Source organism: Nilaparvata lugens, chromosome 3 (genome assembly GCF_014356525.2).
Source record: "Nilaparvata lugens isolate BPH chromosome 3, ASM1435652v1, whole genome shotgun sequence".
Lineage (NCBI taxonomy): Eukaryota > Metazoa > Arthropoda > Insecta > Hemiptera > Delphacidae > Nilaparvata > Nilaparvata lugens.
The window spans coordinates 33,767,896-33,912,074 of NC_052506.1; the positions used below are offsets into that span (position 1 = coordinate 33,767,896).

General features: G+C 34.4%; 6 protein-coding genes and 1 long non-coding RNA gene across 7 annotated transcripts in view; 3 read left to right on the plus strand and 4 right to left on the minus strand.

The window, feature by feature from the left end:
* The first annotated feature begins 7,325 nt into the window (after window positions 1-7,325).
* On the plus strand, window positions 7,326-38,169 carry LOC111060739 (CDAN1-interacting nuclease 1). Its single transcript, XM_039423579.1, has 7 exons — window positions 7,326-7,609; window positions 25,953-26,057; window positions 26,858-26,997; window positions 28,181-28,269; window positions 30,571-30,620; window positions 35,440-35,700; window positions 37,953-38,169. Exons 1-7 carry the CDS (start codon window positions 7,512-7,514, stop codon window positions 38,098-38,100), a joined length of 891 nt encoding a protein of 296 aa, XP_039279513.1. The 5' UTR covers window positions 7,326-7,511; the 3' UTR covers window positions 38,101-38,169.
* Window positions 38,170-39,591: 1,422 nt separating this feature from the next.
* LOC111047899 (39S ribosomal protein S18a, mitochondrial) lies at window positions 39,592-51,873 on the minus strand. Its single transcript, XM_022333753.2, has 4 exons — window positions 51,458-51,873; window positions 50,015-50,160; window positions 46,247-46,370; window positions 39,592-39,833 (listed from the first exon to the last, which is right to left on the minus strand). Exons 1-4 carry the CDS (start codon window positions 51,558-51,560, stop codon window positions 39,688-39,690), a joined length of 519 nt encoding a protein of 172 aa, XP_022189445.1. The 5' UTR covers window positions 51,561-51,873; the 3' UTR covers window positions 39,592-39,687.
* A 3,630-nt stretch (window positions 51,874-55,503) lies between these two features.
* LOC120350400 lies at window positions 55,504-56,852 on the minus strand. Its single transcript, XR_005570745.1, has 2 exons — window positions 56,388-56,852; window positions 55,504-55,643 (listed from the first exon to the last, which is right to left on the minus strand). It is a non-coding gene; the product is annotated as an uncharacterized LOC120350400 (long non-coding RNA).
* A 1,643-nt stretch (window positions 56,853-58,495) lies between these two features.
* Window positions 58,496-82,219, plus strand: LOC111047901 (retinol dehydrogenase 13). Its single transcript, XM_039423580.1, has 7 exons — window positions 58,496-58,726; window positions 65,056-65,221; window positions 74,424-74,532; window positions 75,243-75,388; window positions 78,443-78,611; window positions 79,178-79,385; window positions 82,053-82,219. The coding sequence occupies exons 1-7, from the start codon at window positions 58,650-58,652 to the stop codon at window positions 82,168-82,170; spliced, it is 993 nt and encodes a 330-aa protein (XP_039279514.1). The 5' UTR covers window positions 58,496-58,649; the 3' UTR covers window positions 82,171-82,219.
* A 2,979-nt stretch (window positions 82,220-85,198) lies between these two features.
* Window positions 85,199-102,880, minus strand: LOC120350401 (venom carboxylesterase-6-like). The gene is made up of 10 exons (XM_039423582.1): window positions 102,599-102,880; window positions 100,944-101,090; window positions 100,023-100,173; window positions 99,176-99,361; window positions 98,205-98,401; window positions 94,440-94,593; window positions 89,446-89,636; window positions 88,028-88,172; window positions 87,119-87,254; window positions 85,199-85,564 (listed from the first exon to the last, which is right to left on the minus strand). Exons 1-10 carry the CDS (start codon window positions 102,770-102,772, stop codon window positions 85,339-85,341), a joined length of 1,707 nt encoding a protein of 568 aa, XP_039279516.1. The 5' UTR covers window positions 102,773-102,880; the 3' UTR covers window positions 85,199-85,338.
* Window positions 102,881-113,414: 10,534 nt separating this feature from the next.
* LOC111047908 (venom carboxylesterase-6) lies at window positions 113,415-126,982 on the minus strand. The gene is made up of 10 exons (XM_039423581.1): window positions 126,592-126,982; window positions 124,446-124,592; window positions 123,531-123,681; window positions 122,689-122,874; window positions 120,785-120,981; window positions 118,420-118,573; window positions 117,259-117,449; window positions 116,134-116,278; window positions 115,232-115,367; window positions 113,415-113,909 (listed from the first exon to the last, which is right to left on the minus strand). The coding sequence occupies exons 1-10, from the start codon at window positions 126,763-126,765 to the stop codon at window positions 113,684-113,686; spliced, it is 1,707 nt and encodes a 568-aa protein (XP_039279515.1). The 5' UTR covers window positions 126,766-126,982; the 3' UTR covers window positions 113,415-113,683.
* A 4,841-nt stretch (window positions 126,983-131,823) lies between these two features.
* LOC111047911 (facilitated trehalose transporter Tret1) overlaps window positions 131,824-144,179 on the plus strand; it is a 37,725-nt gene continuing 25,369 nt past the window's right edge. Inside the window, exon 1 of the mRNA XM_022333764.2 lies at window positions 131,824-132,371. Coding sequence (XP_022189456.2) covers window positions 132,334-132,371 — 38 coding nt within the window. The 5' untranslated portion in view covers window positions 131,824-132,333. The remainder of the gene's footprint in view (window positions 132,372-144,179) is intronic.

Sequence of the window (144,179 nt, forward strand, 5' to 3'; positions counted from 1 at the left end):
AGAAATTGGGCGATAGTTCCCTGGATCACTTTTGTTACCATTCTTATGCAAAGGAATAACAGTGGCCTTTTTCAACTCGTCGGGGAAAACACCATTCAAAAAGCATAAATTTATTACATGAGCCAGAGGAACTGAAATTATGCGAGAATTTGAACTCAGACATTTAGAAAAAATTCCATCAAATCCTGGTGCTACCCCTTTCTTCAAGTTTTTAATACACATATCAATTTCCTCTGCTATGACAGGAAAAAAGAAAAACGAATTACAAAACAATCTATTAGTTTTTCCCTAAAAATCTTGTCCTTTACCTTAGTATTTTTTCAGAAATTCTTCTACCAACACTCACAAAATGTTCATTAAGCTCCTCTGCTATTTCATTTACTTGATAAGATCTCAAAATGCGATTATCCTTGGTAACCAACTCTTTAATAGAACAATTAGTTTTACAAGGGGTATCTGTTGCTTCATTCACAACCTTCCATACAGCCCTTAGATTATTTCCACATTCAACTAATTTATTCTTGAAATACTGTTCCTTTAGAGTTCGCAATGCCGACTTCAGTGTTCGATTATATGATTTAAAACAATCCATCAGCTGTACATTAAATGGTTGTTTACGAACCTTAAGAGACATTTTGTCTCTTCGCCTCATACATCGAAGAATACCATTAGTCACCCAAGGTTTGATTTTCTTTGTATTATTACTAATCCTTCTCCTAACAGTTTTTGCAGAGTCAAATAATGAACGAAGTCTATCATAAAACAAAGAGAAAGCTAGTCTGGGATCGTTCTCCTGAAGAACATCGTTCCATGTTTCTGTTTTAATTTTTGATTGAAAAACATCTTCATTAAATAATAAAGCCTGAATATCCTGGGAATCAGATTCAACATCTCTGCCATATGACAACCGGCTCTTACGTTCTACACAACACATCACTGCATTGTGATCTGTGATTGCACAATTATATATAGCTGATTTGAATAGACTATGCTTACTTTTCAAAAAGATCTGATCGATACACGATTCACTTAAAACAGTACATCTAGTACTGCCATAGAGATAATTTATAAAGCCATATTCAAGAAGATTATCCAAAAATCTATTACCCACATGAGACAAATTTTTATCAAGAATATCAATATTAGAGTCACCAACAATTAACCTATTTTCGAAATGTGCTGTGTCATTCAGAAAAATCTCTAGAGCATCCACAAAACACGCTACATCAGTTTCTGGTGACCTATATAAAGCTGTGCAATAAAACTCCAATTCATCATACACTAATTTGAAATTCAAAACATTGGCATAATCTATATCTACTTCCAAAATATTATAATTAAGTTCATTCTTTATGTATACTACAATGCCATCACATTTATTAAATTTTGTTGGCTTTATGATTTTGTTATAGCCAGAGATATCAAATCCAGTTATATCGTGTGTGAGCCAAGACTCAGTTAATACTATAATATCAAACGCGACATCAAGACCGGACAACAAAATACACAATTCATCAAAATTTTTCCTTATACTCCTAATATTTAAATGAAAAAGTTTTAAATTCGAATCATTGCAAAAAAAACTTTTACTTCGTTCAAATCACATAGATTAATTGATTCATTACTATTCATATTTTCTAAGTCATCAAGTAAATCACAAATATCCATTACAAACTTATAGAAATAAAAGGTTGAGTTACCAGTGATTTATGATTACCTTACAGCTTTGAAATATCGCTTTCATTTTTTATCACCACCACACTCTTGCTCGCTTCATCCTTTTTCACTAGAACGTTGCTGTCCCGAATCCATACAAAATCATATTTCTTTTCCATTGCGCATTTTTTAACTTCTCGGAAAAGTTGCATGACCGATGGCGAATGATGTTGGAAAGCGAGCACCCTGCTCTCAGGAAGAGCCTGCGAAATGCATTTCGATGATATTCCCGGGCCTCTATTATCTTTAATAGCAGATGATCTGAAACTGGAATACCAAGCTTCCTTGTCTTGTCGACGCAGAAAAATGAAGACTAATTTTGATTTATTTCTCAAATCTGTTTGTAAATCTTAATTCTATTCTTAAAATACATATCTTACTTAGTATAACAGAGCAGAAGAGAATTTGTTGTTTTATTTTTAAATATTGGTGATCTTTATCTTTGATGTAGAACATACAGTTGAATCTCAATTAGGCCTATACTGATTACAAGAGCAACATTTGTATGAAAATAGTATAAGAGAATGGAATTTTCTTTTTTCTTTTTTTCTTGATATTGTAATGTAAAATTATAAAATCTAATTATGTTATTAATATTACGATGTATATTAGTATCTTATGCTATCCAACATTCTAGAGATACACCATCCCTCATCACAAGCTTTGCTTAAAGAGGGATGCAACAATATTATTTAGAATATGATATTTTATGTAAATATTCATTATTTTATAAAGAATTTGTATTTTATGTTTGTAAGTATGAATTGTATATTAATTTTTTGTTGACATTAATAAATTGAAAAGAAAAATTGAATTTTACTGGTGACTGGAGTTTATAGGCAACACAAAAATAAGAATAAACGTGAGAAAGAAAACTGCTGATGAACGCGAATAAGACCGCCACTCCATTGTTCTATTGTCTCGGCTGCTTGGCTGAGCCTGGCTGGAGGGATCAAATAACCGACTGGATTGATCTTTCCTCTGTCTGCTAGGTGGAACTACGCCGACCATTGCTGGGTGGAAGACGTTACTGCGGCCGCTCGCATTCCCGGGGGCGCGACAGTCGAGACCGACGACATTCGAGACCTACGACCGTAGAGGACTGTTTTACATACACTGTTTTACAGTGTATGTATCATCATGTTTTACAGTCCTCTACGGTCGTAGGCCTCGACTGTCGGGAGTGTATGAAAATTAGAGTGGCCTCAACTGTCGCCTAACGCAGGCGACATTTGAGACCACTTTTTCAGGAGTCCTCTCCCGTCGTAGGTCTCGACTGTCGGGGCTGTTCAAAAATTAGAGTGGCCTCAACTGTCGCCTAACGCAGGCGACATTTGAGACCACTTTTTCAGGAGTCCTCTCCCGTCGTAGGTCTCGACTGTCGGGCCTGTACAAAAATTAGAGACTCGCTTGCAGCAGGCGACAGTTGAGGACACATCCTACTGCGATTCCAGACAAAATACATTTTATAATGATTATAACTTCTGATTTGTTGAAAACTAAATAATGGAAACTTCCTTCATAAAAAAAGCATATGAACTTTGAAGGTAGATAGTGCTTATCCTTGAAGGATTTTCAGAACGGTCATCTTTGTGAAGAATTACAGCTTAATCAGTAAAGTATTTCAAGCGTGATGAGCTCACATACAAACAGACAGAAAGACAGACACCATCTTATAGATGGATAGAAGATAGATAAATATTTAGATTTGTCAATGAAGGAGGCATAATGCAGTAGTAATGGATTCCCATTACTTAAAAATATGTTTAGGGACCATCATCCAAGTACTGGAATGTATATGGCTTGACCACCTTTGTTGACGAAACTCAATTGGCGGAGTCCTCTTTTTCAGGAGTCCTCTGCCGTCGCAGGTCTCGACTGTCGGGGCTGTACAAAAATTAGAGTGGCCTCAACTGTCGCCTAACGCAGGCGACATTTGAGGCCACTTTTTCAGGAGTCCTCTGCCGTCGCAGGTCTCGACTGTCGGGGCTGTACAAAAATTAGAGTGGCCTCAACTGTCGCCTAACGCAGGCGACATTTGAGGCCACTTTTTCAGGAATCCTCTACCGTCGCTGGCCTCGAATGTCGCCGGTCTCTACCGTCGCTGGTCTCGACTGTCGCAGGACTCTTCTGTCGTTTGCCTCGTTTGACATCGACCCGCATTCCACCAACGCTGCTATTATTTGCTGTCTCAGTGCCTAGTCCGAGTCAGACAAGCATCCAGCCTGCACTGCGGAGCTAGGTTTAGAGTTGAAATATCGCCAAAAGATTTCTTAGTGAGCACCTAGGACGTATAAGGAAGCTATTTTCTCAGTTTTGTTGCAATCCATCCACTAGTTTTCCAGAAATCGTGACCAGTGAGATAAGAATTTTATAAGTATAGATATTTATTTTCATCTAAATACCGTGGAGTCATCTATAAGGTCTGCAGTGGCTCTTTCTATTACAAACCACTCTCGGTCTCAGACAGCATCGTATCGCACATGCGCTAGTAACGGTTTTTTCCCGTTCCATGCAGTCAGTTCTTTGAATGTAACATTCTTTGTGATGATGGTTACCGAGCACCTTAACATCTGCTTTGTTGAACGATACATAAGGATAGCAACACCATTGCAAATCACACACTGTCATTATAACGTGGACCTCACTATAGATACTCAAAGAATACTTTCGAATAACTATGTGATAACTGTGACCGTTGCTAGCCGTTACTCTGTATCTGAGACAAAGAGAAGCTGCTTTTCTATGAAGTAGAGCGGCTGATCCTCAACGTGACTGGTCTGAGGAGTACTCCGTTGATACAGTATCATACAGCTTTATGATACAGTACGACACAGTTGCATTAATGAGTGATCTGAGGTATTTCTGCTTCCTATTTATTGTGCGTTTGTCTTTTATCATAATGTATGTTGCATGTTGATGTTTATGTAATGCACTACAGTGCCATATTACAAAACACAATACCAATTATGAATTGCCCTTTCTTTTTTATAAAATTAAAACTTTTTATACAGCAGCAAAATTGAAGAAATGAATTATTAAACATACGGTAGACAGGGGTGACTTTGTCCCAATTTCGGGGTGTTAAAATTTTAAATAGCTTGCAATCAATACTCAAGTTGATACAAATTTCTTGCAATATTTTTTATTGCATTCTGAAATGTTTGATTAATACCTTATTTATTGAGATTGGTTGGCTCCATATGGCCATCCAGCAGATTTTTCAATGTTTTTCAGATGATCTTGTTTGCTCATGATGATGCATGCAGTACGAGAATAATGAATTTCTCTGTTAATCTCTGACCAATCTTAATAAATAAGGTATCCTTGAAATCTTGATAAAATTTTCTAACTTTTTTATCTCTTGTAAATTTTCTGTAAAATGAACGGTTTTCGTGAAATTTGCAATCAAAAATTTAAAATGACCGCCATTTTAAAAATTGACATTGAAATTTTTTTATTATATTTCTTAAAGTTGAGTCTTTATAGCATGAATTTAATATTCTTGCCAAATTTTAGATCAATACAACATATCGTTCTTGAGTGAAAAACAAAATGGCAGCTTTAAGGATAAACGCTGAGTTTTGGACACTTGAGGCTGTGCAAAGGCTAAAAATAAACTTTCTACTCCTGATATTTTCCAAAGTTTTTCGATTTTATACCATCAAGCTATCAAAATGCAAAAGTTTTCTCAGGAAAACATTTTTTTCCAATTATTACTTTTTGAGATATGAGCGCCAGAAGTTTGAATTTTTGGGACAGAACATTTCAAATTCGGTAAGATATAAATCCATGAGATTTGGAGGATGGATTCTTCATGGTATTGTTGATCTAGTAAAACAAACATTTTCTGAAAATATCGATTTTTGAAAAAGTTATTCAATTTACCAAAAATAACCAAAACTGAAAGTTATTTTTATAAATCCTCTAAATCTCATGGATTTATATCTCACCGAATTCAAATTCAAATTTATTGTTTTCATTTTTCATTACAATCAAATTTGATAAATCCATACAATTATAAAACTAGCTGCAAATAATAATCAGTGGATATAATGAACAACAAAATATTATATTTAACAAAAAACCAAACCACCGTGATGCTGATTATCAGTTGGATGATACTGACGTATGATGTATGACGTTGGATGACATAGCTTCAACTGGATGATGGAGATGATCAAATTTGAAGCTTCATGGAATAACATTTATTGCAAACAATAATGTTTTACTACTCACAAAAAAGCAAGAAGCTTTCGTACGTGAGTAGGAGTTGAAAAAAAAACACATTCACACACACAATCACACACAAGTATGTTTTTCAATCATAGACATATTTAATTTTCAATGAATATAGATATTAGTATTATATATACCGTATAACTAGTATAATTTAATTAGTATGATTTAATTAATTGGAGCCTATAACATCATAAGAATAATTTGAAAAAAAAAGAAATTTTGTATTTAAAAAGTAGGAAGTACAACAAAGAGGAAAATCACAAGGTTTTTTTCAAAGAGAAAAGGAAGGGAAAATTGCAAAAGCTTATACATTCATTCAAATTAGAAATCATCAGTCCACCACTCTAAAAAGGTTTTCTAACTCTATTGGTGACTGAAGCCATAGCCAAATTTCCAATTTATTGTAGAATTTCCTGTAATATCTCACACTTCTAAATTTCATTTGGTAGAAGATAAAAAAACTTGGGTCCGAGAAATAGAAAACATCTTTGAAATGTAGTGGAATTTGGCTTTGGGACTTTCAACATCAGTTGCATTGATTGACGTGACACCCGATGATCATCTTCATGAATGGGTCTAGCTGAAAGTCCTATACTACCACTCATTCTGTGAAACAAGGATAACACCTTCAGCACATAGATGTATCTGAAAGGGAGGATTCCCAACAGTTGGAAAATTGGAAAGGTATGAGTCCTTCTATTCACACCATGAATAATTCTTACCACTGATTTCTGCAGTGTGATTAGGCTTTTAAAATGAGATAGGAAAGTAGACGCATAACAAGAGATTCCATATTCCAGTCGACTATTGAAAAATGCAAAATACATGACACGTAAAATACTCACTGGAAAGAATTGCTTCAATTGATGGAATCTTCATAGCAAATATAATAGGTACATCTTGATTTTCTGTATATGTAGATTCCAATTTGAAATGTTCTGTCCCAAAAATTCAAACTTCAGGCGCTCATATCTTAAAAAGTAATGATCGGAAAAAATCTTTTCCTGAGAAAACTTATGCATTTTGATAGCTTGATGGTATAAAAATCGAAAAACTTGGAAAAATATCACGAGTAAAAAGTTTATTTTTAGCCTTTGCACAGCCTTAAAATACGACATTTGTAGTCTCCTATCATCCAGGAACAATACCCTAAAATGTTCGTCACTACTTCTGAAACAATCTGTATTATTATCATTATCAAATAGAATGACATTCCTTTTTAAGTAGCCTAGTTGCTTATAAACGAATAAAAGAGAAGCTGCTATCTGCCAGTATCAGCTCCAGTCACAGTGCTCGGTAATCACAAAGAGCGTTACATTCAAAGAACTGACTGAACAAGAAAGAACAGTTACTTGCACTTGCGCATTACGGTGCTATGTCAGACAGAGAAAGGCGTATGTTTGTTTATTTTGGTTGGGATTTGTGAGGTTAACCTCCGTTTGTTGGTTTCGTGTCAAGTTTTCTTTTACAGTTTGTAGAAACTTTGATACATTATAACTTTTGAAAAACCTTTTTATTTTCAATCGAAATTGACTCTGTACATTAAGCAAATAATGGATTTGACGGTATATAACGATATAAAAAGTTTCATAAACCAATACAGAGGATTATCCAGATTCTGTCTCAGAGAATTAATCAACTTGTATCCAAGGTAAGAAATTTGAAAAGCATTTTGCAAAACAAGTAATCACATAAAATTTTTAAATTGAATTGTATTTCTGAAATTAACTCTTGGTTTAATTTAATGCAAATATTGTTTATTGGAATCACTATAGGCTACATTCTTAGTTTTGATGATTCATTTGATATAAATCGTAAACGCTAACACTCCTAATTCATCTGCCGCCATCATGTTTGTACAAGATAATGTGCAATCCAATGAGTCATCGTGTCATTGAATTTAATAAATCTATAGTCTATGTGCTCCAGCCGTCACGGCAGGTCCATTTTCTTTAAGCTGGGTTTTCGTTTATGCGTGAATGCCGTCGTCGACCACGACAGGGAGAGAATCTCCGATTGGTTAGATTTCAATTTGTCTACATAACCTAAAAGATTATTTTCAATTAATATGTTCTAATGGGGCAGGTTGAGCTTATTCTTTTAAATGGCAGTATGTTGATATTATTGGAAATGTTTAACTCTTTAATAATAAAGACAAATAATAAAAAAGTTATTTGATCAGCTGTTTTAGCACACTTGAAAAGTACAGTGACCAATATCTACAAACCACCAGGCATTATATGGCCACCTGCAGTGATTCCAATACAACCACATCCTGCAGTCTATGTGGGTGATTTCAATAGCCACCACGAACAGTGGAGATATAAGACGGAAATGGTGAAGCAGTGGTGGAATGGGCTGAAGATGAGAATCTGAATTTACTATTTGATGCTAAGGATAGGTTTACTTTCAGATCAGCAGCGTGGAGCGAGAGTAAAATCCAGATCTATGTTTTACTTCAAGTGACAGCAAAGGCCAACCACTGCCAGCCACCCGGAAGGTTCTCTGTGACTTCCCCCACAGCCAGCATCGCCCAGCTCTCATAGAGATAGGCATTCAAATCCCACTTGTAAGATCCACACCCCAACCAAGATGGAATTTCAAAAAAGCAGATTGGGAGAGATTCTCGAAAAAGCTGGATAAATGCCTAGGTTGGATACCGCCGACAAGCAAAAACTATGGTAGATTCATTGGAGCTGTTGAAAGCGCTGCTAAAAAGTGCATCCCAAGAGGGTGCCGTCGAGAATACATTCCGGGATGGTCTCAAAACAGCAATGAATTGTACCAAACATTTTTGGAGACTGTTGACGAAATTATGGCTGATGAGCTACTCCACAGCCTTGATGAAGTGAGGAAAGAGAAATGGGTGGAGATGGTTGAGAGCATGAACTTCCAAAACTCAAGTCGTCAGGCATGGACCTTGCTGAGGAAGCTGGGGAGTGGAGCACCCATGAAGAGACAAAAAACAGATGTTTCAGCAAATACCATAGCATCTCACTTGGTAGCAACATCCAAAGCGAGAATAGACAAGGCACATACAATTGAAATAAAACGAGAACTGAGATGCCTGGAAAGAGAGCCAACAGAGAGCGAATTTAGCCGTCCTTTCACTTCACAGGAAATTGAACTGGCACTGAAGTCCATAGCCCCGCAGTAAAGCACCAGGGTTTGACAGCATCAACCCGGAATTCCTAATAAATTGTGGAAAGTATGCAAAGGTTTGGTTGGCTGGATTCTTCACTGATATAATGCAAACTGGTATTATACCCAAAGAGCTTAGGCAATCAAAGATCATAGCAATCTTGAAGCCAGGAAAACCTGCAAACACACCCACGAGTACAGACCAATTGCATTATTATCAGTGACATATAAACTATTGGAGAGGCTGATTTATAATAGGATCAGCCTGAAGGTATTTGAAAGTGTCCCAATCGAACAAGCTGGATTCAGACCTCACCGAAGCTGTGTGGACCAAGTACTCTCACTCACAACATGTATTGAAGCTGGATTCCAGAACAAGCTAAAGACCTCTGCTGCATTTATCGATTTATCAGCAGCATATGATACTGTGTGGAGAGAGGGAATGATTTACAAGCTCCTTAAAGTAATAAACTGCAAAGTGACTGCTCGACTCCTGAACAATATGCTGAGTGGCAGAACTTTTAAAGTCATCCTGGGCTCTGATATGAGTACACAAAGAAAGTTCAGGAACGGCCTGCCTCAAAGGTCAGTGCTTGCCCCTCTCTTGTTTAGTCTGTACATTGTAGACATGCCAGAGACAACATCAAGAAAATATGGCTATGCTGATGATTGGGTGTTAACAACTCAGAGCAGGTCGTTTGAGGAGACAGAAAAGACTCTCACAGCTGACTTGGGGAAACTGGGAAAATACTTTAGCAGATGGCGCCTCCAACTGAATGCCAGTAAAACCGAGATTGCTTGCTTCCATCTCAGTAACAAAGATGCAAACAGGGAGCTCCGCATCCAATTTGAAGACAAGTGGCTCACTCATTGCAAAACACCTAGATACCTTGGCGTAGTACTTGACAGGACACTTTCTTATAAGGAGCATCTTACAAAATTGGTGGAGAAGCTGAAGTCCAGAAACAATATCATCCAAAAGCTCTGTGGAACTTCTTGGGGAGCTTCAGCTTCTACATTGCGCTCTTCAGCCCTGGGTCTTGTGTTCTCAACTGCTGAGGTTTGTGCACCCGTGTGGCTGAATAGCTCGTGCGGAGGGTTAATGCTCAGTTGAATAATTCAATGAGGTTGGTTGCTGGAGTCATAAAATCGACACCATTAGAATCGCTCCCGGTGCTGAGTCACATTCCACCCCCCAACCTCCAACGCATGACTGCACTAACAAGAGAGTTCAATAAGATCCTGCAAAATCAAAACTTGCCAATACATGGGGATATAGAACATGCCAATCAAATCTGCCTGGTGTCTCGAAAGCCTCTGACCAGAACGGCATTACATGCTCTGGATGGTGAGTTCAGTTTAACAGACGCCTGGAAACAGGAATGGCATGCAAGGCAAATCGATCTTACCCCATGTATCACCGAAAAGTCACCAGGTTTTGATTTGCCTCGCAAACTATGGTCAGCTCTAAACAGGATCCGAACTCAGCATGGAAGATGTGCCTATGCGTTGCACAAGTGGGGAAAGGCTCCAACACCTTTTTGTGGCACTGTGCAAACTATAAGACACATTGTAGAAGAGTGCACAAGAACAGCTTATGAGGGCAGGCTGGATGACTTCCTGGTAGCTACACCAGATGCAGTGGCATATTTAAATTGACTAGATATATGTTTATAACTTTTAAAATTTTAGTTTTTAATTTGTGTTCCACCTTTTTTCAAACTTGTGACTAAGATGACTGTGACTTATGTTAGATAACATAAAGATTTGTGTTGTAGGGCCATACGCTAAATAAATAAGCACACTTGAAATTTGAACAATATGAATGTCAACAATGCTTGTCATTGTTGACTGCAGAAATTTACGCATAAACGAAAACGTACCTTTAGAGGCGAGGCTATAAGCAGGCAAAGTTAGTAGATAGAATAAGAATAACGTTGATAAGCAGGCGTGTCGAGACACATGGTTAGAGCAATACCTACTATTACTTCAGGCCCCACAACTGAAGCTATGATAAACTATGATGTCATCACATGTAGATTGATGATCTACTAGTGATAGGCAAGCGAAATAAGAGTGCTGATGCTTGTTAATACATCTGATATGGTAACCAACAAAAAATCAATTACAAATTTTATTTTCACGGTCTTCCATTTCAATGAATATGGTTTGTTTATCATTCTTCTAATATTCGTTTGTAAAAAGTAATGGTAAATTTGGGGTTTTAAATCATGGGATTCTGTTGTTGTGTACCCAATTGTTGCGAGAATTATAACAAGACTCCAAAAGTTCCTGCATTTTCTTTTCTGAGAGATTAAACTTTGAAACAAAAATGTATACAAGCGATAAGAAAAAATAACTTCAATCCCACAAAACAACAGTTTACATGAAGTGTAAAAGAACAGTGTAAATAAAGTGAAAGAAAAATTTAATTAAAGTGTGAAAGAACAATGAAAATGAATAATGTGAAATAACAGTGTAATTAGAGTGTGAAAGAACAGTGTAAATAAAGTGTGTGAAAGAACTGTTGAACAAATAAGTTAAAAAGTAAATGTAAGTGTTGGAACTGTCCATAAAATCATAAGTTTAAAGGTTTTACCAGGACCTGGTTCTACCTAACTGAAAAACATTCTCCTGATGGGTCTTTCTGTACCACAGATTAATATTGTGATCAAGCCTGTGGGTGCCTTTTTCCTAAAAAAGAGTTACATCATTACATCAGGACCTCATAAATACCGGACCTGAGCATACAAACAAGATGGCCGCCATAGATGGTGGACTTACTGCCATCAGCTAGGTTCCAGCTCTCTCTAATAACTTATTACTGTTCTAAATCATTTTTTAGAATTTAAATAAGGTTCTTATCAAAGAAGTAATTATTTGATAGGGTAACTGGATTTTATTTATTCTCATGCATATAGCATTCAAGTGCATTCTGATGCATGTGAATTCACATGCATATAGCTTATAATTATCGTTACTTTATTCTAGCCTAAGAATGTTCTCAAGTTTTGCGACTTTGCTTGCTTGGGCAACTAATTATTTTTCTTCTTGTTGCAGTAATTGTTCTAAAATATATTGCCCAATATGCATAAACATCATACACACAGGAAGATTTTTGTTTGGATTTGTATTTGGAAATTGATCAATCTGATAAATTCAAAATTGTGTTTGAATTAAGTTATCATTTAAGTTATGTAAGTAACATAACCCTCAGACTGTGTATACCAAATTAAGGTTTGAAGCAGTTTTGGGCAAATGCCTATTGTTTTTACCTGAATTGTATTTGCATATGAATTATAAATATTATAATGATAAGCTAAATAATACCTCTACACACAATTTAATTGTGTTGTAAGAAGGCTGATTTGGAAAAATTTTAGGGAAGGCACCATCACATAGTTTTACTCTTTTTCTTGGAACAGTCACATAAGAACCATCTTCACACAAAAACTTGTCTTCTTTAATAATGTCTGATGCTCTAAAATGATTGATACACACAGCCGAATTTTTAGTGACTTTATAATATTTCCTATGGATACAGCTTATCCACTTTTTAAGCAAATAGTGTCACTAAGGGGGTTTTTCTATGATAGTTTGATCTACACCCAGGGACACAACAATTAATAGGCATGTTCAATTAAAACTGTACTTATTGTAGCATGTTGTTGTATAAAGCTAAATGTTGAGTTGAGGATGATAAACAAAAAGTAATTCACGGTTGAATAATATAAAATTATTGTTAAAAAGGTGAAGACGAAATTATTTCAAACTCCCTTGTAACGAACAATGTAAATTAAAATAGTATAAAAGAATTGGTAAATTCTAGTGTTAGTGCTATGCATCCTGTACCTATTTTAATAAATAATGACAACACAAAAATATATCATGACGAACATGCATTTGATTTAAGTGTTAATGCAACTAATGACAAATCAAAAAACAAAATTGATGCTAACAAATTAATAAACACAGCTTTTTTGACTGAGCAAAAGAATTAAAACATTTTTTCAAGTAGAATGGAGTTATGTGATTTGACAAATGAAAATGAAGATGATGAACATTCAAACTGGAAACTTGTAACTAAAGGAAAAATAGTAATTCAAGAAAAAACACCTTATCTACAAACAGTAAAAATACACAAAGCAAGAGAGCAGATAGCAAGGACAAAGGTGAAATGAATTATGCAGAGGCTGCAAAAACAAACATGTCTAAACCAAATAAAAATATAATTGTAGGATCTAGTAATCTAAATGATGAATTAGGACCCAAATCTATCCTGGTGGGAGAGAAAAAGGCGTGGTTTCATCTGGGTAAAGTTAAGAAAGGAACAACCGAGGAAAATGTAAAAAGTTTCATGTCTATGTCATTTCCAGGCCAAAGTATCATGATCAAAAAGTTGGATAGCAAGAGTGATACCTATGTAATTTCAAACTAGGTGTGGAATATGACAAGAAAGAAGAAATAATTGATAGTGCGAAATGGCCAAGATTTATCACCTTGAGACGTTTTTTATTCAAAAGGTTTCAGGGGGGGGGGGTACTGAAGTAGACTTAGAAAATCAGGAGAAAGTTCTGAGAAAACTGGACATGAAACTGAATTTCATATTTTTGAATGTTCAATGTCTTAGAACAAAATCAGATGTCCTTGAGATTTTCATAGAGGACATTGACCCCAGCATTCTATGTGTATCTGAGCACTGGCTGAGAGAGGAGGAGGCTGATTTTTATGGGAATGTTGGTGGACTGGATCTGGCTAGCATCTATTCAAGGCGCATCCACAGAAATGGTGGATCAACAATTTTTTGAAGAGAGGTATCAGGTATGTGGAACTGGATGTTCGGTGTCACTGTGTGGAGCTATCAATGGAGCTTGTGGCAATCAAACTAATTGAACATTCCATCACTGTGGTCTCCATTTACCACTCTCCGGATGGTGATTTCAAGCAATTCATGGAGCTTCTGGAGGATCTCCTGATTTCATTCACAGAAAAGCAGGATTCAAGGTTGATAATTGGAGGGGATTTCAATATTCATCTGGAGGCCCCATCCAGGGAGAGAGATGTCTTCACAAACCTTCTTCATGGACATGGGCTTTTCATTGTGAATCAGCTCCCAACAAGAGGATCGGCATGCTTGGACACTGTTATCACAAACTTTGATTCCTGGGAGTGCACGGTTGAAGTCATTGATCCCATGCTGTCAGATCACTCCGCAGTGGTTCTGTCATTGAAACAGAGTATGAGGAGTGAGCCATGGCACTCAGATTACAGCTTCAGCAGCAGACCAGTAAGAGGAAGAAGTTCTGAATTTGCTTTTGACATGTTGATTGCTGGATACATGAGTGTCTTCAACTCAGTTTTTCCAAAAATCAAAAGAAAAAACCTGAGAGGTACAAGAAGTTCTCATTCTTATCCAAGAGCTAAATCATGGTTCTCTGAAGATCTAGTCGAACAAAAAAACTCGGTGACATTACTACACCATTGTTACAAGTCAGCAGTGATCCTGGAGGAGAAAGTGGAAAAGTATGGACAATATTTGAGACAAAACAAACTGTACAGGCAAATGGTGAGACAAGCAAAAAGAGTGTATAACACATGCACCATCGAAAATGCTTCAAATAGTTGTAGAGCTGCCTGGGAGGTCATGAACAGACATCGTCCAAAAAAGCCAAGAGTGAGATCTAATATTAGTCCAGACAATTTCAATAACTTTTTTTGTGAGTTCTGTCGAAGAAGTATTGACTAATATGGCTGTGGCAGACACTGACCCGGTGGAGAATGTTACTAACACGGTACACAGGATGGATGTATGGGAGGAAATAACCACTGATAGAGTCAAATGTATTGTCAGGGGCCTGAAAATTTCAAAAACTCGGGACATATTTGGCCTATCAACATTTGTATTGATAGACACCATTGATCCCATCGCAGAGCAAATGGCTACAGCAGTCAATCATTGCTTCAGATTAGGAGTTTTCCCTGACACATTAAAACTAGCAAGGGCTCTGCCAATTCATAAGAAAGGAAATACAGAACTTCCATCAAACTTCAGACCTATTTCCATAGTACCTACATTGTCCAAAGTTATTGAGACCGAGATGAAGCAGCAAATCACAAACTTCTTTGTGAGAAACAACCTCCTCAACCAGGCCCAACATGGTTTTAGAGGTGGTCGTTCAACTGCTAGTGCACTTATGTCCCTGACAGAAAAAATACAGTCAGCTTTTGAGTATGGAGATTTCCTTTCAATCACGCTTTGCAACCTGAGCAAGGTGTTCGACTGTGTGCCTCATGGTATACTTGTCAAGAAGCTGAAGAAGTATGGTGTACAGGGAACAGTAACTAAACACACTAAGAAGCTACCTAGAAAATAGAAGGCAAGTGGTCTCACTTGAGGGAGCCTCATCAGGCATTAAAAATGTGGATCATGGTGTGCCACAGGGCTCAGTGTTGGGTCCCCTGCTTTTCATCCTGCTTATGAATGACTTCCCAAACAATGAGAGCTCCATACTCTTTGCAGATGATACCACATTGACTGCTAGAGGTAAAACTGTGGAAGAAGTGGTGGAAAGATCAGTTCTCCAACTAAATGTTGCCAGGATCTGGTTTGCAGCAAACAAGCTGATGCTAAATGATGATAAAACAAACTTACTGGTCTGTTCCCTAAAGAGGACAACATTGGAGGCAGAGCCTGTAAAGTTCCTGGGCTTCTGGATAGACAGCAGGTTGCGATGGAGCTATCATGTGACAGAAGTCTGCAAGAGATTGTCCAGGGTGATATACCTGCTTAGGAAGCTGAGACATATTGTCTGCAGAGACTACCTGTTATCAGCTTACCATTCCCTGTTTCACAGTCACATTGGATTTATGGACTACTGCTGTGGGGACATGCACCTTTTTGTCACAATGTGCTACTACTACAAAAGAAGGCAATCAGAATCATCTCTTTTGCAGGACATAGAGATCATTGTAGGCCACTTTTCAAGGAACTGAAAATTCTCACCATATACAGTCAGTATGTTCTGTCCTCTTTGATCTATGTCAGGGACAATCAGCCTAAGTTGGTGAGCCACAACACTCACCATGCTACCAATCTGGAAGTTCCTCGCAGCCGGTTGGCCAGCACACAGAGAAGTTTTCTAGCAGCTGCACTAAGATTTTATAACAGACTCCCAATTGAAGTGAGAAATAAACCTCGCACTAGATTCTGCTCTCTCATCAGGCAGGCATTAATGAATAGACCAATTTATTCATTGACTGAGCTGGCTGAGGAGCCACTATTTTAAAACTGTTTTATTCATTGACTGAGCTGGCTGAGGAGCCACTATTTTAAAATATTTTAAAACCTTTGACACAGTCTGTCTGTTACCCCCAGTCAAGGACGAATACATCAAGTATCAAGTATTGTTGATTAAAACACTGAATACACTTCGAATACTCAACACACACTATACATTTTGAATTCTTAGAAATTTACTATTCACAATTTGAATTCATTGAACACTTACTAAACACTTTGAATACTAAAAAAATCTAATTTGAATCTCTATTACATTTTACATAATTAATTATAGAATGATAATTAATCAATCATAAAACTCGCAAATCTTATAAAGCCCGTGACATTTGTGAAAAAACTTCACTTAACTACAACTAAATACTTAGAACTGAAGACAGCATAACCTGTGTTGAGACTCCACCACATATCGGCGCCATTTTACCTAGACTTTCACCAATACCTACTATTACTAGTAATAGTAGGTATTGCTTTCACACAGTCGCAGGTCCGGTATTTCGGAGGTCTTGGTTACATCTAATTATCTAATTTGGTTCACCTTTGATTAACCCTTAGACCAGTTATAGAATAGACACGGCCCATTGTATATTCATACTGAAAGTCGATGAAGCCAACATCTACTGTCAAATCCACCCGTCACAACGGTGACGTCACGCATCGTATAGAAATTATAGAAAACTTTTTTTAGTTTGTTGTGTAAGTGTTTGTGGTGTTTAACTTACATTGTTGTTAATTAAACAATGCATTGTTGTTAAACATAGCTTGTTTTCCATAGCAGATTGTTATTTATTTATGTAATTATTATTTATGAAAATGGTAATCTCCTGTGCAGCATATAATTGCACTGAAATTTTTAGGAAAAAAGCGGAATATCTTTTCATGCATAAGTTAAAATTTATACACATAAATATTGTAAGTTGTAACTGTAATATTATCCTTGGTTATGATGTAAGTGAACTTATTGCAGCATGACAATAAATTAGTTTTGTAGGCTACCGTACCTTTTTATTTTCAAAACACATTATAACTTTGAAGCCGATATCACATAACACATTATAACTTAACCTATATAGTTTTTGCCCGTAGCTAGAAATAACCTAAAAACACCATGAATCGGAAATAGACACAATCTGAAAGTTTTCCATATGATTCGTGACGTCAAGATGGGTGGATTTGGCAGTAGATGTTGGCTTCAGAGGCTAGACTTCCCAGAGTGTCTATTCTATAACTAGTCTAAGGATTAACCTCGCCTTTGACGCTTTGATTCTGATACAGGCTATCATTAAGTATTTTTGGTTCAGATGAATTTATCAATAGCTCTATCACTGAATCGAATATGTCTATCAAGCTGAAAGTATGGAGAAATTATTGCATTTTTGGAATAAAGTGTTTTTATTAGGGATGGGTATCGAAAGACAAAGCATCGATGTTTTGAACATCGATGTTTTTTTTATCCTAACATCGATAAGTGAAAAACATCGAACAGTAAACATCGATGTTTTTTGAACATCGATGTTTTTAAACATCGTTTATCGCCCTACGTTTTTATGGATGATACTATTAGTCCAGTTAATATAGACAAAAAAAAAAGGGGGTGTGCTTGCAATTTATATTGTAGTTCTGATTTTTTAATATATTATTTGGGTACATAAGACAAGTCCAGAACCAATTTCTTCATTCAAGATTTCCTTGTGCTAGATACAAGATAGCCCAAAAACCTCGTATTTTCGGCTCATTTTCCAGTTTACAGCTATTTCTGCCAAGTCTCTCCCAGATTATATAATTCTGAAAAAAATGAGATCACTCGGAACTCTCTATCTCCAATTACTTTGTTATAATTATTAATCCAAGTACTTTGTTATAATTTTTCAAAAATGAGTAAAATTTGAAGAAAAAATCAATTTTCATGAATTTTAGTTTTTAATCTTCCGATTTTTACAATTTAGGTGTATATTTCAAAATCCCTCTAGGCGTATTTTTGTGCTATACAATCTGAGATCAGGTAGAGCGCTCTATGTCATATAGATTTCCAGGTACACCTGACAACAATGCTCCTTGTATTGTGGAAAACACCTCATTTTCAGCTTCAACCATCATCACCATCTACTTTGTCCTCACATTGATATTTCGCACAATGACATAAGTTCATGGGTAAGAATCACCCGTTAGATGCACTTAATTTCAGTATTTCCTAGTAGAGGCACGCCTCAGTAGAGGACACCTCAAGGATCAAAATTTCAAACACTTATAATTTACTTGCTCACACTTGCTTTACATGCTCAGATTTCATCTTACTACACTTAATTCTTCTCGGCTCGCCAAGGCGGTTCAAAATCATGCATCAACAGTCAAATTCGGTCAAAAAATAGAAAATTTATTGTTGAGTGTAGGTACTTCATATTCAATACATAAGAAATGGCCAATTTCTATATTCAAAGCTATGTATCTCGGTAACCCCTTATTATAAAAATTATTACATGATCTTGAAATGTACAATAGAATTTTCTATTTCATCTGCTGTAAACAATTAATGAAAGAATATGCTCGTAGAGTGAGATTTGATTGTTGAAAAAAATCCGGAAATTGTAGATATTTTTCTCATATTAACGGTTTTGGCAGTTCCATGATAGCGAAAAGTGATTCAAGATGGATTTTAGGCAACTGAGCTCGTAGAGGATGAATTTATCTACAATTTGTAATTAACCGTAAGTTTCTATGATGTATCAGACTCGTTTTAGAAACTCTTGATCAACAGTAAAATTACGAAAAAAATTTAAAAACTGGAATCGCCATTTTTAAAATCTTAACTTCCAAATTGTTTTGGAATCGAAAGTATTATTTTTTATTGTAGTGGGTAGAGGGGGACAATTTTCACATTCTCACTAGATTTGGAAATTTTATCAGAAGTATTTCACAAGACATGCAACTTTGAATATAGAAAATTGGTCATTTTCTGTGTTTTGGAATATGGGCTTAAGTACACTCAACAATAAATTTTCCATTTTTCGACCGAATTTGACTTATTATGCATGATTTTGAACCGCCGTGACGAACCGAGAAGGATGAAGTGTATTAGTACGATGAAATCTGAGCATTGTGTATGTGTTTGAAATTTTGATCCTTGAGGTGTCCTTAAGCGCGCCTCTCCACTAGGGAAATACTGAAATGAAGTGTATCTTACGGGTGATTCTCATAGAACATAATCTCAAGAACTTATGTCGTTGTGCGAAATATCAATGTGAGGACAATGTAGTTGGTGATGATGCTTGAAGCTGAAAATTAGGTGTTTTTCACAATACAAGGAGCATTGTTGTCAGGTGTACCTGGAATATGAGATAGATCGCTATACCTGATCTCAGATTGTAGAGCACAAAAAGAGCTTCTAAAGTGACTACAATTTTATCTGGAGCTATTGTTCCAATATTTCAACAGTTACTAACTGGAATCACAGCAATTTTGGATTTGTGGTATTCAAGTAACAGCCTTCGAATAATTGAAGTCAGGTTGTGACTAGGAAGATACATCAACTCTAGTTCACAAGATTTGGCATCTTCATGGTTTAGTCTGAAACCTCTCGGGATATCCTTGAGGATTCGGTCTTAAAATTTCACCCTAAGCTAATCTTAGCAATCATTGATACTCATATCGTATTCATTCAATACCTGATAGATTTTTTAGGGAATGAAAATGGATTAAGTTTTTTTATATGGATATCTGCACACCTTACAATACGAGGACCTCTTTTCCAGAGCTAAATTAATTAGTGTTAAACACATGTTGAGGAAATAATTGTAGTAAGAAAAAACTCTTTCTTCCTAAGAAACGAAGAATCCGACCTCTTATTCAATTCTAAATAACTAACTATCTAACCTTGACACGGGCCACAGAAGTAATGTAAATCTTCAAGAGTATCCAACAGTCTCACATAAAAATACAGAGAGCCTGATTGAAAAATAAAAATAGCAATCTGCAGGAAATCAAAACTTATGCGAGATCTTTCACAAGAGTGATCTATATTCACAAAAAACACTAAACAGAATACTACACTAAATAATATGATAAAGATAATGATTATAATTCTGTTACTATTGCTTATTACTCTCAAGATAATCCTCTTCAAACAAAAAAAAAACTTCTATCAAATTAAAAAAAATTAGAATTCTTTTTACTTTTTAGTTGGGAAAAACATTGGATGACCGATGTCTAGGTAAAACCATCGATAAGTGAAAAACATCGAACAGTAAACATCGATGTTAAAAACATCAATGTTTGATGTTGAAACATCGATGTTTTTAAACATCGATGTATCGATACCCATCCCTAGTTTTTATTTCAACGGATCTCTATTTAATAAAATACAAATTTCTTTAATCTGGAATTTAGATAGTATTTTACTTAATAAAAATTCGATATAGTAACAATAGTTAGAGCATACATTGATAAGCTAGTAGAAACTACTATGATTCTATAGTGAGGTCCACGTTATAATGGCAGTGGATAAAGATAGAAGAATAGCGATGCCGATTCTCTGCATTAATTAATTACATTCCTACACTGTCAAAAACATACTTAGCATCGTTGTGGACCTGGAAAAGGATAGTACCACCGGCTTTGTCGAATGATAGACAAGGAAAGCAAAACCAAAGTTGATCAAATACTGTCATTATAACGTGGACCTTACTATAGGAAGAATCAATCTACATGTTATGACGTCATTAATTAGTTGTGGGGCCTGAACCTGAAGTAATAGTAGGTATTGGTTAGAGCTGTCCTTAGACCAGTTGTTATAGAATTAGACATAACTTAGACCAGTTATTCTATAAATGGTCTAAGGAGCCGTCACGGCTAGAGTACATAACCTATAAATTCATTGGATATTTATTTATTTATTCATATACAAATACGATCAAGGTAAAAATATGAATCATGAAAGCGATATAGTAGTCAACACTCCCAATTCATCTATCGCCATCATGTTCATACATAATAAAAATCCAATAAGTTATCAAATCTAATGAATTTATAAGTAAATTGGTGCTCTAGTGCTTATAACAACAAGTGTTGTGCTCTAGCCGTGTCTCGACACGCCTCTAAGGAAGGAATTGCACCAGAGAAAATGTAGTTTAAGATTATTATTTTGAGTATTACTCGAGATAAAAACTGTGAATATGTGGCTGTCTTAAATAATATTATAGTTTGGCTTTGTTCATAAAAAAGAATACAGTAGTCAGTAGGTTACCACACTTTTGTTTCTTAAAATCAGTTTGCCAAGCAATCACATAATTGAAATTTATAAATCCCAAATGTTTTTTTATTTTATTATTAATTAAGATTTTTTTAATCCTTCGTAGTATGAAATAATAATTTCCATTTATTTATTTATTTATTTATTTATTTATTCTTACAAAATCTAGTAGTGCAACAGGCATAACAGCCCAAACGCACTCATGAATACAGGAAATACATTATTAAAAATTATTACAAAATAATAGATATATATAAATACTAGAAAAGTAATAAAAGAGAATGTTTAAAATGGTACATGTGAAAAACAGACAAGAAGAATAGTATAATAGCTACTTTGAGAAAGAAGAGAATAATGTTAAAGGTAAATGATAAAACTAATTTTGATTATTCAATAAGATCAATCATAACCACATAAAATAACAACATATAACCTACGTATTACATATGGTACTAAGAGAAGTGATGAAAGAACTAGAGAAAAAGGGATCAAAAGGGAAGTGGAAAAATATGAAAAGTTAGTTAGTGGAAAAAGGGTGACCATGGAGAGAACAATGAAAAGGCCATTGAGAACCAGAGTAAATTAAGAACAACAGGTCTATATTACTCTTCAATTGAAGAATGGTGACATTTTTCTCTTGAAGCTCCATTTAGACAAGGAGAAGAGATCCACCTGACCATCACAGCAGAGGAATGTACGAGGAATACGATTCATTGGTGAGTAATAATGACCAACCGTGTTACATCTACAGATTGAGAACTCTTGCCGATTACGATTATTGAAGACAGGCACCTTAAAGTTCAGCCTTGCCAACAGATTAGGACTGCTCACGGAACCGTTCACAAGACCATAGAGGAATAAACAAGAAAGTACCTTCCGTCTGGATGCCAAAGTCTCATAGCCGAACATGCTGCGCAACACACCAGTTGGAAACCCCAAAGGACAAGGACGATTCAGTTTTCTACAAAATAACAATCTCAAAAATTTATTCTGAACAATTTCAATCTCATGTATCAGACCCACCTGATGGGGATCCCAAATCACCGCGCAATATTCAAGCAAGCTCCGAACAAGGCTAGGAAAGAGAGCCATCAAGCCTTCAACATTTCTAAACCCAGCCGTAGATCTCATGATGAAACCCAGCATCCTATTAGCCCTACCAACCAAAGAATGGACATGGGGAGCGAAACTCAGAGAAGAATCAAACAATACACCCAGATCCTTGAAACTGTCGACTCTAGAGAGTTGAAAGCCGTTAATTCTGTAATTAAAAATAGGATAATTCAGCTTACGAGTGAAGACCATAAATTTACATTTGCCAACATTGAGATCGAGGCCGTTATCCGTGCACCACCCTGAGACAAAATCCAGGTCACTTTGCAGCAGAACAGAATCATTATGGCAATCAATTCTCCTGTAGATCTTCAAGTCATCAGCAAACATCAAACAATTGGATTGCAACAGGCAGCCAGGTAGGTCATTAATAACATTAAGAACAACAAAGGACCCAATTACTACCCTGAGGCACACCAGAGGAACTGACATAAGTGCAAGATTTTAAATTCAAGACAGAAACATAATTAAGACGATCACTCAGGTAGTCAGAAAAGAAACTAACAAGCCGAGGCACCAAACCAAAACTAGATAATTTACAAACAAGCCGCTTATGACTGATTCTATCAAAAGCCTTGGAAAAGTCAGTGTATACTACATCCACTCTACCCCCAACATCAAGCGCCTCTGAAACATCAGCCGTGAACTCAAGCAAGTTAGTTGTGGTTGAGCGACCCCTCAGGAAACCATGCTGACTATCAGATAAAAAGGGATCAATATGACAAATCACACAATCATAAAGCACTCTCTCAAATACCTTAGCAAAAGGTGACAATTGAGTTATTGGGCGGAAGTTGGATATGTCATTCCTTCTTCTAGACTTAAATATGGGAATAACCTTACCAATTTTCCATCTGGTGGGGAACACTGAAGACCTCAAGGACAGATCAAAGATGAACTTCATGGGAGGACCCAGTATTTCAGCACAACCCTTTACAATAAATGGAGGAACATTGTCAGGGCCACAGCCAGAACTAGGTCTCAGATTACCTATTGCTGCCAATATTGTACTCAGGTCAATAGAACCAATTGAAAGGGAAGGGATATTAATTCCAGGATTGATGTTGCCATCGTCGATATCAGCCAAGTGTGTGTCATCAGAAAAAACTGAAGAAAAATATTGAGTGAAGCCATCCGGCAAATCATGCAAACCAAAAACCTGATCACCCAAATGCATACCTTCATGAGTAGAGCCATTAGCTCTCCTTGAGTTGACAAAACCCCAAAAGCTCTTGACATCACTTTTGATACCTGACTCCACCCTGGATATATAGTTACTATATTGCCGAGCAATCAACTGCTTGACCCGAGTTCTCAAGCTTTTAAATTGTTCCAAGTGGTATAAAGAGAAACTCTTCTTTTTAGCACACCTATCCTTCCTTTTCATTAGTCCAATTATTTCAGCATTGAACCATGGTGGATATTTAGTGCCTCCGGGCCTGACCCTCCTCTTTGGCACACAATTATCAAAGCACTCATAGATGAAGTTGTAAAATATATCAACAGCTTCATCTACACTAGAAGAATTATAAATAAGTTCCCAATGACAATCTCTCAACTGAGTATAAAGCATGAGATAGTCCGCCCTCCTGAAGTCATACAGTTCAATACAATTCGAAAACCATGTACAATTCGATTTATTTGAATGGGTACAGTTCCGTATTTGGTGTACGGTTTGTATTATCGACATTGATATTATTGAACCTAAAATGTTCTGTTTAATAATGTTTTGAAGGTGGAACATTTTAATCCAACTTCATCCACTTCATTTGAACTTCAATCCAACTTCATTTTAACCACTTTTTTAATCCAACTTCTTTTTACCATTCACTTATACCTTGCTAGGCTACTCAATAATTATGTTTCAAACAATGATTTTTCTGCCATTTCATAGAGTTGTGACACTTGAAAATTTCTCATTCAATAGGAGACTGAACTGCAAAGGGCCGCTTTTTTCGAACTATCGAGTCTATAATCTACACTGCCTGGCTAAGAAACATGGCTATCGTAACTTAAATTATAATGCACTTACTTGCTATGCACATATAGCATGCAACGAGACATACCAAGCAGCAAGCAGAAGAAGCAGCAAGAAGTATCTACTCACAGTCTGAGGATCACAATCATAGAACCCCTTTTATTCTCTGAGGGAGTTCTATGATTGTGATCCTCAGACTGTAAGTAGATACTTCTTGCTGCTTGGTATGTCTCGTTGCATGCGAGAAGAGAAATGTGTGCTTTGACTTGTAACTTTTGTTCTTTACCTGTCTTATGTTTTTTTTATTGTTCTTGACTTGTTCAATTGTGGACATGAACAGAAAGAAACACATTAATATTATTATCATTACAGTTCAGAAAAGAAATATCCAAATTGAGTAACTCTAGCGTATTCCAACTTTATATCAAATTCTTGACCCAAATAATATGTATTCAAAACTCAAGTAAATCTTCACTTCTAGGATTGATAAACTTTGCTTTGATACAAACAAAAAATATATACAAATATATACTAGTATAATTATAATGTGATTTAGTTCCTAACTCACAGTACACAATTTACAGCTATCATTAACATAATTATTGATTACGGCGAACATTACGGCTTTCAGTTTTGTGAAGGACTTTCATCTTAGGTTGAGAACCCTCTCACATGCCTCCCACATAAAAAATATGATCTGATAAGTTGATCCCTTGTTTTACGATTCGGGGGCAAGCGGAAGTTGAAAGAAGCCAACTGCGCATGACTGACTGATGTATTTATAATTTTAAAATTACGGCTTGTAGGCTGGTTGACTCAAATTGGTGGCAACAACTCTGCTGGTTGAGCATGCTATTACTGAAGCACTGGAAGGGATAAATTAGTCCAGGGATCAACTCGTGAGGCCGAGACTGTAGATTCCAATTATTTTTTATCTTCATACAGTAGGTACCATATGTAATGATACCTCTTCTTTATTGTATTATTGCTTGTTGGAATATTTCTCATCAACTTATTCATGACACTATTTATATTGTTTGAATATAAAATTTCTTTATTGTTTACTAAATTAAGTCCATCGTCATAGTATATGGAATGGATGTGTAGTTCATTAACATCCAAGAGAGCAGAAAACTGTGAAGTTTTTGAATCAACTTTATAGTTGATTTATAAAAACATCAATGTCTGTTGAAGAGGTTCATTTTGATTTTCTGTTTCAGTATTCCGAGAAACACTTTGGGGAGCATCTGCTCACTTCAGTACCAGATCATAAATAGTCACAATCATTACAAATTGAAGAACAATGCCAAGCGGCTATATAGAAGGTAAGTTGTTCAATTTAGCTGAGTTTTACTGACATTTTCGTAGACTTCCTTGAATCAATACTGCAAAGAAGAGAATCAAGTTTCTCTTGAATTAATTAAACATTAATAATAATTGCTTTTAGAAATACAGTTAATTATTTGAAACAAATTTTATGTTTTTATTCTCAAATTGAATTTTATCTGCATTAGCTTGAAATTAATCAAATTAGGTGGTTTGGAACCCTTCTGGAACTGTAGGCTGTAGTTGAATTCATCTGTCATTATCCCTCCTCCAATTATTCATGCGCTCAAAAAGGCATCATCCTCAGCCCAAAAATTAAGCTTTGGCCTACTCCACAAACCTTTTCCAGGAATCTGTGTCCTACGCCTATGAATTGAAGGTCTTTCCATGCTAGCTTCTTCCATGTTGCCTTATGTGTGTTATTATGACGGAAACAGGTGCTTGCAACAGACATTCTGTACCGGTACTGACTGCAAAGTCAATAAGTCGTGTAGGCTTACCATTTCCATTTGACTCCTTCAGTCTTATTGTTGGCCAATAGCACTTCTCTTTACAGTACAGCTGCTCAAGTCCATCATAGAAGGCACATATTGGTGGAGTATGCGCAGAGATCATTTTGATTGAGAATAATTTACTTCTTACCCTTATTGAACACAATCTCCAATATATAAATATCCTTGAAGTCAATAAGATGTCCTAATGAATTTGATGATACAATCGCATATCAATTATGTTGGTATCAATGTACAGTATATATCGTGTGATAGTTTTATTTATCACATCGATGTTTTTTTCCTAGGTTTACTGGAGCAGTCGCTGAAGGCGAAACCCCTGGAATAATCATACGTTTGGCTCAAGAAGTCAACGTCTGTCCAGCCCTTGTGGCTCGCAGCATACTCGCGCAGTACTACATTGACAATAACTTGGAGGACAATGGTGGTGAGTAATTATCAAAATTATCTTGTTGGAAAAACGTGAAGACCCTTTAAGTTTCTATAAAAAGTCCATTGAAGATATTATTGATTTGTTGAATCCACTTGGAATTCTATACATAACTAAACTAAGTCTGTGCTTGAAGTCCAAAGCGCTGCTTGCTTGATAAATAAATACACTAGTAAATTAACGCGGCTTTCATAAAAACGTCAGGAATATAGATAGATAGATAGGCTGCCTTTATTTTAACCTGGAGGGCGAAGTTAGGGCGCAGCCGGCCCTCTCTCCCACTTAACCCTCATATAATTGATTCTATATAATTATATGATGATACAATTAGTATATTATATAATTGATTCTATATAATTATATAATTGATTCTATATAATTATATGATGGTACAATTAGTATATTATATAATTGATTCTATAGTTTTTAAGGTTTTAACCTTCAATCAATTAAAAACATCACAAAACTGTTGAACAAGTTTTTGATTCAAAACTATTGTTGATTTATTTTATTCAGACTCAGTGCTCAACCAGCTCAACCTATTGCAAAAACGCTGCTAAATCGTACCAACTGTACCTTCTTATCTTTGAAGATTGTAATCCAATTCAAATAATTTCTTTTAAAACATCCACACATATAGGGTAGACGCCACCGGCATCAATTATTGACCTAATATTAATTAATATTTATCAAATATTGCAAAAGTACATAAGAATATTTGCATTTTTTATGGCCCGTTCTCATTCAAATTCATGATTTATTTTACTAGAAAAATAGATGAACTCCTGTGCAATGATTTATACAGTTTTTTTTTTTTTCATCTTATGATGTTGAATATCGTACTATAATGAATATATCAATATTGAAATATTAGACTATCAGACAATATTTTACACTAGTTATTCACACAGTTTTTGAATGAATGGTTCGATATTGATTATTTATTATTGATATTTATTAGTCATAGGTGAGGTATCGCAATTGAGGTTCCTGACCATGTTAGACATGGTCTACATCTGTATTATAGATCGATGTTTGTGAAAGATATGTTTTTGTAGTACAATTTTATTCTGAAGCTCTATAAAAATCAAATTTAAATTTCCCTCAGTTTGAATAACTTTTACGATTTTAAAATTATTAAAAAAATTCTGATTAATTCAATTTAAATGTTTGTTGACAGAATTCGCTAGTGAAAAAGTGTTCGTTACCACTATGATGAAAGACACATCATCTATCAACGATAGAGATTTAGCACTCGAAGTCTTCTTGGTGAGTATTCCACTTTCGTGTTGAACTATTCCAATGTACGATGAACTTTAATTCTTGAAAACTGATTAAATGTAAATATAGAAAAATAAATTAATCAATATCTGAATAAAGTCAAAATGTTGAAACATTATTAGAAGTTAGAACTCTTATGAGAGGCTTCAATTTCGAATCATCATCATCATCATCATCGTTATTGGCACCAGAGCCTATGTAGAGCCTTTTCCTTCACAGCCACATTCTTCCATCCCTCGTGACATTCTGCTGGTCTTCTCCATCTTCTTACACCCAGTCTTCGCAAATCCTCCTCCCCATCGACAACCCACCGCTTTCTTGGTCTTCCTTGTAGTCTTCATCCACCGGGTTTGCCTTCCAGCACCATTTTTGGCACCCTCCCTTCCGGAATTCTGTGCACATGACTAGCCTATCTGAGTCTCATACTTTTCAAAACACATAAAATACTGGTCTCTACGAGCAATCTTCCTAATACCTCTTTTTTTCTTATCTCCATATTTCAATTCCCTTGATTGCTCCAAAATTATTCTTAAAATCTTTCTTTCCCATCTCCGTAGCAGACCTTCTACTCTTCTAGTTAAAGTCCAAGATTCGGCCCCATATGTCACTCATAGTCTTAAAATTGTTGTGTAAATTTTTATTTTGCCTTTTTTTGACACATTCTTGGACTTGAGGATATTCTGAAGGTTGAAATAGGCCCTATTTTCGGACATTATCCTAGCGATTTTGACCACAGATCCTCTTCCTTTAATCGTCATACTCATGAGGCGGATCAGCTTTGTGGGGACATTCAACTCTCTAAGTGCCTCATACATCTTCACCCTTCAGATAGTAACATATGCCTGTTGAAAATCAATATATATATAGTGAAAAAGTGTTCGTTACCACTATGATGAAAGACACATCATCTATCAACGATAGAGATTTAGCACTCGAAGTCTTGGTGAGTATTCCACTTTCGTGTTGAATTATTTCAATGTACGATGAACTTTATGAACAATATATATATATTGCATGTTGACATCAAACTCATAGCATTTTCCCAGAATTTGACTAATTTCCAAAATATGGTTGACTGTTGATCTTCCTGGCCGAAAGCCACATTAATATTCTCCAAAATTACATTCTATCAATGGCATCATCGTTTTTGCTAAAATGTTGGTAAAAGTTTTATTCAGAATACTCAAAGGTGATTTCTTTGTAGATTCGGCACTACAATTTGTCCCCCTTTTAATGCACTGGACACATTATACCAGTGCTCCATTCTTCTGGAATTTTTTCTTCTGTCCATATTTCATTGATGCATTGATTGAGTATGCATCCTATGCACAAAAATGTCCCTTCCTTCTTTAACAAGTTATGCCGTATTCAGATCCAACCCAGTGGCCTCACTATTTGCAAGATCTTTGATGGCCTGTTTCTCATCTTCTAGCGTTGGACTAATCACTTCCTCTCGTTCGGTTCTTACATCATCATAAGCAGGTTTCGCATCTTGTTGGCCATCGGCAAGACTTCATCAAAGTGTTCCCTCCATATCCACTTTATTCCTTTCTCCTATCATATCTCCTCATTTATTCTTGCAGCACACTGCCCTCAGTTGAAACCCTCTCCTATCTTCTCTCACTTTATGGTAAAACTTTTTCATTCCTCCTCTGTCATAATACTCTTCCATACTTTTCAACTACTGCCTAATGCTTCTTTCTTCTACATACCTTATCCGCCATCCTTCTCTCTGATCTATTATCTTTCACAGTTCCCCGTGTTTTACTCTGGATCATTTTGAGTCTGGCCCTGACCAGCTGATTAGAATATGAATGTTTCCAGTCAGTTCTTGTTAGTTATTCATAACCTCATACTTTACTTACTTACTCTTCAGCTCTACAGGTCTTTTCAACTCTTGGCCCCCCCTTATAAACTCACATCATTTAACTTAAAATATTTCATCAAACAGATACATCGTATCTGACAAGTAAGTTGTCATGAAATTACTATTCTCATCGCAATGCATCTTGCTTTAGATTTCTGCCTATGGCAATGAGTGTTAAAGTGTAATATTTGTCAAAATATAGAACTTATTTTGTGAGAAATATGTGTTTGTAATAACAGTTCAGTGAACCAACATTTTCTTTTAATTCAAGCCTTGTAATGCAAAATTGTATGCTCACTTTGTTTTTCTCATGGTCTTCCCAATTCCAAAAAGTTATTCATCTCCCAAATCCATTTTCGATTCATTTGTCGAGTGAAAGTGTGTTTAATACAAATCTGAGCTTCTACTCTATTTCTTTGCAGAGTGTTATGTACGATGACCAGTATGGACCGGTTGCCGATTCAATAAAACAGTAAGTTGCTTGTTTCTTATTCAATATAATTAACTTTTCTACATAATAAGTACATTCTGTAATATTTCTAGATGATTGATCATAGTTATCAAAATAATGAATGAGTTCTAAGTTTGTTCTTTGTAAATTGAAGTTTATCACTCCTACCGTACTTTTTTACTGATATTTTTATCCTGAAGATTAGATCCCTCTAGATTAGAACCTCTATCAAATCCTTCTGATATTCTTTCTAAAATTATATCCTAAAAGTCATGGATAGAATTTTGCTGAAAAGAAAAAATTACTTTTAATTTTTCATAGAAATTTCATAGAAGCTGGAACATATTTTCGCTTTATTTTACGAACACCCTACCAATACTCTATGCTAGGGCATTGTTCCTGGGTGAAAACATGTCTAAATATCATATTTTAAATGTCCAGAAGTCTTCAGTTACACACAAAGCGGCCGTTTTGCTTTTTTCACTTATATTTTCTTCTAAATAATGATTTAACATACGAAATTGAAACTTTGCACAATCATCTATAACAACTATTATGCCGCCATTTTGTTTTATGCATTTCAAAAATTATCATAATTTTGTTGTATTTTTTGATCGTAATTAGAGTATTACTAAGTTGTCAATACAATCACTAATGATAGAGTTGGAACACAAAAGGTATATTTTAGGGTGGTGATTCAATTTATGAGACTCATGATTTGGCACTAACTTCTTTTGGGTGAATTCAGACCAACTGCTAATTGCTAAAAACGGTCATTGTTGGAAATAAAAAGTGCACTTTATACAGTGTTATAGTGTGAGAATTATAAGATATTCACTAGAGTACATTTCATAAAAATAGACCAGTTAGGATGAAACAGCAGAGTGCCTCCTCAACACCACCCCTCCCCCACCAAAACACTCTGGTGCAGGCTACTGTGACATTAGTGTAGGCTGAAGAACACTGCTATCACCACTCACAGACCACCAACATGTTTCAACTTGCTGTCAAGATTTGATTAGGTGGTAGCAGTGGCAGAAGTGATGACGTACAACAGCATATTTCATATTTTAACCTGATGAATTGTTAACGTCGTTTGGTGTTTTGGTGGGGGAGGGGTGGTGTTGAGGAGGCACTCTGCTGTTTCATCCTAACTGGTCTATTTTTATGAAATGTACTCTAGTGAATATCTTATAATTCTCACACTATAACACTGTATAAAGTGCACTTTTTATTTCCAACAATGACCGTTTTTAGCAATTAGCAGTTGGTCTGAATTCACCCAAAAGAAGTTAGTGCCAAATCATGAGTCTCATAAATTGAATCACCACCCTAAAATATACCTTTTGTGTTCCAACTCTATCATTAGTGATTGTATTGACAACTTAGTAATAGTCTAATTACGATCAAAAAATACCACATACCACTTTATAAGAAGTGGAAAGGAAAAAAAACATGGATTTAGCGATTTTTCGCAAAGTTGAAAAAAAATAACAATTTTCAACGAGCTTTTTATTGGAGATAGAAAAACATTTAGGAGATGAAAATTGTAGATAATGTAATGGACTTCAAAAAAGAATAGAACAAAAATATCGATTGAACAATTGGTTTTGGAGATATCGTAAAAAAACTGAAAAAAATACCAAAATCTCTTGGTTTTCAGGCTGCCAAAAGTTATGCCTTCAGAAATTTTGGTGGGAAACCATAGATTACTCTTACTAATACCCAAATGGACTGATTAAAACAATAAAATCAATTACCTTAATTATTGTTTGGTCCGATGTACTATTTGATTGGGAAACCATAGATTACTCTTACTAATACCCAAATGGACTGATTAAAACAATAAAATCAATTACCTTAATTATTGTTTGGTCCGATGTACCTTTTGAGTTGGTCACCTATCACTAAGGCTGCCATATCTCACTTGATATTGCCAATCTTAAAAAATCAGGTACCAATCGATAGGTAATCAAATTTACTAAAAAAAGTTATTCTTATAAAGTTATTCAACAAACAAAGTTTCAAATGGCCGCCATTTTGTTTCATGAATTTGAAAAATTATCCATAATTTTTTTGTAGCTTTGTCTAGTTCTTTTAAATGATTGTGCAAAGTTTCATTTTCGTATGTTCAATCATTATTTAGAAAAAAATAAGTGAAAAAAGCAAAATGGCCGCTGTGTGAGTAACTGAAGACTTCCGGACAATTTAAATATGATATTTAGATATGTTTGTTACCCAGGAACAATTTCCTAGAGTATTGGTGGGGAGTTCGTAAACACCCTGTATAAAGAGTCGTATTCTCAAGAACAACCATACATAAACTAGCCCAGCCAACGAAGTGTTATAGAGGGAAAAGTTGGGAAGACAATTTTTGAGCCCGCAGTTCTGTTTAGGGTAGTGAGGAGGTAAACGTATCAAAAGTCCCCACCCCTACCCACTGTGCTAAGGGGGTTGGGGTGGTTCAAAGTTACCATTTTTTGGTTTCTCGCTTATAACTCGAAAACTATGCATTTTACATACATGACTATTCTATAAGAAATTAAAGCTTATATAATCTGCTATAATATTTATCTGACAACTTTTTCTATATCTCTCTCACTTTTCGAGGTATCCGCTCTAAAAGATGTGACATTTTTGAAAAAAAAAACAAATTTCCCTCAATTTTTTGCTATTTTTGCTCTTATAACAATAGAAGGAAAACATTAAGTAGTGAAATAATACATCAAATTAAAGAGAAAACAAAGCTCTACAAACATTCATTTTTATGATGCATTGTTGGAGAGTTGTAGGCCCTGAAACATCAAAAAATAGGATTAAAAGCTTTTATTTCAACAATTTTACACTTTTAAGAGCGTATATCTTGAAAACTGTTGGAGATATCAAAAATAACCACATAAAACAAATATTGTAGAGAATTTATCAAGCTTCATTTCTGAATAGCTAGTCATGTCGGTTGAACGCATTTTTCTCAAGATATGAGCGTGTAAGCAAAAAATTGAAAAATGCAACTTTTAAACCACCCTCATCACTTTAGCACAATGGATAGGGTTGGGGACTTTTGATATGTTCACCCCCTAACTAGTCCCAATAAAGCTGCAAAGTCAAAAATTGTGTTCAAAACATTCTCTCCAAATACCTCGAAAAGTGAGAGAGATATAGAAAAAGTTGTCAGATAAATATTATAGGAGATTATGTAAGCTTTAATTTCTTACAGAATAGTCATGTATGTAAAATGCATAGTTTTCGAGTTATATGCGAGAAACTAAAAAATGGTAACTTTGAACCACCCCAAACCCCTTAGCACAGTGGGTAGGGGTGGGGACTTTTGATATCTTTACCTCCTCACTACCCTAAACAGAACTGCGGGCTCAAAAATTGTCTTCCAAACTTTTCCCTCTATACCCTTTTTTGAGCATTCATTGCCTGAACTAAACACCATTTAGATAACATCTCTTTCAGCGTAAGCGTCTGTCATTGGAGTAAGAATGTTCGGATAATATTTTTGAAGCAAAGTATCTTGAAGGAAGGAAGTTTAATAAATAGTCTTCTTCTTTTTCTTCCACTACAGCGTAGGGGTACCAGCCTCGGTCCATCTCATCCTCGTTGCCTTATCCTCTGCCATTCTTCTCATTTCTCGCATCGTCCTGCCTCTCTCACCACCCAATCCCTCCAGATAACCCTCCCAGTTCATCCTAGGTCTACCCCTCCGTCTATTTCCCTCCCTTCTAGCCTCCACCACTTCCTTCACCGGGCGACATTCTTGCATTCTGATGAGGTGCCCAAACCACTTGAGTTGTCTTTCTTTAATGTCCTCCATCAGAGCTCTTCTTCCCACTTCCCCTGTCACTCTCATTTCGCCATCTATCACGTCTTGTCTTTCCTATTGCTCTCCTATGGAACCTCATTTCTGTTTTAGTAACCTTACTCCAGTGTTTTTTAAGGGTTACCCAGCTTTTACTACCATATATGAGAGTTGGAGCAAACATTCAATCAAATATTCTTGTCATAGACAGCTCTCTTTTGCCAACCACAGTGTTGTTCAGCTGGAAATATACATTCATTGCTTTTTTCACTCGGCTTAAAATTTCTCTATCCATCTTTCCGTCTGCATAGATGATTGTTCCCAGATCTGTCGATTGATCCCGTACTGCTCTTCCTCATACCAAGGCCTGCTCATATACTGGTCTAAGATTTTTATGACCCACTTTCATTTTCGGTGTGTTCCTTTTGCAGTACTTTAATATACTGTTCATAAAGACTATAATGAGCAGCGGACTGAGGCTGTCTCCTTGTTTCATGCCCCTTTTTAATCTCAAATTCTTGGGATACATCCCCATCTATGGGGACTTCTCTGTAGTTCCAAACTTTCCTGAACAGTTGCCACAAATAACGCTTAACCCCGGATCCTCCATATTTGATATATTCAGGGACTATTTCAACCAATCCTGGTGCCTTTCCAATCTTCATATCCTTTATTGCCTCTTCCATCTCCAACAGGGTTATGAATTTGGATTGAAATGAGGGTCAAAGATGTTAAAGCAACAGAGTAATTTTTGAAAAGTAATTCTCCATTTCAAATAGAATTCTCAATGAAATCTACTGTCAAATTATTCTTGTTATGTCGGCGATGAAATCTTCATCGATTCCCCCTTTATCGCTGCGGGCCTGTGCATCCTGGTGCAACGTTAGCAGCGCCTTCGTGGTTCTACTGTACTTTCCTTCTCAACAATATAACCGTTTTCAATTAATTTAGTGTGTGTATTCTTCAAATAGTAATTTATATAACCCTTGTGTGAAATATCTAAATACAGTAGTTTGATTGTATTGCATGGCACAGCTGCATAGGCGCCGACTACGAGGAAGTGCTGAAGGCGAAGCTGCGTGCGCTGGGCGTCTCGTTCAAAGACGAGAGCGTGCTGCGCGCACGAGGCTACGACAAAACACCCGACGTGAAGCTGGACTTTCCACTGGCCATTGCCAACGCCACCGCCAGCGGCGCCCCCGCCATCGTCAACTGGATCGAGAGCAAGGCGCTCTTCGCCGACGCACCGCTGCACGCCCAGTATGCCACCAACCAGTATGTCAGCTATTGGAACAGGTGCGTGATGGTCATTCCGTGGTAATAAGCTATCGATAAGATACGTAAGGACTTATGCGCCTGCTACTCTCGTCTTCAGGACAAACGCACACAGAAATACACCAACGTATGCAGACAGACGGAGGAAAAATCCTTAAGGTTGACTACTTGAAGAGCAGACAAAAATATTGCTATTGCTTCCCAGTAGTTCTAAACCCACCTAAAGCTGTAGATTCACTCACCGCTCGTCAACATTTTGTCTCATTACCTATGCACAAGCTCATAGGCATCACAATCAGCTTAGTAGGTCAATTGCCAATATGTAAGCTATTGTAGCATGAGGTTGGTGCTAGGTAAGGCTCATTGACGTTTGCACAGTGAAGCTTAAACTGAATTGAACCAGCTCTTGATCTCGAAATGAACCACATTCTGACAATTTACAGTTTCTATATCAAAGACAGTTTGGCCATTGAACTTAGTTCCCGCCGCCGCCGCCATTAAGATTCCAATTATTTGAATTCTATAATGGAGCTTATATGGGATTATAAGAAATAGAATCGCTCGCCCGTGCTTATTAGTCTATAGCATATATTCGTGATTAATAACTTCGATATAATCTCTTTCAAGTTTTTTTTATATTACCAATATAGTTTTGGAACTTGAAACAGTACCTATATGGTAGATAATAGTGAGTAAAAATGGAATGTAGGTAACCTACAAGGATATAGTGAGGTCCACTTTATAATGGCAGTGGATAAAGATAGAAGAAGAGCGTTGAATGTTCTCTGCCTTAATTAATTATATTTCTAAATTGTTAAAAACAGATTTGGCATCGTTGCGGAGCTAGAAAAGGATAGTACTACCTGCTTTGTCGAATGATAGACAAGGTTAGCAACATCAAAGTTAATCGAATACTGTCATTATAACGTGGACCTCACTATAGTATATAGTATCCTTAAATATACATTATACTATTCTTGTCTATCATTCCTTTTACCAAAAAGGGGCAGTGTTAAGTTACGGCCTACTCTTGCTTTCCTACAGGGGGCAGTGTTAATGCCGTAACGATATTTTCTTTTACCTGAAAAGGGCAGTGTTAAGTTACGGCCTTTCTTTCCTTTTACCTGAAAAGGGCAGTGTTAAGTTACGGCCCATCTTTCCTTTTACCTAAAAAGGGCAGTGTTAAGTTACGGCCTATCTTTCCTTTTACCTAAAAGGCGCAGTGTTGAGTTACGGCCTTTCTTTCCTTTTACCTAAAAAGGGCAGTGTTGAGTTACGACCTATCATTCTTTTTACCAAAAAGGGGCAGTGTTAAGTTACGGCCTACTCTTCCTTTCCTACAGGGGGCAGTGTTGAGTCACGGCCTATCTTTCCTTTTACCTAAAAAGGGCAGTGTTAAGTCATGGCCTATCCTTCCGGGAAGAATGAAGTGTAGTACAATGAAATCTGAGCATTGTCAAAAGTTATGTGTTTGAAATTTTGATCCTTGAGGTGTCCTTATGCGCACCTATCCACTAGGAAATACTGAAATGAAGTGCATCAAACGGGTGATTCTCATATAACTTAATTTCATGAACTTATATCATTGTGCGAAATATTAATGTGAGGGCAATGTAGTTGGTGATGATGGTTGAAACTGAATATTGCCCATATGTGCTCCAGGCAGAACCACTGGGAAGCGAAAAGTTTTGCGATCATCTTGTTTTCGAGGTGTTTGCCTGGGATTTCGATTTATTATTATTCGTTTCTGATTATAATAGTCCAAATGAAGAAATCTTCCAAGATGATGAAATCTTCCATGCGATATCTTCCAAGGTTTTAACCCTAAAATGACTATGGAGAACTTTTTCTAGTACATTTAGTATATACATTGTACTAAAATTTTATAAAAATTATACACGTAAAATTCTAACCTTATCTTGGACTTTGTCACCTATAAATTTGGGAGAAAAATAGCACAAGGACTACCTTATTATTTTATCTTCTAATGTTATTGCATTAGTCTCATTTGCATTGTAATTGTAAATTTGCGCCCGGACTAATGTGAGTTGTCACCAATAATTATCATTATAGCTTTGGGTCTCTTTCAGATTGGTCTCAATCCATTTCAAAAGAAAAACCTAGAAAAATCGAAATACTAAAGATTCCTTTGTTATTTGTATACTTCAGGACTGAATATCAAGTGTAAATCTTGATAGAATAAATTTGAATTTGAAATACTAATATAACCCTTAGCGTTTTAAAAATATAAACGTATATGATTTAATTTTCAGGTTTGGACCCGGATTAGTAATCTACTGGTTTGGCTGCACCGAGGATATAATTAAATCACCTGAAAACAGGTTTATTGTAAGAAACGATGTTCCCGAAAATCTTGTGTTCATGAATCCCAGCATTATCAAAGCGCCATCATTGCTCTAGTCATTCATCAAACTTCACTGTACAGAAAAACAAATTATTTTTATTAAAAAAGTAATTTTTGTGATTTAATTTCTTCAATTTCATGACCTCTTCCAATTATTTATTTGCTACTAATCTTGTGAGCAACATATTATGAAATCCATCCATATATTCACAGTCTCAACAAAATATATTTAATTTAATTTTTCTGCAAATTGATTATCAACATTTCCATTAATGATGTGATCATCAAAGTCATTAAAGAAAATTGAAACTTATTAGAATTTAAGGGTAGGTTTCCGAGTTCGGGATTTAGCTAAGCTCTAGACTTTAAACAGCTGGAGTCAGAAAATTGGCTTTCCGAAACGGGGCGTAGTGGTAGTCCGCCCCGTCCACGTTTAAATTAGATTTCGAAAAACTAGAAAATTGAAAACAAAATAAAATGAAGAAAAATAGGATAAAGTTTCAGCTATTTTGAATGATTTAGGAATGTTTCATTTCGTCAAGGAAAAAAGTTTCCAATTATAGAAATGAGAAAAAAGAATTATCACGAAAATTACCCATCACCCCATAAAAATTATCGCCCCATTTCGGAAAGCCAATTTTCTGACTCCAGCTGTTTAAAGTATACGGGGCGTAGTCGTAGTCCACCCCGTCCACATTCAAATTAATTTTTTAAATACTAGAAAATTGAACACAAAATAAAATGAATAAAAATTACATAAAAATTATAAGAAATATTTTGAATGATTTAGAAATGTTTCACTTCGTCAAGGAAAAAGGTTTCCAATTATAGAAATGAGAAAATAAGAATTATCATAAAAATTACCCATCACCCCATAAAAATTATCGCCCCATTTCGGAAAGCCAATTTTCTGACTCCAGATGTTTAAAGTCTAGAACTTAGCTAAATCCCGAGCTCGGAAACCGGCCCTAAATGTTGAAACAAGTAAAAATAATTACCTTTAATTGTAATCATAATTAATATTCCTTTAATCTTGCAGAATATGTGTAATTGAGGATGTGTTTTAGAAATTTACAGAAATAATTTTCAAGTTCCTAACACTGTAGGTACCTTGTAAGTGTTTATTGTTCTATGGTAGTATTAAGATACTTAACAGTGTTGGAATCAAACTCCAGTCTTTTCGGCTGTAATTTCAAAAATGTATAATTAATTATTATTGATGGGCTGATCATGTGTGTAATATTTGGTCGTACACAAACCTTACTAGTTTTGTCCTTGATGGAATACTACTACGTTTCTTAAAAGTGTTATTACTTTCAAGAAATCTACAACTTTTTATATAGATTAGCTAACGTAGAATAAATTCCATCCAATTCTACTCCTAATTATCATTGAGAACGTAAATATTAAATTTTTGCAGTATTTTACAAGATTACATGGATCATGGTAAAACATTGTGATGTATCGTTTGAGTAGGCCTTCCTAAGTTCTTACCCAATTCAAATAAAGAATTTCTATAATAACAGATAAATAAATCTGAACTAAACATCTTGTCACATCATTTTAATTGCTAAATTGTGAGTAAAAGATTAAATTTTTATTACTAAATGGAGAGTTTATTGCAAGAATATACATTGATAACACTAAAGAAAGTTTTCATCAGTTGGATACTTGAGTCGGAACGGCGGCCTGATGGTGCTCTCATCATAGTAGCGGTGATTCTTCTTGAACTTGTCACGCCTCGCTGGATCTCGCTTGCTGTTGGCTGGAGCCAGGTTTGGCATCAGACCTGTCAAGTGCAACAAAACCATTATTACTGGAGCATGTGGTAAAAGGCAGGGAATTTATTCATGCTCTATGCACAAAAAAATTATAAGTAGAAAACTGAGTAATTCTTGCAGTTAGTGATGATTTTGCTAAATGCACAAGCGCAAAAATAAGAAATTGTTGATTTGCAGTTTTAAGAAGGATTGTCGTTATCGTGGAAATGAGTTGAAAACATAAACTTCATTGCACTTCCTTGAAACTGTAAATTTTGTCTTCAAAACTTCTGAGATTTGAAAAAATCTAGTTTGCCATGGTTATGGCACAAGAGGGAAGAGTTCAGCTGTATATCAGTACCCGGCTCACAGACTGACACTTTTGGAAAAAGGACCATATTATTCGGGACTCAAGCTCTTCAATTGTCTGCCTGAAAGAATATATGTGGAAGTCATAGGCTAACAAATAACATTAATAAACGCGTCCTCATATTGAATAATTGAATAATATTCAATACATTCAGTAGTCTTCTAAAATATGAAATATCGGTACAACAAAAATAGCTATTTTTCTGATGTATTGGAAGGTTAAACATCGATTATATTTTACTGAAATATCGATATTTGGCTGCCATTCCTACTTGCAGTAAGGATTTTAACTTTTCGGATAGAACTGTCCGAAGAAGGTACTTCATTTGTTGCTTAGAACACCTCACAGTTGCGATAAGGCATTGTCGCTTGGGGAGCATCAGCGCACAGCTGCATGGAAATAATTCTACGAAGCAAGAAAAAATCCTTAAGAACCATCCAAACCAGAGATTCGCTGCAGCACTGTAGACCTCTATTCACTAAAAGCAAGTTGCTTACAGTGGTTTCAATCTACATACTTTAGTTCATTCATAGATACAGACCCAAATTAGAAAAGTGGTCAAAATGGACGAAGTTGCATTGGCATTCCGTAAAAAAGTCTTAACAAATATAAGCACACAATATTATGCATGATCATATTCCTTAAATATTCTTCAAGATAGCCTAAGTTTGAAAAACTCACAATTAACATTCCATAAGATACAGTATGGTAGGGAAGATGACTGTAGTGAAGTTATAAAGAGTTTTTGTGCCGACGTCTTGAAATGTGGAAAGCAAATTAATATAAATCGAGCGCATCCTTTAGGATCAAGAAGAGAAGGGGCGCCGATTATCGCTCACCTTCCAGCTGACGGTGACCTCGAGTGCATTCTAAAAAATACTAAAAGACTCAAAAACACACCGTTCATAGTGCATAGAGACTTCAGCCATGAAACGAGAAAGAAACGTGCGGCGTTACTAACTTTGAGAAGAGAAATCATTCGGGCGGTTGGTGCTGATACGAACATTCACCTGAACGTGGATCGATTGTATGTGGAAAAACAAGTTTTCACGTATTCAGGCAAAGATGGACTGAAAGCGGGAAGTCTAGATGGTATAGGAAAGCTGAGGGAAATGCTTCGCGTGGATTTAAAAGACAGTTTCCAGAAAATCATAGCAGGAGATCGGAACAAGGCAAACGCGGATGAAGTAGCAGACGAGAATGAGAACGAACATGTGGCTGGATAGGGAAGTGATGTCTGTCACGAGTCGAGTATAATTAGTGTAAATAGTTCTTCTGTAAATAATAATTGTCAGGATATAAAAGTTGTTGGGTATATCGTAGCTGGGATAAAAGGTAAGATGAAGGATCTAAATTTCATTAATTTCATCAAATCGTATGATGTATTCTGTGTATGTGAAACGTTTTTAGAACAGGCTAATAATATTTTATTTGAAAGAGATTTTCAGGAGTTTGATTTGCGTTTTGTTGCTGCAGTAAGAAGTAGTTTATTTGGAAGGGGAAGTGGAGGTTTGATTTATAGGTATAATAAAAGAAAGTTGAAGGGAAAAGCTGGTTTTAAAGTATTTAATGATTTCGAAGGTTTAGAAATTGATTTCCTTAACACAAGTGCTGTTATAATACCAGTCTATTTGAATTGTGCTGAGGATAGGTGGGATGGGGACTTATTAAATTTGTGGCAAAGATTAGAGATTTTAGAAAATAATTATAACAGTAGAAATTTTATTTTATTGGGAGATTTTAATTGTAGAGTAGGAAATAGCCAGGTCATACCGGAGGAATTATTAGATCCAGAATTTAGAGTTAAATGGGATCGAAGATCGAAAGACATGGTATTGAATCGTAGAGGTAAAATAATTTTGGACCTCTGTGAAAGATATGATCTAGTAATATTAAATGGGAGAACAACGAGTGGTGAATTTGGAGAATTTACGTTCACTAGAGGTTCAGGTGCTTCAATGATAGATTTGTGTTGTGTGTCTAGAGGTTTGCTCAAGGATATAAATGATTTTAAGGTGAAGCAAGAAATATTTTTTGATAATTTCCCCGTAGAAGTAGCAGTAAAAGTGAGTGAATTGCGAGTAAATGAAGATTATCTGCTGCCGCTGACGAGGTATGGTTGGAAAGGAAATGTAGAGCGACAGTATCAGGAGCGTGTAAGAAATCAATTAAACGAATCAGATTTGGATGATGTTACTGATGTTGAACGCGCCACGAATAGCATTCTTGGAATAATCAAGGAGAGTATGAATAGACAGCGAGAGAATAATAGGGTACCGGTAAATGGAAAATTTAAACAGGTGTGGTTTGACTGGGAGTGTGAAAGAGAGAGACTGAGGTGCTTCAAAATGTTGAATTTATTCAGGAGAAGCAATTCTGAGGTCACTAGGCGTACTTATACAGATTTGAAATATAACTATAAAATATTGTGCAAGAATAAAAAGAAAAAATATTATCACGATGCGGCAGTAAAATTGGCTAACGTAAGAGATTCTAAAAACTTTTGGGAGACGGTGAGGTTATTTAAATCATCAAGAAGATTAACAAGTAATGCTATAACATCGGAACAGTGGAATAGATTTTTTGAGCGACAGTTTACACCAGAGGCTCTGGGAGGTATTGATGTACTGGTGGGCCCTGTCAATAGGAGTGAAATTCTGGATGCGACTATAGGAAAGGATGAGTTAAAAGAAGCGCTCCGCAGATGTAAGGATGGGAAAGCACCGGGCACAGATGGAATACCGATAGAATTTTTTAAGAAAGCCCCCGATAAATTATTGAATACTGTTCTGTCGCTATTTAATCACATAATTAAGAGCGCAGACATACCTAGTTGTTTTAGTGAATCAGTAATTTTCCCTATATTCAAAAAAGGTGATTTATCGGATGTAGAGAACTATAGAGGGATATCTTTTGGGAACTCTATTGCTAAATTGTTTGCAGGGGTGTTGCTTGGAAGGCTGGAAAGGTGGGTTACCGTGAATAAGGTCTTATGTGAGTACCAGGCGGGCTTTAGGAAAGAGTATTCCACTTCTGACAATATCTTCAACCTAATCAGTATAATTAACTTGAAACTTCAAGGTAGAGGGAGAAAAATGTATTGTTTTTTCGTCGACTTGAAAGCCGCGTATGATAAAATTGATAGAATAGCACTCATTCAAAAATTATATATGATGGGTTTGTCAGACCAGTTTGTTAGGATTATTTCTAGTATGTATGAAGACACAAAAGCTAGAATCTGGTGTGGAAATAAGATGTCCGATTTTTTCGAGACCACATGTGGATTAAAGCAAGGCTGTTTGTTATACCCGTTGCTCTTCTCCTTGTTTATAAATGATTTGAGTGATAGTTTAAGAGAGGGAATCTGGTTGGATGAATTAAACGTCAAGGTTCTGCTGTGTGCGGATGATCTAGTTTTATTGGCCTCTACACCAAAAGCTTTGTAGAAAATGATTGATGATATTCAGTGTTATTGTGAGAAATGGGGGATGGTGATAAATAGAATGTTATCTAAAATAGTGGTGTTTAGGAAAGGAGGACGTGTGGCGGAACATGAGAGGTGGTACCTAGGTGGTGAGGAGATAGAGGTGGTGAACAAGTATAAATATTTGGGCGTTACTTTAACATCAAAGTTATCATTTGCCGAGCATATTAGGGAGCGGACGTCACTTGCAAAATTCGGAATGAATGGCGTATGGAGAAATTTCATTGGTAACAACATCATAGATATAAAGGTGAAGTGGAAAGTATACAGAGCAGTCGTAAGAACAGTGGCAACATATGGAGCTCAGGTGTGGGGTTTTAAAGGCTATGATATGTTAGAAACATTGCCAAGATTTTTCGCTAAGAAACTTTTCATGCTACCCCAGTCGACTCCCAATTACATAATGCATTTGGAACTAGATTTAGAACCAATTTTCATATTTATTGTAAAGTTGCATGTTGAATTTATTTTAAGAATAATAATAAAATTGCCCCGAGGAAGGCTACCTCGAGTATTAGCAGAGAAGATATTAAGAAGTAAGATTTCATGGTACAAAGAATAGAGGAGCTGGGACGAGGAATTCGGGTGCAATTTGATAAGATGTTTAAATGAAAAGAGTCATTGGAAGGTGGAGTTGAGCTGCTTGTGCGAAAGAATGAAACAGGAGATGAGAGATGAGTAGATACAAAAAGCGAACGAAGCACAGTTTCATGGGTTGTATAGACAGTTAGAGCGGCAAAACGATAACAGATCTTATCTTGAGTGTCTTTCCGATAGAAGGAAGATAAGCTTAATAATTAAAGCAAGGGGATCCCTTTCCCGCCTCAATTTTTCTCACGACAGAGACGAAATGCAGTGGCGATGCTCACTATGTAACACGGGCGACGTAGAGAATATGTTTCACTTTATGGGTGGGTGTCCAATATTGATTGATTGATTGATTGATTAGCTGCCTTTATTAAAAACCTAGGAGGGCGAAGTTAGGGCGCAGCCGGCCCTCTCTAACACTTAACCCTCCAATACAATTCTAAGTAAAACTAAAACACTGATATTGGGGGGTGCTCGTAAAAAATGGTTAGGAAAATTTAAACTTGCCGAACTAGAAGTGATTGAATGGCTAAATGGGAAAGACTGGAGAAAAATTATGGCATTTTTGGAAACAGCTCTAAAACTAAGAAATGATTTAATAATAGAATTTAATTATTAGTAGATACCGACTCCAGGCAGACAACCTTCATGGTTATGCCATAAATAGTGTCTTGTGGTTTTTTTTTATAAATTATGTAAATTTTTGGAATTTTTATTTTTTGTTATTTCTTAGTATGAATTACATTTTTTGTATGAATGATATTTTGTTTATAAATAATGACATTTTACTACTACAACTCCATAAAATACTAGAAAAATATATCATTGCAACATCATACTATTCAGTGACGGAAATTATTGAGGAGCACAAATTAATATGATTAACTAAGAGGATAGCGGCGCACGATACACACACTGCCAACCTGTCTATTCGACCACAGACGGCCCTGACAAGGAGATCGAAAGAAAACATGGACAAAGAAATACTTCATCTTGATTAATTACTTTTTAGACTATCAACGGATGCAAAGTCAAAACTCGATAAGACGAATTTCAAGGGAACGTGCAAAAATAATCTCAAATATAATCATGATAGAAGGCGTTAACGGTTGAAATCTAGCGCCGATCTGCCTTGCACGGGCCAATCTTGTTTAATATTAATTTAATCGGGTAATGGAAAGGAAACGAGGCCGCGCTACCTGTCCACTATGGGTATTGTCCAATCAAGGTTCTCCAACGCTCTACTACCATACTCTATTGTCCTCTGATTCCGCCTCATTATCCTCACTAATGGTCACTTCTCGTTTCTGGAAGGCACTTTGAGCTGGTAGCGACCACCAAATTATCTATTACTTTGCACTTTACATCTGTTACTTGTCTTCTTCTTCTCAGTCACTTGTATTTTACAATATTATTGAATCTAAATCAGTGATCAAGTACTTATATTGTATTAATCCCAATGATTCATTTGATTGAACTCAACTTGCTCACAAGCTGTATACAGACTAAGTTGTGTTACCGTACATACAATTCAATAATTATTGAAGGTACGATTTTTTGGAGTCCTTTTGAATTCTATTTGATTGAACATAATGTATATATAATGTGTTTAGTCTCATCAAGTAGACTATATAAATGGTCTTAGTTCGACTAAATTTGTACTTATCATCGATAGTAATGTGTGTTTATCCAATCACTGTAGGCTACCGCTGGTTTAAAGCTGAATGTGCCTTCAAGTAACCAGACTGGTCTACCAATATATTCCTCTGAATGTGAAATCTGTGACCCCTTAACAATAGGCCACGAAAATGTCGAAATTATTACAATAAGCGACCGCTGAAGGGTCACTAGAACTTCTACCTATCCATCCATTGTTTTCGGCGGCCCGTCTCGTTTCTAAAACCCATTTGATCCCCATTTCAAATAATTTCAAGGAAGCTCTCTAATCACATTCCTACACAAATATCTAAATCTTGAAAGGAACTTTGCTTTCAACTTACCAGCTTTCAAGGCCATTGTTACTAGTTTGGACATCCGTTTCTGTTGAGTTCTGCACAGCCCAGTGACTCGACGCGGTAGCATTCCTCCATCAGAGCGCATAAACTGACTCAGAAGCAGCACATCCTGTAATAATAAAGTTATTAGCCGCAATATCTTAAATACAGGGTAGGGAAGTTTTCACAGATTGATGTGAGGTACTAACTATCAAGTTACATTTTAACCAACATAAAATGCTAGCTTTATTAAACGGAAAAACCGGGAAACTGACAAACCATTGTTCAGAAAGAATTCAATATTGACAGTGGCTAATGATTTCACCAATAAATGTTGAAAAATTGAGACTAAATACATTGATAGTAGATGTGATGTTCAACTAGAACAATAGGTGATCTTGAAGCTGTAAGAATAACCAACTGTAAAGTAGAAATTTTCATTTTCCTACCGATTTCTTTTCGTGTCCTTACTCTTTCCGTATTCTCTAGACGTACTTAAAATTTAAGTATGTTGTAATTGAATGGTGTGTATTGACGTAGCCTTAGGACCCTATTAGCATAGCCACCTCTAATAAAAGGCCCTGGCCTACAATATTGCAACGTCGCAGAGTAAGCCTACAATCTAATACATGATTGGTGAAAAAGATCAGCTGGTATTTTTTTAAATCTTTTTCACCAATCATTAGATTCTAGGCCTACACTGTGACGTTGCAATTTTGTAGGCCGGGGCCATGTATTAGAGGTGGCTATGCTAATATATATTGGTGGTCAACTTTATGGAAATAGACCAATATTTATTTTACAAGGATGATTTGACAGTACGTTTCGTTGGGGATTCATTTTAAATGGAAAAACTACTCTTCTGTATTTCAAAATTTTTGTCAGCCATCTTGGATTCGCAATTTTTAATCCAATTTCATTTTTTTTAGATTGGAAGGTGGTCATATGATACAGAATTTCAAGAGAAAATGAATGGCGAAAATCACACATTGATATCTCAAACCGTTTCAAAGTTATTCACATTGAAATTTATTATAAATAAATCATAAAAAATGAAAAAATAATAAATTTGACTCTACTTCTGCATAAAAATGTACAAAGTGAAAAGTAAAAGAGTAACTGCAACAATAATCACACAAGTAATTATCCGTTACACTATAGGAAATACATTAAGAAAAAAAAGCTAATTTCTTACTCTACAAGAGCTAAAGTGAGAACTCGCTAACCTCGTTCAATAAATATAAGTTAAATTTAGTTTTTGTATGTACCATACAATGTTTATAAAAATATCAGGAGGATAAGCAATAAACTGGTTTATTAGAAAATACAGTAGAAACAGTACAGAAACAATACAGTAGAAAATACATCAATAGACTTTCTTCTGGAGCTACAATAGAATAATATAATGAGCAACTGCTCAAGGAAAAATGCACAAGATTAAAAAAAAAAAATAACTGGTAAATCACACAGAAACAAGTCATTACTGCATGCAAATGACCTTATGAGAGAGATCACATCCGCATACAGGAGCATTGGACAGAACAAGCAGAAGAGTAATTGAAATACTTTAAATTAAAATTAAGAAACTAAAATTAACTTATATTTATTGAACGAGGTTAGCGAGCTCTCACTCAATGCCAAAGTCGTCCGTCTGTTTGTTCTACAATAACTTAAGAAAGAATTGATCAATCAGCTTCAAATTTTAAACACATATTCTTCGAACCATTTTACAGGTCAAGTTCATTGGAAAACATAATTGACTCACTCCTTCGTGCTTTTTCAGGATAATAAAATAACATTGAAAGTCCATAAGAAAAGAAATTGTTGTGATTTACCATTTAGCCAGCTGGAATTAATTGCATGATATTTCTGTAATGTTTCTTCAACTGACTTAATTAAAATTGTGTCCAACTTCAACAGCCAGATATCCACGGTATGACTAATCTCATGTTAAAAGCCATTATTGACGTCATTGCCCAACCCTTGTCCGAGATTATCAACAAGTGTTTGAGGGCTGGAAATTTCCGAGATTTGTTGAAGACTGCGCGCACAGTAACTATTTACAAGAGAGTATATCCTAGCACCATGAATAGCTATAGACATATCTGTCATTCCAATTTTCGCCAAGGTCTTTGAAACAGTGATGAAGATACAGCTGGTGGAGTTCTTTGAGACTAATGTGCTTTTCTCTGATCTGCAGCATGGCTTCAGGAAGAATAAATCGACTGTGACAGCAGATTCTGAACTTGTCAGAAGGATCCAAGAAGCTTTTGAAGGAACATACTGCCTGTCTCTGACACTATGACTTGAGTAAAGCGTTTGACTGCGTATCCCATGAAATAGCGATTGGTAAGATTGAGCAATTTGGTGCTGCTGTGGTGCTGTTCTTTGGTGGTGCTGTTCTTCAGGCCCTCAAGTCTTATTTGAAGGATTGAAGGCAGATCATATAAATTGGAGGAGCGAATTCAAGGGTTCTGCGTACAAATCATGGAGTCCCAAAGGACTCGGTGTTTTCAAGTGGATACCATTTTGAAAGTATTCAGGATAACAATTTTGATTTGAAGGTTGAAGAAAATTTTTTCCTCTTCGAGATCCAATAAATTTCATCAATAATTGACTCATCATCGACATGTTACACGTAATTGAAAAGAAATAAATTTTGATTTTCCCATTTTTTCATTATTTTTCTGTTATCACCCACTAACTAGAGATTAATGCAGGAAAAACAAAGTAATTGGTATAGGATTGTAGTGAAATTTATTCTCTATAAAGCTCTGTAGTCTAAAATTTGTCTTCATCTACTCCGTTTGATTGAAAAACAAAACTCTGAAGAGAGGATAAATCTTCGGATTTCAGAACTATGTATGCTTTCTTTAACAAGCGGTGTAACAATGGGGAATCTTCGGTTTTAGGCTCTGTACAATGAATACTAACACCCTGCAAAAATTCAGCTTTCAATGAAATTTGCCCATCAATGTCTTTATTGACTGTGCTATTACTGTAAAAAACAGACTAAAGAATTATTTATGACTAGCAGGTAACCCGTGCTCCGCAAGGGCCTAATTAAAAACTTGACAAACTGAAAACTTGACCTACTAAAATATTTAAAAATTTTAAATAGGCCTATAAACATCCTCGGTAAATAATCTATATGCAAAATGTCAAGTTAATTAGTTCAGGAGTTCAGACGTGATTTTGCGTCATTCGTAAATTCCCTATCCTGTACGTGTATAAGCCAATAATTTATTATTTCCTTTATTATATTATAAATTCATCAGTTGTCGAGTGGATTATTATTAATTGCATGCAATAAATAACTCAAAGTAACATCGTAGTATTTTCTCTGAACTTTCTCTGCTTTTAACTCGTGCTGACCAGTTGAGAGCGTGTCATGTATAGGCATAGGCAATTGGCTTTTGGTGATAGTTGTTTACAACAGATGATTAGCATTATTGATAAGCCAACCCAAACAGCCATAAGCCGTTTTCACACCGATATCTCGCCGACACGACACTACAGGATAGAATTTACTTTGACAGTATTAGAGGAGGCTGTGGTTTATAAATGCGCGAGGTTTACTGTTCACAGAACTACTAGTTATAATGAGGTTCATACCTTTCTAAGAACAGAACTGCAACAAGGGAGCAGTGCTCTCTCTAGTAGCATATACCGAGGCTAAGGTTTTAGAGAGGCTATGATTATAGATAGACATGGGACAACATAGGTACTTGTATCTAGGTTTTTATGTACAATTTGATTTGAAAATCTACTCACAGTATGCTTGATGTCGACGTCAAGCCTACATATTGAGCATGCCTCAGGGTTCGAATCTGCTGGTGGGTCAAGAAGTAAGTTCACACGATCTGATGGCTTCAAAATTCCTTCAATTATTGTTTTCTTGTCATCCTTAGTAACTATTACTGAAAAAATCATATCACAAATTTTGAATTAGTATAAAATAATTGGTGAAGTATGCTTCTTAAAACTATGGCTAAAGTGCAATCGTTGGGCTACTGCTGTTATCTCAGTTATTATTGAAGATATGAACTCCTTTTTTATGAAAGTGGAGGAAACAATCAAGCGCACTAGCCTATTTTTATGCAATTTATTTCAATTTTATTATTAAAAATAGCTGTTTGAAAACTTATCTCATGTATATAGCGACGACTTTCAATTAAATTAATTCCAATTGTGGATCTGAAAAACTTTTGAATGCTATTAATATATAGGAACTTCTTAATTTATGCAATATTAAATCTTATGATTTCTTAAAAAAAATAAATTTTCTTCGTTATAATTGAGAATTAGAAGATTGACGTTACAATAATTGCATTATATATCTATATAGCCTACCGTATACAGAATGTTCTGAAAAAGGTGCTCATTAGTTAGGTCGTGATTCCTCACATCAAATGAAGAAAAAAACGTTCCAATTAACATAGGTCCGAAAATAGTTATACAGGGCAAAAGATTTCGTCTGAATTTCAGTTTCCCTGCTGAAATGAAGTCCTACTGGTATATGTTGGCTGTTAATTAAGATGGAAAATTTAGCTTACTTTAGGTCAAATGAACTGAAAAATTGATAAACCGTTTCCAGACCTCTAGCTACAGTAATTTTTAAGATATGTGACGAAATACGCGAAACTTGGTCCTGAAAAACAAGTTCCTTTGAGGTTTGAAGCAGATTTACTGTTAAATTTACAATAAACATAACATATTTTTTACAGAACTTGTAGAAAATTTAATTTTGAAGAGAAAGATGTAAAATAAGTCTATAATAGTCTTATACCTTTAAAAAAATAATTCTCAATTACATACAAAACGCATGAAAAATAGACAAAATCTGTATCACTTTATCAATGATGTCATGCCTTTATCAAAGATGTAAGAACATATATGTATTTGCATTGATTCAAAGCACATAACAACAATATATATTCAAGTTTATAAATCTGTACAAACTTATTGATATTTTGGAAAACAAGAACATAAGGTTGCGTATTTGAATTTGACCACTGCTAATGTTGAAGATTTGTCTATAATTATTATTATTATTATGTCTATGTTTATATCTACAAAAAAAAAATCTTTATAATTTGATTCAATGTTTGATAATATTTTGTAGAATATCAAAACCTTGGATGCTTTAATCAAAACATACAAAACTAACATAAATAAAAAAGTAAACAATTATAATAATTATAATATGTTACTTACTTTCTTTCACTCTGTTTACGACCGCAACGCTAAAACTTCGCCCATTATTTTTTGATAAAATTTGTTTCAATAAAACCAATCCTCCAGTTATTGGACGTAGCATTCTTAAGTGTTTATTTCTGAAATTCCAGTTTAATAATAATTCTAGTTTGTAAAATAATTAAACTTCTTTCTACAATAGAATAAAAATCATAACCTATATTATGAACGAGAACAGCTGAGAACTAAGAACTGTGAGAAGACTGAGAACAGCTGTTGTTCTGGTTGAGAACAGACAAACTAAGTCGGCGACAAGCTGGGTCATTTTTTCGAACAAAAATGTTCTCTCGATCAAAGACCTGGATAGATCGCGTCAACATGAGGAAAAAACACTGGTCAAACAGACTACACTTTACTTGATCATGATGGCAATGTTACAGATCACCATTTTCCTTGCAGATCACAAGTTAGTATCTTCATTAAAAAGACATATAAAATAATAAAAACGCGGTAATAGATTTTCATGAAATTTGACAGGTATGTTCCTTTTTTAATTAAGCGTCGACATAATATATATATATATATATATATATATATATATATATATATATATATATATATTATACAAGGTTTTTGTAAATTTTGCATTTCGAGGATAATATAAAAGGAAAAAGGAGACTCCTTCATACGCCAATATTAGAGTAAAGTTATGAAATGTATAGATATTTCAACAGAAAATACCACATCTAAATATAACTAGTAGTTCTGTGAACAGTAGACCTCACGCAGTATTCTTATCCACAAGTATCTGATTGAAACTATAGACCTTATGGAAATACAGCAATAGACTGGCTTCTCCACACATATGTGTAATCACTTGTCAGCTGATTTATGATGAATAATTCTATAGACTGATTTTTACTCCAATATTGGCATATGAAGGAGGCTCCTTTTTCCTTTTATATTATCCTTGAAATGCAAAATTTTCAGCATTTACACAAACTTTGAACTATCATTACAACGTTTGCTGTCCTATTAAAAAAATCCTAGTTAGTGGAGGAAACATTAAAAATAAATGGATCACTGATGATCTCTTGAAGTTGCGGGATGATTTAAAAGCTGCATACAAACGCATGATGGAAAGTAGAGACTATGCAAAGGAGCAACACTATATGAATTTGAAGAGGTTCTATATAAATGAGGTTAAAATAGCTAAGGGTAAATCTATTGCAGATTCATTACGAGAGTCCAAAAATTTAAATCGTTCAGTATGGAGGATAATAAATGAGGAGCGTGGTGCATTAAGAAAAAATGAGAACATTTACATAGGAAAAGTGGTGACTGATGAGGGAATTGTACTAACAGGAGGTTCTGAGGTCTCAAACTATTTAAATAAGTTTTTTCAGGAGGCTGGCACAAAGATTAATAACTCTGTACCTTTAAACAGTGTAAATTCCTCTCCATCTCATCCAGGTGACCAAGCAAACCCAATTAACAGGTTTATAGCTGCTCCTTTTTCAGAAGAAGAGGTGGATAGGATTGTGATTGGTTTGAAGGGAAAATGTCTACCGGTCTGGATGGAATGTCGACAATGGTAATCAAGTATTGTAAGGAGAACTTATTAACTCCACTCACTTATCTAGTTAATGAGTCACTAAAGAATGGTGTGTTCCCCAATAAATTGAAGGAGGCAAAAATAGTACCTATCCACAAGGGTGGTGACAAAAATGAGGCAAACAATTTTAGACCGATCACTTTAGGAAATTCTGTTGGCAAGGTGTTTGAAAAATGCATGTTAATTCGTCTTGTTGAGCATCTTATGCAGAATGGAATATTGGCGCAGGAGCAGCATGGTTTTCAGAAGGATAAATCCACGAAGACGGCAATTGCATCTATGTTTGAGGACATAATTGACATGATGGACATGGGGAAAAAGACTGTTGGAGTTTTCCTGGATTTAAGCAAAGCTTTTGACTGTGTGGACCATGAAATCTTGATGAAGAAGTTGGAGAAAGTGGGTGTGAGAGGTATTGAGCTAGAGTGGTTCAGGTCCTATCTCCTGAATAGGTCTCAAGTTGTTGAGATTTCAAGGGTGGAAGATGGGCAGTTGATAAAACATTTATCGAATAGTCTATCAGTAAATGCAGGTGTCCCACAAGGAAGTATCCTTGGACCATTGTTGTTTCTTTTGTATGTGAATGACATACCACAGGTTATATCACAGGGTAGAGTTCTATTATATGCTGACGACACTTCCTACATTTGTGGATCACAAGATGTGAATGTTTTAGAAATTGACACTTTTTTAAACATAAATGCCATAGCCAATAACTTCAACAACTTAAGCTTGGAATAAATGAATCGAAATCACAATACTTACAGTTTAGACATAAGAATAACTCTAGGCCAACACATAATATTAATGTCCAAGTAAATAATACAAATGTTGACAAGCCTCTTTTTGTTAAGTTCCTAGGGGTAGCTTTAGACCAGTATTTATCATGGGATTACTATATTGATCAGCTTTGTAATAGAATCTCCTCAGGTGTTTTTGCACTCAGACAGATTAGAAGGTTAAATGATTCCAAACTGACAATGGCAGTCTTCCATTCCCTAATTATGTCACATATTCGCTATGCCATTGTTGTTTGGGGTGGGTCCTGTCAGAATTTGGAGAGAGTTTTCAGGCTGCAGAAAAAAGCTATACGGTCAATAAAAGGAATTCGAATCTTGCAGGAATCATTTCAAGGAGCTAGGCATTATCACCGTTCCCTCGCTTTACATTTATGAGGTGATTATGTACTTCAGGAGAAATAAGGCTTCGGCTAGAAATAGTGATTCCCACAGGTATCAAACCAGAAATAGAGGAGACTTTGCTTCCATGTACCATAGGACAGCTCTTTTTGAAAAGAAGCCAACATATATGGGTCTTAAATTTTTTAGAAAGCTTCATGATGATATGAAAAACGTTGAAGATCTCAATTTATTCGGAAAGAAGTTAAAAGAGTTATTGATGGAAGGTGTATTTTATACCACACAGGAATATATGTTTAGGGAGGGGCCCTTTGTGTGTTGATATGTTTGTATGTGTGTGTATGTGTATGTATGTATGTATGTATGTATGTATATGAGTATGTGTCATGTGTATTTTTTCTTATTGAAAGTAATGTTTTCAAGCATTTTTTTTTTTTTGACAATTCTCATACTCTGTTAAGAGTCTCTGGGAAGATATTAAAAACAAACAAACAAACAAACAAACATAATTAAGCGTCGACATAATATGTATATATATACATTATATACAAGGTTTTTGTAAATTTTGCATTTCGACGATAATATAAAAGGAAAAAGGAGACTCCTTCATACGCCAATATTAGAGTAAAGTTATGAAATGTATAGATATTTCAACAGAAAATACCACATCTAAATATAACTAGTAGTTCTGTGAACAGTAGACCTCACGCAGTATTCTTATCCACAAGTATCTGATTGAAACTATAGACCTTATGGAAATACAGCAATAGACAGCTTCGGCAGCCTTCCTTTAAGGACAGAGCAGCTACATCTAGCTCTGCTATAAACAATAATTTACATTTAGCAGAGCTATATGTGGCAGAGCTATATGTAGCTAAATATAGCTCTGATTCTCTTTGATGTTTACCGAAAATTTTGGATAGCTCATTTTCTGCTATATAGCTGAGAAAAAAGCTTGAAACTGCTATATAGCCAGGCTATATAGCAGATCTCCAGTGTCACTTTTTGAACTTGTAGCAGAGCTATATAGCTGAGCTACATGTAGCTGTGTTATGTAGCTCTGGTACATAGTGTAAACCTAGCTTAAGACACTGTTAGGAAGGAATTTGAATCTGGATCAATTTGATTAGGATAAGAGATGTATTCAGATGTTTTCTGATCATGCACTAATGAAGGTGACTTCTCACCAAAACTCTTACAATAAGAAGTTTAAATTGTTGTTACCAAGTGAAGAATATACCACTACCTGCAGGTCATTATGCAAACTATTTTAGAATAAGGAATTTTGTGGTTGTAGTTGACAAAACTCTCACCTGGGGCACTGATGACAACTGTTTGAATGTTCCTATTTCGGAACTAAAGGTGCATTTTAGTTTTAGTTTATGCGTAAATTTCCACAGTCGACGAAGGCAAGCATTGGGGTCATTCAGCGGGGGCTGCTGATGTCCTGAGACTGCAAAAGAAGGCTGTAAGAATTTTAACAGGCAGCGATCATCTTGCCCACTGCAAGCCCATCTTTGCTCGCCTTGGTGTGCTGACGGTCTTCAGTCATTACATCCTCCTGGCCTTGGTGTATATCAAGAGGATACAGCATACTCTGGCTGCCCAAAGTGACGCTCAAAACCACAATACCGCGAGATGCTGGATGTCTTCAGGAGACGTCTCTACCATTCACAGGCCAGCTATAGGGTTTCTGCACTGAAATTCTTCAACCAGCTGCCTCCTGGTGTCAAGCAGTTGGATGAGGCTGCCTTCAAGAGAACCGTCAGGAAGCTGATTTGTGATAAAGCATATTATAGCGTGAATGAATTTATGAGTGATGATCTGAATTTTTTCTAAAAAGTGGTCACTGTTTTATCTGCCATCTGAATAGTTTTTGTGTTATTGTGTATATTGAAATCGAGCTTCATGATGCTATCGATCCCACAAGTGTGGGTAATGGATAAAGCAGAAGGTATTAAAGGTATTGTTGACATTCATATTATCCAAATTTCAAGTGTGCTAAAACAGCTGATCAAATAACTTTCCATTATTTGTGTTTATTATTCAATAATAAAAACATTTCTAATAATATCAATATATTGCTATTTGAAAGTATAAAAACGTATAAACTCGAGATCCCCCATTAAAGCATAATTGGACATATTATTTTAGGTTATGTAGACATAGTTAAATGTACACAATGTAAGATCCTCACCCTGTCGTTGTCGCCGACAGCATTCATGCATAAACGAAAACCACAGAGAAGAGAAGAGTAATGTTCTCCTACTTCTCTTACTTATATTACAAGTAAGTGTAATGTAAAAGTAATGTTCTCCTACTTTGTGCGAAAATCCAGCTTAATAAACATATGATCTCTTCAAAGTATAGTATGCTGTAATAAAAATAACATTTTTTTCTTGTTCTGCAAACAGCTGTTTAGCGTCTTGATTTAATGCTTGGAAAACAGCTGCTATTGAGGAAGTCTGACAAAAAATATCGTTTGCACCAGGGGGAAAGATGTGTTTTCGCCCCACTGGGATGTAATAAGCTGGTTTTCGTGCCTCATATGGAGGCCGAAAGTGATTGTTTTCTGACCAGGCCGGTAAAATTTTTATGGCCCTAGGGCTGTAAAATTACCTTGAAGTCAGCTGATTCTGATTTGATGTGAATGTGTTTACAAAATAGTTTATGAATCAGAATCAGTTTATGCTTCTAGAATTGAACAAAGTATTTTGCAATAAGATACTATCATTCTATTTGGATAAATGAAATACAAATAAGATATTATAAACTATTCAAATTCAATTTTCAGAGTATAATAGAATCTAACCTCAAACCTGCGTTTAATCGTTTATCACGAAACCTGGTGGATAATTTTGGAACTACTTGGGAAATATCCATGGTGCTGAACGTTTTTACAAATAGTTTATGTAACGGAATCAGTTTATGCTTCTAGAATTGAATAAAGTATTCTGCAATAATATACTATCATTTTATTTGGATGAATGAAATACAGATAAGATATGAATATTATAAACTATTCAAATTCGATTTTCAGAGTAGGATAGAACTTGTAACCTAAACTTCCAAAGTCGATGACAACAAGCATTGTTGACGTTGACATTCAGATTGGCCAAATTTCAAGTGTGCTAAAACAGCTGATCAAAAACTTTTCATTATTTGTGTTCATTATTCTATAATTGAAACATTTATAATAATATAATCTTATTGTCATTTGAAATAATAAAAAAGTATAAACTCAACCTCCCACATAATTGAACATAATCTTTTAGGTTATTTAGACAAATCAGAATCAAAAATAAAAATACTTGGACAATTTCCTGATATTCAGATCACCTCAGATTTGCTAGAACTTTGCTTTCAGTTTTGCTTTCGGAAGTGCCTAATAAACAATTATTCTCATATATGTATATTGTTTTATTTTTCTGTGTGGCAAAAAATAGCATTCACACCATGGGCAAAAATGTGTTTCCAGCTCTCAATCTTTTCTAGTCCTCGGCCTACAGCCTCGGACTTGAAACCCGATTTCGAGCCGGAAAAGTCTGATTTTCGGCCCTAGGTGCGAAATATACTATTCCGGCTCTCAATCTTTTTGTCTTTCTTGAAAACCGATTTTGAGTCGAAAAAGGCTCATTTTCGGCCCTAGGTGCGAAATATACTATTTCGCCGCACTTGGATGTAATGAGCTGGTTTACGTGCGTCATATGGAGGCCGAAAGTGATTGTTTTCCGACCAGGCCGGTAAAACTTTACGGCCCTAGGGCTGTAAAATGACCTTGAATAACAGCTGATCGTGTCCGATCTCACAAAAATCATAGAGATAATCTTATAACGACTGTAATAATCTATATAATTATGTATCGTGAATCGCAGTATCATGTCTATAATATATTTTATGAATTACTGTTTCATAATTTAATATTTATTATTGTGTTTTTGATGTCAAACAATAGAATACGATGATATCTCCATAGCCTCAACAATATAATGTTGGCTGCATTGTCCATTGTCAGAAAGGTAAGTATTGCAAGTCTTTAAAAGTGAAGAATCAAATTTGAAATCAAAGTACAATAATTGTATCAATATTTAAAAGTGAGGTAGAGTAATAATTGTTTCTTTTTTATTATCGAATTCCACTTCTTAATGCAATACAATCAACAATAATAATAGGAAAATACAGCAGAGATCTAAAGTTTAAGGTAAGCCTACTGGTGAAACTCAGCTTGACAGAAAAATTCCTAGTAATTTTTCCGTAATTCATTATTAAAACTTTTAGATAATTTTTCTTCAATATCAAACCTTATAGAGAAAACAGAAGATTGAAATTTTAGGTTATGTTTTTGCTATTTTTCTAGTAAAAGAAGTTTAGTGTCTAACTGTCTACAATAATTTATGTAGCCTGTAGCCTACTTTATAAATTTTATAATTCAATTGTTCATTGAAAGTAGTGTTTAACTATGAAATTAGCATTCGCAAAGCCCATACTCATTGGTAGTGTTATTGGAACTGTCGTGGGTGGTTCGGTTCTACTCAAGTAAGTAAATACTTCATAGTAAAATAATTTATAATAAAATTTATGTTTCAATTGAAAACATTTTAATTCTTCTTATATCATTTCTATTTTATTTTCCATGACCCCAACGGGTCAAATAACAGAGTCTCAGATGCACTGTGTTTTCTTTCGCTTGTTAATTGGATGCATCGTCTCTTATGGGGTAAAATATACAAGCAAAATAGACGCACCCCTAAAAACATGCAATACAAAGACGCGCGAAATCAATTTAGTGACGCCCTTATAGTGAAGGCTTGAACTTAAAGTAATTGACAAGGACTGGGATTTCCAGATAGGCAGTCTCAAAAACTTCTGTCACATACATTTCAAAAACTGCTTTAATACTCATATTGTAGAGGTGGTCGATCTCGAAAAAGAGGCTTCTGATTGATTCTCACTCGTCTCCCCTAGTGAGTAGAGTAGCCTTTCAAGGAGTTTTTCTTGTACAATTGTGTAGAACCTAGAGTTTGGTTTGACTTTTATTTCCTTGGAAACTCTGTTGAAGAATTTTATAACCTGTTTTTGGAAGCTGTTGTGAGTTGTGAGCTCCAGCTAGTCTGTTGCAAGGTATCTAAAGCTGGGGTTTTGTTTGTGCGTAAATGCCGTCGTGGACCACGACAGGGTGAGGATCTCAGATTGGTTAGATTTCAATCTGTCTAAATAACCTAAAATAATATGTTCAGTTATGTTTTAATGGGGGAGGTTGAGTTTATACTTTTAAATGCCAATATGTTGATATTATTAGAAATGTTTTGGTTCTTGAATAATAAACACAAATAATGAAAAGTTATTTGAGCAGCTGCTTTAGCACACTTGAAATTTGGACAATATGAATGTCAACATTGCTTGTCATCGTCGACTGCGGAAGTTTTCGCACAAACGAAAATGTACCTTTAATTGGGCAGCATGTCTAGTATTGTATGCATGTATATCTTCTTTGTCGCAGTTCCTGGTTTTTCTTCAGGTGCATACTGGCTGTACAACGTGAAAATTCAAGACTCACGAAGAGCAGTGATCTCTGAAAAAGAAACTATCATCAGGGTTTTTTTCTGTTGGTACAGCACATCATAGATGGCCGGTTCATAGCCCCATAGCAGTAATCCACAGTTTATGTGGCTCTGGAATAGTGGGTGGTAGAGGTCTCGATGAGGCTGCTTTGGTCCAGGTGTCAGGTGTCTTAGTTTTCCGAGGAGGGATAATAGCCTACTTTCAAAAGTTTCCTTCACACCTGTTGAGCATGATGGTTCTAGCTCAACCTCCTGTCCATCCAGAAAAACCTAACAGCTCCACTGGTTCTTCTCTAGCTGTTTGCCTCTTCAATGAGCAGACTAGGATGCTCGTTTTATCTTCAATGAGGTCGAATTTGGTAGCTAGAAACCACAGCTTAGCCTCCTCAATGAGTCTGGCAGACTTTTCCCTCACTTGTTTGATGGTGGTGCTTCTAGAAATGAGTGAAATGCTTGTGAAGTCGTTCAAAAACAATATGAACAACAGGGGTCCCAGGACTGATTGTTGTGATACTCCATGCTCCAGAGCTTTCAATTTTGAAGTGGCACCACTCAGTTGGACACTTGCTTTTTGCCTTCAAGGTAAGATGCCACTGTCTCCAGGAATGTGTAACAAGAATCTTTCAAGTTTTTCTGCCAATAATTTGTGAGAGACGTAGTCAAAAGCTTTTCGAAGGCCATACAATGTGAGGGCACGGGAATCGTCAGCCTTGAAAGCACTCTGTCTGTCTATTGATGCCAGTAGAGCGCTTGTGGTGGATAGACCATTCCTGAAACCATGTTCTCATGAGGACAACTGTTTTCTTTGAAGAAGTTGGTCAACTGCATCTTCATCCCCGTTTCAAACACATTTGAAAAGCCCGGAACAATAGAGATTGGCCTGAAGTTCGCTGTATAACTAGATTCCCCTTATTAAATATTGGCAACTGTTTTGAGACTGTCTGGAAATATTCCAGCCTTGTTTATGGCGGCAACCATTGGTTCTGATATTTTATCTTTAGTTGCCTTCAGCACAAAAGTAGAAAGCCGATGGATATCCTGTAACCTGGAGTTTTTCAGCTTTGAAATGAAGTTGATAGCCCAGGTAGCGTCCACTGGCTTCTATGCCTCCAACCGCTGTTGCACCTGGCCAACATTAGTCATCAGATTTGAGTCATATTTTGACAATTCCACCAGTATATCATTAACTATACTGACAAAGTAGTTATTGAAGTCATCAGAGCTGAGTGGTAATTCCAGTGATGTTTTTCATGGACAATGGCTGTTGATGATATCTAAGGCTGCTTTACAGTTGTTATCAGATGATTTGATGATTCCTGATCCTATGTATTCTTCTTTGCCAGGCTAACATGAGTCCAGTAGTATTTTCTTACTCTCAGGTGCCGGTTGAATTACTTACTTTTTTCATAGTGAGCACAGTAGACCTATGTTTGTTGAACAGGGCTTTATGACGGTCTCTATATGCAGTAGGCCTACATACTGTCTAGTCTGCTTCAAGGACACTGATGGCAGTTATCAGATTTTCGTGCATAAATTACAATGAAACTTGAAATATACATATCGTGCTGCAGAACAATCAAGAGAAAGGACTCCTTCGCTATCTTTGCAATGCGACACTACAATGACGATCACGAATGACTTGTCAGTTGATGTAAGGAGGAGGTGCAGGGTAGTGCTTTTAAAAACGAAGTGGAGATCTAGCTAAATAGAAAAATATCTATTCATCTCAGTCAATGAATATTTTGATGCGCACAAGTATAGATTAACCTGTCATTTTTATTTTTTGACGCCATCTAACCAGTTCACTGGTCATGGATGTAGAAAGAGGAATGAAAGGAATTCTTATGAACTCATTTATGTAAGATGCAGCTTTTTGTTGCCGTAATTAATCTGCATCAAATTATTAGGTACCGCGCCATAAGGCTTGCATGGAATTTCGCATAAGCTTATATTCTATTACAAGAAATAGAATATTCTATTCAATATATAATTTGTACTCTATTAGTCTGCAGAAAGGTTTTTATCATGGTAAACTTAATCATAGGCACTATTTCACGCACGTATATTAAATTGAACTGCCAATCAAAAAAGTAATCTGCTTCCCTCATTGGTTCTTCTAGCGTTTAATCACCTGTTAATTTTAAATTAGGCCTACGTTCAACCAGGATATAATTAATTCCAGAGAATAAACAATATTTTTTCTGTTAATCAAGTTGGTATAGATTGTTCAATCACGAGAAAAAGCTTTTTGTCACAAGGCCGCTATCTATAAATCTGTAAATACAGTTGTCTATAACTAGTAATTTTGTGAACAGTAGACCTCACGCAGTATTTTCATCCACAAGTACCCGATTGAAACTATGGACCTTATGGAAATACAGCAATAGACTGGTTTCTCCACACATCTGTGTAATCACTTGTCAGCTGATTTATGATGAATAATTCTATAGTCTGATTTTTACTCTAATATTGGCATATGAAGGAGGCTCCTTTCTCCTTTTATATTATCCTTGAAATGCAAAATTTCCAAAAACCTTGTATATACATCGACGCGCAATTAAAAAAGGGGGGGCGCGACAGTCGAGACCGACGACATTCGAGGCCTACGACCGTAGAGGACTGTTTTACAGTCCTCTACGGTCGTAGGCCTCGACTGTCGGGAGTGTACGAAAATTAGAGTGGCCTCAACTGTCGCCTAACGCAGGCGACATTTGAGGCCACTTTTTCAGGAGTCCTCTCCCGTCGTAGGTCTCGACTGTCGGGGCTGTACAAAAATTAGAGTGGCCTCAACTGTCGCCTAACGCAGGCGACATTTGAGGCCACTTTTTCAGGAGTCCTCTACCGTAGCTGGCCTCGAATGTCGCTGGTCTCGACTGTCGGGCCTGTACAAAAATTAGAGACTCGCTTGCAGCAGGCGACAGTTGAGGACACATCCTACTGCGATTCCAGACAAAATACATTTTATAATGATTATAACTTCTGATTTGTTGAAAACTAAATAATTGCAACTTCCTTCATAAAAAAAGCATATGAACTTTGAAGGTAGATAGTGCTTATCCTTGAAGGATTTTCAGAACGATCATCTTTGTGAAGAATTAGAGCTTAATCAGTCAAGTATTTCAAGCGTGATGAGCTCACATACAAACAGACAGAAAGACAGACACCATCTCGTCTTATAGATGGATAGAAGGTAGATAAATATTTAGATTTCTCAATGAAGGAGGCATAATGCAGTAGTAATGGATTCCCATTACTTAAAAATATGTTTAGGGACCATCATCCAAGTACTGGAATGTATATGACTTGACCATCTTTGTTGACGAAACTCAATTGGAGGATGGAAAAATGCTGGTATCTTTTTTTTACATGCTGAACTTTCAAAGTTACACGAATTTAAAGTTATAAAGAATTTAAAAGTTACAAAATTAATAAGCTTCACAGAATAGAAAAAGGTTATATACAGTAGTATGATGCTTAGAGTAATGAACAAATTTACCTTTTTATATAATCTAGGAAGTTGATTTGAAAAACTGTTACATAAACATTCTTCCTTAGAATTATTTTTTACTGTGTTTTTGAGGGGGCGCGACAGTCGAGACCGACGTGTTTTACAGTCCTCTACGGTCGTAGGCCTCGACTGTCGGGAGTGTACGAAAATTAGAGTGGCCTCAACTGTCGCCTAACGCAGGCGACATTTGAGGCCACTTTTTCAGGAGTCCTCTGCCGTCGTAGGTCTCGACTGTCGGGGCTGTACAAAAATTAGAGTGGCCTCAACTGTCGCCTAACGCAGGCGACATTTGAGGCCACTTTTTCAGTCCTCTACCGTCGCTGGCCTCGAATGTCGCCGGTCTCTACCGTCGCTGGTCTCGACTGTCGCAGGACTCTTCTGTCGTTTGCCTCGTTTGACATCGACCCAAAAAAGGAACATACCTGTCAAACTTCATGAAAATCTATTACCGTGTTTCGCCGTAAATGCGCAACATATAAACTTTTAAACATTTAAACATTAAACATTAAACATTTAAACATTTAAACATTTAACATTTAAACATTAACATTTAAACATTTAAACATTTAAACATTTAAACATTTAAACATTTAAACATTTAAACATTTAAACATTTAAACATTTAAACATTTAAACATTTAAACATTTAAACATTTAAACATTTAAACTTTAAACATTTAAACATTTAAACATTTAAACATTTAAACATTAACATTTAAACATTTAAACATTAAACATTTAAAATTTAAACATTTAAACATTTAACATTTAAACACATTTAAACACATTTAAACACATTTAAACACATTTAAACACATTTAAACATTTAAAGATTTGAACATTTAAACATTAAGAGAAATGCTAAACCGTCGACTTGAATCTTAGACCTCACTTCGCTCGATCAATTAAGTTTCTTCTAATATTAAAGTCACGTCACGGACTTATAACGTGATCCCTGGACCAATTCATCCCTTCCACAGCATCAAGACGCTACTATGCATAGCCAAAACATCTGAGTTTTCGCCAGCTATTTGAAGCTTTGTACGCCGTAATTTTCTAGTGAGAAATATAGCAGGCTTATTTAAATTTTCGCCCACCCCCGCACCGAACAACTAGAAATCTCCTTATTAGACCATATCTATATAATATTTTCATTTGGGTATGTCCCTTTTTTAGTTATACGCATTTGAATTGAAGAAGCAGATTATGATTTAGTTGGTGACTGATAAATTATATCACCTAAAAAATTGAATCTAAAAAATTGACAAGGTTCTAAAACTATATTACCTGTAAAGTGGGAGCATTGGGAGAGACATCTTATTCTACCAAATGAGAAGCTCTAATAGACTGCTGTATAGAGCCCCAAAAGTCAATAAAGAGCTCCTTAGACACTCATTCTTGTATTTAGGGCCTGACATCTTCAACAAAATACCATATTACCTAAGGACATGCTCTTTTCCAACTTTTCTCTGCAAGGGAACTAAGAAATCGCTGTTTGAAATACACAATATTTGGCTTTTGAGAAATATATTAAGCTAAAATGGTAATAGATATGTGTTTTTGTTCCATTGTTTTCATTTCTAATTTCATTATGTTGCGCTGCTGGCAGTATTTATGTTATAACAATTATTATCCAGACTAGAATCAAACTATTATGTGTTGATTTAAAGAAATAGCTTAATTACCCACTGGCCACTCTTACTTGATGTAGTCGTCAGTTATTTTCCGAAAAATGTTTGTGAAATTATAATGTTTTTTGTGGTGGGAAAAAAATAATTTTTTATCTTGTTTTACAGAGAATATCTTGGTGGGGAGAAATATGAAACTAGTTTGGAGGCAAAAGGCAAAGTTGTGATAGTGACTGGAGCCAACACAGGCATTGGCCAGGCCACAGCCCTGCAGCTTGCTCAACTTAATGCCACTGTTGTAATGGCTTGTAGGGACAGTGACAAATGTGAACTGGTGAGCCAGTTGACCATTTCAATTATATTTTCCATTACAAATTTTTTTTTTAAATTAGAGAACATTTTTCATTCCACAATATCCAGAATGTATTGCTTTGTCTCATACAACGGAATAGAGGATTTAATTTTTAAGATTTCTAAGTTTTTGTTTCATAATTCTGTTGTTTTAACTCGATACAAAAATCATTATTGATTATTGAATTTATCTAATTCAGTAACAATATTCTCTATCAACATGATAAAATTAGTACAAAATTAATACTGAATTTATAAAATTAAAATGAAATAAATTTCCATTCTCAAAATAAATATTTAATTTAACTAAGATTTAACTAAGATGTTGAATGAAGCTAAATATGAATGACACATGTACGAAAACAAACAAACTCGTCCAATTCGTGTCTTGGCTAAAGAGCTTCATCCATCATGCGATCCAGAGGATATAAAGAACGATCTTCTAGGCAGAGGCTTTCAAATAATCAGTGCTGTCAACAAAATTAAAAAAGTGAAGAAGGATGGAAAAGAACACATTAGGCTACTAAACTTCCAATATTCATGTTAACATTCAAAAATATATATGAAATTAAACATATTTGCTATATGAAAGTGAAAATTGAATCAATTAGAAGCAATAAAATGATTCCGCAGTGTAAACGTTGTCAGCGGTTTGGTCATACTCAGGCATACTGTCAACATGAACCTGTGTGTGTGAAGTGTGCTGGAAAACACTGGACTATTTCATGTACCAAGGCTAAAGAAACCCCAGCCAAATGTTTCAATTGTGCTGAGGCTCACCCATCTAACTACAGAGGCTGTCTCATCGCTAAAGTACTTCAGAGAAGAAGAACTGAAAAAGACAACATAGTTAAAAGAAGTAGCGAAGTACCACATACAATCCAACAGAGAAACTTCACTTCAAAAAAGTACACTGAAGAAATATCCTATTCTCAAGTAACCAAACCCACTCCAAGCCTACAACAGGAGAGTCAACCAAAACAACAACAACCAGTTGATATTAATAAGGTTTTGCAGGAAATTTTAAACAGTTCAAATATTCTTTCTGGACGACTTGACAGCTTGGAAGGGAAGAGTAAGAGTATCGAGAAGGAAACTAGAAAATGAATATTGCAAGCCAACAAGATATTAGGATTGCTACCTGAAATGCCAATGAAATAAATAATAATAATTATTATTAGTGTATGGCAAACACATAGACACACACATACACACACATGAATTCACAAAAATTTGCAGGTCTTTGACCTTTGTCAGATTGAAGAAAAAAAATAAAACTATCTATCTAGGTTATAGAATACAAACAAAAATATATGACAAAGAAAAGTGAATATATGCACAAGGAAATAGGAAATAATCAAGTCAAACTTGAATGTCTAGGTTGGCTATGTAGGCTATTGCTTGTGGAGAAGCTGCTATAAAATCATCTGAACCGCCCTGATAGGCTCGAATAGCACAATGCGGGATGATATGATTCATTGTTTGTCTAGCCTCTCCACAATCACAATCAGGGGAGGGCAATCTACCCCAGTCACTAAGAGATGCTCTACATCTTCCGTGCCCAGTTCTAATCCTGTTGAGTGCTGTCCATGTTCGCCTTGGCAGATCAAACCCAGCCACACTCCTCCCAACAGAATACCTCAGACTAACACTGAGAGGCGCTCTATCCATCCACTCCTCCTCCCAGCTATCAGCAACAGAGAAATTCTCACGTTCTAGCTGCTCAGCCAAGCGCATGGGAGGGCTCCTTGACCTCAGCCTGTTACCGAGCTGCAGAAGATCTCTGTGGATTGGGAGTGCTCTGTCATTTTTTATCTTATTATACTCACGAACAAGAGCAAAAGATCTTCGCAGCCCTGGTAGAGCAATGTTGCTGAGAACTGGCAGCCAATATGTGGGGGTGGTTCTAATGGTCCCAGAAATAAGTCGCATGGAATTATTCAGCTGAGTGTTGACTCTATTCACATGGGCACTATTCATCCACACAACCGCACAGTATTCAGCTGTGGGGTATACTAGTCCTAGGGCAGAACAGCGCAAAATTGTTGCTGATGCTCCCCATGTTGTTCCACAGAGTTTTTGTGGAATATTATTCCTAGTTTTTAGTTTCTCAGCAACATTATGAAGGTGATTTTTGTAGGAAAGAGTGCGGTCAAGCGTAACACCAAGGTACTTTGAAAATAAATTATGCTGTAATTGCGTTTTTGTCAAACCTCACATCCAGTTTTACCCTAGCCTCCCCATTATTCAAGTGAAAACAGCACACCTCTGTTTTTTTTCATGTTAGGGTGTAGCCTCCACTTGTGGAAATAAACTGAGAGGGAAGATAGGTCTTCAGTGAGGCTCTCTGATGTTGTCTTCATACTCTTTTCTTGAGTGGCCACAGCAATGTCATCAGCATACATGAAGATCCTTGATGAAGATCCTTTTGTATGTTAGGAAGATCTGCTGAGTACAAGTTGAAAAGGAGCGGGGACAAGATTGAACCCTGTGGTAATCCATTATTCAGTACCTTTCTTCTGCTTAGCTTATCATCCATGAGCCCTCTGAAGCATCTGTTCTTTAGCATTTTTAGGCTTGGTAGAACATGTAGGAGTTTGAAAATGAGCCCATCTCTCCACACTGTATCATAAGCAGCACTCAGGTCCACAAAGGCAACAGATGTCTAAGGCTGCTGGCTGTTTGGATCATGCAGCGGAGGTAAGGAATGGACTGAAAGAGCTTAAAGCTATGGCTGTGGAGGACTTACATCTGTCCAGTGATTTCTCAGTAGAGGAGGTGGATGCTGCTCTTTGTAATACCAAGTGTGGAAAGGCACCTGGCTTTGATGGAATCCACCCAGAGTCTCTGTTGCATGCTGGAGGGAAGGTTAGGCTGTGGTTGTCACGCTTTTATACATAAATTCTGCAAACAGGAAATCTCCCAGCAGATTTCAAGGAGTCTAAAATAGTTTCAATTCTTTTCTTCTTCTTCTTCTATTGCACTGCTGAGTGTGAGTTACAAAGTGCTAGAGAGGCTTCTCTACAATAGGATTAGTAAAAGAATACTAGAGCATGTACCGATTGAACAGGCTGGATTTCGACCCAACCGGAGTTGTACAGACCAGGTTCTCTCTTTGACGACAAATATCGAGGCAGGCTTCCAAAAGGGATTGAAATAAATAATATCAATAATAATAGAAAACAAGAAATAGAAATATTTCTAAAGACACGGAATATAGATGTTTGCCTCATCTCTGAAACGCATTCAACTGAGCAGACTCACTTCAAAATCAATGGATATAATTTTTACGAAACTATTCATCCTCAAAATCAAGCAAGAGGTGGAAGTGCTGTAATAGTGAAGGAGAGTATTAAACACTATGAAGACTTTAGTATTCAAAGTGATGAAATACAGCTAACTGTAGTTGGAATAGAGTCCATCAACCAGAAAATACTTGTTGGAGCTGCATATTTTCCACCACGTCACAATTTAAAGAAAAATGATTATACAAATATTCTTCTTCAGCTTGGAGATAGATTCATAGTGGATGGAGATTTTAATGCCAAGCAAAAGGATTGGGGTTCAAGACTCACAACTACCAAAGGAAAAGAACTCAGAGAGACTATCCAGGAGCTGGGCTGCGAATTCCATTCAACAGGGACATCTACATATTGCCCAACAGATTTGAATAAAACTCCAGATCTTCTAGATCTCTTCATAACAAAGAGAATATCCAGTAATTTTATTGACCATTGAAGAGAGCTTTGACCTGGATTCGGATCATTCAGCTGTAGTTCTCACACTTAGTGATCGAATAATAAAGAAAGAAGACAGACCAATGTTAGTCAACAGGACAACAGACTGGGAAGCTTTTAAAGTGGAGTTAGAGAATGAAATCAACTTGAATATTCCACTTAGAACAGCTGAGCAGTTAGATGAAGCAGCAGAAAATTTCATGTGGCAAATCCAGAAATCAGCCTGGAAAAACACCAGGAAAACAAAAAGATGCAATATTACCCCCTGAAGATTCGGCAACTTGTTTTAGAAAAACGAAGGGCAAGAAGAAGATGGCAACAAACTCGTGATCCTGCTGACAAGAATATCTTGAATAACAAAACACAACAATTGAGAAGAGAGATAAGGAAACTAACTGAGGAATCCATTAATAACTACCTTTAAAATTTGACAGCTGATGCCAGTACAGATCATTCATTATGGAAAGCAACAAAAAGAATTAAGCGACCAATATTACAATCCCCTCCAATTGGAAAACCAGATGGTACTTGGGCAAGAAACAACAGAGAAAAAGCAGATATATTTGCTTATCATCTGGAAGAAATCTTTCAGCCAAACAACATTCCATCTGAAATTGATCCTGAAGAAAATATTATAGATGATTTAGATACAGAGATAGATCTAGTTTCTATAAATGAGGTTCAAGAAGAAATAAAATATAATCTGAATACCAAAAAAGCACCTGGATTTGATCTGATTACAGGTGAAAACATGAAGAAATTTCCAAGGAAAGGTATTGTCATGCTAACATATTTATTCAATGCATCACTCCGATTACAGCCTTTTCCTACAATTTGGAAGGTGGCAGAAACCATTATGTTGCAAAAGTCTGGGAAATGTCCCCAAGAAGCAAAATCGTACCGCCCAATATCTCTTCTACCTGTAATTTCAAAGTTTTTTTAGATATTGCTAATGAAGAGATTGACTCCCATCATAAGTAGCAGGAATCTGATACCAGCCCATCAATTTGGTTTCAGGCAGAAGCACTCAACCCTGGACCAAGTGAACTCATTAGAGAAAAATCTATATGCTCAGCAATCTTCCTTGATGTGGCACAGGCATTTGACAAAGTGTGGCATGAAGGACTAATTAGTAAACATAATAAAATTCTTCCCACTCAACTTGTAAAACTTTTAAAATTATGCGTCACCAACAGATTATTCAGAGTAAAACAAGGTGACGACGTCTCTGAATTGAAGGAAATAAGGGCTGGAGTTCCACAAGGTAGTGTTCTTGGACCAGTTCTTTATGTGCTGTAAACAAGCGATCTTCCTGAATTGGATGCAGTAACAATTGCTACTTATGCTGATGATACTGCAATACTGGCAGAAGGGAAACAGTACAAGAAGCAGCCACAAAACTACAGAATGCTAGCAACAAATTCAGTGACTGGACCAAAAAATGGAGAATTCGATTGAATGAAATGAAGTCCATTCATATCAACTTCACAAACAAAAATATCAATGATCCGATTCGAATAAATCTAAATGGGAATGTAGTACCACACAGCAAAATACCTTGGAATGACTCTTGACGCCAAGTTGAAATGGAAAGAGCATATCAAGATGAAAAGGAGCGAGCTGGGACTCAAATACAGTAAAATCTATTGGCTGTTGGGCCGACAATCACATCTCTCATTGCACAGCAAAATATTGATTTACAAACAAATTCTAAAACCTGTCTGGACGTATGGAATTCAGCTATGGGGCTTCTCTAGAACATCTAACATCAATAAGATTCACATCGAATGATAACATTATCATTCGAATGATAACATTTCAAAACAATGTATGCGGAACATGGTGAATGCGCCCTGGTACATAAGGAACAGCGATTTGCACCGAGATCTGCACATCCCCTATGTGACCAGTGAAATAAGACGATTGGCAGCCCATCATGAGTCACGTCCTCATCAACACGACAACACGGAAGTCATCCAACTACTAGACAGCACTGAACTCACAAGGAGGTTGAAGGGAACAAAGCTCTTCGAGTTGATGTAGTGCTAGTGAAGTGAAAAAAGTATATTAAATAGATTAAAGTAATATTAAAGTAAATCAAATAAATGTGTAGCGAAAGAATTTAAAGTAGAGAAATTATAGATTAGAACTGTAGGCTTCACTGGAATACTTAAGCAATAAAAAATAATAAGTTAGGATAAGAAATAAGAGAACAAAATTAATGGTTAGTCCTAGTGACTAGTTTTAATAGAATTAATAATAATAATAATATATATATAAATATGTATAATATATATATATATATATATGCAGGTTTAATTAAAATATTGGTAATTTTCCCCACAAAGAAACAGCTTGTGTGTGGGGAAATATATATTTATACATAACAGAAAACACTTACAGTTTCATAATATTAATTAAAACAGGAAACGTATGTGAAATTTGTCTAAGCAAAAGAGTGGACTGTATAAAGGGGTGAATTTGTAGGTTATGAAATTTAGTAAAGTAATCAGAGACTAACAAAATCCACATATAAATTTGAAAGGAGGAAAGATCCAATGTGCTTACATAATATGTTTTGAATGAAATCAAATTGGCATGTACAGCAAATGGTAACTCAGGATTGAGATTGAAATAAAAAATACCAAATGAAAGGTTGAATATAATCAAGTTTAATTAAAATGTTTGTAGTGCAAATAATAACTGAAAGAGCTCTGAGAAATTTAGAATGGTTGATTAAACCCAAATTAAACAACAGGCTTGATGAATAATGAACGTTACTGAATAGGCTATTGACAAATTACAATTAAAATGCTCAAATTGAAAAGTGCTCAAGTAACAAATACAAGAGTAATCAAAAATTGATGTAATTAAACTGATGTAATTACTGATGTAATTATTGATGTAATTAATTGAGTAATTAAACAAATGATGAACTATTACCAAAGTTCTACAATAAATTTAGAATGGATAAACTGAACAAACAGTAGTCACAAAGTTAAGCTAATAATCGATACAAAAGACAAGATCTGCAAAGGTGCAAGAATCAAGAGACTGAACTGACACAAAGGAAACTAAATAAGCATAATATTAGTGGAATACAAAGAAAAGAAAGGTTTTAATTGCTTGTTTGAATTTAAATAATTACCAGATAAAGGAGTAATGTTTAAACACTTTCAATACTTTGAAATATTTAAAGATTGATTTACACTAAGACAATATGAATTTGAAATCACGATATCAAGTGGGTACTTTATAGATAACCAAAATAATTGAATGAGTTTGAGACTATTTAAACCTTTAGAAATCAAAATGAAAATACATTAATATGGGAATTAATAATTGAAAAACAAATAACAATTATTCAAAATGAAGGTTACTAATTATTGTCAATTTTAATAACTAAAAGGATACAATCACCAATAGAAGATGAAAGCTTTAAAATTAGTGGAAAACACTCAATTAAAAAGATTCACTGAATATTGAGATAATATTGAATATAAGATTCACTGATAAATTAGGACAAGTCTGGGAAGATAAAGCAAATGTACTTTACACTCAAAATATCCAATTTAGAAGAGATAGCACAAGATCTATAACCAAAGTGTATATTTTGCTACAGAGTTGATGTGATGTGAAACTATCAATAATGTTAAATATAGGACTTAGCTCAGAAAGTTTGAAGTAGCAGCAGGTGGAGATGAGCACCAGCGTGTCCACGCAGGTGGTGCAGATCAGGAAGAGAACTTCAGACCAAGATTCTGGAGACCAGCAGGAATCCAGGACGACTCTAGGCTGACAACAGTGAACCCCTCACTGTTATAAGAAACCGATGAAACTCCGACGAGGACACTCCAAAGGCGATGGCGAGATTGAATCCGAACGTATGGTAGTAGCGTTACCAGATACAAGATGATGTGAAAGAAGAACTCAAATCTTCAATGAGTAGCATTGCAGAAGATCCAAATTGTAAGCTAGATGCGAGATCCAAAACATAAGATGAATTTGGATTGAACACTGAATGAATGAAGAAGTTTCAACACTGCAGGAAAGTTTCATGTACAATGCAAGCTGTGATGCACATGAAAACTTGGAATGAAGATAAAACAAAAACTAATGAATCAATTTTGAAACGGTGAACGGCGAGATGTATAGCGCAGATTGATTTGTCGAAATCAATGCTAACAGTGACCATACTTCCTAGAAATACTTGAAGTTTTGAAGAAACGTATGGGAACTTCGAAGAGTTAGTGCACAAGAGACAGAAACAAACAGGAAGAACGAAGTCACGTTTTAGGCTCGGAACCGTAAAAGCAAATGACTGCGTGACTCAAAAATACTGTTAACACATAACTGAACGATCACACTAATAAAATGAGAGACAATCAATTTGTAAAATATAATTGAAAATGATTACAAAAAGTGAATATGGATTATCATCTATAAAAATATCTAAAAGACAAAATTGACACAAAAACGAATCTACAAGCGGCCATGAAATCTCGACGGCATAACAGCTGATTGAGATCAACAACGTCTATCCTAAGAGCAAAATAAATAGGTAACCTAAAAAATGGAAAACGGTAAGTGAGATTTAACACACACGACACAGATAGATCAAAACCACTTAGAAACTTACATTATTTTCGGAAATTTTCGTTGGCTTTGCCAACCTTCCTCAAGCCGTCCTCAAGCCTTTGCATTCATAGGCCAAGGTTAAATAATAATTGTATACTTAATATGTTAAATACTAATAGACTGAAGTAAGTTCTGAAGCCCCTGACATGCCTCTTCTCCAGCAGCATGAACTTCAGTCAGCCCTCCATGATAGAAGTGTTGTGGACACTCAGATATCAGGTGGTTCATTGATTAAATTTGACCACATTGTCACAGAGGATCAGAGGTGTATCCCCATGCTGTCGTCAGCTCAGCACACCTTCCCACCTGCATCCTGAACCGGTTAAGGCCACACCACTCTCTACGTCTCAGATGGGTGCCAGGGACAATGTCATTAGGGTCATTCACAAGACTTCTGCTCCTAATCTCTTCCTGCAACAATCTCATTCTTCAGTCTCAGGCTCTTCAAGTCTTAAGTATCTTCTTGACTTGAGGTGCCTTGATGGAGTGTTAGCCAAATGTCTAAAGACTGGGAGACCCTCATGAATGAACTTGGTCATCTTCTCAAGCCTTCTGAGATCTGGAGGCATGAAATTACTTAGCACAGACAACCATTCAGTCTCTGTTGGTCTCAATGATCACTAATCTTCCTCACACAGAAACAGTCTGTGTGTGGGGAAATTATTACACCATACTGATCACAATCAATGTCAAGCCATGAAATCAGTCTTACATGTACAATAAGAGTATTATAAACTGATATAGTTTATAAGAGGAACATTACAAGATGTATATTTGTTTCAACGTTGAATAAAATTTTTCTTGTTTTAGGAGAGAGAAAAAATAGTGATGAATACGAAAAACAAATATGTGTATTGTAGAAAATGTGACCTGGCTTCTCAAGACTCCATAAGGCAATTTGTAGATAGATTTAATAAAGGTGAGTAAGAGAGTAAACTTATAAGTAATGCTTACATACAGTGCATGCTTGTTGAAGATGAGCTGGATATACTTTAGAAGTGCATCTGGTAGGATGTAAATGTACATTCTTTAAGAACTAAATTTCTTAATTCTTTAAGAACTGCGATGTTTTCACTTGTGATTTTTCATTCATTTACTAATTAAATGCAGCTATTATATTAATTGTCAAAATGAATTCTTATCATTGTGTCTGGAGCGCTTTCCAGTTCCATTCAACTAATTTTTAACATTATTCTCTACATGCATTTGCAGCTTGGATGCTTCACTTCTAAACACTTATACATCTATTACTATATTGGAAGAATGAAGGTTTGCTCTGATGCTTACCTTGTTAATGATAATAAAATATTTTCAACTATTGAGAAAAATATCATTGTGTGATTGATGCTATTTGAAACATCTTCAAAGAATGTTCGGAAATCTGTATGATGCTGCTTATATCTCGTACTATGTTACAAGTGATTATGTTTATATTGATAGATGAGCTATGAATCGATGGGTGATCAAATTGTGTGATTTTCAACATGAAAATGCATAAATTGTTTACAAACTTACATCATATATTACTGATACGTATTAGTTAATTATAGGTACTTATACGTAAAGTAATTATTTTGTTACTTGAATGCCATTTTTTTGTTTTAATTTTCATTTTGGAATCGGTTACAGAACACACAAAACTTGATATACTTGTAAATAATGCAGCAGTCATGAATTGCCCTAGAACATTAACCGAAGATGGAATAGAAACTCAGTTGGGAGTCAATCATATGGGACATTTCTTGCTAACAAATCTACTTCTTGATAAATTAAAAGTAAGTAACCTATCAAACATTTAAAAATATGTTATATGGAAGTAAGCTGTATCAACAGATGGCCTATAGAAATAGTTTGAAAATTTTCTCAGATTCATTTTAACAATACATATTTTTTTAATAATGTAAATTAATATCGGGGGACCGAGCTTCGCTCTGGAGTGTAAAAGCATAGATTTGTAACGAAATATTGAATTTATAGTTTATATTTATTTATTCATTTCCTCAGTCGTACAATTATTTTTACAGTTATATGAGGAGGCACAACAGGCTTATGCCCAAAACTGTCCCTTTTCAAATTTATACTACATTTCAAATCAAAATCTAGGTTAAGCTACTATCACTCATCAAAATAATAATTTATACACACTTCAAAAAACAAACACATAATAAATATTACTATGTTTGCTACAATATTTGTTAATATACTATGTACTATTCTATACTCACAGCATCTAGTTACTATTTTGGACTTTCTGAAGTAAACATGTTTTCTAAAAAAAAGAGAAATAAACAAAAATAAATTTTTCTGACTAAATATTATTCTTCTCGTGAGATAAGCTGAGGAATAACCCACACATGCACTCGTTCACTCACTTCCATTACGGTATCGACAGACGACAAAATTTCCAGCCGTTCTAAGGACGTATTTATCCTTTTAATGTCCTTCAGCGAGTTATACCAGGATTGAGACCTAGTGCAATCGAATTTTCATATCATAAACCTACTTTGTTCCAAATTTCGTGATAATCGTTAGAGCCGTTTTCGAGATCCGGTCACATACAGATATCCTATTATATTAAGCGAGCAATTTCTGTATTTATACAGGGTGTCCCACCAAGGTTGTAACAGCCGTTGACCATAGATTCTACTCTATATTTCTGACAAAAAATGTTCAGTAAACTTTTTTCCTATCAACCTTAGTTTTCGAGATATATCGATTTCTCGATATTTTCAGAATATGCCTACTTCCGGTTATTAAATACTCAATAACTTGAAAACTACTGGTCGAATTTCAATTTCAAGGGTATTTTTGGAAAGAGAAAAACATTTCAAACAAGATTAATGAAATTTTATCTGTTGTTAGACATTTTGTAGTTATTTATTCGGGCTTAAACTTGAAAAAAGGCTATTCTTCAAATTCAAATTTCAAACCTATTTTTCTCCGGGTAATTATAGTGGTTTCAATATTCAAAAACTTCTCCGTTTCATAAGCTTTCGAATGAGTATAAATTCGAAAAGGTAAGTTCCATGATAAAGTGTTCAAAACTGCTAACATCTGGAATGAACACCTTCAAATTGAGGAAATTCACAAATTCACAATGCATCAAGTGGTGATCCTAAACGGGTGAAATCACCTGATTTATCTGTTACAATATTTGTTAATATACTATGTACTATTCTATACTCACAGCATCTAGTTACTATTTTGGACTTTCTGAAGTAAACATGTTTTCTAAAAAAAAGAGAAATAAACAAAAATAAATTTTTCTGACTAAATATTATTCTTCTCGTGAGATAAGCTGAGGAATAACCCACACATGCACTCGTTCACTCACTTCCATTACAGTATCGACAGACGACAAAATTTCCAGCCGTTCTAAGGACGTATTTATCCTTTTAATGTCCTTCAGCGAGTTATACCAGGATTGAGACCTAGTGCAATCAAATTTTCATATCATAAACCCACTTTGTTCCAAATTTCGTGATAATCGTTAGAGCCGTTTTCGAGATCCGGTCACATACAGATATCCTATTATATTAAGCGAGCAATTTCTGTATTTATACAGGGTGTCCCACCAAGGTTGTAACAGCCGTTGACCATAGATTCCACTCGACATTTCTGACAAAAAATGTTCAGTAAACTTTTTCCTATCGACCTTAGTTTTCGAGATATATCGATTTTTCGATATTTTCAGAATATGCCTACTTCCGGTTATTAAATACTCAATAACTTGAAAACTACTGGTGGAATTTCATTTTCAAGTGTATTTTTGGAAAGAGAAAAACATTTCAAACAAGATTAATGTAATTTTATCTGTTGTTAGATATTTTTATTCGGGCTTAAAACTTGAAAAAAGGCTATTCTTCAAATTCAAAGTCAAATTTCAAACCTATTTTTCTCCGGGTAATTATAGTGGTTTCAATATTCAAAAACTTCTTCGTTTCTTAAGCTTTCGAATGAGTATAAATTCGAAAAGGTAAGTTCCATGATAAAGTGTTCAAAATGCTAACATCTGGAATGAACACCTTCAAATTGAGGAAATTCACAAATTCACAATGCATCAAGTGGTGATCCTAAACGGGTGAAATCACCTGATTTATCTGTTACAATATTCACAAGTTTTAATCAACATTTCAACATTCTACAATGATATAACTTTTTTAATAACTTGCATTATTTCCTGTACCATAAATCCCGAATAAAATAACATGAAGTGTATGTTTCAGCCAATTTTCAGTGTGCTTTCCAGTTAATTGGCATGATATGTACCGTATCAACTTTATCTAGTAGAGAAGTGTTCATGTTCATTATCATGAAATTTACCTTGATTGAGTACTTGATCATGTTATTGGTGTATGGAGAGTGTGGATGCAATTCAAGAGAGGCAGAGGGAGTATAGCCTACAGAAGACGTTTTCCTGACCGAAAACACCCATCTCATAACACGTTTTTAACATTGACAGATGGTAAGGGTCTAGGATCAGTTTCAGGGTGCGAAAGGCCCGTCTTGTTGGATCTTAGCACAAGATTGTGTTTCATACATTTTATTGACATATCACAGATAAAAGAACGTTCACAAGAGCTGGTGCTGTAAATTTCCACAATAAAAATAAAAATGAGTAATTTGAGTTGGAATGCGTGTACTATTGAATTTAAATAGATGGATTTGTAGTTGTATCGTAATTCTATGCATATTTGTGTTTTCTTTTTTATTTATAAATACAAAATCATCAATCGTAAATAAATTAATATAATATAATACTTGGCTATTAAAAGCAAGTTACAAATCTGTGATGAATGAAATCATTAATAGTTGGAATTGATTGACAGGCGTCCGCACCCAGTAGAATTATAACTCTCTGTGACTCAGTCTATCACAAGGGCGTGATCAACACTGAGGACTTGAACAGTGACAGAGAGTATGACGGTGAGAAAGCTTACTATCAGAGCAAACTGGCCAATATGTTATTCACACAAAAGTTATCTAGAGATCTCCAAGGTAGGCACTACAAACTTGATCATTCATATATTATGATGGAATTAATTCAATTAATTGCTATTTTCATATTCTGATATGTTATTTCAATTCAATTATAGTTGATCGGTGAATGCTTTGTTGACGTCCATGGTTGTCTTCGTTTAATTACATATCATGTTAATATTTATCAAATATTGTGTCTATTTGTATATATCTATGTATTTGCATATAAAGCTCCTCCATATCGCTTCTTTTGAATCCCTAGAAATCGGGTAAATTGTATATCGAATTTCAATTTGAGGATATAAAATGATTTATGCAATAAATCAATCCACCTTGAACCAATTTACCAATACATTGGTATTCTAGTTACATTGCCTTGAACTATTTCTTTTGACTTTCCACTGCATTCAGTAGAACAGCTGATGGAATATCAGCGGCATTTTGAGCGTGTTCTTCAGCCTGGGGGAATTCGCTGTAATTTTCATTATTGAGTATACTTGATGATAGATAATTTTTTAGCAGCCTGTAGAAATCCTTGAATTGGTTCTAACAATTTTATTTTGAATTTGAAATTGTTTTTTCAGGTAGTGGAGTAACTGTGAATAGTGTTGATCCCGGTACAGTAGACACAGAGCTATTGAGGCACACAAGCTTTGGCAAAAGTATGATTTCAATGTTTTTCGTGAAGCCGTTAATGTGGCCTTTCCTCAAATCGCCCAGGCAAGGAGGCCAGGCGGTTGTCTATGCCGCATTGGATCCTAATCTTCAAACAGTTACCGGAAAGTGTTTGAAGTAAGTCCAATTAGGCTAGTACTTACTAATCAGTGGTTTTAGGGAAATCACGGCCAGATTTAGTACTTGTGGGTTTTAGGCATGTTCTGTGATAGAGGACTTACAATACCACTCCCAAAACTAGTGCCAACTCTAACAATATTGTCAATTGTAGAATTATACCTACTTTTCTATCAATAAGCTTTTGATGATGTAAGTGAATACAACTTATATAGTTTTCAATATAATTGTGCGATTATTACAATTATTATGGTTATATGGCAATAATTGATGATTGTTCACATGACAATGAATATTGTTTATTGTTTTTGAAGGGCTGGATTCAAGGATCCAAAGGATCCAAGGATCCCGTGAGTTTGAAGGCAAGCAACTTCTGGAGTTGCATTGGGGTCCCTTTTAGTTGCCTCCTACGACAAGCAGAGATACTGTGGGTGAATTCTGGTTTTCAAAACATTCTTGAGTACGATTTTCGACTCAAAGCTCCCCCAACCCACAGGGGGCTGACAATGAATAAGTGTTTGCTCATCCAATGAACACGTAACATCTTATTATCAAGTGCCCCAACGGTAAAGTCTATTGTAGAACTATTTTTTACATAGTTTTCCAAGAAAATTGAATCAGGTTATTTTTCATCATTTGAGTTTTGATTAATGTAGCGGAAGCTCTTTATAATGAATAAACCGAACAAAAATTTGTCAACCAGTATTTATGTAGAATTTTTTACACTCGAGTAAAACTCGGAGGACCTCAACTGTGTACGGTGATGAGTGATGAGGGTATGAATGGTGGACGATTTCCCACCATTCGGTGCTCTATTGGCTCCTTCTGCTGGTGCGGAACGACTCTGAAGTCTAACTTATGTTTAAATGAATTATGCATGATATTTAGCATAGGAAAGAGATTGTTTGGTGTCAGGATCGAGAGTTAAAATCAGCACGACTTTTACTAGACCTTCCAACTCTGTGCTCAGAGGGCAACTGATTGGGAAATGAACCAGGTAGGCGCCTAACATGAGTGATAAGATGAGCTGCCGTAACAAAATTAATGCACAATAAATTACTGTGCAAAACATGAATTAAGTACATTTCGGCTACACTAGAGAACCAGTTTCTTGGCATAACCTGTCACAACTTTATCTGCAGCTGAACTCAGTGGCGGCTCTTCAGGGGCAGCAAGTAAAGCCGGTCGTACCAAGTTTTTAAAAATGAAAATATCAATTCAATTATCTAGTTGAAGAAGGAAAATAGTGCAATATGATTTCAAATAAATATTGGTTTACTTGATAAAATATTCTTATATTTATTTGCGATCTTAGAATGTAGTGTAAATACAGTGAAAAAATATCATACCGTACAATATTGCTGGTACATTACTGCTTGCTAGCAACACTGCGAATGCATCTTGCTGACAGCACTGTTCGAAAGATGACTATTGTATTGCAGCCGGGTACAGCCCAATGTCAGATCTGACTAGCTGGCAGCACCTATGGCTTGGTTGCCATGACAACGGCTTGCTCGCTTCATAGCTTCAGTGTGACTAGAAATGATGACTCATAGCCCAGGTACTGCCCGCTTATCGTAGGTTGCCTCTTGGCTGCCCTGGGTCTATCCTCATTATTATAGGTATTCGCTTAGGTCGGTCATCTTAGTAAACATTGAGGACGTTCTCTTTCCATAACTGTCCTATTTCCTTCTGTTGAGGTTATGTTAGATTGTTGGTGGCGACACCAACCACCACCAGTGGTGACTGATGCTGTTGTGTTCTTAAAGTTATGAGTGTGAATTGTATAACGTAAAACATGGAGCCTGAGAACGATTTAGTTTGCTTGTCAATTGAAACACCGTTTTCTAAGTGGAAAGAAAAGGACAGAAAAGATTTGTTAGCTGTCGAAAAGCCTCAACCAATTCTTCATACTCAAAAATTGGCCGATGGAAGTGGTGCTGACCGAAGACTTCCAGCAATCATGGTACACGAGTAACTCATGGTTATGGAGGAGCTTTTATTTAAATAGACTGTTTTGTTTCCGAATCGACAGACCACCAGTTTATATAATTTTTCTGATATACGAGTATGGTAATATATGAATTGATTCAGCCATCCTACTCAATATTGGGCTGTACCTACTTTTTCACCTTAGAGCCGCCACTGGCTGAACTGTGGCCTTCTGACTGTCAGCAATCATACAGTTTTGTTTTATGAAGTCAGAATTGTTGACAGTCAGCAGATAAAGACGAAAATAGTACTTTCTACTGATTGTTGACATTAATTCATTAGACAATAAATGTGGCAGGTTATGCCACGAAACCTAGTTCTTAATGAAGTGTCATATTATGAAATAACTTTGAATAAGTAGTAGTTTGATGAATTCTTCTCAGTTTCATCGACTGTTTAGAACTGGTAAGAGTGAACTTCTCAAATGTGTAACAAATTCAACTCAATTTCTATGATTTTCACAGCTATCAAAGTTGATTGCTGTGAATTGTTTTCAATGAAACCTTCAACATTGCTTGATTAAGAATTTTAGAGAATTGATAATGTTATACCTCTTAAATAACTATACCCCTATAGTTTTTCAAAACTGTTTTGAAACGGAGGATAGATTATTCATAGTTTATCAACTAAACTACTTTCATATTTTTTTTATTAATTAAGTAATTTGTGTTTTAGGTACAGGGGAGAATCTGAAATAGCACCAATTGCGTTGAACACTGAAATGAGTGAATGGCTGTGGCTAGTGAGTAGCAAATGGACTGACTTTCAGAATACAAATGATAAGGTTTCATGAAGCATGTTGATCGTTACATAATTTCAATAAAATAGTGAATTCAAGAGTTTGATGCCTCATTACAATGTGAGTTGCAACCGAAGATATGATCAAAAATGAAAAAAAAGTGGTTTATTCAAAGAACCATTTACACAAACAAAAAAAAAACCCTGTTTATGAAGGTACGTATCTTGATTAACTAAACGTAACTGATAAAATTATTTATTCATCAATTACATGTTGGCTGACAACGTAAAATACGTCGCTGATAACGTACAATAAGTGAATTTTTTTCTCAATATACAATCGAAATTTGACAATGTACGAGTGACGCTCGAACAATTGAAAATTGACATCTCACGATTGAGAGTTGTAGATGTTCATTCATTTATTGTATAAAACACTATAATCATAATACAATTATGACATTGGAGGAGAGACTAGGCTGAGCCTGTACTATTTCTCTCCATCAATAAAATGTTAATGTTGTCCAAAAGTTAAGGTTATATATACACACACTGCTTCGTCACTTGATTTTCGGTCCAGGAATAATGATTTGAAAATTTTGAATTTTGAAGGATGATGTTATACTCTAAATGAATCACAATGAATTAAAAACTTTAGAAATATTGCACTTATTTGAAAAATTTGAATACAAAATCAAAAACATACTCACTATCAGTTATTTACAGCTGATACATTAGAGAACTTGTAGAGAATTGGAGGAAGTACAAGATGGGACACCTACCAATTTATTCAACTTGTTCGATAAACGTATTTCTTTAATAGCTTTGAATGCAGACTTTGGTTGTAAATCAAATTATTATTATTAAAAAAAGCGGTTATCCTTATAGCTGCCATTTTGTTTTTTTCACTTAAAAATTTTTATCTCAAGAACGAAATGTTGTATTGATCTGAAATTTGGCATGAATATTTATGCTATAAAGACTCAACTATAAAAAATAAAAAAAAAAAATTTTCGTTGAAATTTTTCAAAATGGCGGCCATTTTAAATTTTTGATGGCGAATATCTCGAAAACCGTCCATTTTACAGAAAATTTACAAGAGACAAAAAAGTTAGCAAATTTTTTCACGATTCCAATGATACCTAATTTATTAAGATTGGTCGAAGAATAACAGAGAAATTAATTTTTTTCGTACTGCATGCATGACCACTTTTCACCATTTAAAGATCAATATTAATTTTTAATTCCAGATGTATTTAAGATGAAGCTTTGAAACTCGGTATGGCTCCATATGGGCAAACAGATGATTTTACAATGGTTTTCAGATGATAATGTTTGTCTTGTAAAAGTATTGTTGTTTCATTAAAAGTAAAGAACCAGATGTAGTGCTTCCTATTTCTTAGTCTCACGTTTCCTAGGTCTTATTTCTATCTTAAATTTCCAGTTTCAATATTTTCTTACGTTGCTTCTACACAAATATTTAATTATTGTAATGGAATTTAGTTCGCTGGAGTACACCGATATTCACTTCATGTATGGAGCAGCTCTTGGCAATGCGACCGAAGCAAGAAGAATGTATGCAGCTGCATTTCCAAACCGCCGTCTCCCTTCCGACAAGGTGTTCACAAGAACTCACAATCGGCTGAGAGAAGTTGGTTCATTTGAACGGAACAGGGTAATTGCTGGTAGGCCTCGAGCAGTTCGAAATGTTGCTTTTGAAGAGGAAGTATTGCAGAAATTCGATTTCAATCCTAGAACGAGTACGAGAGCAGTTGCAAAGCAAATCAATTCAAGTGCTTCTTCTGTGTGGCGTGTACTAAACAAGGAAAGACTTCACCCCTTCCGCTTTCAAAAAGTTCACTCATTGGTTGAACGCGACTATGAGCCAAGAGTAAACTGTGCCCGTTGGTTTCTTCAGCAAGACATTATCCAACCAAATTTTCTAGAAAATGTGTTATTTACCGATGAGTCCAGCTTTACAAGAGAAGGAATCTTCAACTCTCGCAACAGTCACGTCTGGGCCTTAGACAATCCTCATGAGGTCAAAGTGCGTGGTTATCAGCATAGATTTTCGCTGAATGTTTGGACGGGTATCTTAGGTAATCGCGTGATTGGACCATACATTCTTCCACGTACATTACTTTTTTAAGAGACATACTACCAGAACTTTTGGAAGATGTGCCTCTTGCAAACAGATATAATATTTGGTTTCAACATGATGGTGCCCCTGCTCATTTCGGAAATGTTGTTACGGACTTTCTGAACATGACCTATCGTCAGCGGTGGATTGGGCGGGGTGGACCAGTACCGTGACCCGCACGTTCACCTGACCTCAACCCTTTAGATTTTTTTTTCTGGGGCCATATGAAAGACCTTGTTTACAGCACGCCAGTAGAAAACGAAGAAGACCTTGTGGCAAGAGTGGTTGCTGCAGCAGGTGCCATTCAAGATGATGAAAATGCTTTTATAGCAGTTCGACGGTCCATGATTGAAAGGTGCAGACTGTGTAATCAAGTTGAAGGACGGCATTTTGAGCAATTGCTGCATTAGTATCAGTGAACCGATTTGAGTGAAATTGATATTTTTCAATGTAAAATAAAATTTGGAGGAAAGTTATTCTTGTATATTTCTGTAATAAGAACGGTTTTCATGAAATTATAAAAAAAATTAATATTGATCTTTAAATGGTGAAAAGTGGTCATGCATGCAGTACGAAAAAAATTAATTTCTCTGTTATTCTTCGACCAATCTTAATAAATTAGGTATCATTGGAATCGTGAAAAAATTTGCTAACTTTTTTGTCTCTTGTAAATTTTCTGTAAAATGGACGGTTTTCGAGATATTCGCCATCAAAAATTTAAAATGGCCGCCATTTTGAAAAATTTCAACGAAAAATTTTTTTTTATTTTTTATAGTTGAGTCTTTATAGCATAAATATTCATGCCAAATTTCAGATCAATACAACATTTCGTTCTTGAGATAAAAATTTTTAAGTGAAAAAAACAAAATGTCAGCTATAAGGATAACCGCTGAGTTTTGGACACTTCAAATATGACATTTGTAGTCTCCTAGCATCCAGGTACAATACCCTAAAATTCTCGACACTACTTCTGAAACACCCTGTATAATATAAATTAAGGAATTAACAAAGGAATAGTTCAAGTATGTAACATGATATAAATTATATCACAAAGGAATTACGGTGATCAGTGGTATTAAGGAATCACAGTTCATCTCTTGTGTATGTTGTTATTTTTTTGAGATCACTTGGTCGCCATTGCAGATTTTTCCAGAACTGTGCCCTCTTATCGATGGGCTTCTTATCCATCTTGATTTTTCCTCCTTCGATGTGATAGTATTCCATGTTATTTGCTGACGATGGAGTCCACTTCACAATCTTTGTTTTCGGTCTGTCGCGATAGTTCTCAGTTTCTTTTGGAGTTGGATTGCTGTTGAACAAGACAAGGTTGAAAGTGGAGTATAAAAGGCAAATACATTAGGATCCCTAAATTGTCCATTTCTAAAAATAAAATATATAGATCATGTATATTCCAACTGCATACTCATACTCTAGACTATACAATTACTACTGAATATGGCAACTTGATTTGTTTGAATAGTAAGAGTCCCCGTAGTTCCAGCATTACTCTTTTCATAAAATGTAATTTGGAAGTAGAAAAAAAACGAGAAACTTCAAGTTAGTCAAATAAACATGATAAGCTAGTCAAATAGAAATTGTGTTGACCTTCATACTTAATTGCTAAAGCTTATTGTTAATTGTGTTTGAAGGGACGGATTCAAGGATCCAAAGGTTCTAAGAACCCCACACGTCAACCGAAGCTTATTTTGTTCACTAGAAGTATGTTAGTTAGGCAAACCAATACATGTGTCCTTTACAAGATCCAGGAATTTTTCCCTATACTAACATTTCATTCATCACCTGGTTGCAATCCTTGTCGCAATCCAGTGTGATATGCTTGGCAGTCTCATCAGACTGATTAGTGAGTTCCACTCCTGGCCTTCTTTGTAGGTCCTTCCGCTGAGGAAGGAGCGGCCAAGTTGCCTCTAGGGCGCCCGGCCACACTTGTCTCAGCCTCTTGACCCACATTTGTGCCTGGTTTTTCACCCATCATTGGTCTCTTGGGTATTTCCTTTTTGCCCCTCCGAAACTTCGCAGGGGCCCACATTTGTGCCTGGAGTTTCGCCCATCTCTGGTCTCTTGGGTTTTTCTTTTTCCTCTTCGCAACTGCCCTGATGGGGCAGATCCCTTGGGTTTGAAGGCAAGGCAACTTGTGGAGTTGCCTTGAGGTCCATTTTAGTCGCCTCCTATGACAAGCATGGATACTGTGGCTGTGGCTTTTCAACACATTTTTGAGTACGATGATCGACTCAAAGCTCCCCCAACCCACAGGGGGCTGCTAAAGCTTGGTAAATTTATTGTAAATGATGTAGGCTATCACAAAATTAATAGGATTGTCAATCGAGATTGATTAAACCAAAATTATCATTGTTAATGGGAGGTAAAACCATGATCGCTACCACAATTTCCAATTGGACATTTCCAATTCATGTTTGGCATTCCTTATTCCTTGTTATGTGTATAGTGCCCTTATCTCATCTTCCATTGACATATTATGTAATATAATATAAATTAAGCAAGTATATATAATATAAATTAATATTAATATAATATTAATTAATATTAATATAATATAAATTAAGGTTCAAGTATGTAACATGATATAAATTATATCACAGAGGAATTACGGTTTAAGAATATTCTTTAATGACTTTGATACTCCCAATACGGAATCAATTGCTATATATGCCCTCTGGAATACCAAAATAACTTATCTTCAAGTTCTGTTATTCAACAACAATGTTTACTTTTGTGGCAAATATTATTTTCACCTTAATTTTACCTGAAACCCAGCTATCCTGAAATATTTCTCATAACTAGCTGAATCAAGATTGATGATTATAGTAGAATACAAGAATCTTACCCGAAAGTAGCAAAATTGGTGTAGAATGTCAACATCTCTTCTCTCATATTCTTGTCTGCAACGGAAAGCCCTTTTGTCCTATCCACAGCGGATTTCATTGGGAAAAGGAAATTCAGATCATCGCCATGATTAACACCTGAAATGTGAGAAAATGATAATCTATTAGTTGACAAAGGGTTAAGCTCAAAACTTTTTTTAAAAATTCGCAATATCTAAGAGTTGGTAATTACCCAGACAAAAGCTGAGCTCATGTAGAAATAATTCTAAAAAAAAACAAAACTTAATAATATCAAACTTTAATGGGATAGACACATTTTAAAGCTTTTTGAGCATTATTAAATTCGATTTTATTCTATTCATTTGTAACATGGTGTACAAATACTTGAAATGATTTTGTAGTATTCTATCCTATGCTGATCTGATATTAAAAAAAACTTCTGACATGAGATTGATATACAGGGTCACTCCCCAGAAAACCACCTAAAACGGTTTCCTGTAGTAAATCCCTTATTCACGATTAGGATCCTCCTCTCTTCATCAATCTTCTCAGTACTCACGCACAAGTCTAAAGTGAGAATCATCCTCAGAAGCACTAATATTGTGCCATGTTAACATACAAGTCGTTATTAATAAGAATAATTAATTCAATGTATATCGAAATAAAGTTTATCAGCATGAATAGAGTAATCCAATTCACGCCAACAACCTTCCACAATATTCTTCTATAAAAATAGTGACTAATCGCACAATGAAAAAATCAAGTGAATTAAACAAATTGCCTTTTGTATAAGTCAATAAAGTTCTTGGAAGCTACTCAATCCTAACAAATTTGAGTCTCAGGACCAGGTTTTACATTTCCAGCAGAACGTTATACTGAGAACTAGATGAGAATCATGGTTTCATAATTACCCAGGTACTCGGTCGAATTCGATAGTTTAAAGCTTGAACTGTATTCACTTGTGTGAGCGAACAGGTAGAGATAGACAGGCCCAGGTCCCTTGTGGAGTCTCACAAACGAGAAAGAGCATTGACTAACCCAGCAATCAGTGTACAACTGGCAAAGACAAAGTAACAGCTTCATATAAAGTCATCACAATTATTCTTATTGAATGTATCAAACATGTGTTTCAGGCAAAACAAATTGTTTCCATCACAAGTTAAAGGTACTGTCCTAGTACCTACCTAGCTTTCCACTAGAGAATATCATCAATTTGAAATATGCTTATCAATTACTAAATAAATAAATAATATTAACTGTCTCATTATTCCGGCTAGTTGTACGTAAATCCAATAATATTCAACCACCATGGAAATACATCATATAGCGGAACCAATGAATGAAACAATTGGGCTCAATGACGTAATTCTACGGAGGTTGAATTCAATTGTATTTTCGTGAAACTGGTCAATTAATTCAGTTCATGTGTCATTCAATAGTCAATAGGTACCGGTATCAAATTCAAATTTTTGAAAACTCTAATTGCGAGAATGAAGTTATAAGTTATCAGATTTCACTAATCAATGATTCCTTGAAAAGGACTTTTATCCTTTACAAATCAGTATCAAAATTAATATTACATTCAGCTAATGAAAAATTTATATTCAACAATGCTTTTTGATTGTTAAATTAAAAAATGGAATTTATGTTTATAGGTTTTCAAAAATAATAAAATTGAAAGGGCTAAATGTGAGCATAACATTGGTACTTCATGTAGTATGCAAATAAAAAATGAATCGTGATCTTACCACATAACAGTGTAAAACCGTTGTTTTTCTAAAATTGATTATTACTAGTGGTATTTGCAAAAACTAACTTCAGAAAAACGTTGAAACGGCAACGGTGGTTCACGGAATAGTATTCAGTAGTTGAGCTCACAAATTCGAATTCAGATACCACTCTAAATATTTGGATATTAATTATCGAACCCCTGCTTTTCAAAGTACATAAAATTACAATATATGCATATATCTGTCCGGACATACGAGAAAAAACAAAAAAAAAGACCAAAGCCGGCTGCCAATCCGAACATAACTTGTTGCTCGACTGCACCAGAAAACCACTCACAGCCGACGACAAGCATCAATCACAGAGGGCAGCACCATGCATTAACTGCTCGAACGCGCCAAGATTCAAATGGCCACAGCAATTACTATAGCATAAAATCTAATCTTGAACTTGTACTAGAGAGCATGTTTTTCGCTCATAAAAAGCATTAATAATCAACTAGTTATAACATCAAAATCGAATATTGCATTGAATTAGAAAACATTCAATACATTAATAAATAATCAATATTTAAAATTATGATAACTTTAAATTTTCTTACATCTCCTAAATCAGGTAGAACTTCTTTTGTGATATTTTTGCTTCCAAAGTAGAACTTTTTTATCTCGCTTGTAATTTGACTTGGATTCTTGGCAGTGTGGTCATACAGCAGAGAAATTGGAGCCAAATTATCAAAGTCATTGTTGAGGTCATCCAAATAGTTTTTCTGTCCTTCCTTACCAGACATGAACACTGAAAAAAATTCATTTATTTATGTAACAAACAACACTGATGTGAAAACATTGGTACTGTAGATAAAATGATAATAATTATGATTATAAGTCCAGAAATGAAGATTAGAAAAACAGGAGTCAAAACTTATTTTGTTGAACCTGTATGTTTGAAAACCCATATTATATATAATATTCAGGTCCATTTTCACACAAATTGATTTTCATTGAATACGACATTGAAGTCACATGAATCCTTGACTTATTTCATTTACCTTTCGTGATTGAATTAAGTATATTATAATAATCGTATAACATATTGATTCACCTTAAAGGTTGAACAATTTCTCAAATAATCAAATCTACACTTTAATGAAAAATCAGCATATTTATAGTGAAATACTAATGAGGAAGGAAGTAATCGTATATTCCCCAATTCAATATTATATCCTAACTTTTTGGCCTAATAGAATGAAGTTGAGCCCGAAATTTCAAAATGAGAATCTTTTTTTATTTCAATACCATAATAACAAAATGCAACTATTAATATTCTGTATATAATTTTTCGCCACACTGCACAGAAAGCAGCTGTTTTCCAGTCCCTACGTAGATCTGAAAGACATTGTTTGCAGACGACTCTCGTCTGACGTCAGAACACGTTTCTTTCCGGCCTAGGCCGGAAAGAGTACTCTTTCAGCCGCTAACATGGAACTAAGAAAGGTGATCAAAAAATAGCTGATCAAAAAACTTTTCATTATTTGTGTTCATTATTCAATAATTAAAACATTTATAATAATATCATCTTATTGTCATTTGAAAGAATAAAAACATAAACTCAACTAAGAAAGTATAAACTCAACCTCCCACATAATTGAACATCATCTTTTAGGTTATTTAGACAAATCAGAATAAAAAATAAAAATACTTGGACAATTTCCTGATATTCAGATTACCTCAGATGTGCTAGAGCTATCACCTTCCACTTCTGCTTTCGGAAGTGCTTAGTAAACAACTATTATTATAAACAACTATATATTGAGAATATATATATATATATATATATATACATATATATATATATATATATATATATTATATATATATATATATATATATATATATATATATATATATATATGTAAGAAGCTGGTTGCTCTACATTCACGCTTCTTCTTTCTAATCATATGAACCATATGACTTGTTAATATCTCTAATTGTTAATGTTGTTTATCAAACTAACAGCAGAGCTGATGAGAGAATCATTGAATGTTCATATTTGTACAGTTTAAGATTTATTGAGATTTATATTATAATTGACATTAAAATCGATTTTCTAAAGTAAATGAAAATCTTTCGTCAATTATTCATTTTAAGTAATATGTGCGAAGTAAGATCATTATAAATCGATTTTTTTGTTCAACATGCCGAAAAAAGTTAAGAGTGAATTTTCAATTGATATTGATAGGAAATTTGTTTTGGAAAAATTCTCGGGGAAAATTGGACAAAATGCAAAATTCTGGCTGGAAGATTTTGAGAAAGAATGTATCCGTTACAATATCCACAACGATGAAGAAAAAATAACATGTTTAAGACTATTTTTAGAAGGGAGTTCTGAAGATTGGTATACTTCCAAAAAATATAAATTAGGATTGAAAAATTGGAATTTGTGGTCAAAAACATTTCTCCAAACTTTTTCTAATAAAGGCTGGTCAAATGTGAGATATGCATATTCATTCAAATACATTGAAAATTTTGGATCTATGCTTGATTATGCTTTGAAGAAGGAACGATTATTGCTTGAATGTGAGAGAACTATGACAGATGAATCTAGAATCTCACATTGTTGTGGGACTACCAGTTCATATTCAGAATAGATTAGATAAGGAAAATATCGAGACCACAGAAGATCTGATGAATGAGATTCAAAAATATGATTCATTCACAAACTCAAACGGACATAGTCATATAAATAGCCAGAAAAAAGACTCAACCAAGATGGAAGAGATAAGAAGAAAGAAGACTCCTTGTTCTGTATGTACAGCCTTGGAAAACCAAATCGCTTTCATCCTGCAGAGATCTGTAGGAATAAAATAAAACAGTGAATTTCACAACCTGTGAGGAAAATACACTCGATGTTGATAACTCAAAAAAACTGAATAAGCCGGCGTGTAAGTTCATTCCATTGATTACAGTTAATGTACTAGTTGATAAAAAGAAGATTGTAAAAGGGGTTTATGACAGTGGCTCAAATATCACTCTAATAAATCAGAAAATTGTTGATGAGCTGAAGACAAAACTTATGAACGACCATAACCTTAACATTGCAATGATCTTTGATTTCTTCCAAATTGCAGGAATGCGCTCGTGGACAATTATGTTGTTAAATAAGTCTGTGATCCACTTTTTTGCTATGGGACCTTAACCTAACTTAACTTAACTGAACTTAACCTTAACCTTAACCAAAACCTTGATGCGGTTTATAAAGAAGGGTTCAAGCTGAAATTGGAAAAATGTAACTTTGCAAGGAGTTCAATTAAATATTTGGGACACATAATTGAAAATAACTCAGTCCGTCCACTCACTGACAATCTCAAAGCAATTGAAAAGAGACAAACAACCGAAAACCAAGAAGAATGTACGCCAGTCTAAGGGCAAAATAAATGTCTATTATAAATACATAGACGAGAATGCGGCAGTGAAAGTTCTAGAACCTTTACAGCACAATCTACTGAGGAAGGACATACCTGACATCTGGTCAGAGACATGTGATAAAGCTTTCCAAAACGTGAAGAAATATTTATGTTCTAGTCCCGTATTACAAATTTATGATTATGAAAAACCAGTATTCATTTTCACCGATGCCAGTGGAGAGGGATTTGGAGCTGTACTGAAACAACCAAAAGAAAATAATGAGCTTCATCCAGTAGCATATTTTTTAAAAAAACTGAGCCCTGCTCAAAAGAAGAAAAAAGCTATTTATCTGGAATGTATGGCTATAAAAGAGACAATTATGTATTGGCAATATTGGTTGATAGGACGGAAGTTTACAGTGATCACAGACCACAAACCATTGGAGAATCTCAGAGTGAAAGCACGAACCGATGAAGAATGGGAGATCTTGTATACTACTATCGCAATATGATTTCACATTGATATATAGCCCAGGAAAAGGAAATGTTGAAGCAGATACTTTATCAAGAAATCCAGTTTTAGAGCACTTTGAAGGAAATGAAGACATTTTAACAGTTGTGAATTTGATATCTATACAAGAAATAAAAGACGATCAAGAAAAAAACAAAGAAGCAATAATGAATAATAGGAATGTTGAATATAAAGAGGAAATATTCTACAAATGTATGAAAGGAAACAAAAGAATCTTCCTTTCTCAAGAAAAGGGTAAAGAATTGATTGAGAAAATTCATTTTCAACTAGGACATATCGGAACTCACCACACACTATTACACATACGTCCACATTACTACTTTTCCAACATGGATGAAATGGTCAAGCGCTATTGTGATTCGTGTCATATATGTAAGAAGAATAAAACAAGAAGAGGTCGCTCAATAGGATTACTTTCACAATTGGGTCCAGCTAGTGAACCGTATGAGATCATGTCGATAGATACTGTTGGAGGGTTGGTGGAAACAACTCAACAAAACGATACCTACACATATTGGTCGATCACTTCTCTAGATATGCATTCACTTCAAGCTCTAGCGGTCAAACTACTAAAGAATACATTCGTTTGCTAGATCCTATCTTACAAAACCATTCTGTCAAGATCCTATTAGCTGATCAATATGCGTCTATCAAATCAAAAAAGTTTAGAGATTACCTACTCGAAAAAGGTGTTACAATGGTTACAGCGGCTAAACCAGACATTGGTGAATCGTATTAGATGCAAAGTGAATAGTCCAGAAGGAAGAACGCAGACGTGGTCGAAAATAGCGGAAAGTTGCACATCAGAATACAACAAGACAATCCATAGCACTACTAAATTTACACCAAGATATCTGCTATTGGGAGAGGATTTGGAAATAATACCATCACAACTGAGGAAAAAACGAAACTTACAAATAGACAGAGAAGAAGCAATAAAAAATTCCAATTTAAACCACAAACGGAACAAACTGAGATGTGATAAGAACAGAAGAATATATGGTTTCAAGGAAAAAGAACTAGTGTATATAGAAAAAGGGAACAAGTTGAATAGAAATAAATTAGATGAAGTTAGAAGTGGACCGTTCCCCATTATAAGAAGAATATCAAACTCAATGTATGAAGTGGCCTGCGGAATCAATGGGAGTGAACCAATCATCTGTCACTCAAGCAAATTGACACCTTCGAGGAAGTTTCTCGTTCAAGGAGGGGAGATGTAAGAAGCTGGTTGCTCTACATTCACGCTTCTTCTTTCTAATCATATGAACCATATGACTTGTTAATAATTTACTAATGTTGTTTATCAAACTAACAGCAGAGCTGATGAGAGAATCATTGAATGTTCATATTTGTACAGTTTAAGATTTATTGAGATTTATATTATAATTGACATTAAAATCGATTTTCTAAAGTAAATGAAAATCTTTCGTCAATTATTCATTTTAAGTAATATGTGCGAAGTAAGATCATTATATATATATATAAGAATAATCGGCCTACGGCCTCGGACATGAAAACCGATTTCGAGCCGGAAAAATCTCATTTTCTGCTCTAGGTGCGAAATATACTATAGCTGGTGGTGGCCTGGTGGTGAGGGAGACGACATCTAACGACAATCTTCTAAATGAATTTTTAAATCTGATTGTTGTTAATAAAAACTCACTGGCTATCCTGAATGCAGATTCTTGAGATGTGAATCCCAGCATTGTTGGCAGTTTGGTAGGTGTCGTGTAGGGGTCAACGGTTAGAAAGGCATCCTTGACACCAACTGGCTCTATAACTGGTGTGAATGTGGTCAAAGGATCCATGTCCCATTCCTGAAAAAACAGTAACAAATGAATTTCTTAAAAATGGATCGACACAAAATTGTTAAAACCACAAATACTTTGGTAAAAGCAGTCTAATAATTTCATCTAAATATGCTAGCTTGTTTTCTTACTTATTGAAGCAAGAAGTAATCATTTTATTAGTCGTCAATATTTACAAAGAAATAAATAGACATCGTCAGGTTCTCATAGGATTGTTCTTAAACTTTTATAATAAGTTGTAAAATCCTTACATTTTTTGTAAATCACTTATATATGCTGTCTTGTTTTAAAGGGAAAGTTTCATTCCCATAATATTGCATTTACTTTAATCATTAGGTGGAGAAAATTCTATAAATTATAAATTCAACCAGTTTTCAGAGGTATTGTAGATTTCTTCCATGATAATACAATAATACAATGTTACGTATTTTTCTACTAGGAGTAAAAAGTAAATTCGTATGGCTTTTGTTGGTGGGGAGTCCCTTGCGGGAAGGTCCCACCGCCTGAATATATAATTTAAGCCGTCAATGGGCCTTACGACTGTCATACTTCAGCCGGGACCGACAGTTTAACGTGCTCATCCGATAACACGGGAGTGATCTGGTTAAAAAACTTTTGGTATTGAGAGGGTTTGAACCCGGGATCTCTGTGCTGCTACGCAAGCACTCTATCCACTAGACCACGGATCACTCCTTCTACTAGGATAGTTTCATTCATAAAAACCTTGAGGTTTTATGTTGTCTTGGTAGTTGTAAGTTGAGTTGAAATGATTCCTTCCTATTGAGTTTCATGATTTATTTAATTATCTGTATCTGAGAATTTGGTAAGATTGGCTTACATGTCAGATTGAATCATTTTCCAATGTTCTAATTTTCAATTTTCAAATTTTCATCATCAAGCTAGTTTTTATCATTGAAATCTTGATCATTGATAATCAGGTCAAGTTTTTTTCATTAAACTATAATAAATTAATCATAAGCTTGTACTTGAATCGGAATAAATACTTGTAAGGCAGTTTATCACGTGAGGAACTGTGCCAACAAAAATTATAATAGATGTCTGATGAAAGTGAGCAGCATTTATTATCCGAAAACATACTCTTCTGAATTAATTGGTAGAAATATCTATTAGTAAAGTGTTGAATTAAAAAAATAGATAGGTTAAATTAGTGTTTTAAAGATGAATTTGATGCGTTCATAGTTTTTAATTGTCAATAGATGGTCCAGGAAATATGCGATGTACGATGAATCACACAAAATCCCATATTCTTTCCATCTTCCATTTTAGGATGAATATCAGCTAAGGAAAATTAAACAAAAGTAAATTATTCTGTCATTCTTCAGTAATTAATGATGCGATATGAACAACTCTCTTTCATGAGGTGAATAATTTTTTCCCAACATTTTCCAGTTTCTTAATGGTAGGGGACTGATTTATTTGTATAGGTATTCTAAAGAATCATTATCTACAACTGGTACTAATCAACTACACTTCAACTCCAAACTACCGTATTAAGCATGATTGACCTGTTTATTAGGCTACAGCTGGTAACTTTAGATGCTAAATCATATTATCACAACATGATCTTGAATCATGATCATCTTTCCGTTCTACGGTAGCCGCTTGGCCGGCAAGTACGAAAACATAGGTCTGTAAAATGGATTAGCCCCCCTATTAAAATTTATGGTCAGAAACAATCCCCAATATGCACACAACATATTCCCTAAGTTTCATGCCGTTCAGTCAAGTAGTTCCTAAGTCTATAGGGAACAAACTAACACACAAACAGACATTCATTTTTATATATAGATGATTGTGCTCATAATTGTGGCTTCGATGACGTTGTTCATAATTTTTTTCACTGTAAGCCGAGTGCCATTACATAGACGTGTTTGGTTTATGTTCAATAACATAATGACTACTCAACCAACCATTAACTGCAGATTATGAGGTGGAAACCCAGTCAATTCCAGTGAATTCAAAAATTCAACCTGAGGCCGCACTGCTGGATGTTTAAACACAGAACAGTCATTTTGTTTTTAGTCGGGGCGTTTAGAATAAAATACATTGGCGGTCATGGAGCAGCACACACTCTTGTCTACTATCTACCGACAGGTGTTTTTTCTGAGCTGGTTTTTATTTCTGAGTGTGGCCAGCTCACAAATCTTCTCCGATAAGGATTACATGTAAACTTTGACGGACCGTAGGAAAGAGTCCTGAAGTCGGATTATAAATTTGATAGGCAATAAACCTGGTCCTGAACATAACGAAAACAACTAAAAAATCATCAAATTCGGTGCACACATAAAAAGGTTATTGAACGTCAAAATTTGAGGCTCGATTTTTATTTATATAGTATTCGTATAATGATCCAAGATGAATTTTACCTGTTTTTAACCATTAACTCTATAACATAAATGGATTGTTTATTAGAATTATTATTAATTGCTATTAAGTCCCTAATTGGTATTTTCACTATGGACATTGGGAACAGAGCCAGATAATATTATGAAAGTTCGAACCTGGGACTTTTTCCTTCATCTAACTGATTTCTAATTTTCGTGTAGTTGAGAAGTTGATATTGTGGTGATTATTCATATCAAATAAAAAGACTGAGAAATTGTCAAAACCACAAATCTGTCCCTTAATCTTTTTATTCAATATGATTTTTTCATGTATGTTTGCTTTGGAAGTATTCGTCAATAAAATGTCTATACAAGTATCATAACAACATTTGAGTAGTTTGTAACTACAAACAGATCCTTACTACAATAGCTCCACACCATTCTTCATCCGTTGATGCGGGCTCACATTCAGCCAATTAGTCCTTTATCATAGTAGACTACAATTTAAATAGGAAATATAAAATTGATCTCTTCCTTGACGTCACTTATTTTGTTATTCATGATCTTCCATATCATTTTCTATTGTCGGAAAAATGGATTCCTTTGCACCATTATCACACATCTACGATAACCCACACAACAACCGCTTTTCAATGGTATAGGCCTACTCGTAGAACCTGTTCCTTTTAGACCTCTACTCATAGAAATAGCCTACTGTATTTCTAAAATGATCTTCATCTTTAATAATACTTGATTGCATAATATGTGCATAAATTAATGAATGCATTAGCTAGGTACTCTAACCTATTTACTCATTCATTAATTATAATAAACAATTAGTTAGTCCTATGTAAAGTAGTGAAATAGTCTCAAACCTCTTGATTCCTGAAATGCATCTCTTTGTATGTTATTGAATAAGGCAATAGTTGATACACTGAGATTCACTTTATTGTCAGCACTAAACTGTCAGCATTATTAGCATCAATGTTCTTGCTCAACCAATTTTGACAGTTTAAAGTGCCTACATAACCTAATTTTGACTGTTTTTATCAAATTCAGGGAGAGAAACAGTTTTGGGTTTATCCTGTTTATTCTCTCCCAATCATTAATTTGATATTGTGATTGTGGAATTAAATAAATAAATTCACTCGTACCTGATACAACAACATAGAAGAAGTAGAATATTTTGTTTCTACATTCCTACTCCATTTGAGATAGATGATAGATAGATGTCATTGATGATAGAAAGAGAAGATAAGTAATTTGGAAGCATACCAGGAACTCGGTTTTAAGGTGTATGAGGAGGTAGGCGGGAATATTCCTGAGGCACTCGACGAGCAGAGCGGATGGCTCGGCCGGGCAGCCGACCAGTGTTGCCAACTTTCTGGTGCGCTTGGCAATGACGCCGGGGGCACTCAGCGCCCAAGGGCAGTGCGCGGTGCCGCTCATCGGTATGCCTCTGTGAAATAGACCTGCAACCATACGAGTACAACGTTAATAGAAACAATGCCAATATTAAAAGCTTACTCAAATTTTAATTAATTCCTTCTACAATCGGCCATCTCTAATGAAAATCGACCATACAAAACTTTAACCAAAATTTCAAGCAGTCTACTTTTCCATTGGTTTTTCTGTTATGCAACTTCAGTCAGAACCTCCAATCATTTTACTTATTAATAGATTCTGAGCATAGATGTCTCAATATCTATGTAATATAGACTGCTCAGTCATGGGAAAAATGTTGGAATTGGATCATTGTGTGGAGAATAATTGAGTTCTACATACGCATGCGCTTTGTTTCTCTCGCAATCTGTTTTGCACTATCCGGCAGTGCAGCCCACCTGACTTTCTCTTCACTATCCGACCTTTTTCTTGTGATAGATTTTGGAATCTATTTAAACACACTGTAACAAAAACTTCGCATTGCTCACCCATTCAAGACTACATGAATACTTGAGGGTGCCTATAGAGGCCACGTTTAGTGCCCCACTTGTTCAATGAAAACATCTACTATGGGAAATATTCTTAAATTCCAAATTTGAATACTGAACATTATGTTGTTATGATATCAAAGGCTGAAAAATTAAATATGATGACTAATGCCTAGTCCACATGTTGGTAAAGGTGCAATTCCTTACGAAAGCCAATGAAGGCCAGCGCTAACAAACCACCCATCCACACACTGGCGCTGGTCGAAATTGGCCTTGATTGGGCCAACATGTGGCTGCGACATCATATTGTTTTACCTTGACTGAGAGGCGAGACCATATGATAGTGCACACTCGCTCCACCCGCACTCTGCCCAAATATTGTCACCGAGTCAGGGTTGCCACCGAAAGCAGCAATATTCTCCTTCACCCATTTCAAAGCCAACGATTGATCTTTCAGGCCGAAATTCCCTGGCAATTCAACGTCTTCCGTACTGGCGAATCCTGTAATTCACAAAAATCTTTTTATAATCGATTTCCATTTCAATTTATCAAAATCAATTTCTGTCTGTACTGTTGCGGCTGACAAGTTAGTATCACCTCTCACTGAATAGGGTTGATTGCAGTCTGATTTCTTATTTTTTACTAACTTTATCTCAAATTCAGATTCTAAATTCTCAATTAGCTATTTATATTCAAATTCTTTTGGGTATTTGAATTTAAATCCCAAATAAAATAGGGTATTTAATTAAATACCCAGTTTTCTATAACACTCTGGTTTTATCAACAACTCAGAGTAAAATAATGCCAGTACCTATTCTGTTCACCAAAGTTTCGGGTTGACTGATTTATAATGAGGTATTATTAGTGACATTCTATCACCGAAAATGTAAATAATCAGGCCGAATGTGAATATAGTGTCTCTTTTTTAGGGCTATTTGTAATATGAATATAAATACAAATCTCAATACCCTTTTCTTTATTATTTTATCTCAAAATAAAATAAAATAATTCAAAAAAGGGTACTGTGATTTGTATTTCTATTTATAAATATAGTGTATTCAGTACATTCATTGCATTGACATTTTCAAAATCAATGTTCCGGCTATTGAGTATCATATTCAATATTAATAAGTCGAAAGATTGATATTGAATATGGTTTTACCAAGCGCTCCCAATCTGTAGTTCAGAGTAACCAGCACAATATCTTTATCCAAGAGATAATCAGGCTCGTAAATGACTTCGTTGCCTGTGCCTCCTTCGAATCCACCTCCATGAATGAACACCATCACAGGGTATTTTTTGGGCTTGGCTGACTGTAAAAACACAATCACAAATTCATACTTTTATCATGTGAGCTATTAGCCAATTTGGAGTCAATTACTATTATTATTATCGAAGTTCTCTTTAAACAGGCAGGATGTAAATTTAGTTAATTAAATACAGAAATTTCAAGATTAACAAAAACTATCTGTGTTTGACCTCAGAAAAATATTTTTTCTTAGAATATCTATATTATATTCCAATATAATGTGTTATCATATATTAATATAATTTAACAATTGATATATTAATATAATTGTTTAATTATATCAATATCGTATCAGATATTACATTTTTTCAATCAAATATTGAAAAAATACATTCGATGAGGTAGGTCCAAAGTTATTCAACAAAAACATTATGAAATCATTCAACTGTTTTAAAATAGACGGAAGCGGTTGGCTCTGTGTCGCTCTGACAATTTATCATCTTTACGAAAATTTGAGATGTATGCAGACCAAAAATTAAAAATCTGGTGTAGCGATCAAATGTTTTATAGCTCCAGGCTGAGTACTGTCTCTGAAGAAAGTGAATCAACACTGCTTTCCGAATGAGATAATATCAAGATGTTTTTATTTAGTAAATAATTGTTCCAACACTGTTCGTCCTCATCGTTTTAAACTAAAAACTCATTCAATAGTCATGGAGTTTTGGTAAAATTTGCGTTGTGATATGAGAGACGCTTTGCGCTGCTCAGGGTCAGTCTAGTTGTATCTTAAACTCTTGAATTGTTGTAATGAAGTAGAGAGTTCGAGACACTTACACTGGGTGTGTAGACATTCAAGTAGAGGCAGTCTTCTTCCCCATCTTCATCCGCATTGTTTGGGTTCCAAACACTTTTCTGCAAACAAATGGAGCCCTCCTTTACAGCACTTCTCACTCCTTCCCATTTTCTAAAAGGTACTGGACTCTGTAAAAGCATCACGTTTCTTATTTATCCATGAAATTAATACAATGAACAGACCGACTGAATTCATAATTTATATTCTTCCAAATTTCAATAAAGTTTGCTATGAAAATAGCAAAGTTTGATGTAGGCTACAGTGGTTAACTATTTTTATAAATGGTGTTTTTTAGGTGATAGTATTTTTTATTACATCAATATAGAATGTATAGTTAAATTCTATAATCATATTATATTATTCTATAATCCTTTAATTCTAAGCACGTCTAATCAAGAACAGGTCACGTAGGCCTACTGATTATTTTAAAGTGGATATGAGATAATCATTGTCAATCTTAATTAAATTAACCCACAAAAATAATATTTCTAAACGCTTATAACTTACTTAATTTACTTTGTAATACACAAATTCCTGAATAATTCAATGGTATAAAAAATGAAAATATGAATTTTCAGGAGAAGCTACATTCAAATTATTCTATAACTGCAGCAGAAATTACTTGATTTTTTACAGTCCTATCATCAATTGTCAGCAAAGAGGATAGACTTCTCTAAAATGCAGAGCAAACATGTATTTGAAAGATAATCTGAAGAGTTGTAAAAATGAAGTTCATCAAGTGAATGACCTATGACCTCAATTTGAATTAATCACTCAATTCAATTTTTATCATTACACATGCTTTTATATGTTTTTTTTAGTTTGAGAATAAATTTCACATCATTCTAAGATTAAAAAGATCTTTTGTATGAATGAAATTGAAGATTTCATTTCAGATCAACATTGATTTTTCTCTAAGAATAATTAAAAAACTTCACCTTTTTCTTGTTTGACTCTGCTACTAATCCCACTTTAATTTATAATTTAGATTTCTCACTTTTAATCTCTTAAGTTGTCTTAAAAAATCAACAATATAGATAAATAAATCTATGGGCTTCTGTGTGAAATGTTAAACTTTGGAGATATTTGAAACATAAATGGATTTTTTGTGTAGCATGGATTGCAGCCCAATGTAGAAGAAATTCCAGGTCAGATATAAGAGTCGTTTTTTCTAAGTTCCGTGGTTTTTCCTGTGGTTTCACGTTTCAACAGCCAAAATATTCAATTACGTTTTTGAATTGTATGCTTTCGTTCCTTTATTTTATTCATCTATAATGAAATATTCAAGATGAAGCTAAAATAAGATTTTTTAACAAATAAAAAAGTATTAAAGAGCTTATAGCTGAGGAATGGAACAGTTTGATGGAATGATATTTATCATTATTTGTTTTTGATAATTTGTTGAAATATTCAGAGTTGGAATAATTCCTTTATAGGCTCAACGCTCCACTGTACACACCTTTTCATATAGGCCTATATATTTTTTTTTCTTCCCTAGGTTTCTGTTATATTTACTTAGTAATCTATCCTCTGAGAGCATTAATGTGCGAGTCAGCTATCTTATTTATGTTTATTACTGGGATTTGAGCCATTACATGACTTGAAAGTTTTCAAACCTACGTTCTACTGCACTAACCTTGAAGCGGAGTTCTTCAACAGGTGGTTTGGCGTAGGGAATACCTAAATAGGCTTCAAACTGTCGGCCGAATTCAGACTTTTTGAACAATCCTTTGAGAGTGCCCTGAGGAGATGTCACTTGTTGGGCTATGACTGAAGGCACTAAAATACACACAAACAATTGATACATCATTGTTGACAAATTTATCTTGATCTTAGGTTAAAATAACATGTCCGGCGTTAACCGGTTTGTAAATAATTTTCGGCTATCTGCTGCTGCTACTCAGCTCCAATATGTACTGTCGGGAAACTTGTATTGTAGAAATTCCTACCACTCATGCGCTGTGTGGAATAGATTGTAGCAGACTAATTGCAGCACAGATAAGAGGAGTTTTATTGGTATTGATTTCTGTCATCTTCCTGTAGATCTTTTTGCAGTTTAAGGCTCAACTCACACTTACGCGACTCAGTCGAGAGCATGTGTTTTCAAATAGTGACACTCGGACCAGTCGATTCGAGTCTCCCGCGACGTCTCCATTTGAAAACACATGCTCTCGACTAGAGTCGAGTCTCTTCTCGACCTGATTCGTGTAGGTGTGAGTTGATCCTTAACCTAGCGCCGCAGTGCAGAATGGTTTCTCACAGCTTGGCGTTGTTGTCATTTGAGATGGATGTCTGGCTTGGAAGTGTTACGGCCGCATTGCAGGATGACTGTTAACGGTTGCCGGAAGATCAACAGCTGGGTTTTTTTTGTTATTTTTCGTGATAGAGAAGGGTTTTTTTTGTTATTTTTCGTGATAGAGAAATTCTGATTGCAGATTCGTTCTCAGCGACCCCAATTTTAGCCTGAAGACTCGGAATGTCAACAATGTTTTTAAATAATCATGAAAAGTCATTAATATGATAGTAGTACACCACATTTCTGGAAACGTTTTACTGGTGACTGGAGTTATTATTGATCATAGGTAACACAAAAATCAAAATAATCGTGAGAAAGAAAACTGCTGATGAACGCAAATAAGACCGCCACTCCATTGTTCTATTGTCTCGGCTGCTTGGCTGAGCCTGGCTGGAGGGATCAAATAACCGACTGGATTGATCTTTCGTCTGTCCGCTAGGCGGAACTACGCCGACCACTGTTTACTTGATACTTGTATCAGTTGTCTCTGATTATACTTTTTCATCTATGTAACTTCGGGAGAGAAAAATAGCATACGGTAGTATATAGGTAATATTATTGAGTCACTCCTGTTTTAATCTCCCATTGTTTCAGATGATAGAATTCATAATTGATTGTTAAATTCATATAAATTAATATATAATTTTTCCAATTCTAAAACTAAAAGTTTTGGAAACTATTTAATGAATTGAACATACCCTCCTGAATTTATTTTCTGGACTATGGTGTATGAATCGAAATTCGGGGAACGAACAGTTTTGGGCTGTGCCTGTTGGTTCTTCCTCAATCATTTTAATGAATTGTGGTGGGGATAAAACTCTCAAAGTTACCACATCAAAAGATCCCTCCCACGTTCCGAGGCTAAAAAATTGCAGTGATCCCCACCACCTTGACCAGTACCTCAAAAAACTCCACCAATCCCTCCTGAAATGTAACTATCCTGAAAGGCTGTTACAGAAACAAATCTCCTCCAAAACAGACACTAATCCAACCACAAAAATTTCCCAAATCCCTCAAACTTCAAAGCTCTGTACCACCTACTCCCCTGGAATCGAAAACCTCAAACCTGCCCTTAAATATCTGTTCCATGTCGTCTCCTCCAATTCCTCTACCAAACACCTTTTCCAGCAACCACCCACCCTCATTTACAAGCAGCCTCCCAACCTCAAGAGTATTTTCAGTAAAAACCAATCACTCACCTCTGATGAAATCCCAACTCCACCTGGTACCCTACCCTGCAAACGCCCCCGCTGTAAAACCTGTCCTATCACTGATCCTTCCATTTCCTTTACCAGTCCTATCTCCAACTAGGCAGTTGCTATCTATTTAGTTTCTGTTAATGTTATTGTTCAGTCAGCTTTCAGAAGCCGAAGCGAGTAGACGTGTTTTGTGAAATTCATGTAATTATTCTAAAAGTATACCATCAAACTGTTGTGTCAGTGAAAACGGCATTGCCGAATTGTGAGTGAGTGTGTGTGTGCGTGCGCGCGCGCGTTGGCAGCAACTATGACTGTAGCCGAGTTCGGATATTGCTGTTTCGGTGAGTGCTGAATTCTATTGTGAGAACTGAACTATCGTAACTATGAACGGTGACGATAATACGACTATTATTACTATAACTGAAGAAAATAAACCTGTCTCCTACAAGGTTCGAACTGATAAAATTCAATCAGAATGCGAAAAATTTTTATTTAAAGCTTGGAACGAAGCTAATACAAAATTCCAGCAATCAAAAAAAATAAGTTCTGAACTTAAAATTCAACTTGAACAGCTTCAAACTAGATTATTAGCGTTAGAGACTAAATCTAAGAATGAAGAAAAAAATACGGACAATTATCATACCGATGAAGAAGAATTATCTACTGAAACAGAATGGATTCGTCAAAAGCAAAGAAAGAGGAAGAGAGAACAATCTGACTCACCTCCAACACAATCATCCAATGAGCAGAAAGTTAGTTCACGTAGAGAAACTGAACTAAAAGAGAATGCTGAACCAAAAAAAACTCCTAGTATCAAACAAGTTAAGAGACCTCCTCCAATAATACTCTACAACATCCAAGACTATCAAGTAGTGTATAAGATTTTGAATGAAAAAATAAAAGACTCTTATAAGATCACACTATTGAATAATGGTAGCTTAAAACTCAACGTTGAATCTGAGGATAGACTAGCTACATCATTGCTGAATGACAAAAAAATGAATTGGTCTTCGTTTGAAAACAAGCAAACGAGACCCATTAGAGTAATAGTGAAGAAGTTGCACAGCACTTGCAATCCACAGGAAATAAAAGAGGAACTTCAGGAAAAAGGATTTAAAATTTTGGACGTGGTAAACATTATTAAATGGAAAACAAAAGAACCACTCCCAATATTCATGTTAACTTTTGAAAACACAGAGAGCATAAATAGAATTTATGAAATATGTGTAATTATGGGTATGAAGGTTGAAGTAGTCCCCTTGAAAAAATCGAAATTTCTACCGCAATGTAAAAATTGTCAAACCTGGGGACACACTAAAAAATACTGCCAGAAGGAGCCTAGGTGCGTGAAATGCGCTGGTCCCCACATCACTATCAACTGTACTAAGAGTAAAGAAGTTAAGCCTAAATGCTACAATTGTGGGATGGAGCACCCTGCTAATTATAGAGGATGTGTTGTAGCACAAGAGTTGCAGGCACTTCGAAATAAGAAAAAAGCAATAAAATCTATTTCGTCAGTCAACAAAAGAAACGAACCTATTGTGCCACAGAGAGCTGTAATAAATGACAGTAGAGTTAAGGAGAACCAGAGTTATGCTGATAAGCTGAAAAATAAAGTACCTATCAACAGTAACGAAAAGTCAAGTCTTCAAGATTACAACTTGAGTAAAGATTTGGAACTGAGCATTACAACTCAACTTAAATTGATTCTTGAGAAACTAGTTGTGCAAGAAGGCCTCAATAAATCAATTTTAAGTAGGTTAGAAAAACTGGAAAATATTTCAGTTCCAGAAGTCATTCACAAGAAGCATGGAAAATAGATTCAAAATTATGACTTGGAATGCTAATGGATTACTACAGCACAAAGATGATCTATTAGCAATTCTAATTGAGCATAAAATAGATGCCTGTCTCATTTCCGAAACTCATTTCACCAAAGAATCCTACTTTAAAATTAGAGGGTACAAAACGTACCATGCCATACATCCCAACAACAGCGCTAGAGGCGGAAGTGCGGTTATTGTAAGAGAAGAGCTAAACCATCACGAGTTCAAGAAGATAGAATTGCAGGAGTTCAAGTCGATTTCAATCAAAGTCAAACTTATCGGTAGACCATCTGGTACGATCACAATTGGAGCCGTCTACTGTCCACCACGATTTAATTTGAAGAAGATAGAATATATTGATTTCCTAAGCAACTTCACAGGAAAATTTATCATCGGAGGAGACTTCAATTCAAAGAATACACAATGGGGGTCCCGACTGACCACAACTAAAGGAAAGGAGCTATTACTGGCTGTTAATGAATACCACTGCGATGTTCACTCAACAAGGAAACCAACTTACTGGCCAACAGATAAAACAAAAATTCCAGACCTGATAGATTTTTTCATCACAAAAAATATTTCACCAAACTGTGTTGAAGTTGAAGAAAAATTTGATCTCAACTCTGACCATTCGCCAATAGTTTTGACAATGCACAGTGCAGCTGTTAAAAAAGAAATGCCACCTAGACTCACCAACAGGTACACAGATTTAGAAACTTTTAAAAATATGATAGACTCTAAAATAGACTTGAACACATCTCTGCAAACTATAGATGAACTAGAAAGTGAAGTCCACGAGTTTGTAATCAATATCCAACAATGTGCCTGGGAAAATACACCACTACTTCAAAGCACGATTTTCAAAGGTAATTGCTATCCTGTAGCGGTAAGAGAGTTGATAGAAAAAAGAAGAAGAACAAGAAGATCATGGCAATCAACAAGAAATCCAAGAATTAAAACAGAACTTAATAGAATTACTAATGAACTGAGAAAGATGATACAGGATGTAAAACAACATGATATCAATAAATACTTAGAAGAGTTAACCAATGAGTCTACTACAAATTTTTCATTATGGAGATCAACCAGGAAACTGAAGAGACCTCTTGAACAAGTTACACCGATAACGAATAATCAAGATTGCTGGGCAAGGAGCAATAAAGAGAAAGCCGATTTGTTTGCTGATCATCTGGAAAAGGTTTTCTCACCTCATGAGGAAACAATTATAGATGAGAATCCTCATAATCTTGAAGCAGGAGTTATCACTCCAACATCGCCAAGGGAGGTAGAATATGAGATTAAAAATTTGAGCAGAAAGAAAACGCCAGGTTTCGACTTAATAACTGGAGAGATTCTACAGGAGCTCCCAAGAAAAACAATTGTGAAGCTATGCCATCTCTTCAACGCTTCATTCCGATTGAAATATGTGCCAAGTTTCTGGAAGGTAGCCGATGTCATCATGATACCAAAACCTGGAAAGCCACCACATGATGTAAACTCGTATAGGCCAATTTCACTACTGCCAGTAATATCAAAATTATTTGAGAAACTTCTACTAAAAAGATTAAAGCCTTATCTGGACGATAATGAATTAATACCAACCCATCAATTCGGATTTCGAGATAAACATAGTACAATAGATCAGGTGCACAGAATAACAAATATTATTGAAAATACATTGGAGGAAAAGAAAGTTTGCTCTGCAATTTTCCTTGATGGACAAAGTATGGCATTCAGGATTGTGCTACAAAATAAACCAGTTCTTACCAACAGAATACAGTCTGATACTGAAATCATATCTTCAAGACCGTTATTTCAGGATAAAACAAGATGATGCTTTTTCATCTCTCAGAGAAATCAGGGCTGGAGTTCCTCAAGGAAGTGTGCTGGGTCCCCTCTTGTACCTCCTATACACATCTGATATACCTCAACCCGAAAACGTAACAGTAGCAACATTTGCTGATGACACAGCAGTTTTATCAGTTGGTGAAACTGTTGAAGTTTCTACAGAGAAATTGCAGGTGGCAGTCAACAGAATCAATGTTTGGACAAAACACTGGCTTATAAAATTGAATGAAGCAAAATCAGTTCAAGTCAACTTTACAAACAGAAGAGTTCAATATATCCCCTTAACACTCAATGGGAATATTGTACCCTACTCCAACACTGCAAAATATCTAGGCATGACGCTGGATGCCAAGCTTAGATGGAAGGAGCATGTGAAGAAGAAAAGAGAACAACTTGGCATAAAATTCAAGAAAATGTACTGGCTACTTGGGAGGACATCAAAGTTGTCAAATTATAACAAATTGCTTCTCTACAAGCAGATTCTCAAGCCGGTGTGGACCTACGGAATTCAACTCTGGGGCTGCACCCGACCATCCAATATCGACATCATCCAGCGCTTCCAGAACAAAGTACTCAGAAGTTGTGTAGACGCTCCTTGGTATATCAGGAACTCTGATCTCCACCGCGACCTGGGAGTGGCGACAGTCATCAGTGAAATCCAAAGATTTGCAGAAAAACATGAGAAAAGACTTCATCAACATGTGAACGTGGAAGCAATCCAGCTGCTCAACGTGCATGGAGTAAGAAGACTGCAACGCAGAAAGTCACACGAATTAGTTTAGTGCTAAAGTGTTCAATTGGAAGTGCAAAGGCAGAATACTGTATCCTTTTATGCTAAAAATAATCTTTATTTAATCCTTGACCAATATAGAAGGCTTAACCAATGGGTTTTACCTTCACAAACAATATTCTTATCAATTTATGTCAAAATAGAATAGCTTATTAGTCTTTAACTAGGTGCTATAAAAATCAAGAAAAAAAATGTTATTGTTGTCTCCTTATATAGGTCACCTGCTGGAAGTGTTGTTGAGTTCATGAAATCACTTATAAATGTTCTTAATACTGTATATAATAACTCAAAGCCTAACACAAAAATATTCGTATGTATTTGAACATTGATTTAAATCATGTTAATAATTATTGTAGCAGCTCTCGGAATGTACGAAACTTACTAAAATCATTTGATATCTTCACAAATAATATGGATGCTACAAGAGGTAAATCTTGTTCAGACTATATACTCACTAATCACCGCTCAGAATCTAGTGTAAGGGTCGAGGATTTTTCAGTTCCTGATCACAAAGTTGTTATTCTTGAAACAGAGATAAGACCTCTATATAATAATGACTATTCCACCTACAGACGTATCTTTTGAGTTTGTAATTTTATAAAATTTCAAAGGCACTTGAGTTTTATTGAATGGACAACCGTTATATTGGGCCATAACCCTGACAAGGAATTTTTTGTTTTCCATGTAATATTGGCGAAATGTTTTGACTTGTGTTTTCCTCTCAAAAAGAAATCAGGACTTTCTACTACAGGATTAGGATTCAGGAAATCAGGATTCAGAATTCTGCTACAGAAAGAGAGACGTGCCAGTATACTGATTCCTTGAGAAACTTGAAGGAAATCACTACCTATAGCTTATTATTCGTTTCATAGAGAAACAGAATCAATGGAAGTACGTATATATGAATATGATATATAAGAGGTTGAATGCTGAGTATAATAAGAGGATAAAGGAAGCTAAGCAATGTGCAACTGATAGACGCATTGCATTCTCAAGCAATGTCACTAAGACAGCATGGCAGATTGTCAAAGAAGCATGTAATACAAGTTCGTTTAATGCACCTGATATTGATCCAGAAGTATTCAACAATTTATTTTTAGATTCTGTGGAAGATATTGTATCTGCCACGAAATGTGATTTATCTTCCAGCCAGAATTATATTGCAAGAGCTGGTCGTGCTGATGTTGATTTCTTTTGGAATGAAGTTAATGAATCAGAAGTGATTGATGCAGTCAGGTCTCTGTCAAATTCTAAAAGTGTAGATGTATTTGGGTTATTGTTATTAGAATTATTTTAAAGTATTGGGTTATTAGAATTGTTTTATAAAAGACATCATCCTTGCAATAGTTCATCCATTAACTTTCTTAACTAATATTTGAATGAGATTTAAGGTTTTTCCTGGTTGTTTTAAAATAAGCAGAGTTATCCCTGTTTTTAGAAAAGGGGATAGGCGTAATGCAGGAAACTAAAGACCAATCAGTCTTATCCCTATATTGTCTAAAATATTTGAAATAATTCTTTTTAGGCAGTTGGTAAGATTCTTTGAATTAAATGAGCTGCTGTCTCCTATGCAATTCGGATTTAGAGCTGGCAAGTCAACTTCAGATGCAGTTGAACATTTAGTAAGACTGGTGATGGATGCTTTTGAGAAAAAAGAATATGCAATGCTAGTTATGTGCGACTTAGCCAAAGTATTTGGCTGCATACAGCATGAATTACTGCTAAAGAATCTTGAGCACTATGGAATTAAAGGTGAAGAACTGGCTCTTATTAAATCATACTTGGAAGACAGAAGACAAATAGTATGTGTTGGCGACAAGTCATCTCAAGAGGTTAGTGTCAGGTATAGTGTCCCCCAGGGATCTGTTCTTGGGCCATTTCTTTTCCTGATTTCAATAAATGATTTAGCATATGTCTTACCCCAGAGCCCTATACTATATGCGGATGACACAATACTCATTGTACGGCACAAAGACTGCAATGTATTACATCAAATGGAAACAGTCATATTTAATGAAGCAAAGGAGTGGTTTGAAGCCAATGAATTGAAACTTAATATTGGAAAGACCTCAAGAATTATATGCAGTCTGCGCTCTGTAGATGAGCCCCAAGCACCTGGGGTGCTTGTTTCAACATAGACCCAAAATTGTCCTGGAGTGTTCATGTAGAGAATCTGTGTACAAGATTGTCAAGATCAACGTTTGTTCTTAGAAGACTTAGAGACCAGCTATCAACCCAGCATCTAAGAATGGTGTATTTTGCTCTAGTTCAGAGTCATCTAGCTTATGGCATGCATTTGTGGGGTCACACAGCCCACCTCAAGCATCTACTGCTGTACCAGAAGAGAGCAGTTCGAACTATTTTTCATAAGAGTCAGCAAGAGACTTGTTGACCGAGCGAAGTGAGGTCTAAGATTCAAGACGACGGTTTGGCATTTCTCTTAATGTTTAAATGTTTGAATGTTCATATGTTGCGCATTTACGGCGAGATGCGTTAATAGATTTTCATGAAATTTGACAGGTATGTTCCTTTTTAATTGCGCGTCGACGTATATACAAGGTTTTTGGAAATTTTGCATTTCAAGGATAATATAAAAGGGAAAAGGAGCCTCTTTCATACGCCAATATTAGAGTAAAAATAAGACTATAGAATTATTCATCATAATTCAGCTGACAAGTGATTACACAGATGTGTGGAGAAACCAGTCTATTGCTGTATTTCCATAAGGTCTATAGTTTCAATCAAGTACTTGTGGATGAGAATATTGCGTGAGGTCTACTGTTCACAGAACTACTAGTAGACCTCTGTTTATTCGACTCAAAGTATTAACTGTATTCAACTTTTATATACTATGCTCTGTTCTGTATATAAAAAAGAACATGTCGACTTATGTTCAACGGTCGCAAATGCATAGTTTTAATACACGATCTAGTCAGATGTTGCATCTTCCAAGATGTAGTAGATAAGAACAGACAAGTCATATAAAACATTCTTTGTAGGTGGTGTCAATTTATTCAACAAGCTTCCTGCTGGAGCCAAGAATGTTTCTAATAAAGCTTTAAAAATGAAATTATCCAGTTATCTACTAGAAAGGCCCTATTACTCTATAGAAGAATTTTTGAATTGCAACTGTGATATAACATTTTAGTTTATAGTACCTGCCCAAATTGATTTTAATTGATGTATTTTTATGTTTATTTATAAAATTTTTACTCTGTACTTGACAATTTCTGTGTAAATTTATGTTTCACAAGATATTAAATTCATGTATATGTATCTATGGATCAAATAAAAAAAAACTTCACCCATCGAATCCATCAATCCAGTGATTGCATCTACCTCCTTTTCTGCAACTTCTGTCCTGCCTTCTATAAAGGTGAAACCACCACTGCCCTAAACCTCCGGATCAACAATAACAGGGCTTCCTTTCAAAATAATACTTCCCTACCCATCCCTACCCATGGCTCTGAGCACAACAAGAACTTTGACCAATTCTTCAAAGTCAAAGTCCTTGCCACCCTCCCTCCCTTACATTATTGGCTCCCTCCAATTACATGTTGGCTGACAACGTACAATAATTGAATTTTTTTCTCAATGAACAATCGAAATTTGACAATGTACGAGTGACGCTCGTACAATTGAAAATTGACATCTTACGATTGAGAGTTGTAGATGTTTAGAGAACTTGTAGAGAGTTGGAAGAAGTGCAAGATGTGACACCTGCAAATTTATTCAACTTGTTCGATAATAGTTATTTGTATATCTAGAGTGAAAAGTACGACTTTTTCTCCCTGTGGGAAAAAGTTTGAAGCCCGAGGCGAAGCCGATGGCAGCAATTTTCCTGAGGGAGAAAAAGTATTTTTCGCTCGTGATGTACACAACATTTTTCCTCCATCTACATTTTTTTATAGAAACTGCAAATAAAATCATTCTAATAACTTATGTATTGGTGACAATGATTCCTAACAACATAACCTAAATCTAAAACCTAAAAACCGGTCGTCTGATTGGCACTACCGATTGCGCTATCTATCGGCAAAAGTTGTAACAATTATATCAGCTGAGCAGCTACCAAAAATGGCTGACTCCAGATCACGCGGTTCAGATTTGAATTGCAGATCAAAAATATTTGTTGGCTGGTATTTTGAATAGAATAAAAAAATTTAAAAATTGTATAAATTTTTATCGTCTACTAATATTAAGAATATAATAATTATCATACAAACATATATTTCATGAGTTAATCAAATTTCTGGTTGTGGTATTGAATTCAGTTGACTCAATGACAGACACCTCTATTATGCTTTCTCATCTGAGCTTAGACCTTCTAACCTATTACAATGTAAGTTTCAAAATAGAGATGCTCCCCATGTTATTTAAATGGAGTCACTTTTACTCCCTAGGGAGTTTTTCTGTTTTTTACTACCGAGAGCGAAAAAGTGACACTTTAGTATTAGGTTTCAGGGAGTAAAGTAAGTACTTTAGACAGTAGGTGGAGGAAAACGTATTTCTTTAATAGCTTTGAATGCAGACTTTGGTTGTAAATCAAATTATTATTAAAAAAAACATCGATTTATATTATCAATAAAATAATTACTATTGTACCACAAAAATCAATTAAGTCCTTTTGTAAGATACAGAAGGTTGAGTCTAGTTGAAAATTGCAAGTGATTTAGTTTAATTAGAGTACAGTATGAGAGCATTTTGTTGAATTCTTTGCACAATTTTTGGATTTGCGGTTGTGATCAGTGGTATTAAGGAATCACAGTTCATCTCTTGTGTATGTTGTTATTTTTTTGAGATCACTTGGTCGCCATTGCAGATTTTTCCAGAACTGTGCCCTCTTATCGATGGGCTTCTTATCCATCTTGATTTTTCCTCCTTCGATGTGATAGTATTCCATGTTATTTGCTGACGATGGAGTCCACTTCACAATCTTTGTTTTCGGTCTGTCGCGATAGTTCTCAGTTTCTTTTGGAGTTGGATTGCTGTTGAACAAGACAAAGTTGAAAGTGAAGTAAAAAAGGCAAATATATTGAGATTTCTATATTTTCCATTTCTATATGCAGTGCATAGATCAAGTATACTCCAACGGCATTCTCATATTCCACACTAGACGGACGAATTCAAGGATCCAAAGGTTCAAAGAACCTCTCACTTCAACCGAAGCTTATAGTGTCAACTAGATAAAACTATATTAAACTACTGAATATGACAACTTGACTGAAGGATTTGTTTTAATAGTAAGAGTCCCCGTAGTTTCAGGATTACTCTTTCCATAGAATGTAATTTGGAAGTTAAAATAATCAGGGAACTTCAAGTTTCTTCGTCATTTGTACGAGTATTATGGTGTGGATAAGCTAGTCAAATAAAAATTGTATTGACCTTATACTGAATTGCTAAAGCTTGGTAAATTTATTGTAAACTAGCAGGTAACCCGTGCTCCGCAAGGGCCAAATTTAAAACTTGAGAAACTGATAAATTGACGGAATGAAATCTTAAAGAATTGAAAATATGCCTATAACCATCCTAGGTGAATTAAGAATGTATATGCAAAATTTTAAGTAAATTCGTGAATTTCCTATCCCGTACGTGTATAAGCCAGTTCTTTCCTTTATTAGTATAGATAATGTAGGCTATCACATTTATAGGATCGTCAATCGAGATTGATTAAAGCAGATTTATGTTTATCAATGGCAGGTTTAATGATGATCGCTACCATAATTGGACGTTTCCAATTCATGTTTGGCATTCCTTATTTCTTGTTATGTGTATAGAGCCATTATCTCCTCTTCCAATGACATAAAATATTATGTGATGCAATATTAATTATATTACAAATGAATTAAGGTTCAAGTATGTAACGTTATACAGTATAAATTATATCACAAAGGAATTACGGTTTAAGAATATTCTTTAATGATTTGGATTCTCCCAATTGAATACAGCTGAAGATGTATTGGTTTCAACATGAAACTGCAGTTCTGTGGACTAATGTGGATGTGACAACTGACAAAAATATAATTATTGTTTTTTCAACTGCATAATATTATTTTAATATAAAAGCAATAATGGAATAAGAGTGCAATGTTTCATAACAATTTTTATAATAATACGGAATCAGTTGCTATATGCCCTTTGGAATACCAAAATATCTTATCTTCAAGTTCTGTTATTTTAATAACAAGGTTTACTTTTGTGGCAAATATTATTTTCACTTTCATTTCACCTGAAACCCAGCTATCCTGAAATATTTCTCATAACTAGCTGAATCAAAATTGATGATTATAGTAGATTACAAGAATCTTACCCGAAAGTAGCAAAATTGGTGTAGAATGTCAACATCTCTTCTCTCATATTCTTGTCTGCAACGGAAAGCCCTTTGGTCCTATCCACAGCGGATTTCATTGGGAAAAGGAAATTCAGATCATCGCCATGATTAACACCTGAAATGTGAGAAAATGATAATCTGTTATTTGACAAAGGGTTAAGCTCAAAATTTTAATTAAAAATTCGCAATATCTAAGAGTTGGTAATTACCCAGACAAAAGCTGAGCTCATGTAGGAATAATTCTGAAAAAAACTTAATAATATCAAACTTTAATGGGATAGACACATTTTAAAGCCTTTCGAGCATTATTAAATTCGATTCTATTCTATTCATTTGTAACATGGTGTACAGATACTTGACTTGATTTTGTAGTATTCTATTCTATGCTGATCTGATATTAAAAAAACTTCTGACATGAGATTGATATACAGAGTCACTCCCCAGGAAACCACCTAAAACGGTTTCCTGTAGTAAATCCCTCATTCACTATTAGGATCCTCCTCTCTTCATCAATCTTCTCGGTACTCACGCACAAGTCTAAAGTGAGAATTATCCTCAGAAGCACTAATATTGTGCCATGTTAACATACAAGTCGTTATTAATAAGAATAATTAATTCAATGTATATCGAAATAAAGTTTATCAGCATGAATAGAGTAATCCAATCTACGCCAACAACCTTTCACAATATTCTTCTATAAAAATAGTGACTAATTGCACAATGAAAAATTCAAGTGAATTAAACAAATTGTTTTTTGTATAAGTCAATAAAGTTCTTGGAAGCTACTCAATCCTAACAAATTTGAGTCTCAGGACCAGGTTTTACATTTCCAGCAGAACGTTATACTGAGAACTAGATGAGAAAATAGATTTTGTAATTACCCAAGTACTCGGTCGAATTCGATTGTTTAAAGCTTGAACTGTATTCACTTGTGTGAGCGAACAGGTAGAGATAGACAGGCCCAGGTCCCTTGTGGAGTCTCACAAACGAGAGAGAGCATTGACTGAACCAGCAATCAGTGTACAACTGGCAAAAATAAAGTAACAGCATTACAAAACATTCTCACAATAATTCTTATCGATTGAATCAAACATGTATTCTAGGTAAAACAAATCTGTTTAATCAAATTCAATCAAAATGCTAAGTTAAAGGCACGGTCAATTGAATTAGCTTTCCAGTTAGAAATCTTAAGAAAACTGAAAATAAATATATATTAATTATTTTATGATTGATACTTCCGGACAGTTGCACAAAAATCCAATTATATTCAACTGTCATAAAAACATTATCTAATGGAACCAATGAACATATCTGATGGAAATTCAATGACGTAATTTTACGATGGCTATATTAATTTTTTGTGCAACTGACCATTTGAGTCAGCTCATGCGTCATTCAGAAATCAAAAGGTATCAAATTCGAATTTTCGAAAACCCCATTTATTGCTGGAATTAAAGTTCTATTATCACTAATTAAGACTATTCAATGATTTGTCATTTGAGTCAGCTCATGCATCATTCAATAGTCAATAGGTATCAAATTCAAATTTTTGAAATCTCCAATTGCGAGAATAAAGTTATAAGTTATCAGATTTCACTAATCAATGATTCCTTGAAAAGGACTTTTATCCTTCTCAAATCTGTGTCAAAATTAATATTACATTCATTCATTTAATTTCTATTATTAAATTATTATTCAACAATACAATAGCATTCAAATTTAATCTTGAAATTGTACTAGAGAACATGTTTGTTGCTCATAAAGAGCATCAATATTAAACTTTAGTTATCAACTACTAGTTATAACATCAAAAACGGGTATTGCATTGAATTAGAAAACATTCAATAAATGAATAAATAATAAATATTAAAACCAACGTAATATTAATAAGACCAACGTAAATAATAATAACAATTATGATGGCGTTTAGGATAATGGTTATTGGTAAATTACTGTGGTCCTTAGCTGGCCTATACAAAATTATGATAGCTTTTAAATTTTCTTACATCTCCCAAAACAGGTAAAACTTCTTTCGTGATATTTTTGCTTGCAAAGTAGAACTTTTTTATCTCGCTTGTAATTTGACTTGGATTCTTGGCAGTGTGGTCATACAGCAGAGAAATTGGAGCCAAATCATCGAAGTCATTGTTGAGGTCATCCAAGTAGTTTTCCAGTCCTTTCTTACCAGACATGAACACTGAAAAAAATTCATTTATTTATGTAACAAACAACACTGATGTGAAAACATTGGTAGGTACTGTAGATAAAATGATAATAATTATGATTAAAGTCCAGAAATGAAGATTAGAAAAACAGGAGTCAAAACTTATTTTGTTGAACCTGTATGTTTGAAAACCCATATTATATATAATATCCAAGTCCATTTTCACACAACTTGATTTTCACTGAATACGACATTGAAGTCACTGAATCCTTGACTTAATTTATTCCACCTTTCATGATTGAATTAAGTATGTTATTATAATTATAGAAAATATTGATTTACCTTAAATGTTGAACAATCTCTCAAATAATCAAAACCACATTTTAATATATTAAAGAATCAGCATATTAATAGTAAAATGCGATTCAGGAAGGGAGCTATCGTATATTCCCCAATTAAATATTATATCATAATTTATATGCCTAACAGAATGGAGTTGAGCCCGAAATTTCACAATAAGAAATTTTCTTATTTCATTACCATAATAACAAAATGCAACTATCAATAATTCTGTGTATCATTTTCATTTGATTTATGTTAAAGTTCACACTTTTTAATTTTAAAATGTTTATCCACTGTTGGGATATGATATCTTATTATATTGGAAAAATAAAATAACGGGAAATAGATATTTGTCCACTAAAAATTGCCCAAAGAGATTTGTTTAAAGTACAATTGCTGTTTGTTATGTCTTATAGGTTGTAAGATAGATAACTGGGTACTGGGATTTGTATTTTTCTAGAAACTCTGTACTTTACATAATGAAATCTTCTCTTATGAGGTCAGCGAACGGACGGGCGGGATGGTTTCAGGTTGGTTGGCGGCCCCTCGCCTTAGCCCTGCCCTGGGGGCGGATGGGGACGGCTAGTGGTGAGGGAGACGACATCTAACGACAATCTTCTAAATGAATTTTCAAATGTGATTGTTGTTAATAAAAACTCACTGGCTATCCTGAATGCAGATTCTTGAGATGTGAATCCCAGCATTGTTGGCAGTTTGGTAGGTGTCGTGTAGGGGTCAACGGTCAGAAAGGCATCCTTCACACCAACTGGCTCTATAACTGGTGTGAATGTTATCACAGGATCCATGTCCCATTCCTGAAAAACAGTAACAAATGATTTTTTTCTTAAATTAATTGGCGAAATCGACAGAAAATTTTAAGAACTACAAATACTTCGGTATAAAGCAGAAAAAATAATCATTTCCTCCAAATATGCTAGTTTGTTTTCTAACTTATTGAAGCAAGAAGTAAGCATTTTATCAGTCGTCAATATTTACAAAGAAATAGATAGACATCGTCAGTATCTCATAGGATTGCTCTTGATCTTTCAGAATAAGTTGGAAAATTCTTACATTTTTTTTTGGAAATTACACATATGTGATGTCTTCTTTTACTGGAAAAGTTTCATTCACATAATATTGCAGTTACTTCAGTTATTAATTAGGTGGATAAAATTCTAAATACAACCAGTTTTCTGAGGTATTGTAAATTTCTTCCAAAATAATACAATGTGACATATTTTTCTACTAGGATAGTTTTATTCAAAAAATTATTCATAGAATTTTTATGTTGTCTTGGTAGTTGTAGGATTAGTTGAAACGATTCCTTCTTAGCTAGGTATTGAGTTTCATTAGTTTATTTAATTATCCATTTTTTTGTAAGATTTGCTTACATGTCAGGTTCAATAATTTTCTAATCTTCAATTTCTAAGTTTTCTTCATTTAAACTAGTTTCTATCATTGAATTCTTGTTCACTGAAAATCAGGTCAAGTTTTTTATACTACAAATCATTAAACTATAATAAATTAATCATAAGCCCGTACTCGAATCGGAATAAATACTTTTAAGACAGTTTATCACGTGAGAAACTGTGCCAACAAAAATTATAATAGATGTCTGATGAAAGTGAGTTGGCCAATGTTTTGGCAATGTCAGCTAGAAATAAGATACATAGAACATCCATGATAAAAATGTAAATATAACACCAATATTGAAATTTGTCTACTAATTTATTTATCTATTCATATGGCTATTTTATTTATTTGTCTACTAATGCATGTTCGACAGGAAGTATTCGTCAATATTTCTATTGTTTTATTAAGTATTCGTATGATGTTTCAAGATGAATTTTACCTGTTTTTAACCATTAACTCTATAACATAAATGGATTGTTTATTAGAATTATTAATTGCTATTAAGTCCCTAATTGGTATTTTCACTATGGACATCGAAAACAGAGCCAGATAATATTATGAAAGTTCGAACCCGGGACTTTTTCCTTCATCTAACTGATTTTTAATTTTTGTGTAGTTGAGAAGTTGATATTGTGGTAATTATTCATATTAAATAAAAAGACTAAGAAATTGTCAAAACCACAAATCTGTCCCTTAATCTTTTCATTCAATATGATTTTTTCATGTCTGTTTGCTTTGGAATTATTCGTCAATAAAATGTCTATACAACATTTGAGTAGTTTGTAACTTCAAACAGATCTTTACTACAATAGCTCCACACCATTCTTCATCCGTTGATGCGGGCTCACATTCAGCCAATTAGTCCTATATCATAGTAGACTACAATTCAAATGGGAAATATAAAATTGCTCTCTTCCTTGACGTCACTTATTTTGTTATTCATGATCTTCCATATCATTTTCTATTATCGGAAAATGGATTCCCTTGCACCATTATCACACATCTACGATAACCCACACAACAACCGCTTTTCAATGGTATAGGCCTACTCGTAGAACCTGTTCCTTTTAGACCTCTACTCATAGAAATAGCCTACTGTATTTCTAAAATGATCTTCATGCATTAGCTAGGTACTCTAACCTATTTACTCATTCATTAATTATAATAAACAATTAGTTAGTCCTATGTAAACTAGTGAAATAGTCTCAAACCTCTTGATTCCTGAAATGCATCTCTTTGTATGTTATTGAATAAGGCAATAGTTGATACACTGAGATTCACTTTATTGTCAGCACTAAACTGTCAGCATTATTATAGCATCAATGTTCTTGCTCAACCAATTTTGACAGTTTAAAGTGCCTACATAACCTAATTTGGACTGTTTTTATCAAATTCAGGGAGAGAAACAGTTTTGGGTTTATCCTGTTTATTCTCTCCCAATCATTAATTTGATATTGTGATTGTGGAATTGAATAAATAAATTCACTCGTACCTGATACAACAACATAGAAGAAGTAGAATATTTTGTTTCTACATTCCTACTCCATTTGAGATAGATGATAGATAGATGTCATTGATGATAGAAAGAGAAGATAAGTAATTTGGAAGCATACCAGGAACTCGGTTTTAAGGTGTATGAGGAGGTAGGCGGGAATATTCCTGAGGCACTCGACGAGCAGAGCGGATGGCTCGGCCGGGCAGCCGACCAGTGTTGCCAACTTTCTGGTGCGCTTGGCAATGACGCCGGGGGCACTCAGCGCCCAAGGGCAGTGCGCGGTGCCGCTCATCGGTATGCCTCTGTGAAATAGACCTGCAACCATACGAGTACAACGTTAATAGAAACAATGCCAATATTGAAAGATTACTCAAATTTTAATTAATTCCTTCTAAAATCAGTCATCTCTAATGAAAATCGACAAAACAGAACTATAACCAAAATTTTAAGCAGTCTACTTTTCCATTGGTTTTTACTTTCCTTATCCTATTACCATAGGTAAGGGAAGTATTGCTTTCCAAAAAAATTTAACGTACCCTAATTTCATGTTTTCTATAAGTTACGTTTCATTACTTTCCTTGCCCTATTACCATAGGTAAGGAAAGTATTGCTTTCCAAAAAAATTTAAGGTACTCTAATTTCATGTTTTCTATACGTTTCAAGGTCCCCTGAGTCCAAAAACATGATTTTTGGGTGTTGGTCTGTGTGTGTTTGTGTGTGTGTGTGTGTGTTGTGTGTGTGTGTGTGTGTGTGTGTGTGTGTGTGTGTGTGTGTGTGTGTGTGTGTGTGTTTGTGTGTGTGTGTATGTGTGTGTCTGTGAACACGATAACTCCATTCCTTATTAACCGATTGACCATTCCTTATACCATGAGGATCCGACAATAAGAAATTAAATAAAATTCCATTCAAAATGGCGGAAAAAATGGCGGATAATGGCTAAAAAACATATTTTTCACGGTTTTCTCGAAAACGGCTCTAACGATTTTCTTCAAATTCATACCCTAGATAGCTATTTATAAGCCCTATCAACTGACATGAGTCTCATTTTTGGGAAAATTGCAGGAGCTCCGTAATATTCCTGAGAAGAATGAATTTTGTTGAATTTCTATCACGATTTTCTCAAAAATGACTTGACCGATTTTTTTCAAATTCATACCCTGTATAGTTATTTATCAACTCTATTAACTGGTATGAGTCTCCTCCCTGGGAAACTAACAGGGGGTCCACCCCATCCCTGAGAAATTTACTTTGTAACCTCCTTCTCGTGCGTGAGGTAGGTGGGTAGAGCAGTTTATTCAAAAGAACACATGTCGATATTTTATTTGTAGAACAGCTGTTTTGACAACTTTTAAAAAATCCTCAAATTTCATAATTCAAACAAAGGAAAATGTACTCTGAAAACAATAACAATAGTATAATCATAGTTTTAATTATTTTGCCGCCAATCGGCATAAATGTTATTCTCCGAAATTATCCTCTTTTAAGAATGAGGCTTATAGATCAATGAGCAAGGAAAGTTGTGTGGGTGTACCACACCAGATTTTTCTGTTCTGTAACTTCAATCAGCCCCAATCATTTTACTTAATAATAGATTCTGAGCATAGATGTCTCAATATCTATTTAATATAGACTGATCAGTCATGGGAAAAATGTTGGAATTGGATCATTGTGTGGAGAATAATTGAGTTCTACATACGCATGCGCTCTGTTTCTCTCGTAATCTTTTTTGCACTAGCCGGCAGTGCAGCCCACCTGACTTTCTCTTCACTATCCGACCTTTTCTTGTGATAGATTTTGGAATCTATTTAAACACACTGTAACAAAAACTTCGCATTCCTCACCCATTCAAGACTACATGAATACTTGAGGGTGCCTATAGAGGCCGCGTTTAGTGCCCCACTTGTTCAATGAAAACATCTACTATGGGAAATATTCTTAAATTCCAAATTTGAATACTGAACATTATGCTGTTATGATGTCAAAGGCTGAAAAATTAAATATGATGACATCATATTGTTTTACCTTGACTGAGAGGCGAGACCATATGATAGTGCACACTCGCTCCGCCCGCACTCTGCCCAAATATTGTCACCGAGTCAGGGTTGCCACCGAAAGCAGCAATATTCTCCTTCACCCATTTCAAAGCCAACGATTGATCTTTCAGGCCGAAATTCCCTGGCAATTCAACGTCTTCCGTACTGGCGAATCCTGTAATACACAAAAATCTTCTTATAATCAATTTCCATTTCAATTTATCAAAATCAATTTCTGTCTGTACTGTTGCGGCTGACAAGTTAGTATCACCCCTCACTGAATAGGGTTGATTGCAGTCTAATTTCTTATTTTTTACTAATCTCAAATTCAGATTTTAAGTTCTCAATTAGCTATTTATATTCAAATTCTTTTGGGTATTTGAATTAAAATCCCAAATAAAATAGGGTATTTGATTAAATACCCAGTTTTTTATAACACTCTGGTTTTATCAACAACTCAGAGTAAAATAATGCCAGTACCTATTCTGTTCACCAAAGTTTCGGGTTGACTGATTTATAATGAGGTATTATTAGTGACATTCTATCACCGAAAATGTAAATAATCAGGCCGAATGTGAATATAGTGTCTCTTTTTTAGGGCTACTTGTAATATGAATAGAAATACAAATCTCACTACCCTTTTTTTAATTACTTTATCACAAAATAAAATAAAATAATTCAAAAAAGGGTACTGAAATTTGTATTTCTATTTATAAATATAGTGTATTCAGTACATTCATTGAATTGACATTTTAAAAATCAATGTTCCGGCTATTGAGTATCATATTTAATATTAATAAGTCGAAAGATTGATATTGAATATGGTTTTACCAAGCGCTCCCAATCTGTAGTTCAGAGTAACCAGCACAATATCTTTATCCAAGAGATAATCAGGCTCGTAAATGACTTCGTTGCCTGTGCCTCCTTCGAATCCACCTCCATGAATGAACACCATCACAGGGTATTTTTTGGGCTTGGCTGACTGTAAAAACACAATCACAAATTCATACTTTTATCATGTGAGCTGGTTATTAGCCAATTTGGAATCAATTACTATTATTATAGAAGTTCTCTTTAAACAGGCAGGATGTAAATTTTGTTAATTAAATACAGAAATTTCAAGATTAACAAAAACGATCTATAGTGTTTGACCTCAGAAAAATATTTTTTCTTAGAATATCTATATTATATTTCAATATAATGTATTAATATAATTTAACAATTGATATATTAATATAATTGTTCAATTATATCAATATTGTATCAAATATTACATTTTTTCAATCAAATATTGAAAAAATACATTCGATGAGGTCTATAGTCATTTAACAAAAACATTATTAAATCTTTCAACAGTTTTAAAATAGACGGAAGCGGTTGGCTCCGTGGTCGCCCTGGCAATTTATCATCTCTACGAAAATTTGAGATGTATGCAGACCAAAAATTAGAAATCGAATGTTCGATCCAATGTTTTATAGCTCCAGCTTGAGTACTGTCTCTGAAGAAAGTGAATCAACACTGCTTTTCGAATGAGATAATATCAAGGCGTTTTTATTTAGTAAATACAGTACTTGTTCATACACTGTTTGTTCTCATAGTTTTAAACTAGATACTCATTGAATTGTCATGGAGTTTTGGTAAAATTTTCGTTATGATATGAGATACCCTTTGCGCTGGAGAGGGTCATTTTTTTGTATCTTTAACTCTTGAATTGTTGTAATGAAGTAGAGAGTTCGAGACACTTACACTGGGTGTGTAGACATTCAAGTAGAGGCAGTCTTCTTCCCCAACTTCTTCCGCATTGTCTGGGTTCCAAACACTTTGCTGCAAACAAATGGAGCCCTCCTTCACAGCACTTCTCACTCCTTCCCATTTTCCAAAAGGTACTGGACTCTGTAAAAGCATCACGTTTCTTATTTATCCATAAAATTAATACAATAAACAGACCGACTGAATCATGAGTTCTATTCTTCCAAATTTTAAAAATCTTAATTAAATTGACCCACAAAAATAATATTTTCAACCGCTTATAACTTACTTAATTTGCTTTGAAATACACCAATTCTTGAATAATGGTATAAAAACTGAAAATAAGAAATTTTAGGAAAAGCTGCATTCACGGTGTGTGTGTGTGTGTGTGTGTGTGTGTGTGTGTGTGTGTGTGTGTGTGTGTGTGTGTGTGTGTGTGTGTGTGTGTGTGTGTGTGTGTGTGTGTGTGTGTGTGTGTGTGTGTGTGTGTGTGTGTGTGTGTGTGTGTGTGTGCTTGTGTGGGATGAATTAAATTTAATTGAGATAATTGTTTTCATTTGAGTTTATAGATACGCATTTATAGTTAAGTTCTGAATGTATTTCACTCCTGTTTGAAGACAAGATTGTTCTTAAGCAAACAGTATTGTATTCAATGATCTGTAATATCATTTGTATAATGAAATTTGTCATGTAAGTGATATCACTGAATAAAATTATTTGATTTGAAAAAAATTTTTCATAACTGCAGTAGAAATCACTTGCTTTTTTAGAGTCCTGTCATCAACTGTCAACATAGAGGGCAGACTTCTCCAAAATGCAGAGCAAACATGTACAGTATTTGAAAGATAATCTAAAGAGTTGTAAAAATGAAGTTCATCAAATGAATGGCCTGTGACCTCAATTTGAATTTATCACTCAATTCAATTTTAATCATTACACACGCTTTTATTATGCTGACTAATGTGCATTCAAGTTCAAGGAGTGATGAAAGTATCAGTTGTTGTTTAGCTAGTTCAACAATTTTATGTTTTTTTTTTTAGTTTGAATATAAATTCCACATCATTCTAAGATTGAAAAGATCATTTGTATGAATGAAATTAAAGATTTCATTTCAGATCAACATGGATTTTTCTCTAAGAATAATTCAAAAACTTTACCTTTTTCTTGTTTGACTCTGCTACTAATCCCACTTCAATTTATAATTTTGACTTCTCACTTTTAATTTAATCTGCTCAGTTGTCTTTAAAAAATCACAATGTATAGGGCCTATTGTTCTATTTATTTGCATCTATTATCAACCTAACGTTTGAGATTGAAAAGACATTGATCAAATCAATTCTGAATTCACTCACCATTTTTAATAAGTTTAAAAAAGTATTTCATTATAGTAGGTCATGATTTTCACAGTATTTCGAAGGTTTAATAGTCAATAAAATAAAAATTAATATTACATGCGCCTAAAGAATAACTGCTCTGAGTTTTATACTTTCCGGTCATTAAATCTAATTACCTAAATAAATTATTTAAAAATAAATCTATGGGTTTCGGAGTGAAATGTTTAACTTTGGAGATATTTAAAACATAAATTGAGTTGTGTGGCATGGATTGCAGCCCAATGTAGAAGAAATTCTCGGGCAGATAATAAGAGGCGTTTTTTTAAGTTTTGCGGTTTTTCCTGTGGTTTCACGTCTCAACAGTCAACATATTCAATTACGTTTTTGCAATGTAGGCTCCTTTATTTTCATTCCTTTATTTTATTCATATTTAATGAAATCTTCAAGAATGAAGCTGAAATGAGATTTATTAACAAATGAAAAAGTCTTAAAGAGCTCAGCTGAGGAATGAAACAGTTTGATGGAATAATATTTATCATTACGGTATTTGTTTTTGATAATTTGTTGAAATATTTAGAGCTGAGATAATTCCTTTATAGCCTCAACGCTCCACTGTACACACCTTCTCATATAGGCTATATATTTTTTCGTTTTTTTCTAACCCTAGGTTTGTGTTATATTTACTTAGTACCTAATCTCTTCTCTGAGAGCATTAATGTGCGAGTCAGCTATCTTATTTATGTTGATTAGTGGGATTTGAGCCATTACATGACTTGAAAGTTTTCAAACCTACGTTCTACTGCACTAACCTTGAAGCGGAGTTCTTCAACAGGTGGTTTGGCGTAGGGAATACCTAAATAGGCTTCAAACTGTCGGCCGAATTCAGACTTTTTGAACAATCCTTTGAGAGTGCCCTGAGGAGATGTCACTTGTTGTGCTATGATTGAAGGCACTAAAATACACACAAACAATTGATAAATCATTGTTGATAAATTTATCTTGATCTTAGGTTAGAATGACATGTACATTTGACCGGCGTTAACCGGTTTGTAGAATGATTTTCGGCTATCTGCTCTAGAGCTTTCTGCTGGCTGCTGCTACTCAGCTCCAATATGTGCTGTCGGGAAACAAATATTGTAGATATACCTACCACTCATGCGCTGTGTGGAATGGATTGTAGCAAAGTAATTGCAGCACAGATAAGAGGAGTTTTATTGGTATTGTATTAATATTATTGTATCTTGTCATCGTCCTGTAGATCTTTTTTGCAGTTTTAGAGAGCTGTCCTTCCACTTTATTTTACCATAGAGTGAAGATACAGTTTACTTTATAGGCCTAATTGTATCATTTGTCTCTGATTGTACTTTTTCATCTATGTAACTTCGGGAGAAAAAGTAGCATACGGTAGTATATAAATAAATATATTATTTTTCTCAATTCTAAAAACAAAAGTTTTGGAAACTATTTAAGAATTAAACTTATCCTACGAAATTTCTGGACTATGGTGTATGAATATTCATTCTGGGAACGACCAGTTTGGGCTGTGCCTGTTGGTCCTTTACCAATCATTTTAATGAATTGGGTTTTGTGTAAAACCACAAATAAAATTTTAAAATGAAATAAAACAATATCAGTGTAAATAAATAAAACCGATTATTCCCGCAAATTTGAAAAATTGTACCGGTACTATATTGCTTTAAGCTGTGCAAAGGCTAAAAATAAATTTCCTACTGGTGATATTTTTCAAAGCTTTTGAGATATGAGCGCCTAAAGTTTAAATTTTTGGGACAGAACATTTCAAATTCGGTAAGAGATAAATCCATGAGATTTAGAGGATAGATTCCTCATGTTATTGTTAATCTAGTAAAACAAAAATTTTCTGAAAACTATTATACGTAAAAAAATAACTTTTAGTTGAGTAATTTTTTGGTAAATTGAATAACTTTCTCGAAAATTTGTTTTATTAGATCAACAATACCATGAAGAATCCATGAAGAAATTGAAATGTTCTGTCCCAAAGATTTAAACTTTAGGCGCTCATATCTCAAAGAGTAATTATTGGAAAAAAAATGTTTTCTGAGAATACTTTTTCATTTTGAAAGCTTGATCATATACAAATCGAAATACTGTGAAAAATATCACCAGTAGGAAGTTTATTTTTAGCCTTTGCACAGCCTTTGCAATGTGATAAGAAACGTAAAACGTAGGCCTACTACTTATTTAGAATCTTAATACCTCAATGATACAAATACTGTATAATTGAGAATGAGTGATACATAAAATCATAAAAGAAAATAGAAAAATATCTCAGAAACGCCTTTTAATGTTTCCAATGTTGATGTGAAATTCTATTTTTATTTTATAGTTATAAAATAATCGGATATGAAATCTCACTTAATAGAGGGTTGATATAATGTTCTTTCATCTATGTACAAGCATACAATATGATAAAATTTCATAAATTGCATAAATTTCTAATTGCAAATTAGTAATTGAATTATAATAATTTAATATACCGTAGCTAATATAACTCATTTTAGCACAGAATACTGTAGTTGTGGGCTTCTCCCCCTTGTATTTTATGGAATGTATCTCTTTTCTTAAATTCTTGGAAACATTAATATTATAGTATTTTTGACAATAAAATTTCCAATGCAAGCTCCAGTTTCTCCAATTTGCTGGTAGATGCCAGCACTGGTACTGTAGCATTTTAGTTGAAGTATTTGACAATATTATTAATGAAATACATTACTTTTGTTTAGTACCGTACCTGATTTTTTATTGATAATTTTAGAAATATTTTTTTCATTTTAGATTATTATAAGCTATTATTATTAAATTTTCATTGTTGGAAATTATATAATTATGAAAGCACAATGTAATTACGCACATGTAATTAACGCGTCACTCATACTTGGTAAGTATCCAGATGAACTAAAAGTATCAAAAGTGATACCAGTGTTCAAAAAAGGAGATCCTTACGATCCTTTAAATTATAGACCTTTAGCAATTCAACCTTCAATAGCAAAAATATTTGAAAAAAGTATGCTAATACAGCTTATCAATTATTTTGAAACAAACAAATTACTAGACACGGAACAACATGGTTACAGAAAAAACAGGTCTACAACGACTGCCTTGATAGAGTTTATTGAAAATATTTTAGAGAAATTGGACAAAGGGTACAGCATTGTTGGCACCTTCCTAGATTTAACAAAAGCATTTGACTCTGTAGATCACAGAATATTATTAAAAAAACTAGAAACTTATGGAATTTGTGGAAAAGAGCTCAACTGGATGGAATCATATTTGGTGGGTCGAAGTCAATATGTAAATATAAAGTATTATGATAAAAACAAAGTAAGTGATATTAAATCTAGTTTAAGGTACATGAACTACTCTGTTCCGCAGGGATCTGTTTTGGGGCCATTTTTGTTCCTTTGCTATTTGGGGGATTACCAAAATATGCGAAAGATGTAATTGAAAGTACTAAATTTTGTATGTACGCTGATGACATTAGTTTAAGCATATTCGACAAAGATTTGGATATAATCGAAGAAAAATGTAATGACACAATATTGCTTTTAAAAAACGTTTTAAGTAAAATGAACCTTTATTAAATAATGATAAAACGAAATTTGTACATTTCACCTGTAGAAATCCCAAAAGAAAAAGTACACTGAAGCTGAATAACCTAAATAACATAAAATTTTTAGGCGTTGATCTAGATAACAAACTCAATTGGGAAGAGCATGTATCAAGAGTATGTAAAAAAATAAGTACAGGAATATTTGCACTAAGAAGGCTGGCACCCATTTGTAATTTATTAACTTTGAGATCCGTGTATTATGCCACTGTCCACTCTCATATTTCATATGGCATTGAGATTTATGGTGGGACTAGTGCATTTAACTTGAATAGGATATTAAAACTCCAAAAAGAAGCAGTAAGAAAAATATTTAATTTAAATAGACAAGAGTCATGCAGGACATTTTTTAAAAAGTTAGAATTAATGACTGTGTATGGACTTTATATTTATAAAACAATATTACACGTAAAAAATAATGAAGACAAATTCCCCAGGCAAACCAGTGTGCATGACTATAATACAAGAAATAGGAACAACTTTATTATCAAAGAACATAGTAAAGAGAAGTACAAACAAAGCCCGACCTATATGGGCATCAAATTCATCACTTACCTTCCTACTAAGATTAATCATGATATTACAAAAGATATTACAAGGTTTAAAAACAAACTGAAAAAGTATATCGTGGAATTAGAATTATACAGTTATGAAGAATTTTATAGTGCCAACTCATTATGTATTTAGACTACCTATTGATGATGTATTTTGTTTTTTACTTGTATTTATTTTATTATTTTGAAAATAATAAAGAAAGACGCATTCATGTACATTTTGATGTATGTTTTGAATAAAGAGATTGAAAAAAACAATATTAAATTGTAGGAGATTCAAAAATGATTTAGTGTTCAGTTTGAGATAGTGTTATTATTTATTTCACACAATTTCCGTCAAGTGGCTGAAAGTAGGCTATATTAATATATAACAAGAAAAAAATAACAAACTATCCTATCATTTATAATTACCGTATATTACTTTTAATGTTTAATAAAGTGGATTTTTTGACAACATTTCAAGTCTATTCAATTATGTTGCAACTCATAAATGTGAAAAATGTTACAAATTTTCATTGTAGTCCTTATTAAAAATTCAACACAAATACATTTTTTTCGTGCCAATTCCATGACGACAGTCAATTTTTATATATTTCATCATTTGATCGCGCTATTCGTCAGAGTACCATGCACATTTTCATTTTGCGTTTCTTCAAATAGGTACGGTACTTTTAAATTTCCTGGGAATAGGCTATTTTTCCCTATTGATTTTCATCTCAGGCGTTCAATAAAACTTGATGTTTTTCCACTCTCGATGTTTTATTCTCATATAAAGTTTATGAAATCGCAATAACATTCAATTTCATCTATAAGAATTGAACGTATGTGCAAAAGCAAAATAATAAAGCTTGAGCTCTCCTCAACAATTTCAAGGATTCAAACTTCTCATCGAACCCCTTCAACAGTGTCTTCTTCAAACTAGTTTCATGTTGTTTTATTTCCCTTTTTGTCATGGAATGAATAATGGAATACACTTTTTATTCTTTAAATTCAACAGCATACTTGAGTAATTAACCTTAGAAATTTAGGATCAGCTCATATATTACTTGATAAGTTAATAATTATTATTCTTCTATTTCCCTAGGAATTCCGTTTAATTTCAAATAAATCTGTCAACAATTTCAATGTCCTGAAACTTGGAATCCTGAATAATTATTGACCCAATTTTTCATTATATCCCATTTTTCCAAGGTGAAAATAATTAAACTTTAATCATTTAGAATAAAATTTCATCAGTTTTAATACAGTTACCTATTATTGTGAGAGTAAAGATACGTACCAATTGTATCAACAACATAAAGTACCTACTCTAATCATCGTATATTGTAAACTTTGAGTAGGGAGTGTTCCTACGAGAACCTAAGTGACCACTACCTTGAGATGGTAGAATGTTCAGTTTGAATCTGAATTTGAGTTTCATGAGTGGATATCAAAGTAACAGGCCTTCTCTCTGTCAAAATCATGATTCAAAAAATTCTCATAAATGCCATTACAAAATTACAAAGCTGTAAAATTTTCAAATTCAAATTCAAGTTTGGGTTGTGCTCGAGTTTGCACATGCCCTCCATAATGAGCAATTCTCTTGCCAGAATCACATTCCTGTATTGAGGCTTGCGCGCTTTTATGGCCAATGCAAATGCATCCAATTGCAGAATGTCACTTGGGAAAAGGTAGACTAATTGGAACGACTCAATTCTTAATTTGCACTATCTGACCAGGAACTACAGCCTGACTCGTCTCTACCGCTGCGATAAGATAAGAATGTTACATTCGACAATCAGTTCTTATCAGGCACAATCAGTCAGTGAGCCGATAGACGCTTGTACTTTCAGCGAGTTGTCAGTCAACTTCAAATCAGTCATCAGTCTTCTTGAAAGCAGTTATTACATCATGTAGAGCGCAACCTCGGTGGCTCAAATTTGCGACTATAATTTATTCAGTAAACTGATATTAATATGAAGATTCATAGCTATAACTTGCAGCTAGCGAAAATCATAGTCAAAGTTTCTGCTAGCCTGTTAGAAGTGTGTTCAAATTGTTGTGCTGTTCAGGCCACTCTATGTGTTTAGTATTCGTTGCTGCAGTCACAGAGTAAAAACAACTTCCTTCATCCCACTCTGCTGCGCTAAATTTGAACCGTCTCGTCTAGTGTCATTTTGCCGCGTGCGGTCGGTGAGGAGTGAAGACCGGTTGTTGTTGTTGTAAAGAGCACTGAGACTGGGAGAGAGTTCTGGAGAGGATTTGCTGCTGCGGCCGGCCCAGGACTAGTCGAGCTGCTCCTCTCAACCAACCATCTTCATCCTGTTCATTCTGGAGAAGAGCACAAGAATTTGCAGTAAAACGCACGCAATATGGCAGCTGATAACCACCAGTCTAAGCCGGACAAAAGGTGAGTTCAACTTTCCAATTAATAAATAAATCTGCATATTCCTCACAAGTTGAAGAATACGGTTTGGTACATAAATTAAAATCCTTTGCTGAGAAATCAGTTCATATAATAACAATTTCCATTCATAGTTTATAATTTATTTATTAATAATTTACATTATCTATTCAAAAGCAGTGATAGAATTGTGATGTATTCTGTAGTATAACTCTATAATATATACGAGTTGTTCAGTTGAAATTGAGAAGTACTGGACTCCTGATGAGTCCTATTCAACTTTATGATTTAATGATTAAGATTGGATGAGAAAAATAGTCCTTGTTCGCGTCTTCTTGGACTTCATTGCATTAGTAGAGTGGGCTATCATAACGATTGATTTATTGGTTCTTCTTTATCCTTCTATTTTCAAAAAAAAAAAGAAACCCCTGAACATCGTGAACACCAATGAAAATTATTTGAATCTACTTCTTCAATATTATCTTAGAACAATAATGATACCAAATGTTTTCATTCCAAACTTTAAAAATAAATTACACCTTCAAAAGTCAATTCGTGAGTGTGATGATAAAATAATAATTCATCATTTCCACAAAATTATATATTATTTTACTATTCCACTTATCTTGGTTCTATTAATTTTAAAATTTTAGTTTCTATACTTTTATATTTTTGCAAGCTTTTTAATTTTAGTTCTACTATACCTTAGCCGAAATTAAAGTAAGTATTTCGTTTCTAAGCTATCGCCATATTCATCTCGGATGAAATTGCGCAATGAACGTAAGTCTCGGTGATATTACGCTCAGTATTTTTGAAATTAGTAAAATAATCTAATTGGATTCTAATACTATCATTTTATTAATCCCAGCAATAAATCGGATGAAATGATCCAATCCTTCCATTTCTGTTCAATGTTTGAAGTGTTTTCAACAACAAAAAATTAATTTACCATCTATACCATAAACGTAAGTCTCGGTGATATTACGCTCAGTATTTTTGAAATTAGTAAAATAAATACATTTTTCCCAATCGAGTAAAACTCAAATTCAAGTTTAACGTTTAGTAATATCATAAATAATCATTCAAATTTCCGGGAATTACAAATTAACCAATGAAGCACATATATATTTTCCACACTATGAACTATACACTACACTATGTTGAGGTAGGTAGCTACATGATAAATTAATATAATTTATTAACATAGTATTTCTCTCCAAGGTGCGGCGTGCTTATACTACAGTCTTTCATTATAATTATTCAACAAATATCTTCTCAAGGTAAATTTCGGCACAATCGTGTACTTTGCAGTCAAAAATAATTTTGTCAAGAGTACAAAGACTGTATTTCTGAGAGCGAATTATAAAACAATAAACAATAATAGAATTCCCTGACGTTAAGTACCTACAAAATAAGATTAACAAGTTGAAGTTCTTATTTTAGACAATTTTAATTTGGGTTAAACAGAATTATATAAATTTATCTTTTATTGAAAATTCACGGTTTGAATAATAGTAAAGGTTGTACTGTTACTTGATAAAGATTCACTTGATAGGTTTATTTCTTGCTCTCTTCTGGAAACGGTAGAATATTATCTATTAGATCAACTCTCGATGATTATCATTACTATACATGCTTTTATAACAATTCTTCTGTCATACCAGTAGCCTAATTATCTGTCATTATTGGATCATAAAAAGCAATTTCCCACAACCGAAGATCACAGTCAATCAAATATGATTCACTATTTAGAAATGGCGTTTGGATTCATGCATAATTATTACCATAACTAAAAAGACGTTAAATATCTAACAACTAGAGATTCAGTCCTAATATTATAATTCAATAATATTAACCTATTTTTCAAACCACAATTTTTGGGAAAATAATGAACTGTAATGAAACTATTGTTATATATAGCATTAATATTGTTGTTATTAGTTGAAAAAATAAGCTTAATAATTATTCTAGTTTTGACTTGAAAATGGTCATAACACAAAGAGTCATTCTTTATAAAGATTATTCAAATTTAAGTAGTGTGGCTTTTTTATAAAAGTTGATGAATGTTTCCTGGTTCGAAATTTGAAAGAAGAATTAACAGATAAGAAATTAAATTAGCGTTCCATTGATGACTTTTAAAAGAGTAAAATGTGCTAAATGAATGCTTTGGTGTTTTGTTAGTGAATACATTATTTCTGTGTCTTACATTACATAAAAAATATGATCCTGCTACAGCGTAGGGCTTACCCTAAAATATATCTGATTGGAATATAATCGCTCAATTATCTTGTTTAATCAATCAAGTTTGCTACAATGGTTGATTCTTATAGTAACACATAAACACATAATATTTTGGTGATATTTAATATATTCACTCATTGCAGTATTGAACAATTTATAAAAATGCTTGGGAAAGGAACAATTGATACAGATACAGCCCAAAATTGTTTTTTACTGTTCCAAAAAATGTGATGCTTTTTTCCACTTTATAAAAAATAACATAGAGATCAATATACCAGTTCAAAACTTCACAAAACAAGAAATTTCTAATTTAGTTGGACTAAAAACCGGAACAAATTGCATTTAATAAGCACTCAAATCTTGTAAATATTGAGCTACTGTAATTTGAAAAATTTAAATCCCAAAAATTAACACAAATTTACGAACAGTACTGGTAATCTTCTAGAATCTTGAACGTTTCTTAGGTAAATGGATAGAAGCCTACTCAATAGTATATCTAATGTTAGTTTTCATTGATTAAATTATTCACACAATTCTACACTCTAAATGCCACAAAATTGTAACTCTTCAATTACTAAAAATTTATATAACATTATTGGTGTAAGGCATCTTCTAAGGCTACTAAGAACTGTATAATTTAAATGAAAATAAAAACGTGTGACTTGATTTTTTTAAGACACGAAAATTATGCTGGGTCATATTATGAGGTCTGAGAATGTAATAGAGAATAATATGACATTTTTTAAGTACGCTAGGCTATTGTACGATCGAGTTGTTAATCATTTTCATTTTAAGCTTATTTTATTCAATTTCTAAAAGATTGTCTATTTTTATCGAAATAAAACAAAACCTGTGCAGTAAAACAGTCTTTTCAACTTTTATTCATAGAAAAAGTTGATGAATTTAATGCTGACTCATACGAGGTTCAAAAATTTAATACAGAATATTAAACATAACTAAGTTGATAGGAAGAATGCAGGTAGACAACTGAACAAACAACATCAGTTGCCATCAATCCTATCAGACAATACAATGATGTAATAACTATTGGCATCCATCGCATTATTTATAAAGTTTGTTATCATACATTGTTAATTCATAGATATTTCAAGCTTCCTCGATCTCATATAGAAGGAATCCAAAAATCTATATTACAACTATTGAGGAATGAATCGTCATTATTTTTCTTTGGACTGATTCAATTGAAAACGAAAGGATGGGCCATTATGTAAACATCTGGGTTTTAGTAGGGCCTCAGTCTACCCACTGTCTGGCTCGAATATTATAGAATGGGTTGATAACCCGTGCTGTCACTATAAAACTTTCTTCGCTGCAGGCTCTTACCCTTCCTCCTATTTATTACTTACATCTCTCTCACTCCCACTGTCTCTCTCTCACTCTCACTCTCTCATTCTTTCTTTTATCAACTATCCCTCTTCCTCATTTGAAAACTTATCTGAAGGTTAATGTTTGAATTTCGTTATAATTAATTATTAATAATGGCAGTCAAACTTGAAGAATATTATTTATTACTTTAAATAATTAATTATAATTATCAATTTATTCATGTTAACAGTATTTTCCTGTCTTAATATTGCTCCTATTATTTCATGAGGTTGAGTTATTACTCATTTTCAATTAGAAATTAATAATGATATCGATACTGAATAGGTTGTTATCATATAAATAAAGAATGTTTTAAAAATTGCATGTAAATTAAAAAATTATTGATTAATGAGTCGATGCATCAAACTTTTAAATTAATTTCTCACTTAGAATTTTAGCATAAACAGCTTTGAGTCTGAACTAAAAAAAACATTACTTTTTAATAAAGTTTCCCATTTCTCAGAATCTAATTTATTCTACAATAATTAATTTAAAATCTTATCAAAAATTATTATTAATGATAATTATTAATTCAAAATTTAAATAATATTAATATCAACTACTGTCGTGTAAAAATATATTAAAAGTTTGAATATAGAAGAACTGATGTACGTATTGGAGATAGGCATACTCGTCAATCAGTCAATCTCACATATCAATGAGTCGATGCGCCCCATTTTAAAAGTTCAACTTTTTCTGAACTACCTCAACTCCAGTGCATTGTAGGTCAGTTTGAGTTGTGCTTTCGGTGTGCTACTCAGTTGTACCGGTTTTTTCTCCATGAATCAGTGCTACTGGCGGTCGCAATGCTCTTTAACAGTCATTATGCGCCATGCACTGGATTTGTTGTATTACTGCCCGAGGCTCTGAGCCGAGTGCCGAGTGTCGAGTGCCGAGTGAGGTTTCACAACAAAGTAACAAGTGAAAGGAAACGTCGCTAACATCACATCATGTAGGCTAGCAAGTGATAAATGGCTTCTTTTTTATCATCAAGCCATGTTTTTGATAAATTTTGCTTGCTGGAGATTGTAGTATGCAATTAAAGTATCGGTAGCAAATTATGCTATCCAGGTCTATATACTAAGTTATATATTTATCTATAGTGAGGTCCACGTTATAATGACAGTATTTGATCAACTTTGGTTTTGCTATCCTTGTCTATCATTCGACAAAGCCGGTGGTACTATCCTTTTCTAGGTCCACAACGGTGCCAATTATGTTTTTGACAGTGTAGAAATATGATTAATTAATGCAGAGAATCGGCATCGCTATTCTTCTATCTTCATCTACTGTCATTATAACGTGGACCTCACTATAGGGTATGAAAATTGAGATGTTTATGATGAGTCTTACATAAACAAACTACATTTCATAACTTTGCTTTGCTAAAGAAACTGACATACCACTTCTAAGTGGAATTATTTATTCATAACAGGTTGTTATGTGGCCAATAAGCTTTCTTCGAGCTCGTATATTTTAGAAATGAATTGTGTCCTGAAAGGGTAAACATTTTTTATTTTTATGATACTAGGAGTTTCCATTGATGGCTTCATGACATGTAGTGATGCATTTTTCATGGAGACAGCTGTAGCCTACCGTAACCAATTCAACTATTTGTTGCAAATTCAGTCGTGCTTTTATAGAGTATATTGAGGTGTTTATGGTCATCTCAGTGTACATCTACAGAAAACAAAAACTTGATAACTCTATTGGTAAATAAACTGTTACCAGCTCTATTATAAAGTAAAATTTATTCATGAGTTGAATGTTTGCATTGTTTTATTACCGGTACTCTCTACTTCCTTTAAATAATTATACAGAGAGAGTCATATGTATGGGAACCCTTCAATAAATTGGAGACTGTTGTGGATATAATACTGTAACTTTCAGGATAAGTTATTGGTCAAATACTCCACCTTTTGACGTACAACTGAATTTCAACCCCTCATAAGAGGGTGACTTAGGGGTTGTAACTAGAATATTTTAAATGTAAACACCCATTGTGTGGCACATCATTTTAAATGCCTTTTTGAAACAAGTTATAAGATAACTTCAATTAAAATGTTCTATGTTACTTGTATCCAAAATGGCGGCTGATTGAAGTTTTAGTTTTTAAGGAAATATGGGGTTGTAACTCAAATATTTTAAATGTTAACACCCATTGTGTGGTACATCATTTTCAAGGCCTTTATAAACAAGAAAGTTGAAATCAATAAAAATGTTCTATGATACTTTTATCCAAAATGGCGGATGACTGAAGTTTTAGTTTTTAAAGAAATAATTTATAAAGTTCAATCAGCCGTCATTTTGGATAAAAGTATCATAGAACATTTCTATTTATGTCATCTTCATCGTTTTGAAAGGGCCTTCAAAATGATGTACCACACAATGGGTGTTTACATTCAAAATATTTGAGTTACAACCCCTCATTTCTTTAAAAACTAAAACTTTAATCAGCCGCCATTTTAGATACAAGTATCATAGAACATTTTTATCGATGCCATCTTTCTTGTTTTGAAAAGGCCTTTAAAATGATGTACTACACAATGGGAGTTTACATTTAAAATATTTGAGCTACAACCCCTAAGTCACCCCCTTATGAGTGGTTGAAATTCAGTTGTACGTCAAAAGGTAGAGTATTTGACCAATAACTTATACTGAAAGTTACAGTATTATATTTACAACAGTCTCCAACTTACTGAAGGGTTCCCATACATATGACTCACTCTATAATAATTATTATAATATGTAATGTTCATGTTAGTGAGATCTAATCTTCGAATTGAGCAAATACATTTATAAGCGCAAAGAATATTTTATGATAGTAATTATACATATAACTTGCTGCTAGGTTAATAACAGTGCTTTGCATAATAATTATGTTACTAATCCAATCAATTCCAAAAACTGTGATCTTATAATACAAGTATACATTAGGCTACTCTGCAAAAACAAAAACATTAATGAATAATATTTTTTTCCAATGAAATTGATAGATTTATTATAGCTTCTTTGAAACTATTTCATCAATGTCCAGGAAATGAAATGATAAACCATATTTCTTATCCAAATAAGACATAACATGATTACAAATTTAATAATTATCTATAAATAATCAGACTTCCTTTTCAACTGTATCTCAAAATAACTTGTGTTACCGGTATTGAAGTGTTCGTAATACTTTTTTAATGTAGCCTATTGATAGTACTGAAACTTCACAAACTCTCTTTATGTTCATGTTTACAAAGTACGAAATTGACTGCTACTTTCCCAAATATTGTTTTAACAGTCAATAAGGAAATAACTCCATACAATAGCTACAATAAGTGACACAATATTACAAACTCCAAAATCGATACATAGGTGCTGTTCAAAATAATAATAATAAAAAGTACAGTCATGTAATCATCGATGACATAGCATGGCATGATTATTGTTTATTCTAAGTTTCCATTCTCTTCACAAGAAATTTTCGAGGTCAGCTTGGAAGTTTAAGGTTGAAAATAAATTTTTAAAAGTTGTTCACCTTCAATATGCGGCTAGATAGAAATTTCAATAGTAATGCACCTGTAACATAAACAAAGCCCGTGCCTCCCATTAATTTATGATCCTCCATCGGTTGCCAACAACATTAGGCCTATCAGTGTTTTTATCTTATTTCCACTACTTTGTTGTCTGATGATGATTAATTGGTTGCCTGGATATTGAAAAGATACTAAACTACTTTAAACAGCTTGATGATATTGTACCTACTATATTTCTATACTACCACTAGTACAACTTATATTCATACGTTTACTTTGGTATATCACTTGATAAAAATTACTGCAAACATGCCAATACATTCATAAATTGTTATTATTCACTTACACCCGGTTGCAAAAAGGTCTGTTAATTTTTAATCCCGATTAAATGCCACGAGAACCAATTAGCCCTCTTCTCAGAAACCCCTTCTCTGATTGGTTCTTAGGGAATCTAGTCATGATTAAAATTTAACAGGCCTTTGTGAAACCGAGCGCCTTTGAATAATAGAAATTAATAGACAAGTCATGTCAAATATCCTTCAATGAGACACATTCCTCTATTCTTAAGGCTGTGCAAAGGCTAAGAATAAACTTCTTACTCTTGATATTTTTCAAAGTTTTTTGATTTGTATATCATCAAGTTATCAAAATGAAAAAGTTTTCTCAGGAAAACATTTTTTTCTGATCATTACTTTTTGAGATATGAGCGCCTAAAGTTTAAATTTTCGGAACAGAACATTTCAAATTCGGTAAAAGATAAATCCATGAGATTTAGAGGATAGATTCTTCATGGTATTGTTGATCTAGTAAAACAAAAATTCTCTGAAAATATCAATTTTTAAAATTCAATTTTTTCAATTTACTAAAAATAACTTTTAGTTGGGTTATTTTTGGTAAATTGAATAACTTTTCCAAAAATTGATATTTTTAGTAAATTTTTGTTTTACTAGATCAACAATACCATGAAGAATCCATCCTCTGAATCTCATGGATTTATATTGTACCGAATTTGAAATGTTCTGTCCCAAAAATTCAAACTTCAGTCGCTTATATCTCAAAAAGTAATGATCGGAAAAATAATGTTTTCCTGATAAAACTTTTTCATTTTGATAGTTTGATGATATACAAATCGAAAAACTTTGAAAAATATGACGAGTAGAATGTTTATTTTTAGCCTTTGCACAGCCTTGAGAATCCATTGATCAATTATGATGGAGTTTCAACATATTCTAAAATAGATGAGTAGCGCTATACGATAAAATGAAAATATTTAACTAATTGTTCATTGATATATTTTTTGTCAACATAATAGAAGTAAGAATAGAATACAAATAAATAATAGAAATAATATATGCACATACCTAATGAAAAAATAGCATATTTGTCTAATAAAAATGAGATGAATGCAATATAAAGCATCGCAATTTTTTCAATCTTTTTCATGTGAATCATATAGTATAGGAAATCCTAAATAGTCTATGTAAATCTTATTTCAACTCAAGAATTAGGTACCATATTCGTTTAATAGTCCTGGATGAATACAATTCAAATTATATTGGATTCGAATTCACTTCAAAATTACATTAACAGTCGAAACATGTTGTGAGGAACCTAAAGTAAAGATGTGAACTTTGATTTTCAATTTTTATAGAATTGAATTACTTATTCATTTCATTGTAAAAAGTTATGAATAAAATGTGACAGGTAGGCCTACGGTATCTTAATAAGAATATAATGAACTAGTAAAACGCTCGATAAAAATTAGAATACCTTCTACTTTATATTTAGTGTATGATTCAGTAGTGAGTCAATACCCATTGACCAGTATTGATACTAGTCTATTCAGAACATGAATAAATTGAATATTATTAATAACGAGATGATAAAACATAATTATTACCTATCCATTGGAAGCTTTAATGAATTATTTTAGCTTGCCATGACATATACGATATAGTACTTGTTCCATGACAGCTCAACTCGCTCATTGCAGTTCAACATGCTACTAGTTTAATAAATAATTTCCGATTGGATACAGTATGAAGTCTCAAAGGCCTAGACGACTAATTTACAATATTTATATTACATGATTCTCATTACCAATGTTGTCATTGAGTGCCTATCCAGGCAATGAAGTAACTTGCTTTATTGATGATTATCTATGCGTGTAGTGTAGCTTATCTGCTTTTGTGTAAATGAAAATGCAAACGTGAAATACCTGCGATTTAGTTCAAGGATACTCCTTGAATCACCGAGTCCTGACTCGTCGTGATCCGCTACCTCTTTCTATTGAAAATGTTCAGGCACGAGTCTAGTGAAAATAGGTTTCATTGAGAAAACACTATTACAAAGGACTAATATATGATTAAAGACGAATCATATCAATCAAACTGCCATCTAAATCACGTTAAAGTAATGATTTAATAATGATAGGTCAGTTTTATCAAAATGTATTATAGTCTTTCATAAATATTGTTCCAGAAAGATGATTGCTGTAGCCTATTGTTTTCAACAATTGTATAATAATACTGTATTTGTTTGTATAATATAGGTACAAAAAATATTTTTTCATATAAATTAATATTTCAAATAATTGAATTCAACGTTTGATTTATTAACTAAGATTATTGTATGATTGATGAAAATGCTATTAAGTACAGTTACACAAGTATGTCTATTGTTATTTTTTTCTGAAGATTAATTCAATAATAGATTTATAATAATTCATAAGACTATAATAATAATACTCAATAGGTAATTTAGTATCTGTACATGGTTGAGGAAAACTACTCATTTCTATACGGTAATTAATTGTTACTCTAAAGTTTATGAATACTTTCAGTAAAAATAGTAATAATTTGGAAAACAAACACTGGTAGTAACTTTTTGAAAATCGAGATTCTCATTCACCATTAGTTTCTTCATGAATAAAAATGGTGAAACAAATAATTAGGTTGTATCCCAAGAAGGCGAAGTGGCTGTGGCCTGTGTGAAAGTAATGAAATTTCATCTTATTATCTGTAATAATAGAGTAGTTAGATCAAAGTAAAGGCTACTGAGCTCCCACAGATTACTGGCTATTATATCAGTTTTTGTATTCAATGCCCTCATAGGACTTGACTAGGACTGAATATGATTTTTGTAGGTGAGGGCATAGGCTACTTGCCGGTTCAGTGTTAGCAGACTGAAGTTATTACTTAAAGAAATAAGTTAGTTCTCTGAAGTAGAACTACAGAGCAGTTGAGAATAACATCAATGTAATTTTAACATAAATAAATATGGCTTCATCAATAATATTGTGTTGGAACTAGTTGATCATCTGTTAATTTCAAAAATGAGAAATAATGAGATTTTCCCGTTCAATCATGAGTGAGAAATTTATCTTCAGACAACTCTGACATATGATTGATTCGGTATTATTATAGCCGATAGGTAGATGTTGGCTCGATGCAGGATTTGAATGTAGAACGAAAGTTCTTTATATAGTTATCTTTCAAGTTCGAGCCATCTTCTTGTTTTTCTAATAATTACATGTTTTTGTCGGAGAAAAGTTTCATGATTGGAACGAACAGAAGAAAAGTGGTTCAGCACCTTGATTGTCATTATGATTGAAAAGAGAAGAAATCCCAATAATAACAATTATCAACAACAATCTAATGATATCCGGTTTGATCTGATATTTCATTTAAAACTCTATAAAATCTATTCATCAGATAGGCTACTATAATTCCATATAAACTAATACATTTAAACACCGGAGGAGTTCCGTGTTGATCTCAGTAAACAAATACTAATATTAATGTAATATGCCTAATTACTGATTCAATATAGGTCAATAATTGTGTTATTCTACTCTAAACGATCGAAAAAACATTTTTATTTATAAACCCAATTGACAACTATTATTTACTGCGTTAAAGAAACTGATTCATATTATATTCTATCTGAAGCTTATAAATAACGCTTCAAAACTACTAAACAATAGTTCAGTCAATATATACATAAAAAAGTGGGTGTGCTTGCAATTTATATTGTAGTTCTGATTTTTCAATATATTATTTGGGTACATAATAGAAGTCCATAACCAATTTCTTCATGCAAAATTTCCTTGTTCTAGATACAGAGTGGCCCAGAAACCTCGTATTTTCGGCTCATTTTCCAGTTTTTAGCTATTTCTACCAAATCTCCAAATCTGCCAAATAATCGGACAGAAAAAATTGCTATCACCTTTTTTTAGATTATAAAATTCTAAATGAAATGAGATCATTCGGAACTCTCCATCTCCAATGTGTACTGAATTATAATTTTTCAAACGGGTAAAATTTTAAGAAAAAATAAATTTTGATGAATTTTTGTGCATCTAACGGGTGATTCTCATAGAACATAATTTCATGAACTTATGTCATTGTGCGAAATATCAATGTGAGGACATTGTAGTTGGTGATGATGGTTGAAGTTGAAAATTAGTTGTTTTTCACAATACAAGGAGCATTGTTGTCAGGTGTACCTGCGGAAATCTATATGAGATAGAGCGCTCTACCTGATCTCAGATTGTAGAGCACAAAAATATGCTCAGAGGGATTTTGAATTAAACATGTAAATGGTAACAATCAGAAAATATTGTTGATCAAAACCTAAAATTTATCAAAATTTACTTTTTCTT

What these genes read in the sequence shown, in the direction of transcription:
- LOC111060739 (XM_039423579.1), top strand. Translation starts at nt 7,512, where the DNA reads ATGGATTTGACGGTATATAACGATATAAAAAGTTTCATAAACCAATAC. An exon ending in TAGCACTCGAAGTCTTCTTG is followed by an intron (nt 28,270 to 30,570) that starts GTGAGTATTCCA and finishes ATTTCTTTGCAG; the next exon opens with AGTGTTATGTACGATGACCA. An exon ending in TATGTCAGCTATTGGAACAG is followed by an intron (nt 35,701 to 37,952) that starts GTGCGTGATGGT and finishes TTTAATTTTCAG; the next exon opens with GTTTGGACCCGGATTAGTAA.
- LOC120350401 (XM_039423582.1), bottom strand. Translation starts at nt 102,772, where the DNA reads ATGATGTATCAATTGTTTGTGTGTATTTTAGTGCCTTCAGTCATAGCC. An exon ending in ACCTTAAAACCGAGTTCCTG is followed by an intron (nt 94,594 to 98,204) that starts GTATGCTTCCAA and finishes CTGTTTTTTCAG; the next exon opens with GAATGGGACATGGATCCTTT. An exon ending in ACCAATTTTGCTACTTTCGG is followed by an intron (nt 85,565 to 87,118) that starts GTAAGATTCTTG and finishes CTTGTTCAACAG; the next exon opens with CAATCCAACTCCAAAAGAAA.
- LOC111047899 (XM_022333753.2), bottom strand. Translation starts at nt 51,560, where the DNA reads ATGCTACGTCCAATAACTGGAGGATTGGTTTTATTGAAACAAATTTTA. An exon ending in CGTAAACAGAGTGAAAGAAA is followed by an intron (nt 50,161 to 51,457) that starts GTAAGTAACATA and finishes TGATTTTTTCAG; the next exon opens with TAATAGTTACTAAGGATGAC. An exon ending in AACAATGGCCTTGAAAGCTG is followed by an intron (nt 39,834 to 46,246) that starts GTAAGTTGAAAG and finishes TGCACTTGACAG; the next exon opens with GTCTGATGCCAAACCTGGCT.
- LOC111047908 (XM_039423581.1), bottom strand. Translation starts at nt 126,765, where the DNA reads ATGATTTATCAATTGTTTGTGTGTATTTTAGTGCCTTCAATCATAGCA. An exon ending in TTGAAGAACTCCGCTTCAAG is followed by an intron (nt 124,593 to 126,591) that starts GTTAGTGCAGTA and finishes ATGCTTTTACAG; the next exon opens with AGTCCAGTACCTTTTGGAAA. An exon ending in ACCTTAAAACCGAGTTCCTG is followed by an intron (nt 118,574 to 120,784) that starts GTATGCTTCCAA and finishes ACTGTTTTTCAG; the next exon opens with GAATGGGACATGGATCCTGT.
- LOC111047901 (XM_039423580.1), top strand. Translation starts at nt 58,650, where the DNA reads ATGAAATTAGCATTCGCAAAGCCCATACTCATTGGTAGTGTTATTGGA. An exon ending in GTTATCTAGAGATCTCCAAG is followed by an intron (nt 78,612 to 79,177) that starts GTAGGCACTACA and finishes TTGTTTTTTCAG; the next exon opens with GTAGTGGAGTAACTGTGAAT. An exon ending in GTTACCGGAAAGTGTTTGAA is followed by an intron (nt 79,386 to 82,052) that starts GTAAGTCCAATT and finishes TTTGTGTTTTAG; the next exon opens with GTACAGGGGAGAATCTGAAA.